Below are 144,179 nucleotides of genomic sequence, written 5' to 3' on the forward strand. Positions count from 1 at the left end.
AACTCAAGTCAGTTGCTAGGTACAAAAAATTCAAGTAAGTCCTTAATCTTTGATTATCATTTGATTCAGGGACAGCTCCAAAAACCCATTCAACAAGCGTTCTTTTTGCTTCTAAAACAGAGAGGTTATGCCTTCAGATAAAGATACATCTCATACATAACCCCAGAATAAAACCTGTGTTGCCATACACTCCTGCTCCAAAATAACAGTTTTAATGATATAGTGATGTAAATGCTTAACCTTGTACAATAATACCTCTCAAACACTTTAAAATTGAGACAAATTATTTCAAAATATCTCACTATAAACATCAGAGCAACTTATCTTTCTGCTTTGTTGATTTACTATGACTGAAATGTTCTTTGACTTTGACAAGGGTTTTTAACCTACTACTTAATTAAAAAAATAAATATATGTCCATGTCAAAGACTTATCATCTGCATGTCAGTCTACTCTGTATCTATTATCAAAGCTGCTAGCTCACTACAAGTAATCAGGCCCTTGACTATCCAAGCGCCAATGTTTTTAAACACTAATTTCAGCAAGCTACTAAAATATGTATTTATTTATTTATTTCTACACAAGCAATGATAACTTCAAACAAGCAGACCCAGACTTGCTACAGACTGACAATGACTTCAGTCCTAGGAAAAGGTGGGGTGGTAGGTGGAGTCCAAAAAATAAACCGTTTGGAAAAGAAACTTTGACAATGTTAATCACTTGGATTACAATACATAACTTCAGATTCCAGACAACTTTAAATTCATCTGGTTAAACTGAAGATGTCCACTGTGAAAGTGTTTCTAATACTGTAATGGACATATGTATGGTCACACCACAAAAAAGAAAGAACATCCCCAAAACAGAACTCACATACTTAGAAACCTAGAGAAACAGAATGTACATTGCACTAATGTTTTAAAAGCTTCTCCTAAACACTGGAATATGTCTCATTAGAATATTGTGTGATGTCAGCTCATGGACAGCTGGCTACCAAAGATGACTATCTTCATTATCAAAGAAAAAAGGAAAGATCTTTTCTGAATAGCAAAGAGTTAGTTTACTTTATTGGAGGAAAACTTCAGATGCCTTCTCAAACTCTCTTTGGAAGAAAGGATGTACTTGAGGTCAGGCAAAGTCTTAAGGTAAACTCCTACAACTGCATAGAAACTGAATTTTGCATTAGCAGATAAAACTAATGCTTCAGTAAATATGCCTCTTACAAATCTAACCATGACTGCAAAGGAAGCTGTATGTACGTTGTCACAGTTTTTTCATCTAGTTTATGTGTGGAATTCCAAGAAGCCTCACAGTATTATAAACACAGCAGGTCTCTTGGCTCTTCAAAGAGCACATCTCATTGACTCTTTTTTGTGGTTGCTTGTAGTAAAATGCAAAAGGAAAAAACCTTTCAATTGGCCCTGTTTCTTTATTGAAAAGAGCTATACTATCACAGACCTACAGAAGACACAGCTACTTGAATAGCGTACCTAATTCTTTGTTTAGGCTATCTGTGGGCAACTTTCAAAACAGAAAAAAAAAACCACAACCAAAAAATGCCTTTGACTGCATTTGTACAGTTCTCTATTAATTGCTCTGCAACGAAGATCTACAGAACTACCTGGAACATAACAAACAAAATACAGTTTTGCTATAATATAGGTCGCACCTACTGCAGGTGCTGCATGCAAATTCACTTGAATTCTTCTTTGTTTTAGTTGCCTTTGTGTTGGAGCACACAGGACTACCTTCAGCTTGCTTTCTTCTCTTCTCTTTCACTTTGTTTTTCTGATGGATGTGTTTGTGATGTCTGCTCTGGTTTTGAACGCCTGATCACATAATGAACACAAGAAGCGTCTAGGAGTTTTGTGGTTTTCCATATGCTCTTTCAACTCTGCTCTGAAGAGCAAAGGAAGAAATAAGTAAATAAACTAATTCAAAAAGAAACCCAAAATACAGTATCAATCACTATTTTACATTACCAATGACTGAAAAGACTAATAATTTGGAATAAGAAACTTCCAGGTGAAAGAGTTTTAGAGTGACTTTCGAAATATTGTAACTCTCATAAATGAATACATTAAGAGAGAAAAAAAAACTTGCAGATCACTGTGTTATACTCATGAAACAAACACACAAGGAAAAAAAAAAAAGCTCCCCCAAACAGCTAGACAAGATGTTTGATTTTTTATTATTTAACTATAGAACAGAATTAGAGCCAAGTTGTTAAGTATAGGTAATGTTGAGGAAATAACTGCTCTATTTTACTTTTGCACATATTGTAAATACAATAAAGAAGTAGATGATTTAACAGCAAGGTTTACTTGCCATTCACAGACACACACTAAAAGTGCAGATTATCATTCCTGGATTGCACACTTTCGTTATAAAATTGCCACAGTTTTACTCAGCAGAAAGAGAAAAGGAAACGAAACAAGCACAAATGACAATGATATAAATAACATTTGGAAAGTCACTACTGTGGATGGCAGACTTCGGACCACAATAAATATCCCTGGGTTTTAAGAATGACAAAGCAGAAAGGAGAACCATGGTTTCCAGGATTCTCATTTGACCCGAATCCACTGGATTTACCAGAATTAAGCATCTTTACCATCATACAAAAGCCTCAGCTAACCACACACAGTTATAATAGTCTTTTTTTCTAACTTGCCTCAATTTAATTTCCAAAGGTCATCATACATATAGATAAAGAACAAGCAACATATTCACATAATATAACTATTAAGCTGTAAAGAATTAGTTTATTCTGTAAGGAATTGATTTATTCTGATCAGTTTATTTTTACTGAGTTCAGAATATCCAAATATTAATTTCCTTTTTTATACTGTTGTCAGAGTAACACAAAATTCTAATTACACTGTAAAGACTAACATCAAGATCAAATGAAATGACAGCCATTTACAATCCAAAATATGAACTTAAAACTGTGCTGCATATACATTTAAATACACAGCATATTTTGTAAGACTTAGAAAAAGAAATATGCCTGTTATATGATTAAGATAACCAGCTTTGGTTTCAGAGGAAGAGGAAGCTGATGTACTCATGTCACTGTAAAGAAAGAAGCACTGTACCTCTGACAAAGAATACTTTCATCCATGGAAAATATAATTTGGCACAGAATCAATCTTGATATAGTTTGTGTTTTATTGCTTTTGGATGAGCCAGCTACTTTAGCAAAGTACCAAAAATTCTCTCTTTTCCCAACAGTATACAAGCAAGATAAAACAGAAAAGGTGATGTTAGTTGTTGTATAAATTGATCAATCCCAAAACAGTTGTACCAACTCCAAAGGTAAGTTGTAAAAATCCATCAACTTTAGCAGTAGGTATCAATGCCCCCCAGGGCTTGGTAACGAAAGACATTTCAGCACACTGCTGTTTACAGGAGGAAAAAATGATTTTTCCTTACCCACTGTCATCCAGCCCTAGTTATATTGCCAATTCCTTTTAATGTGATTGGACAGCAAACAACCACAATACAAATCCTGCTGGATTATGGGGCCTATACAGTGGCAGGGGAAGGAGGGGAGAAGAAGTTGCCGATTCTATGGCTATTCACAGATAAAATAATGTTTTAAGTATCTTATGCTTTTTTTGAGATAGAACACTCAAGACAGCATTATGAACAAACACACACTTACCTGACCCTCCATTCAGTGTACCCAGCTCTGTGGTCCAGTGGGGTTCAGTCATCAATACAACATCACCAACATGGTACACATTGGGATGTCATGATAGAGCTGAAGCCAGTGATCCAAGAGGGTCTAGATGTCCCATGATCTACGGAAGAAATATGTACATTTTTAAATAACAATGTGCTGAATGGTCTAATGACTTGGTAACAAAGAGCATCCAGCACATACTGCTAAAGTTGATGGATTTTTTTGGTAATTTATTTTAGTATGTTAAGGTAGAATCCCCAAATTTTTCCCTTTTTCCATTCTCATACAACAGCAGCAGATGATGTTCAATGAGTTGTAAAGCCTTCTTCCACCAATTTAATAAAATAAACTCTACATTAAAAGCAAACAAAATCCAAGCTCATTAAGTTTGCTAAACCAAGAAACAAAACAAAAGAAATCAGGAATTGCCAAAATTAAAGTTGCGTTGGTAACCTTGAATTCACTGCATTTGTGTATATATTCTGTGCTCACTAAACAACATACCAAGATTAACAATGCACTATCCAGTCTATGCACTGAATTTGGGAGACAATGGTGGGGGGGGAAGTATAGTACTTCAATTGTACTAATTGAAGATTATGCAAGAGTATCCATCCACACAGATGATGGGTGTTTGACTGCAGTTTTTATTGTTTGTTGTTTTGTTTAACATGTGTAACATGTTTGGAGCTTTATTATTTGAAACAAAACACAGAAGTTAAAAAATTAAAAAAAATTCCAAATTTCACATTGGAGAATTATATATGGGCCATTGGCACTGCTGAAACCTTTAAATCTGCTAGAAACCTCTGCTGCTTGACCTAATTGCAGCTTGAGTAATAACAGCAATAATAAATAGACGTGACCACACATCCCATTATATGGTGCTAGTTCACTTATCTGAGACTCAAAGTCCTTCTCCTCCACTTCAGGCCACTCTGTCACATAAGTTAGTTTTATCCTCTGAGACTCCCCTGTTTATTTCATTCTCTGCCCAGGTCCAGCAGCAGTTTCTCTAACATGCCAAATTCTGTTCGAGGTCATCTCCTCATCTCATCATGATCTCTAGCAACTCCTCACAGGTTTTCCAGCCCCACTGGTCCTTAGTATCCCACTGCGTTTCTAAAGCGCTCTGTGAAAGAATTCAAAACCTCTGAGGCCAGGAACCAAAGGAAAACAGTGAGTTTTCTTAGTTCTTGTCCCTGCTTCCTTAAAGCAGTCTGCCACAGTTAGTTTCCTACAGTAAGGTATCTTCACCATTCACTCCGTTTTTTTAGAGGCTGTGAAGAGGCTGAATCTCAGTACACTTTTGCATCAGGAGTGCGCCCTTCTGCACACGAAAGGCACCATCTGAAAAATGCTTAAGTCTTGCTGCAAACCATGCATCATTAGGGCCTTTTTAAAGGAAAGGTATCCCCACTCTCCTTATTGTTTCCACTTAAAAACATCACAATGAGGATATGCATTCTAGAAAATTGGGTGAACCACTTTGGTTGATCTCTTTTTGAAATAAAACTATCAATTGGAAGCAAAGAACCAACATGAAAAATTTCAGCCAATACAACTGAAACAATTAAAAAAAAATGGCAAGACAAGAGCAAGTGAGAACAGGATCTTTTATATAAAAGGCAACCTCAGTAACAAAGCAGAGCATCCACAATAGTGCAAGAAATGCCATGTGGCTTTATATAACATTAAATATGCAGTAAGCACTTAAATAAAAAAATATAAGATGTGTAACAGATACAGGCAGATGTCATGAATGCATTTCTCTTCTGTTTTCAGATGAAGATAATCAGATTCAAGATAATCTCAAGGAAAACGGTCACCCTATTTATTTACCAGCAAGAAGAACAGTTCCTGCAGACATATAGCCTCTGCCACTAAAAAAAAAAAAAAAAAAAAAAAAAAAAAAAAAAAAAAAAAAAAAAAAAAAAGTCGAATTTGATGGTGGCAAGATTCTGCAAAAAATGTGCAGCTTCACTCCTTTGTTCAATCTGCAAGAGACAAAACTGTATAGACTCCTTAGAAAATTGTTTAATGATTTGAGAAATTTTGTACTTAAGTACTTGCTCATCAGATGGAACTAAGATGGAACTAAGATTATAAGACTATAAGACTATATAGGCTGATAGGCTGCTACACATTTCCCTGTTGGATTCACACTGCCATTAATTTCCTTTAACTTGCCAGCTTTGCTAATGTGTAGGCTACAAAGCTAGGGATGAAACTTTATTTTTAAATCTGTATTTACTACCCATGAGAAAAACTAACAAGATTAACTGAAGACAGCAGTCAGAAATCAGAGAAGCATGGACAAGTTTCTCCACATAGCTTTATTCTCACCATCACAAGTCTAGGACTTTGTAGGTTGAGTTCTGAGGAGTTGGAATTACTAACAGTTTGAACCATGACATGCATTTTTGGCATCATTAAATGCCCAAAAGGAATCAGAAAGAGACCAAGCTCTTTGTTAGACTAGATCTAAATTGTAGTTTGAATCTGGCTGGCTAGATATAAAAAGCTAACCTTAATTCAGAATATTACAGTTTTGATGTTATTCAGTCACATCACAGATTTGAAAACAGCAAAGCTTCAGACCTGAAGCATCCTTTAGCATTAAGGTCTTAAACAATACAGTAGTTTTTCCCCCACCTAAGTGAAGGACCCAGTTTGATAATAATTATTATACTAAATAATAATAAAATTCTGAGGTGTTACAAAGCTTTCCTTGCATGAAATAAGGATATCTATACATTGAAGATTGAAAGAAAGCTCTCGCTGCCTAAGAGGAAGCAGACCAATGGCTGAAGATGACCTTGCTGCTACTAACTTGACAAATGAAGATTTTTCTTCAAAACTAACAGATAACTCATTATCTAACCAAGCAATTTATTGCCAAAACCAATAGTTTTGGTAATTGCCAAAACAAGCCAACCCAAAAACTGAAATCAACGCGAAGAATAGCAAAAAGCCAAATGTCTCATGGTGCCCTGCATCTATATTCCCTGCATCTCACTGCACTGGCTTTTTCTCCTCTACCTAATAGACAGATATGGAGATGAATGCAGCTGTTACATCCATTACTACCAATAACATTCGAAGATGGGGATCCTTGTTCAGTGCCTTCAAGATATTTGTAAAAAGTCTCTAATCCTTCCTTTCCTCATCCTCAAAAACCATAATTTCCATCTATATTTTCATCTGGCAGCAGTAAATGATGTTCAATGAATTGTAAAGCCTTCTTCTACTAATTAAGACAAATCTGCTTTTATACATACTTGCTTTAAGTATGTATAAGCCATATTAAGCCATGTTAAGCCATGTTTAGCACTGAGAAGCTCACCTCCACTCTATAAAAGCAGACAGAAGTAAAACATTTCATTAAAGATCTAGTACATTTTTATGTAGTATTTATAAAGCATTTGTTGCACTTTACAAACTAAGCAGTTAAAAAAAAAAGAACGAGACATATTGGAGGGGGAAAAAAAAAAAAAAAAATCAACCTACATTTGTAAGAAACATCTCACATTCAGTACATGGATGCAGCTTGGAATCGTAACCATGGTTGCGCAGGTGCTTGTAGACCTGGGTCCATTGCTTATCTGTATTAAAAGCCACAGTTTGTTAAAATGCTGTGACCAGATTAAATGCATTAACTTAAAATAGAAGAAAAAGATATTTCTCCACATTAAACAATTATTAACTTAAAGGTTTAAATTCAACTCCTGTGTAGTTTTACAGAGTCTTCTAAGCTATATGAGGCTGAATTTGGCTCAGATATGCTGTACTTGAGAGGAAAGAGCAATCGTTAATTAGGAAGATACAGTTTGTTCATGGAGGGTCTCTGGTGGCCAAAGCAAAGCTCAGTTAGCTCTAAGGACAGTCATTTCACCAACACTTCCAAAAAAGGGTTATAGAGCACTGTGAGCTGGTTCCAAATTCCGCTCCACTCTCCAAACATCAAACTAAAAAAAAGGCTAACAAGCAGTTCTCAAAGACTTCAAACCACAGTTTAAAATGAGTTAGCAAAACATATACTTGCAGTGGAGTTATTTTGATTCTAATTATGGAGCCTAAAGATACTTCAGAAACAAGCATAACACCCAAGGGATCAGTCTAAATTTGGGCTGGAGGAAGCATTGGTTGTATGTTGTGGGTTTTGCATAGAGAATTTCTCTTTAATGGGAAACACAATCAAGACCACTAACTCTTTCACTAAAGGTTTTTATATAAAATCACTGAACTTCATAGCCAATTTTGGACTCTTTTCTAAGATTAAGATTCAGAGACCAAAAATGACAGACAGCATGATTAGCCTTTCAGATTTTTGCCTCTTTATCACTAATGTAGATGGTAAACTGTCACTATATGGCCTATATAAATACCAACAATTATTTTAATTTAGACAAACAACAAGCAACATCCAGATAACTGCATACAAGAAGCAGCCTTCAGCTTAGCAAATTGATAGTTTTGACCTAAATAAATATTTAAGAAAAACTAAGGTGTACTCCACTGAAATATCAGTTTGTACATTTTTCCATTAACCAATTAAGCTTTCATGTAGATTAAAAGTTAGAACAAGCAAACTGCACCAAAAAAGGCTAGCAGTTGTAGCTAAAACTTGACACTAAGAGCGAAGAAGTTCTTAGTACTAAACTTGTGCTGAAGCTTCACCACAGTTAAAACTCATTTCATAAGACTACTATTGTAGCAAGCAGGAATACTCACATGCTCGTTGTATCAGCTCCACAAGCATAATAAAATTCTTTGTAATGTTATGGTAAAACTCCCCTGTCTTTAATAGAATTAAGTGATTGAAAAATATCAGCAACCTGAAGACAATTCTCAATTTCTTTAATATTTCTCCACCTCAATATATACAGAAATCAGCACAGTATTAAATATATATTTAAAAGGGCTTTCTTTATTCAGTTATCACAAAAAAAATGCAAATATACAACACGAGCATCTAAAATATTTACAAAGTAATGATCCCATCAATTCAGTAACACTAATAAAATTTAAAACTTGAATAGGTTATATGCTGAGTTTTCAAAAGGAAGGAAAAATTATGTAAAATATGCAGAAAGCTTTCTTAACAGTTAAAGATAACTTATAACCTTCAAAATTCATTGGCTCACGGAATGCAATGGAAATTGCATGAAGGTATCCCAGCAAACCTAACTCAAGTAGGATTTCTCACAGCAGTTGTACGGAGAACAGTTTCACACAAACTGGAGGGAAATTATCCATTGAAGAGAGAAATTGAAATTTGTCAATACAAAACAGTTCTCCTTTCACTTAAGAAAACATTGTTCACATAGGTACTCATAAGTCTTTTCACTATTGTAGTCATTCTTAATTTGAAATACCGTGAGAGGGGCTATAACACTTTCAGTTCTCTTCTATATGCTCTCCTTCCCAACCTCTTCGAGGAAAAGTTAAACCAGACAGCAGGCTCACTGCCTGCTTACAGTTGCATACAATTAAGTGGAAATGATGTACATTGGGGTGAAAAAAATAAGATAAATACTCAAGTTTTGCTTTTAGTTCTGAAAATGACTTTTTTAGTTACTTCTCCTGCAGAAATTCTGCAAGTACCTCCTATGAAAGTTCTACTTCTGAGACTTGACTATTTAAAATGGCCAGAAAAGCCCTACCTACTCCAAAGGCAAACAGGAAGACGTTAGGCTTAGACTGCACCGCCCATGATCCCATCTGTTATTACCAAACCCTTCAAAACCCATACTGCAACACATATGCAGTGTCCAGCCCAGCTATGATCACGGGAATCCCCGTTACTCTGCATTACCCACACCTAACATTGACTATTCCAGTCCATTACCTGACCCCTGCCACAAGCTCCAGAGCACTCCTGTAAGCTGTCACCTTATTTCACAAAGATTATCTGCTTCTGCACCGGGCTCACGGGTCAGAGCCAAACCAGTCTTTCAACTCAGACAGCAAGAGTTTGGTCTGTATTAACAGTAGCAGACATAGGAACCTTGCTAAAAGCTTAAGAGATGTGGATGAAGTTACTTTGCCAGAGTCCTCCATTTATAAATACAGATAGTACTTAGCTATTAGTCACTTCACACAACTTAAAGATAAAAAGCATTAACCCTGATAGAGATAGATTTCCAGTAATATGTTACAGAGTTACTAAAAAACTAGTAAGATTAAAATTAACAGACTATGAAGGTCAACTTCTAGAAATATTCAGAATTTACAATATAAAACAAGCCAGGATTCTGTGAGGTGTAGGAACATCAAAAAGGGAGCATTTGTGACACTTTTCAACTTTTGCAAATCATATTTCTTCTCTTTTTTAACCACTATTAAGGAGGCAGTTTGCTGTGACTTCTCATGATAGCATCTGCACTTCATGCTGAAGCTCTCAAACTAAATATTTGCATTGACTAAATAAAGTTATGTGTATAGACAAGTTTATAGCTGAGGCAATTGTATGAGAATTATATATATATATATATATATATATATATTCAACTTACTGGTAAAAATCACAATGCAAACATTTAAACATATCCTCATAATGGCAAGCTACATGGAGATTTCTTATCTGCTCAGTTTCAAAAGATGATGAACACTGTGCACTGAAAGACATGAGGTCTTCCCTGATAACTGTTGTTGTGCATTTTCCAGGCACTTTGTGACATGAAAACTTTCACAGATCAGGCACTAGTAGGTTCCTTTTACCTGCTTGTGTGTTTTTAAATGATTTTCCATCAAGTCCCACTCAGTCATGTGACAACTACAATAAACACATTTAAAGCCACAATCCACATCATGACACTTTTCATGGATTTTATGAGCATCTTTTGACTTCAGCGCTAAGTTGCATATGTTGGAGAATGCATTCTCTCAGAACCTGTCTTTAAGGTGCAAGTATCTTTCACAGGATGAGATAACCCTTTATTGTCAAGTCTAGTCTTCTTCTGATTTTTATAAGTGTCATGTCTCACTTCAGTATTAGAGGTTTTTACCTCCCCAACTAAAGCTGGAGTTTTAATACTGGAAATGCAACACAGGCCAAGAGACGGAAGATGCTGAGACTGGGCTTCTTCCTCATCTTTGCTCTTTTTGGATTCGCTGAAGTCCATGGAATATGAAAGAGAACTAGACGCTGCAGAACAGTGCTCCTTGATCTGAAAATGACCTGTTTCTTCTCCAAACAAGGTGTTCACTTCACAGGAGCAAGAGGCATGAGAATTATCACTCTGACTCCCCAGGCTCATATCACAACAGTGAAGACTCATATTTTGAAGCACCTGATACATGGGCAACAAGGACATCTTCGCAAGATTTTCTTCATTTTCTTGGTTAGCTTCATCCCCTATGCTCTATGACATTTTCATCTTGGTGTGGCCCCATTTTAAGACAGTCTGAAACCTGACATGCTGTATCTGTCTCATGCATGCTAGCCAGATGTGTCCTGATCTTACCTCTGGTGCTGCTTGTGAACTGATAGAGTTTGCACTGTCTACCTCCACCAGAAACGTTTCCACCAGGCCAGCAACCTGGGCTTCAAAACACTCCAAGACAGCAGCACACCACTGGGATGTCATCATCTCCTCATGGAGGTGTAGCTTAGCTGATTGTACTTGTATTTAAATTCATTCATCTTCAGTAGTTGTTGGTAAGTAGATCTACAAAAAAACTGTAAACAAAAGTTAAAATCCACTTGATGATTTCAAATATCTTTTATCAAAACTATAACCCACAACGAAACCTAGGTTCAGTTTCTGACCTTAGAAACAACTGCAGATCTTAGACTATCTGAAGAGAGAGAGCATTTTGCTATGAGAGAAACGAGAAGTTTCTTCATTCTTCACTGTTGGAGTGAAGAATGAACAATATTAAGGTAATGTTGTGCAAGTTTATAACATTCCCTGTTAAGAAACACAAGTCTGACAGTGAAAAATGCTGGTGAGAAAACCACATCACTAACACACCAAAGCCCCCGGGCCACAATCCTTTACAAATGTACCGTAAACACAGCAAGGAAAGCCATCATTAACGGCACGCCGATCCCTTTTATACAGCTTAGCGCAGTTAGGGAAAAAATAATAATAAAGAGAAGCAAAAACCTTACAAAAAAACCTGCAAAGAGCCTGCATCTAAACGCCCGTGAAGCCGCAAGCGCCCCAGTCGCCGGCTCCTCCCGCGCGCTGCAGCAGCGGCTCCCCCGTCGCCAGGCCCCTTTTAAGCTCCGCCAGCTGGAAGCGGCGCCTCGGCTCGCCGCTCCCGGCGCAGGCAACGGCGCCTCCCGCCTCCCGGCAGGCCCCGCCCCCAGCGCCCCGGCAGGGGGCGGGGCCGCCGCCCCCCTCCCTGCCCCAGCACGCGGGGTTCACTTCCGGCGCCCGCCTGCCCCCGCCTCAACCCTCCCCCCCGCCCCGGGCCGGCGCCTCAGTGCGCGTGCGCCGCGGCCCCGCGTCTCCCCAGCGGCAGCGAAGGAGTTTGGAAGTTCAAAATGGCCGCCGCGGCGGAGCCTGAGCTGCGAGCGCCCGAGTAAGAGACCCGTCTGGGAGGCTCCTCGCGATGGCGCCGCGGGGAGGAGGAGGAGGCGGAGAGGAAGAGCGGGCGAGGGGAGGGGGGTAGGAAGAGAAGCGGCCGGGGTGGGGATGGCGCGGGAGGAGGGAGATGGCGGGGAAGGCGGCCGCTCCGGCGGGGAGAGGGGTGCGAGAGCGGTTGCTAGGAGCCGTTCGCCGGCCGCCCCGCCGCGAGGCGGCCCGGCGCCTCCAGCGAGCTGGGGGGAGGGGGGGACGCGGGAGGCCGCTCGTTGGGCGCGCGCGAGCCGGCCCGCTGGGGGGGGAGGGGAAGCGGCGCCGGGACCTGCGGGCGCGTGTCCTCAGTCCCGCGTGCTCCTTCCTGCCCGCCGCCGCTGGGGGGGCTCCGCCGCTGCCCCTCCCGGCACGTCCTGCCCCTCCCCTGGGGCAGCGCGTTTGCTGCCGGGAGGAAAACTCTCGTCCGCCGCGTGGTTGCGAGGCCGCTGCCGCCGCGGAGCGCGGGCATCCCCGAGGCCGCTCCCCGGCTCCCTCTCCCTGCGGCCGCGACTCCTTGCCCGAGCGAGGCGTCCCCGGAGGCGCGGGGAGAGGAGGGCAGGAAAGGGGAGCCGGGCCAGCGGGTGCCTCAGGCCCTCTTCTGCGTCTGCCGCCGCCTCAGTAGCCCGCGAAGCCGCTGCCCGCCCTGCGGCGAGCCCACCTCCCCCGAGTCCCGGGCTTTCTCGCGTTATAAAAAGTGCCTGTGCTGGTGGAAGCAAAAAGCGATTTGTTGCCGCCAGCTCCTCCTTCCTGCCCTCAAAATGACTGGCAACTCCCGGCTCCCGTTGGGAAGTGAAAACCGAGCTGCCATCTCCCCGCCGAAGCGGGGCTCGAATGCTGTATTTCCCGAGCATCGTGTTTAGTACCGTAAGATTTAGGTTTGTCGAAACTCAGGAGCTCGTGAACGCTTTCTTTGGAAGTTTTGCCTGGAGTTGACAGCCTAATACCTACTTTATTGCTCCTCTTCACTATACGAGTATTTGTAGCCATATAAACGGCTCTCTGTATTTTTTTCTCCCTTATATTAACAAGTAGTCATTTGAGGATTGTTTTTCTTCACTTAGTCGTGGGAGTAAAAAAAGAGAGGAGGCAAATCAGTGTAAATGTAAAACCGTGTAAAAGGTGAGCACAAGAATAAGAGGGCTTAGTGTTGTGCAGAGAAATGTAACTAAGAGTAACGAGGTGAAAACTGGTGATAGAAAGCCTGAATGCAATAGAAAACTGGCTGGAATCTCTTTGCAGGTCTTTGTGAACTTAAAAAATAAGGGAAAGTGGGGCTGTAACAGGAATCTGTCACAATTCCGTTAGCTTCCTCAACGTGCAGATATCTGTCTCATAATCTTCTGAAATCTTTAAAAGTTTCTTACCCATGTAAATAAGGCTGTGAAGCATTTAAATTAAGTAAAAGTTTACCGATATTTTGTGAAATAAACAGATTGAATTTCTAAATTCCGGTGCATGAAGAAACTCTAAAGTATTTAATACTAACAGAATTTAATTGTAATTTTTTATTTGGATAGAGATATAAAGAAAACTAGCAGTCATACTAGTAGTGTCCTAAGATACTGCAGTGGTGATACATCTTATCTGGAGCCTTTGCTACCAGTTTACTTTTAGAGAGTGTAAGGTGAGGTTATTACGTAACATTAAACTAAATTAAATTACAGAATAATTTCCATTTAGCTCTTATTATCACTTTCTGGTATTAAGAGTAGGAAGGCTTGTTCAGAGCAGCTTGAATGGATCGGATTTTGGTTGCCTGTAATATTTTTGTAACGTTGTGAAGTACCATTGATACGTTAATGGGGAATTTGTACAGCTTCCTAAAAAGACACACAGCCTCCTAAAATTCCTGTTTTAACATTTCTCTGCCCTTTAGCCAATTTATGTCACTGGCAATATTTGCTCTGAATTGCAAATCCAAATTGAAAAAATTTTAATACTTTTTCCTTCTTTTTGGTGCCTTTTGTACCAAATGTAAGAGAAAGCAAACTCATATGGCAATTTCTCCTCTTTCTCCTTACTGATATTCTGTTGTCATAGTGATATCCAGCATCAGGAAAGAAGCGCTTGTGGAAAAATGCCTTTCCATATGCTTTGATTGAGTAACCAGTAATAATGGGAAAAATGGTGGTTTTTTTTTTAAAAAAAAAAGGGGAAAGAAAAGAAGAAAGTGTTCTGACTTATGTTTCTGAATGTTGCATATTTTTCACCTAACCAGACTGTCCTCTTGCAAATTTTCTCATTTCAGAGTAATAAAGTGTTAATAGCTTTAACAAATTATTTTAGTATATGTTGCAGAGAAGTCTGTAGATTGTTTTCCAGTACCTTATTTTACATTAACTCAAACAGGAAAGAAGCAGTAACTGTGCTGTTAAAGATTTTATTAATAAGAGAGATAGTAATAGAATTTATGTAGAGTGCCATCCTCTAGACCTGACTTACAAGGCTTCAGATATATTTAAAATGTTGGATTGGTAATTCATCAGAGACTTCTGTCTTTAGAAACTAGCAGAGTTTGGAGGAAATCTCAACAATTCTGTGTACTTCCCCACCACCACTCCTGACTATCATGTTTAGGCAATTTCATTACTATAAGTGAGGCTTAGGGTACAGAAAGAGCTTTATTTAAGTTATTAAAGTGTTGACTAGTAAATTTTAGAGTTGCAGTGTAGGTCAGACAAGTTTGGAAATGTTAACTGTGACACCTATAATGTGAGTTAGCAGACAGATTTCAAAAGACAGACATCTGTCATGGTTGTTCCTTAATTGATATTTTGAGGGTGATGGGGATATATTTGCTGAATAACTTAAAAAAATCTATTGGTAAGTCAGTTTCAGCTTCTAAGAAAGATAAAATAGGAGAATGTCTAACATGTCAGGACTGAATTTTATTATTTCTGAAGCCATTAAATGTACTAACTAAATTGCTTGTTGCTCTGACTAGCTAATTGAAAGAAGTTATTTTTAATAGAAAAGATCTAGATGATTATTTTAATAACCTCCTTTATACTTTCTGCTGTTTTGCATGGTGCCATTTAACAGGTCCAAGATTACTGCTTTTTTTTCTTGGAAAGCTGACAGTCTATTATATATTATCAGAAGGCTGTCTGAAATTAGACTTCCTTAATTTATCTTGTTCTTTAATACTGTTCCCTGTATCACATAAATGCAAAAAAAAAAATTATAACTCGTTTATAACTCATTTCTGCTAGCAGGTGTGTACACTTGCAGAAAAAAAGTTAAAATAATTGATCTACTTTGCATTAGGTGGTCAGAGTCATCCTCTGATATAATTGTTTTGCCCTTCAGAGTACAACGGTGTGTTCTGCCTTTTGAAAATACTTTTAAAAGGCATAGTTTGGGTTAGGCATAGGAGTAGAACAGCAACTAAAAAAAATGATAGACTAACAGGATGCATAAGTATGCAGCACTGTTGTGTGCTATTAATAGATATTATCAGCGTTGAACCTAAAAGCCTAAAATTGATTTCACCTATGTATTTTGTCTTGTTAGTGCATTTGCTGGCTTTTCCTTCTGTAGCACTCTCTTCTTTCTCTCTCTCTCTCTCTCTCTCTCTCCCTCTCTCTCTCTCTCTTTTTTTTTCCTCCCAGGCTCAAGTGTCTGTTCATGGGGGATTTTATCTGATATTATAACTTAGTTATGTGAGCTGTACAGTTTTAGTTCTGCTAAAACTAAGCAATTAAATACTGGTTAGTTTCCAAAATAAAAATGACAAGAACTGTCGTAAAGAGACTGACAACCTAAAAACAGATTTAAGCACTGCGGTGAGTTGATGGTGCTGATGTGTAGTTTTTGTGTTTGCAGAGTTGAAGAGGCTGATATGTCTGAGAAAAGTGTAAATGAAGAAAATGGGGAAATATCAGAGGGAGACCAACCTCAGAACAAGCACAGCCGACACAAAAAAAAGAAACACAAACATCGAAGTAAGCACAAGAAACATAAACATTCTTCAGAAGAAGACAAGGACAAAAAACATAAACACAGACACAAACATAAGAAGCATAAACGGAAAGAGGTAGTTGATACCTCTGACAAAGAAGATGGACCAGCTAAAAGAACTAAAATTGATTTTTTAGCTCCTCTGGAAGACTTGGAGAAACAAAGAGCATTATTGAAAGCTGAACTTGAAAATGAATTAATGGAAGGAAAAGTCCAGTCTGGGATGGGATTAATATTGCAAGGTTATGAGTCAGGCTCTGAAGAAGAGGGGGAGATTAATGAAAAAGTGCGAAATGGAAATAGACCTACAGCTAAATCCAACACTAAGGGGAAATTAGAACCTGTGGACAATAAAACTAGTTCCAAGAAAGGAAGCAAGAGTGAATCAAAAGAAAGGACTAGGCACAGATCTGACAAAAAGAAAAGCAAGGCAGGAGTTGATGGAATCAAAGAGAAAACAACAAGAAGCAAGTCAAAAGAGAGGAGAAAATCCAAAAGTCCTTATAAAAGAAGTAAGTCTCAAGATCAGGCAAGGAAATCAAGATCTCCAATGCTTAAAAGGCGATCTCAGGAGAAAAACAGAAAGTCTAAATCTCCCCCAGAGGATAGGAATAAGGCAGATGATAAAAGTAAATCAAGAGATCGCAGAAAGTCTCCAGTTGTAAATGAAAGCAAAAGTCGAGATCGTGGCAGAAAATCCAAATCTCCAGTAGAACTAAGAAGCAAATCTAAAGATAGACGATCACGGTCCAAAGATAGAAAATCTAGGAGAACAGAGACTGACAAAGACAAAAAGCCAATTAAATCTCCTTCTAAAGATGCTTCTTCAGGGAAAGAAAACAGGTCCCCCAGAAGGCCTGGCCGGAGCCCAAAAGGAAGAAGCTTATCTCCAAAACAACGTGAGAAGTCAAGAAGAAGCAGATCCCCTCTCTTTAATGATCGTAGATCTAAACAGAGTAAATCCCCTTCTCGAACCCAGTCTCCAGGCAGAAGAGCAAGGAGTAGATCTGCAGAAAGGAAAAGAAGAGAATCAGAAAGGAGGCGTCTGTCTTCACCCAGGTAACTTAAAGATGTCAAGAACCATCAAAAAATGCATTATAGGATGAACTGTCTTCTAGTTAAGTGTTTATCTCTTTGCTTTATTCTGAAAGTAGCTATTAAAACAGGCAGTCAAATTGCTTGTAGTTATGAGCTTCCTTTGTATGTATTCAGTTTTCAGAAACACTCCCCCAGCTGTCAGACATGCAGACTTGGCTTGGGTTGTTAAAGTTGGGCTGAGTTATTTTTGATGCTCACATCATGGGAACAAGGTTTGTAGTTCAGGTCTTTTTGTCTCAAGCTGTTTGATTCAGATTTTGATCTCTGCTTTGTTATGGAAAATATTAGGCTCGCCAGCCTCCATAACAGGGTCCGACCATAGGTTCCTGCTGAGGCAGAATTTAGAATTTAGGCAGGAATTTAAGACTCACCCTCTCGGTGCCTCCTGTTGCCAAAGATCCCAGGTGAACTCACCCGATGGCGCCAGATGATCGTTTGGAGACGAGAGGCCCCGACAGTGGTCGCCTAGGGTCCCCTCTGGGGTGCCAAACTGTTATGGAAAATCAGGCTCGCTGGCCTCCATAACAGGGTCCAACCCTAGGTTCCTGCTGAGGCAGAAGTTCGAAGTCAGATTGGAGAGAAATAAAATTTAATGATACACGTGCGGTAATTACAGCTCGAGCTGGATGCCTCCGAAGAGGGACCCCAAACAAAGAAATCCCTGGGCAATTACACCCTTACAATCTAAATTCCCCACCCCTTAAGTGATAGTTTGGACCAATAGTAATGGTTAGGTCTGGGGTCTTCCCCTTCTTCACTGGGCCCCTTCATTGTCTCTAGGCAGGCTGCTGCTTATCTTCAAGGTTGGCTACTCCTGCCGTCCGTGTAACTTCTTTATCCCTCCAGCTTGAACCGGCTCTGGGGCCCCCTTTTACTTATCTAGGTAAAAATTCACAGCCTGAGGCCTAAGGCTTCAGCAAATTTAGCTACTAATGCTAAGCAAGTTATGCTAAGCGATTAATTCTAGACAGCTTCAGTCCAATATTCTCTAACAACTTTATCTCTTAGTTAATAGTTCTGTAGCTTTCAGGAATTTTTGTGAAGCTGGAGTCCCCTGCACTTTTGCATGTCAGTGTTGGCTAACAATGGATAATTAAAACCCAAAAATGTTTTATGATACAATCATCATGTGCAAATGTACTCAAATCTTTAATACCAAGATGCCCTTCTCGGTCACTTTTTCCTTTTAAAAAAAAAAGTCTGTTTCCATTTGCTAGAGGTGTGGTAGTATTGTTTGACTGTTTTTTATAGGTCTGTCTTGGTGGAGGGGTTAACCTTGTATACATACCATTACCATATTTTGCATACACCTGAATGAGAGGGGAGAGACTGAAATCTTTTATTTAATATATTTTTAGTTTATTTTCAATCTTAACACTTTTTTTTTAAGGCAGTTTAGCCTATGAAAGCAGTTACCTAGAGATTGTAGTGTAAATCATCAGAAAATAATTACTAGCATCTCTTTCTCTGAAACTGATAAGATATGGGTAGTAAGTTCCCAATCAGAGAGCAATATGTGTATTACTTTTTTGAAGTTAATTCATTAAATGTAGTAATTTAAACTTAATAATTGTGATAACTTAATAAAAACTTAATTGTAATAACTTTTTATCATGGGGTTTAACTTTGCATATTTCGAGAATTAAGAACAAAAGTACAAATTAAAAATTTTCCATTAGAACCACTAAGATCTAACTTGGTAAATAAGTGCCTAAAAATGTGAAAGTCTTTCTGCCAGCACTGCTGAAGGTTACTCCTGTTCCAAGTACGGGGTAGATTCTATAGGCACAATTAGCAGCTTTATTTGTCTGTATTACATTTTAGCAATAGTGCAGGTATTTTGGAGGATGGTCCCAATGGTGATAACCAGATTAATCAAGTATTGTAAATGCTCGCAGTTTATCTAGCTGCTTCCTGAGGACTCAGGAAGGTAACAGCACACCATTAAAATTTTCTTTTATGACGTATTTGACTTTTTTTCTTAGCATTTTGCATCTTTCAGTTTTCACTTCTCATGACAGCTTGCATTGCAGCCAGTTTGAATTAGTTATCTAAACATCATTTCAAGTGAGTAGTGCATGTATCTAGAATTCTGCTGTCAAATTCATACTGAAGTAACTTTGGCAATGCAATGTTCTATTGTACTGTGGTGAGCAGCATGTGAGTGGGGGACTGCTAAGAAATACTTTCTGCTGGAAGTGTTAGCCAGACAGTAGGAATAATCTTCCCTTGTGGGACAGCTTGAAATGATTTTCTTAGAGTCTTAACCACCTATAACTACTTTAGGCTGCTAGAGAATTTCAAGAGCTTTAGTGAACAGTTTTAACCACAAATAATTATTTTTCCTATTTACATTTCCAGAGTTCTAATCATGTTAAATGCTTCTAAATTCTTTAACTAAAGCTAATTATTATAAAACGTTTCTATGAATGTCAGCCTAATCAGCCTCTGCTTCTGTGACATGCTTGTGATCCCTGAACTGATTTTTTTACAGGTATTTTGGTTGACTTTTGGCGGTACAACCACTTTCTTAACCAAGAAGCATGGAACTGTCAGTTCATCCTGTGATTTTTTTTATTTTTATTTTTTAATATTATTCAAAAGAATGTAATCTAAAGTAAATGAGTTAGAGATCAACCTGCTCCAACATTTGAGTCTACAGTTATATCTACAGAAACTGGCACTACTTCTGTCTGAGCATAAGTTTTTCTTTCTTCCCATTGTTTACTATTATGCATCATTCTGTATGCATGTTCATGATATAGAGCTGAGGTAGTTGAAGCTGATTTAACAGTCATAAAAAGTATCATTACAGAATGGCAGGAATTAATCTTTCAGATTTTGTTCATTGATGAGATACAGCACCTGAAATAACTTGTTCCAATTTAATAAAAAAAAAAAAAAAAGATAAAGTAGCAACTTTCCTCATTTACTTTGAACAGTGTTGTGGAAATATTTTTCAGGAGTTTCTATTGCAGACTTATTAGAATAGTTGCCAAATATTTTTAACTTTTTTGCTTTACAATTTTGGATTGAGGTCTTCTGTCATGGAATACAGTTACACTTTTTAATGCAGCCGGTGGCCTATTAAGGATTTTTTTCATACATAATTGTGAATCTACACCGTGTCAAACTCCAATTTTTTAAAATCTGATAAAGGCTAATTTACATGTTAATTAAGAATTGTAATTTTCAGCTGTTGTATTAGAATGTTTTAAATGTTGAAGCTGTCCAGTTCTAGTCTCCAAATTGAAATAGACATTAGAGTCATTGTTGTGGAATAGTTCAGTCCTAAATTTCAACTCTTTTGTAAAGTTGTGGAGAAAATTCTCAAGAATTATTTTTTCATATTTTATTTACTGTTAATACTGTTTCTGATAAACTTGAAAACTGGCCACTCTATATGTAAGACATAAACACAAACTTTGTTTTAAACCTCTCTTAGCTTTATGATAGTAATTAACAAGCTCTGTTTCCAGAGTTGTCCTGAACTAGACCTATGTATAGGCACATATTTCCCAGGGTGGGGAGACACACACAAGTAGGGCAACCAGCTCTGCAACATACTTATCCATCCCTGCCTCAGAAGCCCATCTGGTGGACCCTCTCTTGCAGTAAGATTTTAAAGCGAGCTTTTAGAGGGAATTGTGATTTTTGTTTTCAGCTTGCTCTTGCTTTACTGCCATTCTCTTTCTTTATTTTAAGAACACGGACAAGAGATGATATTTTGTCTAGGCGTGAAAGATCAAAAGATGTCAGCCCACCTAGTAGATGGTCCCCATCCAGAAGAAGGTCTCGGTCCCCCATTAGAAGGAGGTCTCGTTCACCCCTTCGACGGAGCCGATCTCCAAGAAGGCGGAGTAGGTCTCCTCGAAGGAGGTAAAGACACACACTGCATTTTTTTTTGTTTTATAAAATACAAATAAAATAAACTAAAATTGATAGTTTATATATAAAATGATCATGCATTTCTGTTTTAGTCCAGAGCTGTATATGCTAGCATGGTCAAATTAATTTTGTCATCCATGAATTCATTTGTTTTAGTACTTTGAGTCACTGAGTATATGTATGTTTTATGAACAGATTTTCCTCCTTTTCTTAAAATACTCTTCTGTTCATCAGAGATAGAGGCAGAAGAAGTAGATCTCGTCTTCGAAGGAGATCCAGATCACGGGGTGGCCATAGACGTAGGAGTAGAAGCAAAGTTAAAGAAGACAAATTTAAAGGTAGTCTTTCTGAGGGTATGAAGGCTGAGCAGGAGTCCTCGTCAGATGAAAAGTAAGTATTAACTTCTGACTTCTGTTCATTATCTAAAAATACAGATCCAATGATACGGAGAATTAACTGACATCGATCTTCATATGGTAGATAGCTTTTTGGGTTGTGGTCTAAAACTGTAGCATGTTTCAGTACTGGTGATACTGTCAAACTGCTGTTGGTGTGATCTGTGTATAATCTGAAAAACTTTGGAGTACGCAAGAACAATCAAGACCTCTTGGCTAGTAGGCAGGCTTGAGGGATGGTATGTGGTTTGGTTCCTAGATGTGGCTTGACCCATATCATGTGAAAATTGTTTAGTCTGTGCGTACTTCAGCATATTCTCTTGAAAAACTGTAACACCTGAAAGGGTGAATTGCCACCTGTATGTTGTTTTTATTGTTTTTATATTTGCTGAATAGCTACCTAATCCAATTGCACAGGAATATCCATTCTTAAAAATCACGTTTTCAAGGAAAAACGATGCAGGGATGAAAATTAACAATTTTTTTGCGTTTTTAGAAACATTTATTGTTAATTGTTTACACTCACAAATAAAGTAGTCAAAATCCAAAAGATATTAAAAAATACATTTTTCTCAGTGAGAAGATAAAAATATACACACTGGAATTTAATATGCCTTTGTTTTCTGAGTCAATTGAGCAGTTACTGTTCAGTATTAGATTGTGTGTGTTCTAGACCAAGGAAGTGTATTTGCTATAATTCAGTACATAATCATATGTGTTTATGGTGGTACTTAAAAAGTAATCATCTCTTTGTAGTCTTGAAGACTTTGATTTGGAAGAAGAAGATGAAGAAGCAGAAATAAGACAAAGAAGGTTACAGCGGCAAGCAATTGTTCAGGTATGTGGTTATAGTATCATGTGGGTTTACAGAATCAAGATCTATACTGTTAGGGCAAAAAGTTGTGATCTTTACTTTCATTACTAAGGCAAGGCTCTTAGCCTATTAGTGATTCACACCCACCCTCATTAATTTATTGTAAATGTTAGTTTTGCCTAAAGTTTATGCTTCCATTGCAGCAGCATTGCTTCTGAGACTGAAGGTGTGATGCTGAGATTAATGATAAAATTTCTTTTTTGTAGAAATACAAAGGCCAGACAGAAGACAGTAATATGTCTGTACCATCTGAACCAAGCAGTCCTCAAAGTAGTACACGTAGTCGCTCAAATTCACCAGATGACATCCTAGAAAGAGTAGCTGCTGATGTTAAAGAGTATGAGCGGGAAAATGTTGATACATTTGAGGCATCAGTAAAAGCCAAGCACAACCTAATGACAGTTGAACAGAACAATGGTAAGAATCTGAAATCTCACTATGTATTGTCATTTATGAAAGCTTAACTCATAAGCAGATCATTGTAAAAGAGACATTTTATTTAATTTCCTGATATACTTCCAGGCTTGGAAATACAGTGACTTTTCAGACAGATTTTGAGTGTTTACCTGAATATTATAGTACTTAAAACATACCATTAAAATAAAGCTTTTTTGCTAGGGAGCATGATATAAGTAGAACATGTTTTCCATATTTCTAATAACTCTTAATGCAATTAGTGCTATAAATTTGGAGAAACAAATATCGATGCCTGTCTTTATAGCTAAATTGCAAAGTTAAAAAGGATGATTCTTTTCACTCTTTTTTTTTCTTTTTTTTTTGTCAAAGCCACTGTTTATGAAGAATGTACATGGATCTGTAGTTATTTAGATGGCCAAAATGGACTTAACGCTTTGTCAGAGTAACTGTTGGTGAGGGAAGGGTTTTTGTCTTCCTCCCCACACTTAATTTTTGGGCAACAATGTTGAAATATGTTATCACATAAAACCTGCCTTGTGCCTGATGCAGCAAAAGAGAATCTCCTAGTGCACCTTGTAGTATTGAAAACTCACTTCTTTTCTCTTTTGGATTACTGGAACTAGATTACTACTGTACGTCTTCCCAGCAGTCAAAGGTATGCCTTTAGCCCATGTGCAGACATAGTTGAGGCAGTTTTAACTATTTCAGTTACTCTTTATAGTTTTATCGCAACAGCACACTCTTCAACTAGGGCTGTGAAACCTTCCCACCCCCGTGTAAATAGCTGGACAGTTAGCTTGTATTTAGTGTCATGCTGTAGATGCATCCGTGGAGAATAAATATGGTATGTTGCAGTGGGTGCTTCCCTTTGAAGTAATGCTACTTCTCTTGAGACTGCTTTGTTGCACTGGAATCTGTCCTTGTGCTCTCCTTAGCAGTGTTTACAGATTGTTCTCCTGCAATGTAGGTGAAAAGAGCTCTATTTCTCTATTTGCATACCACGAAGACCACGTATTTTTATATATAACATAATTTTTTTTTTGTCAGAGGTATGCACTGCTTTCAAATTTTGTCCACTGAAGTATATGGAAACATAACTGTTAACTACAAAGACATTTCTTAAGCTATGAAAAAGGCTTTTAAGAAATAGATCAGTTAACACTCCTATCAAATCCTGGAATTTTCCTGTTTTGGTAGAATTCTGGGTCAGAGGTGGCTGTAGCAACAGATGGAAAACAGTGGCAGGATCATCTTTTTTTTTTTATGAGACATTTTGTATATATAGCCCGACCTCACAAAGAGGCAGGGTAATAAGTTGTAGCATAGTGAAAATGTAAGTAGCTTGAACTAAAAAGAAAATCTTAAGAGGATGCCAAAAGTGTCTATATTTTGAAACTGTGGTATCAGCATGATTGATGACAGTTTTTGATGTTTTGAGAAGACTTCAATCCAGTTATCTTTTTGTATAAAAGCAGTTGGCTATGTGCATTGTGAAAACTGGAGAATTCTGGGGTTAACCATTTATTTTCTCCATTGCTTAATAGCATTAAGGGAATGGTTGTAATTTATCACGGTCATGATGGAATGCTACCAAAATACGTTATGAAATAGTTTGAGTTTACTTGCTTTCACTAACATATGTACTTAATTTATATTTCTTTGTTTTTATCTTATCAACCAAATAAAATGTCTTTGGGACTTTAAAGATGATCAAAAGGTGAGAAAGGGATAATCTTGCCTGCATTAAGAATGTTTCTCTTTTAAACATAATAGTTAACTTCATCTCTGACTATAAGCTACACACAAGCTCCTTTTTGGCAGGAAAAATTTTGAAGAAAACGCTGCCTAAAGAAACAACTTCTGAGCTTTACAACTTTATTTTTTAGTAAAATACCTTGTGTTTAGCAGAAAACCCTAAATTTGTATATTGAATACATGAATTCACTATCAGTAAGGATCATGTAAAATATGGGATTTTTTTTTTTCTTTCTATATGAATTGTTGGAAATCTATTATGCTTATTTTTTTCAAGGAGTATGCGTATTTTGAGTGCACTGAAAAAAATAACAAATCTGAGCTTTCTATTTGTAGAATTTTTAATTATATAAAATGGCATTTGCCAAAAGCACTGTTAGAGCCACCTCTCTACCACCATATTGATCTTAGATTATATTGTAAAGGTATCAAGACACAAATTTTACTAGTGTGATAGTTACTATTAGTTTGTCCTCATTTTCATGTTGAATAATCTAAATTTCCTTTTAAGGTTCAGCTCAGAAGAAGCTGCTAGCTCCTGATATGTTCACGGAATCAGATGATATGTTTGCTGCATACTTTGATGTAGGTAATTCTTAGAGATGAAATATATGGATTTCTGCTTGTCTTTTTGTTAAGGAGCTATTGTCACTTGAGTTTTGTGGGAATTTGGATTATAGAAGGATGTGTAATGGTGAGCAGCATAGTCTGAATCTTTAGATCAGCTGAGACAGACAAAGTAGTTCTTAATATTTCACCAAAGTAAAACTTACTGAAATTAGTGGGAGTTTTGCCTGACTGAATGCTTGGAGATTTCACCTGCTGTTTGAATAGTATGTGTGGTGGCATACAGTAACAAAGTTCTTTGTACGTTAAGCTTTTATGTTAATGTTACCATCTGCACTTCTCTAAATACATACCCTCTTCAGAGGACCGTGCATGGTTAATTAAAAGTATGTGTAATGTATTTTAATTTGCTGATGATGCCGTGTAGGACTAATCTGGTGGCCTCTTTTTAGATGATGAGATGCATTTCCTGTTTTTACTTCTGCACTATTCCAGCAGCTTTTCTCTAAATACGCTGCTCTGGTCTGCAAACCTTGGCAGTCCAATTAATTGTTTTGAGACTTTACATGCAATTCTCTGTACACCGTCTTAGTTATTGCTGATACCCAGCCACTGAGAGATTGGTCAAGACAACAATTTTCTTAACTCAGAAGTTCTCCAGTTAATTTTGTTTTATGGCAGACACAAACCATTAGTTATGATGGAAGTATTGGTGACAAAAGGCTGTTGCAGTGTCATTCTACTAACACCATAAAAAGGGAAAAAAAAAAAATCCTTTGACTTGGAAAAAAAATTAATACTTGAAGAATATTGGGGGTTTTTTTACTTATGTTTTTAAAAGTTTGAAAATGACAGTTAGAAACTTAAATGGATTGTAAGTAAGCAGTTCTCCCTTCCAGGAACTAGTGTCCAGCTGAAGATATTCTTAACTACTTAGATTTGAATTTGAATAATATTTTGCCAAATCTGTTAAGAGATGTCAGCAGCAATTGTAATAATTTTATGATCATAAGTATAATAGTATGGATCTTGTGAAGTGGCACAGAATGAACAAAAATTCAAGCCTTAAGCAACTGTATTTACCCTTCAAATTGCTAAATTTTATTTCTACAAATGTACTGTAGGTAAAAATGTTATTCATATGGTCTAGAATGTGCATTCTAACTTAACTTGTTCAAATTCTTTGTGGGTAATAACTGAAACTCTGCCTGTTTCTAATATTTAGTAATAGTTTTATTGATTGTTCCTACTCTGTTTCCCTGCAACAGTCTGCAAATACTGGTGTTTAAATAGCATTTTGCGTTCAGTACTTTATCTCGTAAAAGATAAGTGTGTTTGTACTGTAGAGAGGAACAGTGTTTCAGTGCAAAAAAGTGCCTAATCATGTGGGCTTTTGGGTTTCATAAGTAAACATCAAAGAAGAAAACACATATTTAGAGCACAAAATAAAGCTGTTATTTTTGTCCTTTTCATTTCAGAGTGCTCGTCTAAGGGCTGCTGGGTTTGGAAAAGATTTTAAGGAAAACCCCAATCTCAGGGATAACTGGACTGACGCAGAAGGCTATTATCGTAAGTTCTATATGTCAATTTGCACTTAAATCTGAAAAGAGGATGCTAAATGGAAAACATCCTCATTTAAAAGTATTGAAATGTTATTCTAAAGTAACCACACTACAGGACCCTTGCTTAGTTTGACACATTTGTGCAGTGTGAAACTGCTGCCACATATATCACAGAATTTCAGTTGGGGTAAAACTAAAAACTCTCTGTAGTCATTTACAGCCATGAGATCACCCTCACAAAGGAAGGGGGTGCTGGCCAGAATCTGAAACCAAAACAGCGTCCAGGAGAACATAGATGCCGAGTTGTCATCCAGTACTTAGAATGGAGATACTAAAGTGAGCATGTTTCTCTTCACTACTCAGTCTTAAAATCATTTGCAGTAGTAAAAGTCAGAAGAAATATTCCTGTAATGGATAAAATGGGCATGCAGCTTTTAACCTCAGTTATGAAAAGACTCCAGACTTACAGAATCGCAATTTCAGTTCCACAAAATTTTCACACAACTAGGTATAAAATGTATGCTGTGAAGTTTTTAAGTGACTATCCTTTTTTCCCTGTTTCTGAATTATACAGAAATGTTTATTTTTCATGAAATACTTTATGTACGTCACTCATAATTTTTACTGTAAATTGCTTGATTTTTATCCTTCAGGTGTTAACATAGGCGAAGTTCTAGATAAACGTTACAATGTCTATGGTTATACGGGCCAGGGAGTCTTTAGTAACGTAGTGCGAGCCAGGGATATGGCAAGAGCAAACCAAGAAGTAGCTGTTAAAATCATCAGGAACAACGAACTTATGTAAGTAATGTTTTTGCATAATAATAATAAAGCGAATGTAACAGTTGGAAGCTTTTCATTATTTGATTTGAATCTCCCTTTGTCTCAAGCAAAATAACAGATTACAGCTGTGATTCCTGCTTTTCTGCTAATATGAGCCATATAATTGGAAGCACTTGAGGACTTTGTATCCACACTTCTTTACAGCTATCACAGGAGAAGGGTACTTGCATTTTTGTCAGGCACTTTCTCGTTTGCAAAACTACAAGGAACAGTGGTGGCAAAGAACAAGCTTATAGTCAATTATATGGCCTACCCAAGTCTAAAATTTTTTAGATGGGAGAACAGAAGAGTGCTAGCTGTGGACTGTATAATTTTGTTTTGATGGACCAAATCCATTTGTCAGGCTATGGATTGGATCCTAATCAGTCACCTGCAGCTTTTTTAATATATTCTGTGTGTGTGTGCCTGTGCACGCATGTGCCTGTGCATATAGGAAAGGGATGGGACTGTGCCTATAGAGAAAAAATTACTGAAGGTCTTTCGGATTAAGTGAACATTAATTAGTGCAGTGTTGCATTAGGCTACGTTATACTGTGTGAGGACTCATCTGTAATACATGTTTTCAACATCTGCTGCAGTGTTGCTAGTATCATGTATTATGTCCTCTGCCATTAAAGACAACTTATAAGAAAGTCTTTTCCATGCATTCTACCTTGGAAGTTTTAAAACTGGCATTGTTGTATATTTAACTGGGTTATTTTGGTTTATACGAATAAGTACTTAATGATAAAAATAAATGGGCAATAAATTGTTTGGTATTTTGTGTAGATAGTTCAATTTGGGTGTGTACTTCACTCTATAGTCAGTTTGGATTAAAATTTATTTAATAATATACATGGTTAAATACTTTTTTTTTTTAAAGTAAACTTCTGAAATAAGTGTTCTGTAAAATTCAACTGTACCATATTATAGGAGAAAATCCAATTTCGGCTTTAAATGCAACCAGGAGGGAGGAGGAAAGTACAAGTAGGGTTACAAAGTCACAGATGATGCTCAAGGAATGGAATAAATTTACCCACTGTGTAGACACTGACAGTAAACCACAGATTACTTTTTTTTTTAAACAGTGCTACATTAAGAAACCACAAAACATTTCTTGTTTCCTGATAATTATAACCAGCTAATTGATAGTCTAGATTAAAAGAAGGTACTAGAATGTTAAACAATTTGTTTTCTAATCGTATTTCTTTGTTTTCAGGCAAAAAACTGGCCTAAAAGAACTGGAATTTTTGAAGAAGCTCAATGATGCAGATCCTGATGACAAGTTTCATTGTCTACGATTATTCAGACATTTCTACCACAAACAGCATCTGTGTCTTGTATTTGAGCCACTCAGGTAAGATGACAAATGTATGGGGCTCTCTATAAAAGTAAAGTTCAGTTAAGGGATCTTGAACATTCTGCTCTTGATTATTATTTTCATTTTAGTATCTATATTGTTCCATTGACAAAATTCAAGAATGCAAGGAATTTTATTCAAAAAAAAACCCCAAAAAACTGAAAGCACAAGTCCACAGACTACTGAACTGTTTCAGATTACCTGAAGCATTGTTATGAACTTGCTGCCTGGTCAATATTTGAAACAAAACAATATATTATTAATTAAAGATGGTTCACCTTACTGATGTTCTTTTTAATGATTTTTTTGGTCACCATGTTCTTCTTGGCTTTCATAATTCTTTATTTTTTGGGTTTGGATTCAGAACGCGTTTCCAGAGAGGTTCAACAAATGCTGTAGGTTATCTGAAGACTACATATGTAACAGTGCTCTAAGGAAGAAAATTGTTCAAGTACTTTGCATACTCGGCTTTGCTTTAAAGAGTCAGGTTCCTTTGACAGGTTAATTGCAGATAGTGTGTTTTATGATTGATCTGGATATATTCAGTGCCTTCGTTTCCATTTCTACTTAGATGGAGACATACTGTTGTTCATAGCCTCAGTTTTCTTGTATGTCATATTTTAATTTTTGCCATGAGCTTTTGAGGTGAAGATAATTTTTTTTTTTTTTGCTGAAACAGTGCAAGTTTTATGAAATGGCCATTATATTTTGATTAATAAGCTGTAAGACCAAATACTTTCTTGAGATGCACTTTTTATAACACACTTGTACATTATTTATATCCTGTGATGGAATCATTGCCCTTTTTACCTGTCTGCTTTTCAGGTCATCAAAACATGGCCTCCTCAACCTCTTTTTTTTATCTCTTTCTCTCTCTCTCTTTTTTTTTTTTTAAGAAGTAAAAGAGTACAAAGTACAAAGACAGTAAGTTGTTAAGAAAATGCAGTTCGTGCAAATTAATCTTGATTAAAAACATGTTCTGAACTGATAAGTAGGTCTAGTCAGTAAGTATACAGTATATAGTTGATCTGATTGACCAACAGTTCTGCTTCATTGCTAAACCTTAAGAAGAATGTATTTTAAGTTGAATGCTGCTTTTCCCAAAATGTCTAAAGCTAAATAGTTTCTTCATATTTGTCTTATAGTTTAGAGGGCCAAAATACTTTTCTTTGTTAAGCTGTCTTCTGTTCTCTCTCTTTAATAGTATGAATTTACGAGAAGTGTTGAAAAAATATGGGAAAGATGTTGGTCTCCATATTAAAGCTGTGCGTTCCTACAGCCAGCAGTTGTTCCTGGCATTAAAACTTCTTAAAAGATGCAATATCCTACATGCAGACATTAAACCAGATAATATTTTGGTAAGTAATAAATAATTTAAACTTACTTTGCACAGTCTATAGTGTAAAATAAAATATGTGAAAAATCAAATTTTTGAAATGAATACCATTTCTCTGAATTCTGTGAATTTAGATGAAGTCAAAAATTTGTTTCCTTTCCCTGAAAAATTTTAGAGTTCATGTTTTGAAATAAAATGACATCATGGTATAAATAGTAAATAAGAAATATAATACAATCAAATACTTAAATTGCAACTAAGCTTCCAAATAAAATCTTTTATCTAGTACAGTCTTTCTCAAACTAAGCTGCATCCACTTATACACTTGCATCTTTTTATAAAGCAGATCTATAGTCTCAGCATTTTTTCCACCAGCAGCTGAAAAAAGCTCTTGCTTTCTTCAAAACTTAATTAAGTTGGTTGAGTTTGGAGATTTTGTTTATTTGGATGAGATGATGGGGAAAAGTGCTTAATACTTTTGAAATCAAACATGGGTTGACTTTGATTTTCTTGTGGTCATCCCTGTGATATATTTAGATTTTTATTTTACTCAAAATGTTCACTTCTTGCCATTGCAGCTCTAAAATTTACCATCTAAACATGAGATATGTGAATAATATGCTGTTTTATGAGTGGCATTCTGGATACTGGAGCTCTAAACAGCTATACTTCCGTATCTAGAATGAAGGTCCAGCAAGGATATTCTTCCATATTTTCTAGAGAATTAGAAATCATTTGTGGTCTCCTTTCCTACCACCAAGTCATTGTAGCCTTTTCCAGAAGGCTTTTTTTTATACCCTTTCTTCACTGGTTGAAATAGTCTGTAACAGATTCAAATACAGGAGTAGTCTTTACCAAGTAGATGTTTAAAAATAATGATTAAGCAGGAATATGAAAGGGTAGTTCTAATAACAGAAAGTCTTTCACGTAACCAGTATTACTGAAAACACTTCTACCTACCTGTGTACATGTTGGTCTCTGACAATTTTAGATATAAAAATTGTTGTGTGTTTCCTACTATGAAATGTTTGATTTATTCAGGGTTCTCTCCATGTCTCGCAAATTTTTGCGTTTTGTTCTGAAGTCTTACATATTTCTTTCACTTTACTGCATTTCTGTAATTTATATTAGGAAGTTCTGATGTTGCTTTTTTATGGTATTAAAAAATAAGAATCTGTCGGGGAGAGAGGTTCCCATTTCATACACTTCCTTCTCAAGCTTTGACGTGTCGTGACACCTAACATGCTTGTATTCATGTAGATTATTAAACTGTGTTGCTTCATATTAGAAAAATAACCATTTTATGAAGCTGAATACAGTAATACTATTTTTAGATAACCTAAATAATTGACCTATATATTTCTTATTATTTAAATCCTTAACATGGAATTGCCCAGAAAAACGGATATATAAATATACTTAATTTAAAGAAATGTAATTTAAAAGTCAGGTAATTCACTCTTTAATGACTAGAGGCTTTGTCAGATGTTTTTTTCCGTGTAATTTATTTCCTGTGCATGTTAGATACCTGTTTCTAATGATAAGGTAACATCATCGCATTACTGTTTTTCTTGCAAGATTCATTACTGGAAGATGATTTGAATGACAAAATACAGATCAGTTAATAATTAATTGTGATCATAACTTTTTTTCCCACTGCTACAGGATGTTGATAAATGAATTGGCATTAGTATTTTAAGCATCAGGTTACTGGAGCTGCAATGATGCATGTTTAGCTTTGAAGGTAGCTTTTGGTTGTTCTTATCATAGGATGTTTGGTCTCAATTACACTGTAAAGGTGACTCACTTGTTTCCCAAGCGATGTTTGATATGCCTTTAATCACGTTCTGAACTGATCTTTAAGTAGGGTATTGTCTGCCTATTGGAAGTTGCTAACTTTAAGAGACGCGGGTAATATTTAGGGGTGAGTAAGGGATTACCTTTTTCAACTATCTCTGTATCAAGCCAGATGAAGTAAAGCAAAGTCAGTGCCCTGATGCCATGGAAGAGTTGTCTGAGCACTGCTCGCTCTCGCTCTCGCTCTCTCTCTCTATCATATACATCTGTTTAAAAAGTACTTTGAAGGGTGTATATGGGACTTTTTTGGCATGTTTATATTCCTTTTGAAAGAGATGGGAACGCTAATATAAATTATGTTCTCTTAGTAACCCTGTGCATGTCTTTGACTGTCATGCCACGAATGTCAAAAGCTATGGAAGTACGTTTCTGAATTTCTCAGCAGGTGTCACTATTACTATGTATATTAGAGAAATGTTAAAATAAAAAATGCAAATATTTTGGCATGTTTTGTGTTTAATTTTTTATATCTTGACAGAAGCAGTTAAATAACATTCAAAGTTAATTTTTTTGCCTGCTTTAAAATACACTTGATCCATGCAAAAATAATGAAATAACACAACTGAAAAAAACAGTAAAGTGGATAAGGGAAAAGTACATGAAAGTCACCTTTTCAGTATTTTATATTATCTGAAGACATTAACTGTCACTTCATTTTAAGAAGGCTTTACCGTTTCTTTAGAATATAGAGAGGAAGGATTGAAACATGGGAAGAATTTGAGATTTAAAGGCTGGATGTTTTTCTTGTCTCTGGCATAAATGCATTGTTAATGACACAGTGCTGTTGGAAATCCTGTCTACAAACAGTGCTAATGCATATTTATTTCTAACTTGCAGGTGAATGAGTCTAAAACTATATTAAAGCTTTGTGATTTTGGATCAGCTTCACACGTTGCAGATAATGATATCACACCATATCTTGTTAGTAGATTTTATCGAGCTCCTGAAATCAGTAAGTAAATTTGGATTGGCCATACTCATCTTAAGCAGTAGCAGGATATACCACTATAAGCAAATGAGAATTTGCCTTGAGTTTATCCTCTGTTCAGTTCTGGAATAATGTCAATTTGGAAATTTACAGCAGTCAAAAGTTCAAACTTTGAAAGAATGTTTGTGCGACTCTTCATGTATGTTGGTTGTGAGCCCAATGAGGACAGGGAGAAGTCACTGATTGGTTATGGTTTTGTTTTAATTTGGAGGTATTGTTCTGACTTTTTGTTTTTTAATAACTTAATTTGTGGTGATTTGTTTGGGTGTTAGGTAAAAACCTCCCTTTCTGAAATAGGTATCCTGTAAAAGTGAGAAGGGTTGCTTCCTTCTTTTATGGTGCCTTGTTATTCCTAAGAGTAGGAGCACCAACATAGTTTCCAAATCAGAATTTTTTCATCTGTTTACTTTTATGATAGTATATCTTTACAGCTGCCTTTATGGGATTAACTTGATTTGCTCTGTTTCAGTTATAGGAAAAATCTATGACTATGGTATAGATATGTGGTCTGTAGGCTGCACACTATATGAACTTTATACAGGAAAAATACTCTTTCCTGGCAAAACCAATAACCATATGCTGAAACTAGCCATGGATCTCAAAGGAAAGATGCCAAACAAGGTAAGAAAAATAAGTATATAATTTTCACTGACATCTGAAACTGCTGAATTGAACGTGCTTTCTTTTTTTCTCCTTTAATTCTGTTTCTTATCATATACATCTTCTCTTAACAGCCAGTAAATATCAGACATCCCTCTGACTGTATAATTTATGTTGATTTAAAATCTTATGAAGTGAAAGTGTACAGCTTCTTTTTCGTAGACTAAGTATAAAATGAAAGCAGAAACCTTCTAAGCACTGACCTGAAAAAAATACGTAAGTCAATGGAAGATACTGTGTCCTTTTTCAACTGGTTTGAACTGTATTTTTTTATTCAATCTCTAATCATTTCTCACTGTCCTATTGATATATTTTTTTAGAAGTATTAAATTATTCATGTTGCAGTCAGTTAGTAGATGTTGATGTTAATTGTGAAATTTGTAAGACTTAGAGAACTTACCTAAAACTCTTGCCTCTCTCATTTTCCAGATGATTCGAAAAGGTGTGTTCAAAGATCAGCACTTTGATCAAAATCTCAACTTTATGTATATAGAAGTAGATAAAGTGACAGAAAGGGTAAGTCCTTAATGTTACTTTTTAAATAATAACTAAGTAATAACTAAGCTATTACTTTTTTCCAAGTTTTTCTACTACAATGGTGTTTCCAACACATCTTAATTAAAAATAAGATTTTGGAAGGTATTAGAATGTCCTGTGGAGGCAGTGTGTATAGAGTATATGGTTATAATCTGCCAATAAAGATTTTTCCTATAATTGAATAACTTGGTGTTTAAGAGAAATCAGTTTCATCTTTTTAGGTACGGAAGGTGTATTCATATAAACTATCCTGAAATTACTAATAAAAAATATTCTGCCCTCCTGTTAGAGCAGAATGTCCAACTTAAGTATGACCTGCTTGTTGTAGGAGGTCACTGTTATTTTCTGTGCAGTTTTAACATTGAAAATCTGTCAATTATCCCAGAATTAATGATCAGATGTGGGATGCTTTCTGTGCAGGCTTTTGATCATGTTCTTGGTTAACTGAGGCTTTAGATTCGTCTACACCTACTGTTGATGAAAAATAGTCTGGCCTTCCCCTGACTGCTTATTTTCACACTTTTCCTTTGCCTGTGTGAGGATTTATGAGGCCATATGATGAAGCGCACTGGGGAACTGATTAGATATAACCCTGCAAAAAAGTTGCTTCTTAAGCCCTGTTAAACAGAGGGGGGTTTGTGCACTACTTCTGTTCTACAACAAGGTTACCATTTTTGTATTCATAGGAGAAAGTTACTGTTATGAGCACCATTAATCCAACCAAGGACCTATTAGCAGACTTGATTGGGTGTCAACGACTCCCTGAAGACCAGCGTAAAAAAGTACACCAGCTAAAGGACTTGTTGGACCAGATTCTAATGTTAGACCCGGCTAAACGGATTAGCATCAACCAGGCTCTTCAGCATGCCTTCATCCAGGAAAAAATTTAAACCAGATGAAGAAGTTCAAAGGGTTTGAGTAATTAAGATACAAAGACTGAAGAAATTTCACAGCAGTTATTAATGTATATAAACATAAATATTTCCCCTGCAAAGTTGAGGAAGAAATGATACATTTGAATTAACATCAAGGCTGATATTTCTTTTAGAAATGTTAGAGTAATTCTGTTTTGTGTCTCATGTGAAAATTTTCACTGTAGAACTGTTTTAATTGCCCAGACTGCACAGAAGTACAATGCTAATGTATATTGTTGCAGTTCGTATATATTATAAAAAGAAAAAGCATCTGTTATAAAAAGAGCAGTAATACTGGGTGGTTGATTTGTTTTTAGCAGACTTGGCTTCATTTTTGTCTTTAAAAAATGGCCAGCATAAATGCTATTTATATTCACATTTTCCTAGGTGTGTGTGTGCAGGCCACAGCAGCATGCCCTTGGTGTAGTCAGTGCCGAAGGGGGTCTGTTCCTTCTTGAGCCTGCCCGCAGGGATGGTCTCCTCTTTTAAAGCAGGTTGTGTACAACTTTCAGTACACTGAAGGTAAGCTAACCCATCAACATCACCGGTGTTTAAGCTGTTATTTTACTGGAACAACTGACAAATGAGAGACAATAGCATTGTGGCAGAATTCCCTGCATGTTTGATAAATGATCTTGTTTTATTTTCTGGCATTACAACTGTGGCATAGTTGCAACTTCTGTTCTGTTCATCACATTTAAAATTTTGAGAGCGCGCACTTGATGGATAGAGCGCCTTCAGTGTACTGTTTCTTATTACTTTAATTTTTTTAATCAACTTGCTATAGACTTTGTATACATTTTGTTAAATACAGTTCACTATGACATAGAACCAATACTTACAGAAGAGTTTTCATTTAGTAATTACATATGTTGGGATCTCATTCGAAAGACCTTATATCTAAAGGATAGATAGACAACATAATGAAATTTTTAACTATTTGTATGTCATTTTGAAAGTGTACTGCTTTATGCTAAAAGTGTTTCATTTGTTCATTGTTTTCATTATTTGTGATCATGTTGTCTTTCAATACAGGCATAAACCTTCCACTCTTGAACAAAGCAGCTGCTTTTTAAAAGCGGTAATTGCTTCTTTACCTTTTATTTCTTTTGTAAATGAAGCTTTTCTTTAAGAAATGTGACTTTAAAGTGTTGTCTCTTGCATAAAACAGTTGACACTTACTTATTGTAAAGTGAAAATTGTTCTGCTGCATGTAAAGTGGACCATGCAGACTTCTGTATGTTTTCAGTATGCATCATTAGATAATAAAGTCTTTTGTGAACAAGGCATTTGTAGCCATTTTTAAAAGAATCTGTCTTCAGTGATGGTAAATCAGGTAATTTGTAAGAACCACCCCTGCATTTTCTATTAATCATTTAATTGAAGGGTTTATTAAAAATTATGATCTTTGGGAGTGCTATAGGCTATGTTAATTAGATATATAATTATCACTGCTTAAAGAAAACAAAAGCCCTACAGATACTGTCTGCCTGCTTTCATTGTAATGAAATTATTCCTGTAGGACATGGGATTAAATTCAGGATTTAACTAATGTTTGTGCTGTTTTTCTCACTTTTCCTTTTGATGGTGCTGAAAGAGAAAAAGGAAAGCGAGTCACAGGCCACTCAACGCCTACTCCATGGGTCTGATTTGCTGAGACACCAACTTCACCTTCCTAACAAGGTTATTTCTGACAGCATGTGTAGATAAACATTTAGCAACAAGTTAAAAACAGCTTGAAACATTTGTGAGTTGGTTATGCAACATGAGGAAACCAAAATCAAACTTCAGGTCCATACTGCTGTTTAATAATTCTCTTTTACAATATTAAGAAGTTCATCTTTTCACTTTTGTTAATATATTCTGAAAAGGTGTGCCAAACCCACTGGTTTCATGTATTTTATAATACTTCTTTAAACTATGGAGGGTTTTTGTATCCATCTAGGTACATAATGGCAACAATCATGCACTCTTAGTGCACTCAAGAATGGAAAAAAGAGGCAAAGCAGTCATTCTGCTGGTGGGAGATACCCCACCAAGGAGATGTAATGAACTAACTACAAAAACAGGCAGGAGATGGGTGGTTTTATATGCTATTTGGAACCTTCAACCTGTCCCTTCTCAATTTATATTCTAACATTTTTATTAAAAAGTAATCTGTTCTTATTTCCACATACTAAGGTACTTGTTCATACAGGAAATAGAAAATGCAGCTTTCACATTTAATGAAATGTTAGTTGCTTGCTAGTTAAATATAGAAAGTAACTTGCCCTTGCATAACATAGGCAGCACTTCTGATGGCAATTTTACACAGATGTAGTAAGAGCCTATTCTTTCTGTTGCTTTGTATTTTATTCTTAACATAGGAATATAAAACAATGAAATGAGTTGGTGATACAGAAACAATGCAATAGAAACAATGCACCTTAATGCCTACAGAACTGTCTTAAGCTAATCTGAAGAAGCATAAAGTTGCTCGTTTACTTGTTCTTTGTGTTGTAGGTGCAGCTCAAAAGAAGATGATGACTACCAGAAGACATGAACAAAGGTTTCTGTCCTATAAAAGATATGAAAAATTTTTCATGTAGTTCTGTCTAATCTTTTGGTTTCTAGCATTCCAATTTAGAATTGATTAACACTGCTGCTGTATTCTTACTTCTTAGAATATACTTACTGTATTAGTATTTGTTACATAGATGTGCTTGTTTGTTTCCTGGTTGAAGGTTTTTTTTTAATTGTGATCAAATGTAGGTAAATAAACATTACCATTTAATGCCATTTTCTTAAAATGATAAAATGGCCAGCACAAAACCTGTCATTTAAGAAAGAGTCTACCACTATGGTTAAAATACATTTTTTTAAGCTATTAAATATATAAGCAGATGATGCACTTTTTTTCTTGAACTTGAGCAGGTTCCTTATTTATTTTAATTCTGTCAGACTTTATTGTTGATAAACCAGAGACCAGTCTCTGGCTGTTCTGAACAGGGGATTGTTCAAAAACAAGTGGATTCAGTCCTCTGCCCTGTTCCAGCTTCAGCTTTTTTCTGTTGGCAACAACAGAGAATCTTTAATTCTGGCTTCAAAAGCCTCTAGAATAGAAGACTTCTTGACACTGTCAAGGAACCTCTCCAGTGTTAGGCAACACCTGTCCCTTGTAGCCTTTGGTTTCTGAGGATAGCAGAGAAGTTACTAATGTCACTGCAGTTAGCTGAATTCCAGTGTGGTGCAAGTTGAACAGCTGTGCAACAGCTGTGCAGGTTTTTCTTGTTGAACTATTCTTCAGCTAATCTAGGAAGGAGGATAATTTATCTGTTCCTCCTATACCTAAAAATATAATTTGTATCTTCACTTGGTCCTGTATACAGAAAGTTTGGTTACATCTACTGTGCTAACTTCTATTCCCTTCTCTCTAATGGTGACAGGAAGCTTCACATGTTAAACATGTTTGGTTTGCCAAGCATCCAGAAAAACCATGCTGCGTGCCCTTTGTGCTTTTTAACCCAAATCCCTAAGGACAGAAATGAAATACCCTGCCTTTTTTAGTGCTGAGTCAGATACATAGGCAGTTCGAATCTCTTTTAATATATATAACCACAGTGTATGCTACTTTAATTTAAAAATCAAAAACTGTTTAAGAGCATTTGACAATAGAATATAATGATTCTTTTAAAACCTTTTTAGTAATACTTTATCTCCATACATAGGGTAAGTGGCATTATACCTCTGAAGAACCTTTATGTTATATTGATCCATACACAGAAGGCAAACCAGTTTGTGAGACTACTGGAGAAAGAGCAATCTTCTACAGTATGTGTCAGATTGTAACTCAGAGTAGAAAATGTTGGGAAGTGGCAATTGCTTGAAGTTAATAAAAGCAGCTTAAAACTTACTTGTATCTTGTCTTCTGTTCTGTTTACAAATGTGATATTACAAAGCTTCTAAATATTTGAAAATTTTTGAAATACACTAAAAATGAAGCATAGTTCTTCGAATGGAGTTGTCTGCTTAGGTATCAGAGGTATTAAAGACCTTGGAGATGCACTGATACAGCTGTTAATTTATGGAAGAACAGAATGTACTGTTTGGTAGAGATTGTCATCATCAAAAGAGTTCATTAGTATAGCTGGCCTCTATAAAGAAGGCTGTCACATGGTCTTTAGTTTGTCTATTATGGAAGATGGGGAAACTTCTTCCATAGCCTCTCTGTGCAAGTCTGAAGAATGTCAGATGAAGAAGGATACAAGAATACCTTTTCAGGCAACTCCAGAACACCTACTTCTTGGACTGTTCCAGTGATCTTTTTCTTGAAAAGATCTCATTTTTATGAAAGTGTCTTCCTGTATAGCTATATATATAGGAACTACATAGATACATAAGTATGTATATATAGAGAGATACACATATAGAATATATTCCATATAAATGGAGCTGTTTTCATTTCTTAAGTTGTTTACCTCTAGATTTTTTTAAGTCCTGTCAGCAACAAAAAACTTTTGTGGATTTCACTTTGATTTCCCCTTGCTTGCTTGCTTGCTTGCTTTCCCACTGCCTCCCTCCCCTTCCCCCCCCCCCAACTGCCCTCTTACCCCTTTTTCTGGGAGATACTAGCCTGTAAGAAGTCCTTAGAGCCAGTGTGAGGAATGCTAAGGTACACCCTATCAAAAGAATAGTGCTGACCGTTAATGCCATTAAGAATGGGCAAGGAAAGCTAGTATGGCTTTAAAATAAAATGTGGAGAGGATAAGGGAGGGCACTGGGCACAAGGAAGCAAGGAGGCAATAGCCTGTCTTTTTGGACAGGTAAGTTCATCATAGAATCTGATACCTCAACATGCACAGGGATAAATTCTTAAGACTGAGGATGAAAGAGAATTTCTATACTGATGGAAAGAATGATTACCACTTTAAGTCACCAAATGTCTCAGTAGAAGAAACCTCATAGTCTGGTTTTGACATTCTGCATATCCACTCTCCTAACAGTTCCATTCCCTCTTGTAACAGGCATCTGCTACTTGCAAAACTCCCTGGCTATGTTTTTCTTAGTTAGCAGAAGCAGGAAATACAGGCACTTTAGTCCCCACATCCTGACTGGAGCAGAAGGGTCTAAAAATGGCTTGATGCATTTTCTTCAGACAACAAGGGGAAGAAAATGCTATTGCACAGGAAAGTAGTCTGTTTCCCAGGCTGTTGAAAATTATGTGATGTAATGGGACCAGCAATTTGTACTGGAACAGGTTGCTCAGAGAGGCTGTGAAAATTCAGTCCTTAGAGATGGACAAAACTGACCAAGATTCAATTCCAAGCAACCTAATTTACCTTTGCAGTTGGCTCTGCTTTGAATATGGGGCAAGACCTGAGGACCAATAGCAGTCCTTTCCAATCTATATTACCTATGATTTTGGGGTTTGCTGTCATTGGTAAAGGTTTGTTTACTAGCAGCATGGTTTTTCCATTAAATTCCTTGCAACAAATAAGGTTTTCATTTTAAAATAATAAAAACATTTGAGCATCATCCTTTTATAAGCCCTGTATCTCACTGTTATCTTAATTCTCGCTTAATACATAGAACTTCAATTAGGCTAAATAGGAGAATATTCTTCTTTCCATTTGCTGATTTCAACTGAACTCTTGCAACTAGTAAAGGCAGTCATTAACATATTATGAGCAACAACAGCAGAACTAATATTTATGATTTTTGACAAAGTTTTCTCTCCAATAACTCAAACTTACAAGTGCCAATCTGTGAATTCATCTGTAGTTTTTCTGCTCCTAAATCTTGCTCTCAAATGAGGAAGCTAAACTTCACATGCTACAATTAGAAGGAGTTTGCTTTATATCTAAATAGGCTTAAGAGTTCAGACATTCATCTCCTACATTAAAAATAAAGCTTGTCCCAAAACACATTATCCAGATGAAGTAAATTCCAAATAGAAGAGCCCTATATTTGGATTATAGTCTTTCCCCTAGAGGGAACAAAGTTTCACTCAACTAAAGCCAAGCTGACCTTTACATCATGTCTCGCATATCTACTAGACATCTATGTAAGTAGCACACAGAATTCCATGCACATTTTTTCAAAATTTAGGCTGGACTTAATATCCAGACGTGCTTAATCTGGTAAGCCACCATCCCATTCAGTCTCTTAATGACAACTTCTTATCATGGCTGAATGAGAGGACTGCCTGCAATCACGTTTCCTTTGAATGGCCTAGTACACTAAGGAAATGGCAGTTTAGTCACTCTTCCTGGGAGTTTTTAAGTTAAATCTGAAACACTCATAAGGCCTACCCATTTTCTTCTAGGAGGCCTCAAATCAAATAAATCTTTGTTTCCAAAGAACTGGCAGAGTAAATTTAGGTGTAGAGTTCCCTGCCTTTCTTATACAATATTCAGGAACTCTGACAGGCTAAGAAGCAGGTCATTTCATGACCTGAAATGGTTGGCTAGCTCATTAACATTAACATAGCAAGTCCATTTTTATTTGTAAGTAAATAATCTATTTCTGTTCAAAAAGGTTGAATAAAAAAAAATAATTCCTTATCTACATTAGAATCCCAAATAAGGGGATCAACCTGCTTTTTCCTTAAGGTTTTTCTTCTTTAAAAAAAAAATCTACAAATTCCTTTACCAGGTGGTAAATATACAATAATTACATACATGCAATTAAGAAAAATTTAAGACATCGCACTGAAGACCTGCATACCTGAACCAACAGCTAAATTTTAATGCGACAAAACTAGCAAGACTCGTGTTTGAGAAGCTCTTGTACACAAACATAGAGAAATGAATACAGGCGTAAGCAATACTTAATGGAACCAACCCTCTCATAGATAAAACAATGAAATCAAGTATGTAATATACTTATAAAAATTTAAGGAGCTTTTCTTGGAATAGCCATCACAGTCCTCCAAAATCCAAAAGTCGACAGGCGGATGTTCTAGATTCTGAGCAGGGTAAATGTCTTTACTTAGTCATGTATACATTTGATTTACTAGGACATCATTATTTGGTCTTGGCCAAGAGTCAGAGCTATCAGTAAGTTATACTACAGATGATTCTATTTATACCCATGTAAACCAGTAACTCCAGTGGAGTCTGAAAAGCATTCAGTCCACACCAAGTTTTAGGAAGTTGGAATGTGGTTCAGAGACTGTATCTATTCAGTCCGCTAGTTTTACACAGTGCTTGATATAAAAGTGTGCTAAAAGTAATACAATTAACAAGCAGTCTATATGCTACATTTTAATATTGCTTTACAAACATTTGAAAAAAATGTAATTGTAGCAAGGATAAGCACGTTGAAGACAGTTACGTGCTAGCCCATTTTATAAAGAGGTCTTACAAAATGTCTCAAAGATGCTGGCACATAAAATGAATGAAACTTGGTGGTTTTTTGTTTTTCTTTTTTTAATAACACAGTCATCAGCTATTTCCCACTACTTCCAAACACTAAAAAACACTTAGTAACCTAACTATAAACCAAGTTAAAATAGCAGTTCTGAACAAGACTCACTCATAAAAAAATAGGAATTCAAGAAAATAATGTTCTTCAGTATTTGGCACTGCAAGAGAGAGATTTTAGCTTTTTGACAACACAAAGGCTTACTCATCACTGAGCTCTTTCTGAAGAGGCTTGTTTTGGTCCTAGACTGTTCATGTACAATGCTTCCTTTTTCAGAGAAAGGGTAGGTGGCAGCTGTACTTCGTAGCAGTAACTTTGTTTTAACAGCTGAATGAGATCTTCATCAACAGAGCAAGAGGAAAATCTCCCCAAGAGCATATGGTATGAGTTTAAAATTGTGGGTGTCTTAGAGCTCTTTGGAGAATTGCTCTAACCTCCCACACAGATGAACTCCCTGCAGTGGGTGTTCCAGTGTGCCACCTGCCTTCCCACAGCATCGCCTAACACTTTTTGAACAGCTCAGCTCCCATGTACAGCAGTAAGAATGGCTACACTTACTTCTTGACTAAAAGCTGCCTGAGGACAGGGAGAGTCAGATAGACCTGACTGTTTTGACTGATATATAGATTCTGAAGGAATAGGTTGATGGCTGACTACCATCAGGGGAGACATTGTCTGGTCTGGGTCTTCTCACTGAATGAAGTCAGATGCTGCACTCTTTCCATTTCCAATAGATGAGGGAAGAGTTTTACATCAGAGCCTTCTGGGGACAGATCAAAGCCTAACTTGTGTTTATCCTATTTTGAAACAGCTACCTTTTGTAAAGACTACTGAAGGGGGGCGGGGGGAAGAGGACAGAAAATCAGAATATGGAAATATTTTCACATCTGAAGATTGATTTCTCAGTTCTTTTCTATAGCTTCTGGTTTTAAGTTCAAATCTATGTTTTTTTGAAATATTTTTGTTATTAAGTATTAATTAATGTTAATTAATAACATTGATTATTAATAACTTTTAGGATGGTAAACCATCACTTATCTTTTCATTCTCAGTTGCATTACTTTCTTCATTTAAAAGACTGCCCTCTGTGTTAACATTTTGTAACCCAAAATTGTATTGGAATCTGAGAAGGTATCTTCACTACTACATTCAGTAGTAGAATCAAAATTAGAAAAAATGACTTCAGCTCTAGTATTGAAAAAATCCCTGTCCAGTAGATTACTAATGGTGTCTGCTGAAGATCTGTGTAAGGTGCTGTTTAATATTTTTTCACATGACCTCCCACAGCATGATTAACAGCAAAGAAGTTTAAAAATTATTGTGTGTGTTGGAGTTTCCATTGGAGGCGTACTAGTGTGTCTGAGGAAAGAAAAAAGAGAGAAGTAAACTAGAGATTCCATTTAGAGGAATAAAATGTATTAAAGGTGAGATAGTGGCCATGCTGAATTAAATAAGGATCTTGACCTTGATTGTATTATGTAAGCTGAGGGTGCAGCTGTTGTTAGTATTTCATGTCATAAGAAGGAAAGCAATATTCCATCTATTTGGAATTTGCTGCTATTTTGATTTAATCAAATAGCAGCTGTGAACTACCTGCTCAGACTGGTTTTCAATGCCTACATGCAACTAAAAGCCAACTCCTTCTCTCACATAAAAAAGCAAGATTGCTATTTTTTATTTAAATATCAAAAGCTAAATGTCCTGTTGCATTACCTTTCATGTTTTTCTCTTCAGTGTTTTACATATTCAACTTGCGACTCATCCATTCTACTGTAAAAAAATGTAATGTAAATTTTATTTTTAAAAAGTCTTATCCTGTGTTCTTTATCTTCTACATGAAAATGGGTGTTCCCAAAAGGAATGTCTGTTCTCTTAGTCTACATGAGTCATGTTCAGCTCCAAAAGACTGAGGCGACCCTTTGTGACAGACTTCTGAGTTATTTCAAGACTCCCACAGAAGACAACACATCCACTTTAGCTTCTTGCGCTCCTATGGCCACAAAAAAGTGGTGGGGATGGGGGAAGGGAGAAGGAAGGGACCTTTGTTGTACTGCTCCTAGTGGAATCACAACATATACAATCACAGTACATATTTTTGCTTTTCTAATAGACCATAAAACAAAGCAAACACTAGCATACACTGGGAGATCAAAACACAGCTAACAAACTACTGCAACTGTGTATGGCCTTCTGGGCTTCCCTGTTTCTTTGCAGTTGACACTGCATGAAAGAAATTTTACTGTAGCAAAGCACAGTCTTGTTCAAAGTATGTATTGCAAAGTTTTGAACTAAAAACTATCAAGTGCCATAATACAGCAAGATACTGGGCAAAAATAGCAAAACCCACGGCAGTCTGATTTTATTTACAGAAAGTGCTCTAGCCCAATCATCTCCTTTGTCCCAATAGCCAGGAGAAGCTCATCACCCTGTAATGAATACCTGTGGCAGAAACTTCTCAGAAGAAGTGAAAGTGATTGCAAGGTGTTTAGCTACAACAGGATAGGGAAAAGTAAACAAATTCTGAAAGGCACAAAGAAAACCATGGTTTGTTTTAAGCTGTTTTTGCACCAAATGCAGGTGAAAGGAGTTAGCAAAAGTTTAAGTTTTTTGGTCTACCATCCATCATGGAAATAACGTATTATCTGCCTTTACTGATTGCTGCTTAAGCCACCTGACTTCCATAATGTTCCACTGGGTAGGGAAACAGAGGTGGACAAGAAGCATTGTGGTTCTCCTAGTTTCCAGTCTCCTTCCACTACAGAGTCATGCATATTTTAATTGTTTTCCTAATTTTCTATAGAAGCAGATGGAGCAGCTGCTACAGGAATGTCCTGTAATAGGAGGTGCAGTCTCAAGGAGATTCTTCCTCAATCTTTTGAAATGTATAGCTCACAAAAAACTTGTAAAAGCTTTTGAAAAGCCCTTCTAAAACCTATTATTTGTGTGTTGACTGCTAGCTGCAGCACAGAGTAGCACAACACAGGACAATTTCTCACTCTCCCCTATTAGACTCACCCGGCTCTAAGCTTTCCAACAAGCACAAAAGATGAACAGATCTTCAGACATTATCAAATATGAAGAAAGTGAAGGGCTTGGGAAAAGGAATTGCTTCACAGAGGGGGTTTTTTGCACATATTTGGAGTTCTTACCTATATGGCAGAATTTGTTCTCCCTTGATGGACAGATTAGTGGGAACTAAATTTCAAATTAACATACCTAAGGTTTTGCTAAAATAAGGTAATTGTGATTAAAACATTTCCGAGATAACCATTTTAGAGCAATTATGTGAGTTCTTGAGGTATCTAATTTCAGCATCACAGGAGAATAATCTAATCATTGGTAGAAGCAACAGAAGAAAATTCAGTAGTAGTAGTATGAGTGCAAAGGTGGCTTCTCTTTATTGAAATTCATCCTGTTCATTTTGAATAATCCAACTCAGTGAGATGATTTTGAGACTTGGTGCTAGCCACGTATTTTATAAGAGGACATTCTCTTCTGATATCCAACTCATTCATGAAAATACTGACCAACGCAACAGCAGCATAAACTCCTGTCAGATCCCAAACCATGCCCTCTCGCTTCCTTGTAACTACTGCTTAGTAGAGCTTTTCAGCCAAATATACAACTTTACAATTGTGATTTAATCTAGCTCACATTTCCTGGATTTGTCTATGGCAGCTGCATAGCAGGGCAGCACAAAAACCTTACTAAATTTTAAATTGCATTTACCACTGTTCATTTATACACCAAGCCAGCCACACTAATGAAAGAAATAAGATCAGTTTGATATTGTTTATCCTTGACAAATACAGACTGTGTTCTGTTCTGTTCTGTTCTGTTTTGTTTTATTATTACAGAATAGAGAGGAAATTTCCAAGAAGCTCTCTCCACTAACTTGATGTACCTAATGTACTTTCTGCTACATCTCCTTGTACAATAGTAGGCTCTGATACAAAACCTTGAATGTGTAAGATTCTCTCCTTGTATCACATCAGAAAGGTAAAACTGCACATATTTAGAGGATCAGGGCTAATGGAACAGTATGATCACACCTTAGTTTCTGCCCTTTTGTTGCTCAAATATTCATTTTTTTAAAAAGTTTAAAAGTGCTCCTCAGATAGAACAATATTTAGCAGTCCTGTGGGACAGCAAAAACATCCCTTTCATCAATGCAAACTGTAACAATTTACAGACGGTTTCATTATCTTTTTTTAGATATGTTGTTACAAACAGCATGTAATTTCTGTAAGTAGTTTAATTTCTAATTCTTGAAGTATGCAAATCCTTTTCAGCTTTTTTAATTAGCCTTCAAATCAATAGGTAAAGAACTGTGAATTTTACATCTGTAACATTAATTATATTACTTTTATCTAATATACCAGATTAAAAATACATTCAGAATAGATAATGGCTGAAAAATATAAAATTCTACATGTCATAAAAGCTTAATTTAGGGTGAACATATAATATCATGAGGGATATGAACTGAAGATACCATCAGTTTACTTACATGTACATTTAGGGAAAACACTGTATGTGCATTAACCAAAGTTCAAGTTTTCAGTCTGCATAGACATTTCCTGTACATTAGAACACACAGTGCACAAATAAAGGAATATTAGTTGTAATCTAAGATACAGAAGAGGTTGCAAACAGGCACAAAGGAATTTCTGACGCTCTAAGATCGTAACTACATTGGAAGAGAAAGACCAGTATTTAAAAAAAGTAAAGAGTCAAAAACCTCCTTTTCCTCTGTATATATCTGCATTGCTCCTTTAATAATGAAAACCAAGGGCAGACAGAGAACACAGAGAATCTATGGAAGAAATTATGCTAATAATGGAGTTAATTAACTGTATACTTAGATATCTAACAGTTTTTTTTAAATATCAGTGACATATACTTCAGAATGAGCACAAGGAATATGAAACAAAACAGAGTACCTAATTTATTTGGCCGACAAAACCCATCCATGCTGTATCACTGTTATTTTTGGATGACTCAAATCTGACATCCACTGGAAGTATGCAAGAATCCTGCAAAAGACCAAATCAGTTTCAGGATTAAGTACATGTGAAAACACTTCTCAGGGATCATCACTTACTTTTCTTGGATTTTTTTATTCCGGAAGTTCTTTTACTTGTTACAATCTCTGTTAGTTTCAGTGAGCTGAACTTGACTTTTAATAGTGTGCTTTAAAAGATATGTCTACATTTGAACAAGATGAGGATTTTTAGCTAGTGAGAAATTTCTTCTATTAAATAATTACCGTAGTCAGAAAAAACAGGGGTACTTTGGAGAACATGAGAAGAAAGGCCTACTTGCCAGAAAGGTTTTCTACTGTTTCCACTATACTAACCACTACAACCAAGGATATTACTTCTTTCTACAAACTTTGTTTTGTTTATATTCTTAGCACATTATGTCTCCAGCATAACATAGGTGAATGTAAACTTAGCACTCATGAAAAGTGCTAGTTTGTGAGGTTTGTAAGGCCCACAAAAGAAATATCCCATATGGGCAACTCTATTCAGGAAAAAAAACTATTTGCATGTGGGTGGCAAGGCTAGTATTGCTTCATAGATCGCAGAATAGTTGGGGTTTGAAGGCACCTCTGGAAATCATCTTGTCCAAGCCCCCTGCTGCAGCATGGTCAGCTAGAGCAGGTTGCCCAGGACCGTGTCCTGTTGGGCTTTGAGCATCTCCAAGGCTGGAGACTCCCCAGCCTCTCTGGGGAACCTGCTCCAGTGTTCAACCACCCTCACAGTAAAGAAGTGTTTTCATATGTTCAAGTTCAAGAATGTCTTGTGTTTCAGTGTGTGCTCATTGCCTTTTGTCCTGTCTCTGGGCACTACTGAGAAGAATCTGACCCGGACTGGCCTTGGCCACAGGCCAATTCTTGTTGCCATACCTGCTGCATTTGTTAACACACCTCAGTCAGGTCAGCGGTGCCCTGAGCACCCCTGAGACAGCAGGGGGACTCCTGTAAAGATGCGCACCAGCTGACAGAGCTGCAACCCCTCAGCAGCAGTGCTGTTGTTAGTCTCAGGCTACAAATGCAGCTTGGCACTCCCTCAAACGACACTTCTCACCACTACTGACTTGAGGCACAGTACTAGATGTAATGTGCTCACTCAGCGTGCTACCAGCTCCCAGCCCGACCTCCGGTTGGCAATGAGAGGTGGAAAGTCTGGTTGTTTTCTGTCAGAGAGAAGGCACTTTGATCCTGAGAATAGCTATTGCCAGATAGGGTACTACCGAATTTTCAGTCATGCTGATTTATATTCTTATTCTAAAGCTACAGACAGTGTGACCATAGCAATCTTTTAGACTTTTTTTTCAGCCCTCTGAAAACTCCAAACTAATTGCCTTGCAAAGTTTTGCATGCTTTGTTGTCAGTTGTATTAGTGTTCTTTTTGTGCAGCGGAAACTCTCCAGTGAGAAGTTGCTGAATGCTATCCATCACATGCATGTTTCATTGCAACAAATTAATGAAGAAATATTGTGTCCAGTTCTGGGCTTCCCAGTACAAGAGGGATGTGGCACTACTGGAGCAAGTCTGGTGAAGGGCTACAAAGATGATTAGGGGACTGGAGCATCTCTCTTATGAGGAAAGACTGAGAGAGATAGGACTCTTCAGCCTGGAGAAGAGAAGACTGAGGGGATCTTATTAATGTCTACAAGTATCTGAAGGGAGGGTGTCGAGAGGATGGGACCAGACTCTTTTCAGTGGTGCCCAGCGACAGGACGCGAGGCAACAGGCACAAACTGAAACACAGACAGTTCCATCTGAACATGAGGAAAAACTTCTTCACTGTGAGGGTGACAGAGCACTGGAACAGGTTGCCCGGAGAGGTTGTGGAGTCTCCTTCTCTGGAGATATTCAAAAGCCATCTGGACACAATCCTGGACAACATGCTGTAGGTGACCCTGCTTGAGTAGGGGGTTTGGACTAGATGATCTCCAGAGGTCCCTTCCAACCTCAACCATTCTGTGATTCTGTGATTGTGTTATATACGAACTACTTCCAACTGTGCACATTCTGATTATTTTGAATGGAGAAGTGATTAATATGTCACAAAAAAAGCAATTTTTTTTTCATGTTTTGGGTTTTGCAAACTAGACTTATTCCATCTAGTTAGGGCTAAAATGCATTGATACTGCATTTCACCTGTTAAAATACTGAGTGCATTTTAAAGTTTGCCCAGTTGTAAATCAAGGAGGCAAGCGAAAATTTTGTGAATGGAAAAATTCTGCTCAGTTACTACAAAAAGATTATATAGAGTGCACAGTTGTCTGTCCATAAGTATCTAGGAAAGTTTATAAATGCAGGAAACCTTTCAAAAACAGCCATGGGTTAGAGGTTTTCATCATAAATTCTAACTTGTTTGAAAAACTTAGAAGTCCATGTTTAGATCTGAGATCTATTACTTTACCTTCATGTAAGTGTGTACACTCAGTTGGAACAAGGGAGAGGTACTTTAATACAGTGGAGTCGTTATGGGATAGCTACAACTGAACTGCACATTTGATGTTAAAAACATAAAAGCTGGCATCATGATAGAGCCTGAATGCTTTAAGATATGCAGCCACCTTAAAATGATGTAGTGTATCATTAATAATTCACAATGGCCTTTTATGTGGAGTATTGCTTTTTTGACAGACTTTGGATTTCTAATTGCTGGTGTCAAAGTTACTTTTAATCAAACATCTCATATTGACGTTAAGTATAATTAATACAGTCAATGAATGCTGCAAGTTTTATATCTAGTGTAAACTTATAAAGCTTTGTTTTCCAAAACTATGTCTGTATAATCTTGCCATTGCAATTTCTCTATGATGTATTTGATTATTTAACTCATAATTCTATATAAACAAGGACACAGACCATTAAGCACATGTGTAACTGTGCCAAGCGTGACCTGAATTCTACTGTATTTTGCATCCCGTGTTAGCAACACATACATACCCAATGGTAATACTCCAAAGGGAATGCACTTTGAAAGTAACATTCGATGTCATCTTCGCAATTCGATTATAATGAACACTATTAAAAAATACTATATTTCAGAAGAAATTCTCTGAAACTGTTTCCTTGTTAATTTGTTATATGGTGTATACAGAAATAGCTTAAAGAGATTCAGCAGACATGTTTTGTAGTTTTTAATCCCAGACACCTGTAAGAAGTGTAAAAATGCCAATGCTGCTAGTCAGAAACAATTTTTTTGCGAATGAAAAAGTTAAGAAGTGAGCCATAATCTGGGACAATCTATAGGAATGATTAGTTCTGATTTGATTTCCCCAAAAGTTAACTAAAACACCAAAGAAGGACTCTAGAAGCAATGTTGATTTATTCTCATTATTCATTGCTTGTCACAAAAGAAAACACCAGACCCAATTCATTAGAAAATGAGAGTTCATCTTCCATTACTGTAAATGATATACTAGCATTCACTGATCAAGAAAACCTGTTTCTGTTATTTCATCCATTAACCAGTTATTAACAGTTGCATCTTTCCCCTGGGCAAACAAATGTATCATATACACACAAAGTCTATTTGGTGACATAGCTCATGCACTACTAAACCTAATAAATGTTGCCGCTGATAAAGAACTTTCAAAGACTGAAAAATTACTGTTTATCGCTGGCTATGTCAATAATGTCAAAATTGCATATACCACCACTATAGTACCAGGTACCCATAAAAAAACAACAGAAAGTGTTTCTCTGACCCAGAGAGCATAGGCGCAGCATACTGGCAGAGCTGCCCTTCAAACAAACTGCTGTTAGCACTTGGTCTCCAAAGTATAGCACAAATCCAGAATCTTGCAAATGGTGTCATGCTTGACTCCCAAATTCTCTTTGAATATCTTATCAATATCTTGTCTTGATATCTGGAATATCTTATCAAATGGAGTTGCAAAAAGGCCATACAAAAAAAAAAAAATCACAAAGTGACAAAAGCTTTGGCTAGACTGTCCTGCCATTCTGCTTGTGAGCACAACATGAAGTTGGCAAGAAGGCAGGGTAAAATTTTATTTGCAAAAATCCAAAGGTCATACACTCATCATGGTATCAGAAAGTTATGATTTTAGCCTGTGTGACCTTATCACTACTGAAACAGGGTATAAGGGATGGGTGTTTTTACATCGGAGAAGATAAAGAAAAAAAAAAAGGTATGTACCAAGAAAAGAAGCCATAATGAAGGAGAGGGCAGTTCTCAGCAATAAGCACTGAAGTCTGTGATGTCTGTAAGGCATGTTGTAATTACTTGGTATTACTCAGAGCAATTAATGTAGCAGATAGATATATGAAATGCAAAGCATTGACAGTCACAGTAAAACTTCAAGTTTTTGCCTAAGCAAAACAAGAACCAAAAAACAGCCCAGACACTAGGTATGCCATCACACTCGTGCCATACCATACACTTTCAAGTCTTCCTCAGCACACGCAAGTTTACCACAAAGCCACGTTTTATCCCGCAGCCTCAAAGCCACTGACGCAGCCTGCACCACCGCCAAACGCAGGGGGCTGCTGTGAGACAGAGACACATCCCTCGGGCCTCTCGCCGCCGGCCCACCCACTCACACCGCCCACGGACACGGCGCCATTTTGTGCGCCAGTCCCAACGCCTCGCGCCTCCGGCCGCCCCTCCCCCCGCGCGCTCCCCACAGCGCGGCCCAACGGCCGCCCGCGCCGCGCCTCCGCGGGGGCGGGGAGGAGGGCGGTTCCGCGCCTTCCCACCTTCCCGCCCCGCGTCCGCCCCTCGGTTCTTTCCCTTCTTCTCTCAGCCTGCCCGCGGCTTCTCGCTGCTTTGCCCTCCTGCCCCGCGGCCGCCGCCGCGGCCTGCCGCCATGCCGGGGGCCCCAGCCCGGAGCCCTGCTGGGCGGGGGGAGCGGGCAGCCCCGCACTGGGAAAACTCGGTTGTGGCTTTTGCGGTTTCGCATCCACATTAAACGTGACCTCCTCAGGCTGGTTCCAAATTGTTTCATAATAGCAGGAAATTATTTTGGTTTCCTTCTGTCTTTCCTGGTCAGCAAGGCCCACGGTCCTGCGTTCTCTCAGGCAGTGTCACCCTCCCCTGTGCATCTCCACCTCGTTATTCTGCTTTTGTTTCCGTTGGTCCCGCTTTCTGCCTTCATGTGTGTGACAGCAGACATGTTTTTGCTGGTAATCTCTTGTGGCCTGCACTGACTCATGGAGGGTTAAGGCAGGCGCTAAATCGATGTGATACTTCTTAACGTCCAGTTTAACTGTTTTACCATAGCTGAGCAATACGTGCATATACTTTTCATTTTCTGTTTCCTCTCCTCCATCTTTCACTTTTTTTTTTCTTAGTTAAATTGCAAATACTTCTAGTGTACCATGACAGAGATGAGGTGTCTGGATTTTAAAACCTGTTGATCTTGCAAGGCAGCTATGCCTGCATGTAACACCTAGGCTAACCGTCTTGTCTGCCTGGGAGCAGGCGTGTGTGCTGGCCGCGCAGCATGCACATCTTGGCAGCACCCAAAACCATTCATTTTTGGTCGCTGGCTGTTCTGCTCCAGCAGATCTGACCCCAGGGCTGTTGCCTCTGATGCTTTGGTACCAGCATTGAGAAAAGACACCTGCATCTACATCTCAACCTCGGCTTTGGGAAGGGTGTTCTCTCTCTACAGTCTCTAGGTACTCATTGCACCAGGACTTTTATGTATGGATATATCTAACCACACTGGGCCAGAAACAGAAAGCCATCTTCTGACTTTATCACTTTTTATCCATTTTATCTGGATTTTATGATTAAAGATAGCTCTCTTGAGACCAGAATCTAGAGCAGTAAAACTGAAGTTTTCACAACTATCAATCAGCTCCTTGACACTGAGAGAGAGTCTTCTTGGTGTGTAAAAGCTGCATCTCCGCAATTTCCTTTCAGTAACATGAGCTAAATTCCTACCTGGCGTCAGCAGCCTGACCCTCTCCTGTTCCTGGTAAACTCTCTACTCCTGTTTTCTGTGGGTGATAAAAGACATCTGTGAACAGCAGAGAAATTTTCTCTTGAAAAAAATTGGTTTGGTTATTTAACTCTCAAATGGCTGAAGTAAAAACTCATACTATCCTTGATTGGATTTTTCACATAAAAAAGGGAAACACCAAGATATTAATTGAAAAATACATTTAAGATTAGAACCATGAAGTTCACAACACAAATGTTTGCATGTGTTCTGGGGAAAAAAAAGTTACTTCCAACTAGGAAGGTCTCAGTTAAGTTTTCCTAAGTCAGGACACATCTTTGATGCCACAGTAGCAATTATTCTTGTGTAATAAATAACTAAGATATAAAAGACAGGCCTAGTTCAAGTTAGTCAAAATAAGACTTAACATCCTTAAGATACAGAGCTAGAACTTCACATTTTCTTCATCATCCCAGTCAAATCAGAGTTTGGATACAGATGACTGAAATTATGTTTGTTCCATTGGATCTAGAGCTGTTGTGTTCAAGGAGGTAAACTAGCTTCTCTTTTCATGTGAGACTTTATTTTTTCTAGATGCAGAACCTCCTCCTTATAGGCACAGTCATTTCTGTTAGCTTGTCCAAACTGCTTCCTGATACACTTTCTAATATTGTGTATTTAAGTGGATGGAAACTCAGTATCTAGTATTGTGAATGAGACCCAATACAGAAAAAACATTCTGGTCTGCCTCAATTTATGCTTTAATTTACTGATTCAGGTACCCTGTTTGCTTTCTTCACTCCAGTCTCCCTTTCTCTGTTTGTGGAATAAGAACATACTTCATTTTTCTCAACTTTTGAACAATTCACTTCCAGCAGTTCCACCAGCTAATCCTGGAAGATGTTCTTTCTCTGAAACTATTTGCTTCCATTTACTTCGTTCAATATTCTTCACTATTTGTTGCTAAGCCTTGCTGATCCACTTAGCTTTGCATATTCACTTTTTATCTGAAACCCTATGAAAACTCATGTAAATGTACCACCTTCTCTTCAGATACTTGGTACTGTCAAGTTCTTTCTTTAATTGTTTATCAATTCCTGGCTTTATTTTAAAGTCCATGGTTTTAGCACACTTGAAACATTTCTTCTTTGTACTACACACTAGCAATGATCAATTCAGTGAAATTTAGCCAGTTCTATAGCTCTAAATTGAAATGTTACCAGCTGGCAGTGCTCAGAGGACATTTTATAAAGCCATCTTCTCTGTGTACTGATGAATTCTGTCTGCTGAAAGCCTAACTACTGTTACAGAGTGATACCATAAGTGAAAAGCCTTTGTTTGGAGCCAATAAATAAATGAAAATGGTTACTAGTAAAATTTAAGTCTAATAATTTGCTTCCTGATGAAAAAGCAAATTATAAATTATACTCCCAAATAAGGTAACAGTGCTCCACTAAGTGCATCTAAGCTGTTACTCCTTATTGGTACTCTGCTTTCAGAATTTAACATATGCCATCCGTCATGAAGACATTATGATCCAATCAAAAGGTCTGAAGAGGATTTGGAATGTGTAGGATTTGAGTCAATGTGCATTGCAGACAACTTATATTTTACTGGTGTTGCTCATTGTTTAGACTGAAATGACAGTAAATAAGTAAATACGCAACTCCAGTATCTGTTGCAGACTGCATTGTTTGTAAAATTTGTATTTAAATTTCACAGATGGCATGCACTTCTGAAGATATTATTCCTTGCCTGCATTAGAATATTATACACACACACACACATTCATATCCATGTGTGCTTTCAAAGAGCTGTTCTATTCCAGGGCCTGCTGCATGCACATATATGTATAAGGTCATCATGAAAGAAGTGTTCAGTGAAGACTATCCATTGTTCAGCAATGTTCTGCAATGTGTAATCATTCAGTTTCTCTCCCACTCTTAATCATAGTTCATATTGTTACATGGTTAAATAAATAAACGCCATATTTAAAATTACAGTATTTATTTCCCACTCAACTGTGCCCATTCTGGAGAGTCTAGTGGTTTTGGTCTTTGTTGAGTAATATGTCACATAAAAGCAGAATTGATCCAAATGCAAAATAAAACACAAAAAATACAGTTTCTTTGCTGCAAGATGTATCAGCTACTAACAGCAGAAATATGGCTTTATATGAGCACAAACTCTCATCAAAAATCATTCAGTTATGGGTTTCACAATTTCCACTCAAGCTTTTGTTTATATACCTATGAGTGTTTCTCACAGGTATATAAATTTTTTTGTATTTTTTCCTGAAGATTATTTGTTTCCTGCAAAGTCAAAGAGAAAAATCACTTATTTATAAAAGCATGAAAGAGATTGTTTTATGTTACTAAGAAATTTCTCTTACATTACTTAAGACAGTGCAAATTAGTCCCCAATAGTGCAGTGGTTCCTGAGAAATGCTGCAGATACCATGTGAATTCTAGGCTGCACTAAATCATGTTAAGAAGGAATGACAGGAAATAAAAGGAGCAGGGTTTTCCTAGTGTGAGAACCATTAGGAAACAATTTGGAGAAGAGAAAAATAGAGCTTGGGAGTAGCACAAAAGCTGGCCTCTAAAAAGTGTGAGAGAAGGAAGTTAAGAGTGCAGAGAACCTTAGCAGTAGGTGAGCTGGTCAGTGAAACAGAAAATTGTAAGCCCAGCAAAAGGCTGAAAGAAGAATAAGTAGGCTGAAGGCAGAAGTAGTTAGGCCACCAGTGAAAGCAACACAAATTGTAACCTTGATGAGTGAAAGGATAAATTCTGAGACTTAATGTGTGTACCTGTTCCCATTTAGAAGAGAATTTTTAGCCTTTGCTTCCTTGCCTCCAGGAGTGCATGGAAACTGAAAAGACAATTGTGATCAAAGAAGGCAGAGAGCTCTCCTATACAAGCACTCTAGCTTTATATTACTCCTGAAGAGCACAGATTTTATTAGGTGTATTAGCACATCAGTCAAACCATTTTGAGCATTTCAAGAGTTCCTAATAGTTTGACAAATGTGCTTATATACATCAAGTCTCTCAACTAGTAGACTGATGGGACCTACAGCAAGGTACTGGATAGGTAAGAGACAATAACACATTAGTAACAGCATGTGTGCCAGGATGTTTTGAAGGAGAGGAAGTTGTTTGCAAAGTAAGAAGAATGGATGAAAATTTATCATAGGTTGTGAACATACAGAGGAAAACAGATTATTTGCAAGTGCTGAACTTAAAACACAAATGCAATATATGTGCATTTGATCCCTAGTCAGCCAGGAGAGCAACTGAGGACTCAAAATCATTAAGTCAGACACATGACTTGGAGAAGGCTTACTTATTTTTTCCCTTTAGCTATCAATTCACATCTTTTTCTTCCTAATACTCCAAATCTAGTGCTTTGCAGAAATATTTCATTAGCAACTGAGATTGCAGATGGTGTCCTATTTGTTCATGGAGTCTGACTTATAGTAAGTCCTCCAGTAACTGGCCTTTCTTTTATATATACACTTTTGTGTGTGCGTACACATATGCATAAGATTAATTCTGACAGGCTTATATCTGAAAGAATTTACCCTAGCATATTTATTTACTCTTCTGGTGAAAGAGTAGTTCATACTTACTATTTTGTTCAGTGGTGTGACAGTGTGCTCCTTTCCCCCCCCCACCGGTGCGCTCTCTCCCCCTTAACCTGACTTCCCTGCAAACAACACATATGTGGGGGCTAGATGAGCATGCACCTACTAAGGCCTGTCTAGTATGCAAATATGACTATGAGTCAATCATCTCCCCCCCCCCCCATAAATAGGGGGCAGCCCAGAGCCCATGGAGCTCTCCTGCATGGTAGCGGGCTGCACTGCAGAACCTCCCCTTGAGCAGGGACACCTCTCAAGGTTACTCCTCGAGGTTGAGAGATTCTTTACCCACGACAGATCCTCAGTAAATGATTAACAGCATGCTGAACTTTTGCGAACTTCACGAAACTTTGCTGAGATATATCTCTGACTAATTGCGCACATAATCCCTTAGACAAACTGTTGACCAAGTCTGAGACTAGGATCGGATCCAGCCACACCTAGGCTCCTCTCCGAAGGAGTTAGAAAGCAAGGGGGTCCAGTCTGAACCTCGTGACTCAACGGGAGGGTCTCTGTTGCACACGCATCTGACCCTGTCCTTCATGCAGTAAATAACTGAGTGAACCTTGCCAATCGAACCTCATTAAATCGTTCTTATTTACGATTGAACTTTGTTAAGTCTCTGTCTTACTGCAATAAACATAGTGCTGCTTCCCTCTTACGAGTGAAGTGCATCACTCCTTTCGTGACAAGTGGCTACCACAGTGAGATCCTAATTTGGTTGTGGGGATGCTGAGAAGCTGATAGCACTTTTAATATTAAAATTTGCTAGTTTAACTGCTTTGACCCATTTCCTTCAAAGTACTATCAAAGAAGAAGAAATATTGCCCTTGTCTAAGGCAAGGAATTATTTTTAGTATTATAAACAAAGAACTTAAGATGCCCCAAATCCCTGCCAGGTAAATGGCCTCTGAAGTGAATACTTTTTATAAGAGCAACATTAATACAACTCCAGGAATGATTTTTAAAAGATTCCTCCTCCCTCACTGAGGAAGCTTTACAGAAGTAGTAAGAACCAGCAAGACATTAATTAGATAGTTATATTTATTTTACATTAATATAATATTTCCTGCCCCACAGATTGATAGAAAGAACCACCCATAAGTCAGTTATTGAAGAGCTATCAAAATATGGTGCTATTGAATCTGTTGCTTCTTTTGGAAAACAATCAGCTTTAGTAATTATTCAGAATTGTCACTTCTGCCTATAAAGTAGTGAAATTTTTTTCTCCCAGCATCACAAATGGAAGGATCCAGTGTACTTGGCATCAAAAATGTATGGAGAGGTATCTCCTAAATATCCATAATGGATGCAAGGCACACAACGTTGTTTTAAATTTATGAAACTGTTTTGACACAGTACTTAGAAATATACCTCATCAAAAGGGGTAAGAATTATTATTTGAAAAGGAAGTTTATTAAGGATAAGGATATGTAAGGCTATTGCCAGAAGGTAGATTATTCTACTGGTAAATATTAGAGCTTTGATTTCTTCTGAAAGAAGCTGACAATAGCATTTAGACATTCATCAGATAACCACCTCTCCTTGAGGACTTCACACTCTTGATTGTTAACTGCATGGAGCTTCTCCTTTTCCATAGCTCGTAACAGTTGCTTTGACACTGCCAAGGACTGGAAGAGAAAGAGAGGAAAGAATACTTGCATTCAATGAGGAACATGAATGAGGAAGTTATGTTTCTCTATATCTTAATTTAACATTACGGAAATAGCACAATAAACACACAGCTGTACTCAAACTAAGTTGAATTAACATTGTATTTTAAGTCAGTCTTTTACCTACAAGCAAACTATTGCATTTAATTACTACAAGTACTAATAAGATGGGAACTAATGGGGGAGCAAAACATCAGTCCACTCAGTGCTCATAATCAAAGTAGATGGGTGTAAAGAGTGAGACCTCTTCAACTGTCTGCAGTGCCAAATGTAACTTGCATTATCGACAGTTGGTACGACTGTCTTTTCTTGTCCAATGCATCATAGTATCATTGCGACTCAAGTAGTTTTGCGAAACCTAAACTACTAGAAGATAAGTGAGCATGATGAATGAATTCAGGAAAAAGTAAAGCCACCCACCCAGCCTCATCTTGAGCACCCAAAAACCACATAGTTAGTATAATTAATATTGTAGAATCAGCAGTAAGGCTCTTAAACCTAAATTACTGACAAAATAAATACCTAAGACAAGGAATCCAAGACAAGAACATCTAGACTGTAAGTGGATTAAGTAACTAATCTTTAAGGCATTTCTGCCAATGGGTCACAGAGACAAGTGCACATTCATTCAGGGTAGAAGAGAGGTATCTGTCTCTCAGCAGCAGAGGAACTGCGACAGACCTGTGTCTGAAAATGTATTGAACTTTGTTATTTCAGTTAAGAATGAAGTGAAACCAAAGAACAGGGTAAGTCTGGCAGAAGGACTGGGAATATTACAGACTTACAAGTCGGAGAAAGTTTAAAAGTACTGACATTTTTAGGAAGGCTTGCGTAAGCTTTTAGTCTTGCCCAAACTTCCTTCTGAAAAGTCCTGTCGGGGAAGACTTCAGTCACAAGTCCCTGGGCACAGGCTTCTGCTGCAGTCAGCTTTTTGTTGAAAAGCAACATCTCATTTGCCTAAATAAAGAAAAGCAGAGAGTGTGATTAGATGAGACGCAAGACTTGAGGAATCTGACAAGAAAGGTGCAAGCTTCCAATTCACGTCGTTTTAGCCTCTTGATTGTTAATGTCTGCTTTCTGACAAGAACACAGCTCCTACTGTTCACCAAGAGTCTACATGCCTGTTCGAGCAGAGCTCCAAGGGTGTCACCTGAAGTTACCTCATCATAAATTTTTTTGTCTACTTCCTACAGTGACTCCAAGATTTCTAGAACTGGGATTGGTAGGCTGTACCTTACTGAATAGACTATCCTTGATAATTTGATGGTTATGAAGTACTTGCTCTACTGCTTATAGATTTAAATCTTTCTCCTCTCTGATGGAGGACACCATGAGACAGAAAACTTTCATCAACATCCCAGTATAGATTTAGAAGTGTTCAGTACTCTGTTACAGTGCCTAAGCTGATACTGTCATTACATTTCTTGATCTTTGGTTAAAGAGATGCCAACAGGAGCTTTCTTTGAGGACTCTTGTTATGACCCCACTTAGAGGATACCAACAAAGAAAGGTCAAAAGATCCCACATGTAGTACAGATGTTCTTACCTTAGCTAAGCCCATGATTTTTGGAAACAGGTAAGAAGAACATCCTTCTGGACTCTGTCCAAGTTGACTAAATGGGGCGTGAAACGTAGCCTAGTAAAAATAAGAACAAAACAAAGCAAACCTCAGAACCAGTTCACAGGATGGAAGTACTAGGATTTAGTTTTCATTTTAAAGCTTCCGCTGTAAAAGAGTTCACCAGAGATATATTTGAACCTTTACCATAATAGGCTTTAAATATTATCTGGTAACACAGCTTCATCCTCTCAATGCACGCAGAAACTGACTTTGTTTATACAATGCGATTTCCTTATCTTAATAATCCCATTGATGAAGTTACCTTATTTGAATGGAGTACTTAGAAAAAAATAACTTGCATGTGCAAAGTCTTTACAGAAAGGATGTTCATACACATCTTCCCTAAAAGTTATTAAGTACATAGCCAAATAATTTATAGCTAAGAAGTACCTTGCTGCCTGAAGGCACATTCTGAGTTTGTTCCACTGCCGTAAAATTTAAGTCATTGTGAATCTTCTTTCCTCAAATTTTATACAAATTTAAAAAGAATCTGTGGCAGAAATGCATCTTGGGATCATACAGAACAGTACCCTAATTGCAAACTAAAACTGAACTGCAGAACTTTATTTTTGACAGCTTACATCAACATCCGTCAAGGAAGACAAAATGCTCCATTTTATTTCCATTTAAAATATGAACTGATAGACAATGAGTGCACAAGTTGCCAATGCAGCTTTCACTGTAATAGCAGGTAAGCATGTGTTACCATAGCCTTACAGTGAGACAGATCAATAGCCTTCCTAAGCAAGAGTGTGATACACATATAATTGGAAGTATGTAAGAAAATATTAGACATTTGCCAGGATACGAGTTGGTATAACTGGTCCTGCTATAGGAAGGGGAGATGAACTATACCAGTGATGCACACTGGTGTCCCAGGAACAGCAGTCAGATCCAAGCAGAAATCAGCTTTACCTGATTCCCAAGAACACTGATCTGTTGTCAGACTGGTCTGTGCAGTAGCTCATAAATACAGCTGGCAATAATCTGCTGTGTGAATACCTACCTGGGAATACAAACAGATCCTGAACGTGCTGAAGCTGGCTACTTCTGGAATACGTAGCCAGTGCCTAAGGCACTCCAAACAAACTGGTGAAGAATGTGAGAGTAAAAGATAATTTGGATGAGAATGATGTTACTGCCTGAGAGTTTACAATCCTGGGAAGGGAAGAAGAGAGAACAATCACCTTTAAGAAGACTTCAGTAAACTCAAAGATAATAGGAAAGCCCTCATGAAAGACTAGGTGAAGGGCTCAGTTAGACCCTAGAGAATTGCTCAAAGAACTGTTCAAAGAGCACAAGCAAAAGCTGTCCTAGTGCATGTAGGCAGATCCTAACAGATTGTCTCAACTAAATCATAAGCTTTTCACTGACTTTAAACACAATTACACAGGAAGTGAAAACTAGGTCAGGTGACTAAGGATGAGAGTAGTATGAACATGCAGAGATTTAAAAAAAATTAAAAATACAAGGCACAAAGTAAGATTCAACTACCAGTGATTATGTAAATGAATAGTAAAAGGAAGTCCAAATACGAGTCTGCTACTCAAGCAAGAAGGATGCTACTGGCAGGATGCCAAAATAACAAAACATTTAATGTTTTTTTGAATTAATCTTCAGCTAAGCCTATGCTAAGTTATGGCTGCAGGGGATATCCTGCTGAGGGGGAAGTGATTAGAATTCAAAATAGTCTCAATAAATTGGATAAGTATGAATAAAAAGATACCATTTAATATGGACAAGTGTAAAGTTTGGCAGGAATAACTGTTAATACAATATAGGATAGGAACAACTGTTTAACTGGCAATTCTACAGTAAGGGATCCAGGGGTTATAGCAGTTCACAAGTTGTACGCAAATCAAATGACATTCTGGGATGTTAAAACAGGAACACAGCCTGCAAAACATGGAGAAATTCTTCTGCTCTATTTTGTATCAGTAAGACACGAGCTGAAGTGATGTGTCCAGTTTGTATCATTACGCTTAAAGAGAGACTTGGAACGACCGGAAGGAGTCCAGAGGAACATGGTCACAGGTCTAAGAAAGCACATGAAGAACGACTGAATGAATTGGCCTTGTTTAGCTCCAGAAAGAATTGATGGAAAGAGTGGAGGTAAACTTGAGATGTATCTAATAGTTTTTAAATACATTGGAGGCTCTTGCAAGGGAGAATGAAAAGTCTGTTCTTTAAATCCACAAAGAAGAAACAATAGGTTCAGCCTGCAGCCAGAAAAATCAGATAGTGGGGGGCAGGGAAGAGAGAGAAGGAAAACCCAACAAACTTCTAACAAAAAAGAGACTCAGGGACTGGAATAGACTGAATAAATTAATACATTATACAATCATATGTCAGGAGTGACATGGTCCTAGTTGATCCTGTCTTGGGGCAAGCAGAAGAACCCTTGCAGCTCAATTTTCCTAAGTCTTATAGTGACAAACCACCAACCCAGCAGGGACTTTGGGGAAAAATCCAACACAACTGCTGAAGAAGGAATCTAAAAGTACCACCCATTATAGACACTTCCAGCTCAGGAAGCAATAGCTTACCTAAAATGATTTAACACCTGGGGTTAAGTTCTATGTTTGTTTGCTAACTTATACAAAAGAATAACAGAGGACACAAAAATAAGTGATATAATAGGATTCTGTGCTATGCTTTAATATAGCTTTTTTGTATATTTGGCAAATTTTCTTCAGAGGAATCTTGAGCTGGATAAACCAAAGCTTTTCAAGTTGTCTTTAAACACAGATTTGATAAAATGCTAGTTACTGCACTCCTATTCCATAATAATCTTTTGTTCTCCCCTCCACCTTGCTCCAAGTGGCTTTGCAGTTACCATCTCACATCAGCTACTGTACCTTTTGGTACAGTAAAGGGTACAGTAAAGAGTTTCTAAACTGGAGCTGAGTACCTTGATAATGTAACTACAGCAGAGAAATTCCATGCATGTTAAGCATTGGCTGATGCATGACCCTATGTTGCTCATTAATATAGGTGTTCCTCAATGTGACATAAGAAGTTCTTACACTGGTGTATGCTTTTCTGCCAGACTACTCTGGACCAAATAATACTCCTACAGAAAGACCTTTAAATACTGTCTTTGGATCAGCTATGTAATGTACTTACCGCATCAGAAGCGTAGACAATGTCACACAGTCCAAGGAGCGTTACAGAGATTCCAATGGCTGGGCCGTTCACCACTGCAATCAGTGGTTTAGGGAAATCAATAAAATGCGCCACAAACTCTCTGGAGAGAAGGAAAAACAGAATGTGAGAGTAAGACGCATCCTAGTCTTTTTTTTTTTTTTAAATCAAATATAAACTACTTTCAAACAGACGTGATTAGGTACTGCAAAACAAAAAACATGGGCTAAATCCTAGGTAGCATATGTTTTGACCCTTTCCCAAATGAATACTGACAAAGAAAATAAGCACTACCTGAAATACTTTTATTTCCTGACCAAGAACCAAATATGTGCATGTCAGCCCAGCCTTCTTAGATGCTGCAATCAAGTTATGAAAGTGCTCTCTTCTTCAGCTAGAATTATTGACTACAGCTAACCAACAAGAACAATCTTTTGCCCTGTCTATCTACCTACCTGCATACCTATCTATCCAGCCCAATTCCATTCTTGGGATATTCTTTCTCTTCACAGATTCTGTTCTGCAGTGAAGCCCCAGCAGCACCAGAACTGTGATGCTACCACAACACAGATTTCCCTAGTGCTCTTCTGTACAGGTTTGAAAAAGAGTGTTTTGTTATATTTGATAGCTACTTCACCATCCAAAGAGTGCAAAATATATTCTCCAAACATACTTTTTTCAAAAGTGAACAATTGTAAAGACTCCACTTCTCTGGCCTCTCTGTGCATCAGCTGTAATGAAGCACTGCACTTGTGCAATATTAACAGGATAACACATACAGTCTTCTGACAAGAGCAAGGTGAAAGATCATAAAGTACATATGTGAGACTGCGCACTGTGATGAATGTCCTACAAAGCATGGCTGGCTGGAACACTTGTCAGATACTGCTGAGTAACATTTTTGTAACAGTTTAGGACTGTGTCATTGTCACTTTGCAGGGGCAACTGTGATCCGCAGATAGCTTGCCTAAGTAAAACCCACAAAACTAAGTACTTGTAATTCATCTCTAAAACAGAAATCAAAAACACCATTTGCTTTTCTGCATATTTCAGATTTTCCATCAATTGCAAGTGCTTGAGGTAAGAAATCCAAACTTGCAAGCATCTCTCAAATGAAATCATCATGTATAGATGTAACAGAAAGACAAAATCTGCTTAAAACTGAGTAGGAAAGAAAGACTGTTGTTTGTCCCAAGAACCATTTCAGCCACTGTGTCACATGATGCCCCTAGTCTTCCTTGACCTTAGAAGATAAACTAGTTTAACAGATAGATTGAGACTCAAGGATGGAACTAAGGTACCAGACTTCCTGGGCCATTTTGGGCAAGCCTGTTACACCTAGTCTCTATTCAAACCAACATGCCAGTGAAGGTATCTTAGCAGAAGGTATCTTAGTCCTGTTAGTGGAGACATTGTTTGATAGCAAAACCAAAAAAACAAAAGAAACATTTTTTTCATTGTAGTTTACAAATGATAAAGACAAATCACGTTTTTAGCATTATATCTGCACATACGTTGGGGCTTAAAAATAAAATCAAGTCTCTAGCATCACTGTACTTAAAAAACAATTTCTAATATGCATCTCATTTCCTCCTTTATTCTTCTCCCACATAGTCCTTGTGTATATGTGCACTGTGAGCTCTTTGACACAGTCATCTAACTGGATGTGTTGTACTTAACTCAGTCCCTACTGTCATGCTTTCTAACAATGCCTGCAAATCATATTTTACCCATTACAGTAATTTATGCATATATGAAACCAAGATGATCTACTTGAGTAGTACTGCTCCATCTTTTGCCATCTTCTCGGTTTCACCAGCTTGGATATTAGTAAAATTATTCAGATCATTTCCACTACAATAGTACTCTCCATTTCCTGCAGAGAACACATAAATAAATGCACCAATGTTTTCTGAGTAGACAAGATAAAAGAGCTTCCATGCATTGCATTTACAAAAGAATTTCATTCTAACAATATTAAGTAATTAGAGGAATTGTCTCAAAGTATAAACAGTATCTTAAAGGACATCTACAGTTTAGAATAATATTGTCAGATGAAAAGTGTGTCTTTTATTTCTTTCCCTGAGTACTTGCTCAGTTTTCTTCTGCCAGTTCACAATCATTCACACAGCAAGAAGTAAGAAATATTTTAAAAAACAGAAATATATAATATATATTATATATAATGTATATATATTATATATATATATTTAAAATAAACATATGTATAAGTTTATGCATGTCCCTTCGCTCCCTTTCAAACTGACACAGGAATCAGAAGTAGATAGAATAACCTATTTAAAATGTAGTGCAAGTTTCACTTTTATTATGTCCTATTGGGAAAATGGCATAGCAGTCTAAGGAGAATGACAGCACTGCATTGAAATTATTGTACTGAATGATGTATTTTTCAGTAGGAAGTAGATAACCTGTTGGCAAAGGTATAAGAGAGTTTGAGGCGCAGTGGAAAAAAGCAAGGAGTATTTAAAAGCTAGAGAGGGCAATGACTGCATGATTTAATCCTCTAAATCATCCTCTGTTCCATGAGGACATTTACAGGATCAGGCTTTTCTTTGTTTAGCATATGTATTACTTTATGCTGCAGTGCTCTTACTAACTATTTAAAATGGAATAGAAAGGTTTGCGCAGGAGAGTTTGCAGTTTACTCGTAGCTATACACTTGCTACACATTCCAGCTGTGTGAAGAGCCTTTCTCATGCTGTAAGGATTGTTGTGTTTAGTCATTGCTAATGAAAGGAAATTCAGTGTCCTGGGAATATGAGGGTGCTGGTAAAGCAGAGATGAACACATACACAACTACCTCACAAATGACAAAAGGTAAACTGGCTCAAGCCCAAAATCACCTTGTGTCCACACTACTTAGCTGCAAGCCTCAAGCTTTGACTAATTTTCTAAATGCATGCCGAAGAGCACACCTACCTGCGATGAGGGTGAGCCAGACAGGCAGAGCCTGCCACAGCCACTCTGTTCCTCTCACCTGCCCTTGCCACAATGTTGTTCGGTCAGTATCAGATAGAAACAGACCAAAGAGTCCTCTCTAGAATTCAAGCATGATGTCACCAGAGCAGCGCAGCTCCACAGGTAGCATGACTTTGGGCTGCCCTTTCGCACTATAGCTGCAGTCATCCAGTTGTACACATCATGTATCTGGTGACCAGGATGTATACAGGTGGGCCAGATTGCAGCTTGTCTGGACAACTCTTTTTCATGACAGCCACAGAAAAAAATCAAAATCAAGTATCATTTTTTCGTATGATCGTAAGTAAAGATGCACTGTAAACTTCTGTTGGGCATTTCAGTGCAGCATTTGAGGGGTTTGTTTGTTTCTAATACGTTCTGATGTATGACAGAGGTAGACAAAATTGACTAAAGCCATCCAAATAAACTCCAAAAGCTATAGTGAAGCAGCTGTGGAGCAGATAGATCAGCTACTTAAAAGTAATATAGCCTTTAGAGTATCCCATGTTCATCTTGCATCTCAGAAAGATGTTTTGATAGCAGCAAGTCTGCTGAAGAATTTGAAACACCATCTTGACAGAATTCTGTCAAAACACTTTGGAAAACCTTTGGTCTATACTAAAGGAAGCAATTTCCTCACTTGTACACAATTCTATCTTAGCCTAAATACAGGTAGATAGCTCATGTCAGGACTGTACTTCGGCATAAAAATAAAATTAATGTAAGAGAGACATAAAAAATGCGGTACCGGTAATAACTGCTATGGTAGAATCATCTTTGGCAGCTTCTTCAAGTGCTTTGATAATTTCTCTGTACATCTGCATAAGAGGAAAATCAACAAAGAAAATTGTGATGCTGTAAGAGACCATAAAAAGGAGTTCCACACTGACAACAAGGAACTTGAGAGATAGTTTAAGTATGGTTCTTTTAAATATGTAGAAAATGTACATCCTCAGGAAGTATTGCACAAGGTATTTCTGACCACAAAGACACAAGCTTGCAATACTCAGACTTCCAATGCAAATCTGAAGGTCAAAATAAGGTCCTTTGGGAAATAAACATTAACTGGAAACAGCTTATTTTAAAATCTGAAAAGTAGTATGACAAGTGGGCAAAATAATATATTAAAGAATTAGCAGTGAGGGCAGAGTCCCAGCTCTGGCATTTTTGCAGTTGTGAAACAGGATAATTATGTGGCTTCTCCAACAAGATAGATTTCCTCATGCAGATAGCTATAGGAACAGGACAACTATCTAGACACAAATACAGTACTGCTGAGCCAAAGCAGGCTGTCCACATTCTTTGTTATAAGCAAGACTACAGTCAAATCTTATCTCCAAAAAGCAAACTGGTCTTCCTACATGTCAGTGTTTTAGTTTAGTGCTGACCATAATTCTATACTAAGTTAAAAGAAAAAGAGGCACAGCAAACCCCAATCTTTTAAATGCCTGTAAAATGCTAGCAGAGTGGTTTGATTTTGCATGGCATCTCTATACCTTAGACTGTCATTGGAGTCAAGACACTAAACCTTCATAAGATTCAGACCACTGTGCTTCAGTTAGTTCTGCTAGACCTGTAGCAACAATCCTTTAAAAGCTTAAGTAACTTACCCATGAAAGAAGAAACAGTTAAACCTCACAAATCAGTTTCTTTACCTTATGGCTGATGGCATTTTTCCTCTCAGGTCGGTTAAACATTATCTTTGTGATGTTGTTTTTGGTAGTAACTATTATTGTTTCATAGCCATCATGTCTGCTCTCTTCTGGAGCAGCATCTTTCACCTGGCTAGAAGATTCTGCAGAGACCAGACTTGAGACAAGCTCAGTGTATTTCTGTTTGGCATTATCCTGCAAAGAGAAAAATCCCACAAGATTATCAAATGCTGAAATCCAAACCAGTTTGTTCTGCTATTCTTAAAATGGGAAGCCATAAAAAGGAGGGGAGCATGACCTCAGGATAAATGAAAAAAATCTTTCAATTAGAAAGTATGCTAATTAAGGTAAAAATAGGAAGATACTGTATTTAAACACTGCAGATTGTGATTAAATCCAGCTGGAAAATAGCAATAAGGGATCCGCAAGATAAAGTACATAAATGCTGGGATGATAATGACATTGATTTTTTTTGAGAAATGCCCCCATCCATGTCTGAAAATATGTGAAAGCCCTCTGGCATAACCACAGCATTTACACACTTCAGTTCATGAATCCTTTATTGCTGCTTTCCAGTTGGGCATTTCTCCAACAACAACAAAAAAATTATTTTAGAACATTATGTTTTGCTGGAAATAAGAACACTGAAATGGGCCCACGGCATTTAAAAATTGCTTACAGACACTAGTTAGCATTTAGCACAAACATGACATGCAAAGGCCTAAAAAACCCTGCCCCCCCCATGTCTACAGTAAGTAGTGATTAAAAAGAATTGTAAATGCTTGGCTGTTACAATCTATTTCCTTGAAATGATGTTATACTTCAAGAATTTGTAATCTCAAGCACATGAAAATATTTATTCCTTCTCTACTATAACTTCAAGAGTAGATTCTTCTCCTTGAGTATATCTTAGCTACTCCTAAAAGATGCACAGTGCCATCTGGAAAAACAAAAAACAAAAACAAGAAAACCCCCCCAAAACCCCAGCACCAACCACCACAAAACCCTCCCTAGTTCCTATCCTTTCCCCAGCTCCCCCACAGTGATATCCTGACCTCACCGAGTTTCTTTCAGCACATGCATCTCAGGCAAATGAAATATCCCAAAGCACATTAAAAAAAAAGCTTTGTTAAGTAGCATCTATGACTAACTTCCAAAACTATTCCCAAAGAGCAGGCCTAATGCATTAGCAAAACAGCTTGTTTGTAAAGCTTACGTTTCCTTCATTTACTACCAATGGAAGAAACTGCTATGTGTAATAGCTATGTGTAATATCAGACTTAAGACAATCTGCATGAAAATAGAATACTTGTATTTCTTTGACTCTATATTCTGCCTGCTCATTTCACTTGAGGTAAAGACTTCTCAAAAGGTTGTAAAAGGTAATAAAGATCTCAAGATCAACTGAACAAGAATGAAAAGAGGCTCTGAATACACCGTTTTTTAGCCACTTTTTTCTAGTCTTTTAGTTAGAGACCAACTTTTTAAGGTGACAAAGTTATCAATATCATGCTGGATTCATGGATTTATTCTTTTTCTAAATAGGGAGAGAGAGAAAGAGACAGACAAGGTTTAATAGTATGTGAAATCACAGGAGAGGCCTAATTCTGCTCTCAAGGTAGAATTTTCATTTTGGCTAAAGCAAAACTATGTATGAATCTTCACCATTTAACCTCCCTCCAAGGGCATCTAATTCCTGTACTTCTGTATTTGACAGAAAGAATGGATAAGACTAATTTTCCTTTCCTTAATGACTGGCAGGACTTGCTACAGATGGAAGGTTTTCTCCTCCTCCCGACCCAGAGGTTTAATCTATCTCCATATAATAGTAAGATCTGTGAGAACAACAGAGAGAAGGATCACAAGTCAAGGAACACACCTGTAAGAAGAGTGAGGCTCAATCCATCTCTCACAGGAAACAGCAGAATATGACATAATGTTTAAAACTACATTTTTATGGTAAGTCACCACACACATAAGATCTCTTACAGTGCTACAGGCGGTTAGTAGTAATTTAAAACTAGGCTTACACAGGAAAAAAAATCTCCAAACATTAAGTATTGAAATAATTATGAGAATACAGTGCAAAACATTTCAGAGTCTGAAGCAGAGGCCCTCAACTAGCAGATAGTATGTTTAGATACCATTCATTTACAAACCAGGCACTTGAAGTAATTTACAAAGTAGCTAAGTGGAACTATAGATGTCATCACCTGAGACAAATTGCCAAGAGAATTCCATGCATCCCATTTGGCCTTCTTGACAAAGTCCAGCATACCTGGTTTTGGAGAATTGCAGGGACCCTCAGTAGCCTGAGAAGAAAGTGAAACAAACTCATTTAAATCTTTGATTAAAGTTCAGATGTCTTGGTAGAAAAAAAACAAAAAAACAAAAAAACAAAAAAAACACCTTTAGGAAGATTTATGTGATCAGAATACAAAGTTCAGCTCTGAGGGAAGGAAAATCTAATTGTTGAGCTATATTCAGACAGTCTGCATACCATGAAACTTCTGTCTGCCATTTCCTAATAGATGGTGCTGGGCTTTCAGATGCCCCTAACCAATAAGAGATACTAATTTCAAAATATACATGCATATATGTTCTCAGCAACCTATCTCAAATTTGTGAAAGCTATGTATTTAAAAAGAAAGTTTTAAAAGTGTAAGTTGTTTGAACAAATATATCATTGTGTAAGATCTAGTAGTTGGAACTAACTTCAAAGCTGGCCCTGCTTTGCGCAAGGTGGTTGGACAAGATGACCTGCAAAGGTCTCAGCTATCCTAAAGTACTCTATAATCAATTTTCCTGAAGAAAGGTAAACTATCAGAGATAAATATTTAGAGTTGGCGGATAAAAAAAGAAAAGATATATTTTTGAGCTCATTATTATTAGTTACTGAAGTACCTGAAACATTCTATTGTCTTTAAGAAGTTTTTATTTAAAAGAATGATTGATTGCCTTCTTCAATATAACAAGCCATGGCTTGTACTGACCCTGTGGCCAATCTTGATCCACAAATACTTCCCTAAATACCAGTACAAATCCCCCTAAGGACTTTCAACAGTATCTATACAGTGTCCTTCCATGCTGTAGTAAATAACTTTCACTCAGAGTAAATGGGGAAGAATTCCTTGAATTAAAAAAAAAAAAAAAAAAAAAAACTAAAAATACCCACAAAGTCAAACTTCAACTGTCAATACTGCTAGATTATAGGACCAGCTGACTGTCTGCAGATACAACAAAGTTAAGAGAAAGCATGTGGCATTCTCTTTTCTTCCTGAGCACCAGCAATTTTCCTGTGCTGCATCAATACAGGGCATATTATATGGAAGGCGTCACACAGTGGACATAATTTGGCTCTAGTCCTTTGAATAAAGGTTTCTATTCAAAGGACAGTTTACAAGACGAAGCAGTCTGCCTTCCCTCTGAATTCAGGCAGAGTTTGAGGGGCTGGCATTTCAAAAACAGAATTTGACCACTTGAAATGAAAAGCTTGTTAAGACACAATACATTGGAACACCCCATATTTTAAATATATACTTTAAATATATATTTTATGGGTCCATCCCCTCAGATTATAACTGCCCCTTAAAAAACAAAATGAGTCAAGCCCACCTGTTTAAACAAAGCGTAGAGCTTCAACTTAACTTCATTCCCAGGATCCTTTTTCAAAAGCTTCAGCTGCTCTTGAGCCTTTTCAAAGTCTTGCTGGCTGACTTGCATGGTGGCTGCAGTCGTGTGCAGGTGAATTGCTGGAATGCAAAGAGCTTGCACTCGCCTATTAACAAGTGAGAAAAAAAATCTCATTAATTGCCTTTTTTTTTTTTTGTAAGACTAGAGAAGAAACAAATATGCTGATTTTAAGATACTTTAAGTAAATGCAAAACATTAAATCTTTGTACCTGCACTGATTAAAACAACAACAACAAAGCAAAATATAAGAAATTACAAGAAAGTTGCTTTAGAAGTTGGGTTCAGCTGTAACATAATTAATCTTTGGAGAACAAGACATTAGCTCTCTCTAGTATGCAAAATGCTGGATTTAATGCAAGAGCCAAGCATTAACTAGAATGGTGCCAAATGCCAGAGGAGAAACTACACAGTGATATACCAGCTGATCATCTACAGACCACTAAATGGCAGTAGTGGTAAACTAATGTTTTGCTGTTTCTAGAATAAATCATAGTCCTACAGGTTCCATCCATGACAAACAAACACAGAAAAATTTTATTTAAGTTTTCATCTCTGTATACAACATTAACAGCTTTATATGCCTATGAATTAAACAGACCAGTAGCCTGTCTGGTTTTCAAAATCTTTGCAAGATTTGTGTGCTTCTAACTCAAAGCATCTTAATCTAAAGGCCTGGTTCTGCTATCAGGGCAGCATAAATCAAGACTAATTTCAAGATCTACTTTGGGGTAAGAAAAGGATTGGCTGTAAAACAACCTGTAGATACTTGAAATAAGAGTTGGACAGAATATTCTGGGAAAAGAACTTTCCACCAGAAAAAAAAGTAATCCCATCAAAACAAACAAACCAACCAACCGAACAAACCCTGGTAACACTTTGTAAAACCAGGTCTGTTTCAATGATTTTGGAATCCAAAAGAAGCCTAATCATTTTGACTTGTTTCAATAGGGCAATAGCATGTCGTTTCAACTTTCTTCATTTAAATTCCAATATATTTAAGAATATTTACTTATTTATTTAAAATGTTAACATTTTATGTTTCAATTAGTTCCTTCTGGACTTTTTGGGGGAAAAAAAAAAGAGAAGACTTTTTCCCATTGCAGTTTGCATAGAGACACAGGTGCCACGTTAGAATGTTATGCAAGATATAGTTTATAACTAGTCACATTTAAAAAAGTAATGATTATCTGAAATGCAGACCAGCAGACTGCTTAATCACCAACTTACTGTGTTAACATTAGAGTTACAGAACTGTAATTTTTAACTCATATCTATCATGAAAATTCTGCCTTTTTACACACCTAATCAGAATTTTAGAGAAATAAGAAAATGCCCATTTCAAAAACATCTTCATCACTCTTATTTCTTAAATAAAATTTATTTTCTATTTTAAGCCTAAAAATTAAAAGGCAAGAAGTGTGAAGAATGACAACAGTGTACAATGAATTTTATTACTTTTTAAAACCATCCAGATACAAGGTTTAGGTTGCCTTGCAAAAATGTTTGTAAAAATCTGTTGGTATTATGTTCTATTATGGCTCTTCTGCATTAACGAAATCTAAGTTCCTGGTATTTACTTTTTTGGGGCTACTGAGGCTACTGAGTTTGAATGATGGAGAAGAAAAGAATATTTTCTGTTGTATACAGAAAACAACAATACAAAACTATGCCATTAGTGCTTAAAAAGAAAGAATCTCAGAATCTGCTTCAAAATCTTTTGTTATTAGACAAAAATCTACCTGAACAATACAAAATGGAATAAGCTATCAAAAAGCAGAAAGTTCTTATCTTAAAGTAAGGCAGTGGGAACAGAAAGTCTTCTTACATAATTGATCAGCTGTAAGCCTTTATTAACATAGCAGTGAACTCAAAAATGTGGGTTAATCATCTGCCAGTTTAACAAACATCAGGCAAAAGATGCCTTCAGAAGACTGTGTCAGAGTTTAACAAGTCACTTATCACTTAACTAACTGTTGAGGCTCATGGACTTCATGCCCAGCATCAGCAACAGCATTTTAACAGGAAAAAGTTGGCCTAAACAGGTACAGACACAAGTTTTTGAATAATACTGAGTTTCTTAGTTCAGTTTGCCCTGGACTCTCAGAACATGATGTTTACTTTCAGAGCCTATCCCCAAGCATGTGTTTAAGATGCCATTTACAGGAAAATGAGAATGAAGGAACAAGGCTTGATTTTTTTCATTTTCCTAACCATGTTTAGAGGAACTTGAATGCCACTGGTCCCAAGATGATCAGTGTATCTTGTATGATTTTTTTTTGACAGACTTAGGCAGTGACTATACTAAAGTAGATTCAAAGTTTAAAAAAGGAGATTTGAGTTTTACACCATGTTTGAGAATCCTGACTTGACTACAGCTTGACTATGGTCACACAATGTTTTAAATATCATAAATAGGCTTTAAGATTACAGGTCTGTCTTTTATACAGTTTGATAGCTGTGACCATAAATGAACAAAACTTGAAGATGGGGGCGAGGGGAAAGCACAAGAGCCAGTCTAAAAGCATGTGCACTTACATGTTCAGGGTTGGGGGAATTTCAGATTAGCAGGTCAGGAGTTCTCTTCCTTACTAAGAACACAAGCGGACAAGTTGGAAGAGGAGGAGGAACCAATTAGGTCAATAAAAATATCTGGCTGAGGAGAAGTGGAATGATCTTTCAGTAAGTCCAGACTTGCAGATAAGAAATAGGCCATCTATCTAGCTCAACTAGCCCATCTTACATTTTCCTTTTTCCTTCTTCTTTTCCTCCGTACTGACTGGTTTGCTATAGGAGTTTGCAAAACTTAGTGGTTTATTGATGAGAAAATGTCATCATCAACATCAAGGCATGTTGCCAGAACACAGCAGAAATGGCTTATTCTTTAGAAGTCAATACATTTGGTTTACTTGGAAATGAAAAATACAGGGTATTATTAACCACAGGATTATTAGGGAGGGTATGGAGGTGTTGATGACTATCCCTCCCTACTCTACAAGTATAATCACAATACTGTAGCTAGTGTAGAATAACTCAAATGTATTACTATCAGGAAGTAGAAATATTTCTAGTGTTCTGGTATTTCCAATATATCTAGCTGGCAGAAAAGATCGGTGCACATACTGTATAACCAATGCATTTACTGCTGTTTTAATAAACAGAAAGAAATGAAAGTCAAATTATTTCCTCCTTTACATTAGATGATTTTTAATAGTTGTTCTAAACACAAGTTTGGTGTACAAATCCTTATCAGCTTTTAATATTTTACACTCCTACACTGTTTTGACATGTAAAGAACAGAAGATAATGATGTGTCTATTGGCAAATCGAAGTGCTGAATCACTGTTGTTTAGTATAAGTGGCTCAGCTGTGCTTGATAGTTTTTTTTCCAATCTTAAAGAATAGCTAAGAATCAAAGATCTAAGATTACTATTCATTGAGATCTGAAATGGGCTGTTCTTTATGGTCTATACATGCACAGTTAACATTCTTTCATCACAGCTGTTGGGAGGGAAATTGGAATCATCTCCTGAGGTCTCCACAAGAGCTCTCCAGCAGAATTCGAACTTAACTGGAACGTGATGAATGATTAAAACATGAGACAATTTCTTGTGCATCCTCAGTGCATATAAGACATCTCTGCAAGCAGAAAGATTTGCAGACAGATATTCTCTGAAACACATTTGAAAGTTATAAACATGAATGCCAGTAAAACATATAATGATGTGACACTCATACACGGGATACTTGGTGAGAATCACTCATCAAAGCTCTATTGTGTATCTGGAGAGTCACAAACTTAAATAGGTTCTTTACACAACCTCATCCAAGGTGACTTTCTAACAAAACACTCTTGAACAGCTACTCAAAATAATTTTGTTGCTAATGGAGAGAGGAAAAAGCCATTTTTATTTGGCATCCAGGGACAATTCTTGCTGACTGTAGAGAGCAAGAAAGTGTACCCACTGGTGTTACTGGCTTTTGGCCAAGGTAGTTAAGTTTCTCACAAGGACAACAGCCAGCTGCTGAAGCCCCATCTGCATTAGGAAACCCACTGACACTACTGCTAGTTCAGCTGAAAGAAAACGGAGATGAACGCTTTGTCTGACGCCTACATCTCCACAACACCTAGATACAATAGGGATGCACAAAGACTGGACAAACTATATAAATGATCAGTATTTGTCAATGGCTTATCCTAGCCGAATCCAGAATGCTTTCAGATCATTAGAATTAAACAAATTAGATGTAAACACATAGTAGCGCATTGCTCTTGGTTCCAGCACTGCTTTTAGCACTCAGTATATTCATTCTTCAAAACCAGACAAAATGGTAAGTGTCCTGCAAAGACCCAAACCAATTTACACAATAAAAATCCAATGGTACCTTGGAATCAGAACTAAGATTCTCTCAAATATGTAATTTTACAAAACCTTTGCAGTGTGGAGACTTGCACATATATTTTTGTTAAGAAGGAATTTACAGCTGCTCTATGAATAACAATGTTATTGAAAAGTCTTATCAGTTTCTGACTGATACTTTTCTCTTTAGATATCTTCTGTAACATTGACTTTACTCTTTCTTAGTTTTATCAGAGGACCTGGTGAGCTTGTAGATATTGCACACTGCTAATTCTTGTGCACAAAATAAAACACTGAGAATGTTAGTCACTTTTAGAGATGAAAATTATATACATCCCAAATAAGTTGAATTCATGTCCCACTAAAACATTTTAAAAAGCTCAAAGCATAGCATTAGAAAAGCCGAGCCAATGGTAGCAGCTCCCAAGACAGAGGTCAGAACTCCACGCTGGATCTTGGCAGTAACTAGTGGAGATGTAAGACAGACAGAATCACACTGGCTTATGCTATCATTATGGAGATTAGGAAAAACTACTGGTATGGCGAAGTGGCTAACAACCAAAAGAGTGAGAGCGGTCTTGCACCACTTTTAGTGTTTCACCTGGCTTCTTACTATCAGTTAAAAAACAAACAAAAACCCAGCAAGATTCTTTGGTTCCAGGGACAGGGTTGCTATACTGATGGACTGGAAGCAGTAAGCATTTTACAAGCACGTTTGTCAGAGTATAAAATGTTAATATACTTGAAATAAAAATTTTATTCCTTTTTAATGGCTAGCTTCTAAGGCTCAAATTTTTTAAGCATGACTCTGCATTTCACAAGTTATAAATCTCTTACACCATATTTCAGAATAATTATCACAACACTGTAGAACAAAAACAGCAGCCACTTTTTTGGAGTACCAAAGAGTCAGTGAAGAATCCAGGACCCACAGTCAATCCAATCCTAAGAAATCCTTTCTACTCCCAGTCAAGAACTGGAAAACAAACACAGTTAACCTGCTAGCTATATTGAAGCAGTACATAGCCTGACCCATTAATTTTAAAAGTTCATCTCTAGAATATATTTTGAAGTTAGCTTTTCTAGCCTTCATGTGAAAGCCTTCAGACTCCGTTTCAGGGGAGGAATCAGAATGTCCTAGTCTAAGATACTCAGAAATTAGGAAGCCTACACTGTCACTGTTAAATTCTCAACCAGCAGGCTCACTGTGCAAGTCAATATATGTACAGGGACTAAAAAAGTAGTGGAACGAATGTATGTATCCAATCTTTGCTGCTAAGAAGTTCCATTCATATGGATCAATTTGCAAGATCCTGATGGAAAAAAAAAAAATCCAGAATAACTGACTGCCTAATTAGTAAAGATCTTTTACAGAGCAAAATACCCTATGAAATCCATGAAATCATAACCCTCGCTAAAAGCAAAGTCCTCTCGTCTGCCATTTTCAGATAATCAGAGGAGAGGGTAGGACTGGGGGAGGGCAGGCATGCTCTCTGCCAAAAGGAAAGAGGTTTATCCGCAAGCTATCCTAGCTACAGACAAACTATGTGAAATATCAAGAATTAGATCAGGACCTACAAGGGACAACTCACTGTTTCTGTATGTCTTCCTTCCCCAACCTACACTTATTTTCTACAGAGTAACAAGATTAAAATAAAAAAAAAAAGGGGGGGGGGAATGCTTTCCCTCTGGGGAGGCAGATGCCAGGAGAGGGTGACACTCTTGCAAGCAGATTAAAAGGACACTGCCATATTCAGAAAGCAAGCAGATTTTTTAAAACAGGGCATTGCTAACAAGGTCAGAAAGCTGCTATGCACTACATAAGTCAGGAGGTGCTTAGGACAAACTTGTTTTTACTTGTTTGTACACCAACTCAGTGATAATTTCCACTTTGTCTTTGATTAAAATAGACTTTGATTACTGACTGGATCACAGAAATTTCCAGTTACAGTACTGCACTGCATCAATTAGAAGGTAACTTTCATATACACAGGAAAACAACAACACAACAAAATTATACACAAGTTCTCTTTGGATTTCAGCACAAATGCAATCTCAGTCTATCTACTGAATTTACTAGCTATTTAGTATTATTCTTTTCATACGTATTTAGGACAACACAAAAAGTCAGCATCTTAAGAACAAAATAATGAAGTTATCAGCTCTCCGATAATACTTATGCTCTCCTTCCCTGGCTAGTCTTCCCATAGCTGGCTAACCTGAATCTCTTAACACTAGTCTTATTAAAACTACTAGCTGATAAGATATTATCCTGACAATCGTAAGAGTGAATTTTTCTTTATCCTAATATCATTGCTTTCAGCAACAAAAGATTACATCCAGGATAATTTAATAACCAGGATGTGGGCAAATTATCGAATGATTTCATTTCACTTTTACATGTTTATAACTGCCAGATCTCTGTAAGGCTAAACAAGTATTACCACTTGTTCAATGACTCAAAACCTGAATTTTGATAGAAAAAATAACTCTTCCAGGACCCATTCCAAGAGAACTTCTGCCTCCTCTTTTCTGGTGGAGCATTTATTACTGAATTACATGGCAATGATTTCTGTTTCTCTGTGAAATAAAGGATGGTTCAACAACACCTTTAAAATCTTAGCCCACAGTTTTTGCTGGAGTTTACTGATTACAGTCTAAATCTTATTATAATGAACTTACAGGGAACCTGAAAAATGAGCACTGTAATCAGTGTACTCATCAAAATAGAAGGGCTCAATCATTTACTACATCAGAATAATGAAGAAACATCTGAACTGAATATCAACAGTACTTTTAGGGAAATTACTTCATATGATCAATATTTAAATGCTTCTTTTAAAATAGAACAGTCAGGAAATAGGAAAAAAAAACAAAAATTCATATGTGGAATACAACAATAAAGTAGAAGGGGAAAAAAAAAAAAAGAGACTGACATAACCAGGTCAATCTTCTGTACACGTTCACTACAACAAGGATAGCTACTAGTGAAACACCTGGTTTTAACTTTGGCATTGTTATAAATGGAGGTTAGTTATAAACAAGGTTTGTTACAATGCATTGAGTCTACATATTCAGCCCAGCTAGAATGCCATATTCTGCACTGTGACGTTCTGAATTGTTGATATTCAAGTATTTTTCATTTCTTAATATGTGCAATGTTCCAACAATTTTGCTAGAAATAAACAGACCAATTACCCTGCTGATGAGGACTGCTATGCAAGCATGAAGTACTGCTTGCTGGCTCTCTTTGGTAGATCGCAGTTGAAGACAGAACACAATTTGCATGGGAGGGAGAAGAACAAGCAAAGAGAGAAGTAGCTTCTCAAAATGGTACTATTCAGTGACAGCATTTTCTATCCTACTGAAAGCTCAAAATGAATGCCTAACACCCTATAAAAAAATAATTCACTTGAAATTTAATTCACATTCCCCTCAAGAGTCTCACAGCTATCCTGTGATGGAGATAGAAATCTTAAAAAGCAAGGGAAGAAAGAAACTGCAGTTCCTCCTGTCAGGTGGGAGTTACTTGAGGCCACTTTAGAGAGAATGATCATACAAGCCTAGAAAAATACAACAACAAAAAACATGTAGTTAACTACCACCTCATTTGCATTCACATTATCAGCTTCCTTTGAACTCAGCAAAGCTGCTACAGAACCACCTAGTGATCATTGCCTAAATAGACAACACTGACAAGGTCATACTGACTTCAATGAACAGCTGCTTCAAAGCAAATCAACTACAACAGAAAGTTGTGTTCCAATCCAATCCATCTTCTAGAAGAGACACCTTGCCTTACATTAACTGTGAACTACTAAATCTGTCTCAATTACATACAGAGTTAGTGAGCTTGCTGTTCTGGATTTTGTTCTGATTTTAACTGCTAAGCATATTTCTGTACAAAGCAGTTTAAAAAGGTACTTAGGAAAGGGCTTAAGTTTGTTAAGAAGCTTTTTTGGACAGCTGCTCATTCATTTCACCACTATCTTCTGTCTTTTAAGCCATATTTGTAAACCAGTAGTGCAAATAGAACGTAGTAATTCATAAAATTAACCTTAGTATTTGCACATAAAGTTTCCCATTAAGAGATGGACTTGTGCACTGACTTGTTAGGCTCAGGCTCAGTATTCAAAGACAGTGAATGAGTCTTCTCTAAGGGTCGTGTTTCAGAATCCAGGTCCTTCAATTTTTCTTAAAGTTCAAGATTTATCAGTAGAATGAAGACCCTTTCTGAAACACTCTGAAGGTTACCTTACAGTGAGCTGTATAGACAGAGCCCCCCATGATGCTAGCAGCTGCTGACTGTAACAGTATTTTGCAAAAAGTTACCGCAGCAGTAAAATCAAGCAAGTTTACAAGAAAGGAAAGTAGATTAGGTTTTTTTAAATGTAGACGAAAAGAAAATCATTGGTACTCGAAAGGTAAGGGAAATAAGACAAAAAAAAAAAAAGCCTCTAAAAAGAGGCTTATAGACCTGCACCAAGACAGAAAAGGCTAAGCTTGTAAAAAGACTTAAAATCAAGGCAGTTTGATCTGCTGGCTCTTCAGACAATCAGGCAAGGATCAGTGGTCAACAGTCAGCCAAAGAATGGGCAAGACAATCTGGCTCACTAGCATCAGTTAGAAGAACTAGAAGCCTGACCTCCCTAAAGAAAATTTGAAAAGATAAACACAGTTATCTAGAGCAGAGTGTTTGAGACCTTCAGGACCCAGCATAAGCCAAGGAGAGCTAAAAAACAGAAATTTGTCTCAGAAAAGTTGTTGGCTGCCTGACAGGGAATAGAAGACAGCTGAGCAAGCTAGTACAGCACTGAAAGCCATGACTTAAGAGAGAAACCAAAATACAGAGCCCATAAGACAGCCATTGGAGACAACCCACAAAAAGCCAACTCCACAGGGGGTCTCTAGGATCAAGATATGCATTTCATTCTGTGGAAAAAATATAGCCAACCCTGTACATGGGCACATTTCCCATGACAACCTGTCACGATGCATTCCCATCCAACTGCTAGTAGGCGTGAAAGTTAGTGACAGACATCCAGGAGACTGCAGGACACCTGCTGTCCATGCTACATTCAGAAGATTTAGAGGGAAACCACATCAAACACAGACAAGGCCTGACATCTGGTCAAAAGTTTCAGGCATAAAAGTAACTTTTACTGCCAGCAGCAGAGATTTTGGCATAAACTCAAAGAAGGGCCAGGAGTGTTAGCAAACCAGATTTTTGAGAATATGTTCTTTCTGATGTATTACTTGAGAGCAACACTGCAAAAATCTAGTCCTCCTCCTCGTAAAAGTGAAGAGGATTGGATCACCAGTGCCAGTGCACAATAAGAAAGAGAATGAAAGCAGCAGCTGCAATACAGAAATAGGGCCTGGCAGTGGGAAAGTGGGTGAGAAGTAAAAGGCAATAGTATCCTTTTTGCTCCATCTATGTGAGAATATGAGAAGAAAGCTGTTAAGTTTTGTATGCCTGTATCCAGCCACAGCTATCTGATTGGGATTGGCAGAACAAGCCAGAAATTGCCCATTTCCACGGGGGAGGACACTACAGTGATACAAGGCAGACTCCCTCTGAGGCCCATTAGCTCTCTGTGAGCAAAACTGGAGGAAGGAAACAGAGAACAGAACAAGGGATACCAAACTTATGGGTACTGTCCAAGACGACAAAAGCTTCAGAGAAGTTTTCCCCAAGGCAAGGCTCGCCTGCACTCTGGGTGTGCTGATGTCTGCAATTAGCCCAAAAATGTAGGAAACTTAATTGTATAGCCTGTAGTAGTGGAGGACTGTTTCCATCCTCCTCAGATATCAATAAGAAAAAAAAGCATCAGACAAGTGTAAGGCAATCAATAGACCATTAACAGTAACAGAGAAGTGTTTTCAGAGAATGACATGGTATACCAGGCATCTTTTCAATGACAGAGGCTCCAGAGCACTCCCATTTGATGAAGAAGCCAAGAGTAGAATCTCTCTTAGCAGGAAGAGCAAGGTTAGTTCTTCCTCCATCCTCAGGGGAAGAGTTTCCTTATAATGTGGACAGTTTCGGGGTAGAGCCAAAACCCTAGAGAAGTTAGGCTAGAGACAGGAAAGGCCTTAGCCCTCCCCTTCCCAGGCTTTGTAGCTCCAGGGCTAACTTCTGGGCTGAATCCAGCTTTGCAGCACACTCCAGCTAACCCGAATTTAGGAGTCACTGGTAATAGCATGCAAGTGGGAACACACACCAAGCTGCAATGAGGGTAGCAGAAGCCTTGCAGAATGGAGTTTCAGCGCCGCCCTCACCCTCTCACAGACAGATGTGGGAATCTGCCAAGATCAGGTTTCAAGCTCACACCACAGGTTTTAGATTACAAGACACTGCAAGCATAAACATAGACTATATGGTGCAAAGGAAATCATCTTTATGGTTTATGACAGCTGGGAACAAACACACTGAGTGAGGTTTGGGATACCAAGTGATATGCTCTTTTGAGGGGAAAAGGAAGTCAATGGTTGAGCTTCAAAGGGGAAGGGGCTGGTGTTACAGCATTGCCCTCTGCAAGTTTGCCTTTGAGGGGACACTTCTCTTGACATTAGGGTTAAAGGGTTCTTAAAAGAGCCCAAACAGGAGTTTATGAAGGGGAAAAACATTAAATGACTTTTCCTCTACTTCTCTTTGTCTAAGCTTAACTAGTTCATTTTATCTATGGTAAAACAGATTTACCATCACCAATCTAGTGAGGAGTAATCTGCACCTGTGTATTCTAGGACCTTGCATCTGACTGGCTTAGTTAACAGAATGGGAGAGAGGACAGGAAGGAGCTATAAGGTCTGCAGTCAGAGACAGGAAAAGAAAGAGATGCCACTTATGCCACAGGTGAAGGGACAGCTTTCCAGGGTTGTAACGATCTGCTTTGCCACGAATGTATCAAACGGCAATGGGCATCACGATCAAAACCTGTAAGTGAGCTATCAAATCAAGGCTGAGCAACTTAGTGAGCAGGTTCAGTTATTCCCCCCCACCATCAGAAGTGGAAAAGGACTGCAGAGACTGAATGAGGACAGATGCGTATTGTGCTATGATGTGATAGCACCTGAGCTCCTGCTGTGCAGGTGGGCTGTAAACATGAAGATGCCTAGTCAGAAGATGATGCTGGGAAGGGAATTAGAAATTTGTGACACTGTTCAAGAGCCAGGATCAAGGTAATTCTGAACCTTGAGAATGCTGTCTCCAAGCTGAAGAACAGAAACTGTAGTAAAGACCACTTTACTGTAAGCAGGAAGTATTCCAGGCCTGGACAAAGATCAACAAGGCTCCTTAAGCAGGGACAAACCCATAGCTTAAGAGAAAGTTAACTATTTTTCCATCCACTTTATTCAAATACCATTACTTTTTGCAAAGGCACGTTCGAAAAAAGCTCTTCAGCATTGCTGAGAAACATAAGAATAGCTCCTAAAAAGATCAGTCTTCTATAGGATCTGACCTTCTTTGAAGTTGCTAAAGGAACCGTACCAAGAAACAAACTAGAAAGTTAGGCTGTGTCTACGCTACTGCCTTAGTTCAGATGAGGAGAGTGCTTTTGAAGTAAATCTCCAAGTTGTTCCTGATTCCATTCTCCTGCTTTGTGTTGCAGAACTGTTTCAGCACTTGTGAGTTAGATTCCTTCTGGATGAAACTAAATTAGAAGATGCGCTCCAGCTGCTAACAGGTATTCTGTCTTGGGATCAGGTTACAACCAGTCTGAAGTAAAACCCCAAAGCAAGGATAGTGTGGAGCAGAGTTCACACCAACAAATGTTCTGCCTCTACTGGTTTGGTCTGCTTTGCTAAGGCAGATACAGCTTGCATCACAGCATCAGAGCTGTGCAGCCTCCCCCCTTGAACAGAATCTGAAGATGGTGGAACGAGCACACCCTCAGTAAGACAGCTCTAGATGTGCATCTGGGTTAGCATCCCCTCTCCTCAGACAAATTCAGACTTGGAACAATTATGTATAACGATGGGGGAGCACAAGCAGGCACCTGGGAGAAGAGCCAGTGGAACTCAAAACTCCAAATTTGGAAGGATTAGGAATGTCCTGGTTATTAAAAAAAAGTAAGATCAATGCTTGCATTCTGCCCTTAAGATTGTAAGAAACTTGCTCTCCCAGTGTTCCAAGGATATGCCTTTTTTTCCTACTTTAGATGGAAAAAAAACCCCAAAAACAAAAGAAAAAAAAACAAAAAAACCTTAAGTTCATTGTGCAGCAAGGCTGCCAGTGTTTTTGATATAATTCTGCCAGTATACTGCTGATACAGAAAATAAAGCCTACCTGTCTGGTATTTCAGACCAGATATAACACAAATAAATGGTGCAATATATCTGATTATATACTAAAACATTAGTCCATTATTAATGTTTAATGATATGACATTATTTCAGAGATGTATGTTTGAAACTGCAGATTCTGCATAACTCCACTAGCCTAATGATACCCAGCAGTACAGTCTTTTACGTGCTTTCCAATTTAGAGTCACCTTCCCTCCCTCTCATCTTAACAACTTAGCAACAATAAGTTAATATTGTTTATCTGTAGAAAGCTTGCCTAGAGAGTTCTCTTTTAAATCGAAAGCAAAAGTCATGCTGATCTCACAATTTGCATTCTCTTTGGTTTTCCCCATTTCTTAAAAATGTTCATGTACCTACTTCAAATAATTTCTCACAAAGCTGTGGGAGAAAAATACTATGATTTAATGGCCAAATTGCAAAAATCAAAGTTTCCCAGTCAAGATGCACTGATTCCTAATTGAAATACTTAGATACTTGTAAGAAACTAAATCAGAAAAGGACTTCAGCACCCACACATTAAGCAGCTGCACACTCTTGATTTTATGGCGTCAGGTCAAAGTTGATTCCATACCCAGAATTAGGCACCTATATTCCGTGCATGGTCTGTGATTTGTGAATTGCCATTTTAAGATAACTGCAGTGTCGGACAGGATCTTTATCTAATAAGACACAGAATTATGCTCCTTTTCATGGGGCTGACGGGGGCGGGGGGGGGAAGTGGCAAAGGCAGAGTACCTCGTTTCCATTCCTGGGCTTGGCAGGAGAGATGGATCAGACCACTCAGAACTGGGGCAATCCCAGGCGTTTTAAGAGACAGCTTGCTAAGCTTTCAAACAATGATGGGAGGCACTTTGAGTTTGGGCTCCTCCATGCGTATGCAGCAGTTTAATAGAGGCATCTAGACCACAGTTTTGGACTTATGCGCCCCACATCTGTTTAAGACCTCTTTTGGAGTGCCTAAGCATTTTATTAACTGCAGTTCACAATATTTGAAGAATCTGAAGTGAAAATCCAAAAGCAGTTTTATTTGACCTCTTCTTGCTCCTACAACTTGGCTACATAAAGCACATACATTTGCACCAAACCCCTCATTAAAATCACATTGACTGCCTCTCATAAAAATGCTCTGCTGTTGGTGAAGATGCAGTTCAGCCTCTCAGCCCAAAAACTGGCACAAAATCATACGTTAATGTAGGTGGGAAGGGACCTCAGAAGGTCACCTACTCCATCCCCCTGCTCAAAGCAGGGACAGCTTTGACATTAGATGAGCTTGCTCAGTGTCTTGTCCAGTTAAGCTCTAAACAATCCTGAGCCTGGAGGTTCCATAACCTCTCTGGCACTGTGATATTATATTTGTTAGGAAATAGTCCAAAATATTTTATACATTTATAGTTGTATAAAATTTTGTTATATGATTATATAATCCTGTTCTGGTTTGAAGGTATTTGCACCTTAAACATTAATAACTAAAAGAATAATAGAATTCTTCTTGAGTTGTGGTAACAGTCATGACTATTTTTCTCAGCCCCACTAAAGCAAATACTGCATGTGGCTTACACATGGATTGCTCAGTGACACTGCCTGCACCAGAGACTCAGCAATTTCTTGGAGCCTTGACTCCCTTCTGTTCTGAAAGCAGAAGTCTGGCAAAACACAGCTGCTCAATACTTGGCACTTAAAAAATTTTTTTTAAACTAACATACCTAAAAGACAGCACCAAACTTGGCAAGAAGCAACTTCCAAAAGGACAAAGCAGAAACAAAAAAGACCACTGCTCTAACAGAACACCAGACATATAGTCAAACATGAGGTATGCTTTTAATGAAGTATTTCCTAAGCTGATTCAAATTTTTTTTTTTCAGTGGAATAAGTACATGTGTTGTTGCTTTTGTGTTTGAGTCTAGCATTTGTACATTAGAAATCTGGATCAAAAATACCCAGGTATTTGTCTGGGGGTAGGAACAACACCCAGCAAAAGTTAACTTTTATATTTTGATACGCACACAGATACTTACGAAAGGAAAGCAGTTTACTAAAAAAGAATATAAGAAACGAGCAAAAGAAAAACAACCACTGAAACAGTGAACTTCTTCCTTCAGAAATTCCAGCTCCAATATCTCCTGTCCCAAGAAATCCAAAGGATAAGTTGCCTTATAAATCTAGTTTGTCAAGCTTTGTATAAGCTACCAGTTAAAAATAAGATATTATCATTAATATCGTTGGGAAGGACATAGGAGTGCTCTGATGATTCTGTGTCAAAGAGAACACATTATCACAACCGAATGTAAGTGATGCGTAGGTACATGCAGTTCTAGTTTAATCAATTCTCAAATCTTTCTGCAAGATCCAGAGAAGGTGAGTTTGGACTTCTTACGACTTCTGCAGCTGTGGTGCTCTATAAACATGTTAATCCTTGTTTCACTACCAGCAAAGATGTGTTGCAACTCTGATAGATTATGTCAAAGGTGACAGACAAACTTTGCGTCCTCTGACAAACTGCCAGATAACAAGCTCCCACAACTGCAATAGTACTATAACTTGGTGTTAAACAGTGTTTTATTTTGAAAAGTGGGCATCTACAGCTACCATAGTTGGATTTTTACATGAAAGTTTAAGAGAGCCTTTCACATTATAAGCATGTCTAAGGATAAAGCATCCCAGTAACTACTGGATCAGCTGCCAGGCACATAAAAACTGATCAAAGTGGCACAAACTTCAAACCCGCTTTCAAACTTTCCAGTCAGACTTGATATCCAAAATAAGACAAAGAGAAATTTCTACAAGATTTCTACAGGTATGTGGGTCAAGACTCGTTCAAGGCAGCCTCTGTCTCTACCTATTTCTTAATGTACTATTCATTACAGAAGTCACACTTGTAAATAGGTTTAGAAATTCTGGCACTAATAATGAGGTAGGATTGTTCTATAGGCCTACATAAAATGTATTTTAGAGGAAACCAGCTTTCTTAATTGCTTCTTGTCATGGTGTTAATATTGCCTTTTCAGAAACACAAGCATTTATCCCAGAGAGTTACTCAGCTTAGAAAATTCTGAAATAAACTACAGCTCTCATGAAGGTCTTACAATTTGTAAAACCATGCTGACTTTCTAATTCTTACTCAGTACCATCTGATATTTTTACTAGGATTTTAAAAAACACTTTTTGATTATAACATATGCAGTTTGTTTTTAAAAAAACATATTCTCTTTACCAACATGAGCACGTTCGATTTTTAGTATTGACTAGCAGAATTTTCATCTTGGATGAAGACAAGACTTGCTAGTTTGAGCTCAGGGCTGTCACGAGCTCCTTTCACTGAGGTAGGCTCTGCAATAGCAAACTCTTTACAAGGAAGTTTAGCTCCTATCTGAACAAGAGATTTATATATCTGCAAGTCCTAGGAATATTAACGCATCTCCAAATCATAAGGAGAAAGTTATCACTTCAGATGGATTATTCCTGCTTTCAAGCTAAAGCACACAAGTCGAGACAAACGTTAATGCGTTCATTTCCGATTTAAGAAGTTTGTAGATGTCTTATTTTTCTGCTTTATCATTGGTAAGTAACCTCATCACTGCACAGAAAACATGCACAGCTGTGTCCTGAGGGGTCGTTTCTTTTAACTTTGGGAATACAAAGAAAGGAAACAGAAAATGCCAAGTGTTTCGTAAGGCAACATCTTTCAAGTCTCTGGATGCCTTCGAGTTAAGCAGAAACGTTTACACTTTCAAACCGACTTCTCACAAAATAAAATCAACTCAGCCCGCAGGGCAGGGTTATACAGAACGAGCAGAAGGAAGACTAAAACAACAACAGCAACAGCAGGTATTTTTGGAAGCGCAAAGGGCTGGCTGGCGCTGCAGGCGAGAAGCACAGTTGCAGGCCCGCCAGAGCGTTACATACGGGACGGCCGCCGCCGACACCGGCACGGCCGCACCAGGCTGCTCTCAGGTACCAGCAGCGCCGCAGACCCCCCCCCCGGCACCCCCCTCCCGGCCTCGTCCCTCCCCGCGGCCCTGCTGACCCGGCGGGAGGCTGCGGAGGGCCCGTTACCGGCCGCGCACCGCGGGTCGCTCTCGACGCGGGTCCCTCTTGGAGCGGGGCGGGCAGCGCCGGCGCCAGGCCTCGAGGCTCGGGGCTCACCTGAGGCCGCAGAGCCGCCGAGAGCACAGGCTCCGCGCGAAGGTCAGGCCCGATACCGCCATGACAACGCCGCTGCCGCGGCGGGGCGGGCAAGCCCCGCCCCGCCGGGGCCCGCTGCCTCCCTCCCTCCCTGCGCGGGCGCTGCCCTTGGGGCCGGCCGAGCCGCCCTCGAATCGCCCTCGCAGTGCCGCCAGCGGTGCCTCCGCACGGCGCGGATGTCCGGGGCGGAAAGGAAAGAAGCGCCTCGGCCTGGAAGGAAACAACCCCCCCCCCGCCACTGTAGTACGAAGCATCGCGGGGGACGAGCGTGGGCCCCGCCCCGAGAGCCGTTAAACGGCAGCACAGCCCGCGGAGGCAAGGCAGGGCCTCAGCCGGGCCGTGGGTGCTGTGGGCTCAAACAGCAAAGTCACTCTCCCATCAAAGGGAGGGAAAAAAAAAGGCACACAGCTCACCCAACAGGCGTAGAGAAAGACTGGTGCTCCACAGGGCTCAAAAGCCAAGTCTTACTTCTCTGAGGTGTCTGCGTACCTTGGGCCAATGTAAAATGCACTTGCTGCTGCTTCTGCCTGAGCAGGATACCGCTGAAATCGGTAATATCATTAGATGGCTTTTGTAAGTTATTTGTATTCTAATAAGCTTTCCTCTCTTGTAATAATTCCTTTAAAATGAATAGGAGCAGCAATATTAAAATCACTTTCCACCTTTAAGATGTGCTCACAGTGAAGTAACTTTAAGAGAAGGAAAACGTTTCCTGGCTTCTGCTGCTTCATGTGAGAATAGAGGCAGAGTGAGAGCTGTTCTTCCCTGCATCTTGGTGGCTGAGTGTGGCTAAAGGTGCCCCCTGCAATTGGGGAATATCCTTTCCCATCCTGTCAGCCCCCTGAGCTAGCCCAGCGCCATAGTTCTTACTTACATGTTGCCAGCTCTGCAGAGCTGTTTTGTAAGACTCTGCAACTATACCAATGGTGGCTGTAGAAAATCTACTTTTAAGAAAAATTGAAACAGGCCCCCATGCAAAATTCATGTGATAAAAGACTGAAGTGTAGCAGTGTGCTAACTGGCATGCATCCTGTCAGCTGTCTTATTTCTAACACTGGAGGAGTTGCAAAAGTCTTAGGAATGATCTACTAAAAAAATCATGATGGTAAAAACCAAAATTCCTTGATGGACAAAAATCGTGGACTCAGATCTGTCAAAAATAGTGCCTTACAACATAAATCGCATTTTTAAATAAGGCCGTTACTTGTATTCATTTTTGCTTTGCATACTCACCTAGGTATATCTTAAAAATGTTTATGTTGTGGTTTTTCTAGAAGAATCATCGAGCAGACTGCTTAACAACCTTGTATCTGTCTAATTCCTTGTATTACAGTGATGCTCACAAGCTTAATCCACCATCAATACCTCAGTATGATTGGTGTTGCATAAAGGTGGAATAAATTATAGTTGCAGCCCCAAATAACTTAAAAACAAAAGACATTAATATTTAATGCTAAGCTTTTGTTCTATCAGCTTCAGCTTCTGATGGTGTAATTAACTTTCCAGTACCAGTATATCTGCTCTGGGGAAGATGTCTCTGTGTTTTGTCAGGTCCTACAAAATCTTCACAATGTGGAGATGCAGCTCTCAATCTACTTTCAAAACACATCCAATAAAATCATCTTTCAGTCTTACTTTTTTTTTTCCCCAAAAAGTAAATGAAAAGACTTTGAGTTCTCCCTCAAGGAGAAATGTTTCAAAGCCATTAATGAATCATGGGGTTTTCTTTTCTTAAATGTTTGATTACAGTTTCTCAAAACTGTACATAACCGTCAGATCATTCATCTAGGATGTTAACAAACAGGACTAGAAATCAGGAGGTAACTTCTTTTTTTCCTCCTACTGCCATGGGCATGCAGCATGCCACTGGTCAAATCACACACAGCTTTTTCTAAAGTAGCCATAGATTTCAGATATGTGTGTTTTTTCTCAACTTGGTACACCTTGAACTTTACTTACAATTACAGATCCAAAAGCCTATCATTTCTCAATTCAGACACAATATCTACTGCTTTGCAGCTCAAGCTGACCCACCTAAAATAAAGAGTTATTTGGGTTTTAACCTCTCAGTAGCAGTTTCCCTGTCTGCTACACAGGACTGTGAGGTGAAATTAATTCACATTTATAAAATACTTCAAGAGTACCTGCTGGAAGGTGGTGTAGTAAATGCTAACATTGGTCTATATCCTTACCTAGCCTTTATTCACACAAAACTTATGGCTTTAAGTATTTACCTTGCTAGACTGAGACAGGATTTTGAATGCATAAAACCAAACTATGGGCTAAATTTTGTTCTGAAATGTAGGACTAAAGCTTTCAGTGAATGAGAAAGAGGAGAATTTGGCTCTAAAATACCAGCATTTGTCTTGTCAAATAGTAATGCTTTTTTTTTTTTTTGACTGAACGCTTATATACATAACGGGTTTGGTCTTGCACAGCTTGAAAAGGCCAGAAAAATCATTACAGAAATGTAACATAGTGAATGCCAATTCAAAGTTTACCGTAACAGTATTGTTAGCTTTACCTTAACATTACGTTACTAATGTAATGAATCTAGAGAGGACTCCCTAGAGAACTCATGTGATAAGTTGCTTCAGATTTATTGTTTGACAAACAAGTCCTTAATGACAAGGCCCTCTCTAGCATTTTGTTGTTAATGGTAAGACTAAAGGGTTTTCCTAGCTCCATTTTTATGCCCATATAGGATTCTTATATTCTTTCATTTAATTTGAAATGGTACATCTTCACATTTTGTTCTACTATCTAGAACCTACATAAGGAAAAAAGCAAATTTGCATTTTTCCTGAATTCTCTTTGCTTCTAAATGCTTCTACCCTTTTAAAAATATAAGAGCCCTTTGTGTATTTGCTTAGTCAGAGATAACTAACAGTAATGAAAGAGACCTTATTAGATCAGCTCACCCATTTCAATTCCAAGGCAAAATTGTCTCTTGCGATATGTTTTCTAGTGACTTTATGCAACTTTATACAAAGCACAGCAGCTGTGCATTATTTGGAAGGTTCTTTCTCACCCAGTACCACTCACTTAAAGAAAGCTTTTGCTGTTAAATATCTGAGAGTTTAAATGTCTTATATTTTATTTTTCTTAATTGCATTCTTATTGAATGTATATAAGTCTAAATAGGCTTGCTTTTCAAATACAGTCACACTGGAATTTCGAGGAATGAAAGAACATTTCCCAGTTTAACCTCAAGATAGCAAAGGGCATCTCTGGGTTCAAAGATGGATGGTGTGCTGTAGGAATGAAATAAAGGCATCAGCACTATTCAGTGCTCATCAGAGAGGGGCACGGAGAAAGAGTTAGCTCCAGTGACTTCTCCTTCTCAGCAGTTCTATAAGATACATACCACAGTCCATATGTTTTGTCTGCAAAAGTATGACTTGCTCTTTGTTTCTGGCTCTAGAGACCTACATCTCTAGTTATCCTCATTTCTTTTTTCTTCTCTTTGTTTTCTTCTCATCTTCCTTTCTACTACTACTTAGCTGCTTAATTTCATCTGTCTGCTCAGGTGAGGTAAAATTAAAAAAAAAAAACGTTTTGCAAATAGTGTGTTACATAAATATCTTTGTATTCTCTTAGTGTTGCTACCTTTTCCTTACACACATGATATTACTTATTTTCTTAGCATGCTTTTAACTGTTTCCTGTTTGCAAGGTATTCTTATTCCTGTGGAAGTGGGATTTTGGGAGAGAGAAGTCACATGCCTCACAGAATGAATTTAAGTGTGGCTTAATATCATATACTTTCTGGCCCTTTTTATAAGTTCATGAGTGAAATTTGCCACATATGTCATATCACAATATACCAGTTATATGTATGCTAGAGAAACTACCCTGCCCTTGTTATGACTGACTTTCTTGGATACAAGGCAAAATCACTCAGTAAACTTTCAGACCCCTGGATCCTGATGTTATGGTTGCAGAATGAGTGGTGAGGCTGCTCTAATCTATACATATGTACTGTATGTTTCAGAATAATTGCAGATTCTTTGGCATGCTGATACAAGCCTGAACAAAAAATATTTCATGTAACTTCATGGTTGATGGGAAGAATGTTGCTGACATCATGGGAGCTGATTCTGATACATCAAGGTGATCACTGTATCATCGGCTGCATCACTGGTTTCTTCAAGATTACGGAATAGACCCTTTGCAATCTGACCAGCACAAGCATCTTGTTTGCTGTAATGGTAAGTCCTGAATCTTTGCAGTCAGTTCTGCAGTCTTTGTATTGGGTGCTTGCCACTTTTTTCCCAAAGATTTTCTGAAATACACTTTCTGTAATGTCACTGAACTGAACTCAGGATTAAGGAGTTGAATGCTTATCATCCTTTACCATGACAAGGCAGCTGTTCTCTCTTGGACAGAAATTGTTTATCCAGGAAGCAGATGTGTTGGGCACTTTGTTATTCAAAAATTGATTTCCATGGCAAATCGATTTGCATTATCACTACAGGGAACTTTAATACATATTTAACAGAATGTTATCCTGTTGATTTGTTCACCTCCCCCTTGAAAACCAATCCAGTAAATCCTGCATGACTTACTTATGTGGTGATATTATCGTGCTTTTCACATTGAAGATGATGAGCTAATTTAGAAATGTGGCAGAGGGATTTTCACGGTTTTGCTGCTATAGTGTAGGAAACTGCAGTGTGTTAGCAAAGGACATAAATCACTGCCATCATTTTAAGCCTAGTTTTGCAAGATGTGAGCCTCGTTCCTACCTCAAAATGAAAAGAATGCTCAGTTCCCAGCTCCCAAGGAGAAACTAGACTTCAACCCACTTATTTAAGCAGAGATTTTTATTGACAGAGAATTATAAACATGAGATCTGAATCAGCAGATAACTAAATCATACAGTGCTGTAGTCTACTTTTCTTGGCTGGATTTCTGGTTTATTCTCAGCTGATCAGTGTTTGTGGAGGAATCTTCTCTTTGCAGCATTCTCCTCAGTGAATGGAGGATACCAAAATACCAAGTTCTTAGTTCACAGTTCTCATTAATCTCCTCTCTCTCATTAATCTCTCTCATTAATCACCTCCACTGACCAACTGGTACCTGCCTTGAGCTGTCTTTGTCTTCTCACACTCTGCAGTAGTGTTCCACCAAACAACATCCATGCTACTCTAGCTCATTGCAGTTCTTTTACCATTAATACAAATTGATTTACCCCATCTAAACCATATAGTTGTTTGTATTTTTGTGATAGAGGTTACTTAGCCTCACCTGGTAAAAACATCATCTGTTCTATCTTGGATTATGAATCTTTCAAAAAATCTCAGCGTTCAATAAAGTTGGACAACATACTATCATTTTTATTAAGATCATGTAAACTAGGCTACAAGTTTAGACCTACCTCGCTAAAATATTCTCACAAATGAGGATCTGAGGGGCTAAACCTTATCTTTGGAAAATACTGTAATTATTTAGGCACTTCACTACTATTGAAGGATTTGCCTCAAGTGTGCTCTGACACACTGTATTTTTATTACTTATTCCTCGTCTCTGTGTGCTGTAGTGTCTCTTGATATTTTTCATGTACAGTTTAATAGTTCAGCTGGAAGGTTCCTTACATCCACTGATACCCCAAATATCTTTCTAATCCCTCTAGAATACAGCTACAGGAGGTTTCTGTGTTGTGTAAGATTAGCAAAATTTCCCTTAACTGGAACATGGGCAGGTTCCTGTTTACTTCTGTCATTCACCATTGGCTTCCAGCATTCAAACACAGGAGAAGGCTATGCTTTCTAGTCATAATAACTTTTCTGCTTCTTATTACCAGCACTTAGCTGCTCTTAAAAGTCACTGCTGCATCTTTAAATAAACTATCTGGTAATCCTCTTTTGAGGCTTCTCTGTGTGACTAGTGTGTTGGTTTTCAAAAATTGCTACACCTTCCTCAGCAGGCAGTTCAATGTATTAAATGAACTATTAAACTGTATAGGAATATTATTCTTGAGATATTTAATCAGAATAGAAACAAAAGTGCAATTACAAATGATAATTTTTTTTGAGAAAATACCATACAAAACAATCACAAAGAGATTTTGTAGAGGTTCATCTGGTAACCAGTAAATCTATATATTTAGTTTTTAAAAGACCTATATGTTTTTAAATATTTTATGGAACTGCAGCTCCTATTAACAATCTGTGGAATTTGCATGTACTCAGCCTGCTTTTCTGAAGTACTACAGTTATTTGTGAAAGGTTACCTGCCATATCCTCTTTTCCAGGACAGTTAAGGTACCCACTTAAAAAAAAAAAAATCTGTGAAATGCAACAAAAGTATTTTTGAATGCATCTAAAGTGTTATGTTGTGTTGCATCAGTGTTTCACAGTAAGAACACCTGGGAAAGAAACATTGTTGGCAGAAGTTCAATCAGGAGATGTGGTTATGGGAGTCTTATTTTACATATGAATCAGCTGACAACAGAATTGTTGTTCGTTAAAGGAATTTAAATCTTCCTAAGCTGGGGTTCTTTATAGTTTCCTGAATCATTAAACAGTGCAGGTGTTGGCTGTGGGCTTGTCAAATTCTTTTGTCAAAGAACTGGCACTCCTACTTTTTGTGCTTCTTCCACTTTTTCAGAAAAAGTATTTTTAGCCATCATTTCACAGTTTAAAGTTTAAGCCAGTGTAAGCAAACACTGCCACTGAAAGAAGCAGTCTGTCTGTTTTGCTCAATCCCTGCTTGTTCCTTCCCATGCCTTCTCTTCTGCTGATGTGTTCATGGCTGAGCATTGAACTCATTCAGGGAACTGATCTGAGTTAAAATTAACCAGGCAAAACCAAGTAAGTAAATAAATAAATCACAGAATCACAGAATGGTTGAGGTTGGAAGGGACCTCTGGAGATCATCTAGTGCAACCCCCCTACTCAAGCAGGGTCACCTACAGCATGTTGTCCAGGATTGTGTCCAGGCATGTTTTGAATATCTCCAGAGAAGGAGACTCCACAACCTCTCCGGGCAACCTGTTCCAGTGCTCTGTCACCCTCACAGTGAAGAAGTTTTTCCTCATGTTCAGATGGAACTGTCTGTGTTTCAGTTTGTGCCCGTTGCCTCGCGTCCTGTCGCTGGGCACCACTGAAAAGAGTCTGGTCCCATCCTCTTGACACCCTCCCTTCAGATACTTATACACATTGATAAGATCTCTCCTCAGTCTTCTCTTCTCCAGGCTGAAGAGTCCTATCTCTCTCAGTCTTTCCTCATGAGAGATGCTCCAGTCCCTTCATCATCTTAGTAGCCCTTCGCTTGACTCACTCCAGTAGCTCCACGTCTCTCTTATAAAGGTTAGTTGTAACCCAGATCAAATCCTTGATTTGTTTCATCCCACAACAGAATGCACACTTGTATCTGTGCAAGGGAGGGAGACACACAGGAGTCTGAAAGAAGTAGGATTGCTTCTTTCAGCAGCAGTGCTGAGTTATCAGCGTATGACACTGAAGTATTAAAGCATAGTCTCTAAGGGATTTGGTTTGCTTTCTGTCTTGGACTGTTTATATTGATAAAATGTTTTACTCTTGTATCACAGAAAGTACCTCAAAGTAGACATAGGCATAAATGTTAGCTTTCTCCTTTAGAAAGTAAGTTTTAAACCCATAGTTACATGTGCATCTATTAAGCAGTTACAACCAAAGTTGACAGAGGGGTAGAGGATGGAAAGATATCAAGTCCCTACAGGTTTTTTTGCCTGACAGAAAGAAGTGAAATTATTAATGCTCTGTGTAAAAAAGAAAGACTGTAGCATGAGCTTCAACCTCATCAAGCAATTGTCCCAGTGAACATTTCTGTCATAGGTGGGATTCTCTTGGCCCTGATGTATCTCAGTGAGAGCAATCTCTACTTCTGCTTGTTTGTGTCCATCATTGCATAGCCATTTGTGCTGTGCTGACACTAGTATTTGTGTGGGCATGGAGTGAACCAGATCAGAGAACTGTTCCAGTTAAAAAATAACCTACCTAAGAAAATCCATCAGCTAGACCAATTTCCCAAATTGATTTTCTGTGACTGCAAAAATAGTGGAGCTTGCATAGCTTGGAAGACAGTGACTGTTTAAGATGGCACTGGTGCGAGAACATTTCTCTTTGAGCTATATCCCTATGTCTAGTAAGACTTAGTTCATTCACTAGGTTAGTATATCTCACTTTCCATACGTGTGGATCACAATCTACCTGGAGTAGATCTCTACCTGATATTATTAACATGAATATTTGTGACAAAATTAGCTGTTACATAATGACTCCTAGTAAGCTGCTGAATTCAGGACAGCATAAACTCAGAGAAAGAGTTAAACCATTTAAAACTTGGATTTGCCAGTGTTGGAGTGTACCTCCTGCAGCTCCAACACTTCAGCAATTCCGGTTTGTTTGGCCAACTGAGCACCCAGACTATAGGATGTACTGCCTCTTGGCAGCCTCAGTGCATAATTTGCTTTGCAGGCTGCCTGTTGTGCAGGACTGGTTTACTCATCAAGAGCAGAAGATTTTTAGGATGGCCTCAATTATATTGCTGGTAATTCAATATGGTTTTTGTCTGCATGTTCCCAAAATATTTCAGCATGTACTTAATATATCCTCTTGCTAAGGGAGGATTTATGATTTGTTAGGTATCTTCTTCATCTGGGGCAATTCTCTTCCAGTAAAGGCAAAATTCACCTCAGAATTTCCCACTTGGATCTCTTTAAGATAACAACCCCCTCCTCCTGCCCTTCATTTGAGGGAGGGCAGACCCCTTTCAATCTTTCTCTGTATTAGCTTTTGTCTTTTAGTAGGTCATACATAATTACATTGTCTCCTAAAAAAGTTTAACTGTTGGTGTTCTTTCAAGCTATATGTTTGCAGTCTAGCAAAATCTGTGTTGCTTTGACCTTTAATCTATGTCACTATCCCCTATTCTCCCCCAGAACTTGAGGGACAGTTGCTCATCTAGACCTGTTATGATACTTTCCCACAGTTTCTCACTTTTCCTGCCATAAGGCTAGAATAATACATTCAGACAGGGAGTCTATAGTGGAAAAAAAAAAAATTAAAATAAACTCTAAAATAATGTCACTTCAGTAATCAGGTTACCAACTGTATTCCTATGATTTATTTGTTGATTGCTATATTGCATCTCCATAGCTCTTAAAGGTCTCTGCTTTTGTCTTTTGTCTAGACCACGATATCACCTATCATTCATCTTCCTTCATGGCATCTCTCCTGCTTTTTTGTAGAAATGTTTTTGGCTAAACTAGGCAACCAAAGTAACCACAGACAATGTCTGTGAAAAACTTGTGAACTGTTATGAATTTTTTTCAGAAAGAATTTTTGTCAGAATCTCTTGTGTTCACCCGCAGCAGTGCCACTTATTGGAATCCAGGCAATTTGGTATTTATTACTTAGCAATGGTCTTGAATGGTAGTGAATTTCTGGCTAAGGAAGTCATATTTTTTTAATGAGGGCTGGCATTCCAGCTGGCATTTTCAGATGATTGTGCTCATAATTTTTTCATTCCTTTGGATTTAGATGATTTTAAATTACTCCTTGATTTATTGTTATTACATTATGACTTCATTCGCTGGCTCCATAACTTCTCCATTCTTCATGTTAGTTCCTGCAAAATCCTGTGTCCCGCCGTAATCAAATTGTCTTGGACCAAGTAATAATTGGAAGGGAGACATACAACTTTAATACAATTAGTTACATCAAACATTACTGAATTATTTAGTGCCATGTATCAGTTTAATTTATATTATAAAATTGTCGTGACTGTTAGATAAGTTTTACTTGATTCAGAAGACAAACTTCCATACTAGCAGTCACAAACTTAAATTACATCATGGTATTTGTATATCTATGCCACAGCTGATGTGGCTCTTTTCAGATTTAGTATAGGATTCTTGGTTTGTTGGTATTGCCTTTCTGACAGTGCACTGGGTTTCATTCCCATGTTTTTCTTCTGTTATTTGCAGTGGAATTGATATGGAGCACTGTTCAATGCAACAGTTATTCAAGGCCACACTTAAATCGCCCTGTACAGTTAATATGGTTTAGTCTGCATTTTACACAGAACAGCTCTGAATTTCTCAAGGGGACCATGTGGAGCATTTACCTGTTCTGCAGAGGCTGTCAAGTCTAAGTTTTGTTTCTTCATTGTTTAACACTCTCATGGTAGTACTAGCCATAGGCCTGATTGATAGGTTTTGAACAGACACAAAGCAAGAAGACAGTCCACATCACAAAGAGCAAGGTTTACAGTGTATTTTAAGACTGTAAATCAAGAGAAAACAGACAGATATGCATGAGTGAGACAGAACATAGCAGTGACCACACTGGTCAGAATAGTAGGTAGTGGTCTCAGCATATCGGCTACTTCATATTTGTCAGGTTTTGTAAGTGTCACCACAAAAAAGAGTATTAAAATGCTTATATTTTCTCTAGTTTTGTGTCTTCAATTTATATAACATTGAGAACTGGATTGATTCTGAGATATACCAGTGGAGTTACTAGGAAAGGTTGGTAAAACAATGGTTCTGAGGAGGTAGTGGTAGATATGCATGAACTATCACAGATTTTTAACCAGATGAAAAAAACCAAACAAAATAAATTCCAGGCCCTGATCCTCTAAAGCATTCTCAGTGGAGAAGCATCTATAACTAGTCACATTGGCATAGGAGTCTATGCACCTGCTGATAGGATCAGCATTCCAAAAGTGGATATAACTTACTTTAATTTTATGTCAGAGATCTAGACCTAAAAAAGGATTGCGGTCCCTCCAATTTTGCCCAACTTCTGATTTTCCATGCACTTGTACAAGAGAAAAGGAAGGAAGTATACAGAAAGTGGAAAGGGGGACAGGCCACTTGGGAGGAATATAGGAACGTTGTCAGAGTATGCAGGGATGTGATGAGGAAGGCTAAGGCCTGTTTGGAATTAAATCTGGCTAGAGATGTCAAGGACAACAAGAAGATTTGAACAAGAAGATGTTCAAATACATCAGTAGCAAGAGGAAGACTAGGGAAAATGTGGGCCCTTTGCTGAATGGGGTGGGTGCCCTGGTGACGAAGGATGCAGAGAAGGCAGAGTTACTGAATGCCTTCTTTGCTTCAGTCTTTACTGCTCAGGCCAGCCCTCAGGAACCCCAGATCCTGGAGGCAAGAGAGAAAGTCTGGAGAAAGGAAGACTTTCCCTTGGTTGAGGAGGATCGGGTTAGAGATCATTTAAGCAAACTTGACACCCACAAATCCATGGGCCCCAATAGGATGCACCCACGAGTGCTGAGGGAGCTGGCGGATGTCATTGCTAAGCCACTCTCCATCATCTTTGAAAGGTCATGGAGAACAGGAGAGGTGCCCGAGGACTGGAAGAAAGCCAATGTCACCCCAGTCTTCAAAAAGGGCAAGAAGGAGGACCCAGGCAACTACAGGCCAGTCAGCCTCACCTGCATCCCTGGAAAGGTGATGGAGCAGCTCATCCTGGAGGCCATCTCCAAGCATGTGGAGGACAAGAAAGTGATCAGGAGTAGTCAGCATGGCTTCACCAAGGGGAAATCATGCCTAACCAACCTGATAGCCTTCTCTGATGGAATGACTGGCTGGGTAGATGAGGGGAGAGCAGTGGATGTTGTCTACCTTGACTTCAGCAAGGCTTTTGACACTGTCTCCCATAACATCCTCGTAGACAAGCTCAGGAAGTGTGGGCTAGATGAATGGACAGTGAGAGAACTGGCTGAATGGCAGAGCTCAGAGGGTTGTGATCAGCGGTGCAGAGTCTAGTTGGAGGCCTGTAGCTAGTGGTGTCCCCCAGGAGTCAGTAGTGGGTCCAGTCTTGTTCAACTTCTTCATCAATGACCTGGATGAAGGGACAGAGTGCACCCTCAGCAAGTTTGCTGACGATACCAAACTGGGAGGAGTGGCGGATACACCAGAGGGCTGTGCTGCCTTTCAGAGGGACCTCAACAGGCTGGAGAGGTGGGCGGAGAGGAACCTCATGAAGTTCAGCGAAAGCAAGTGCACCTGGGGAGGAATAACCCCATGCAGCAGTACAGGTTGGGGGTTGACCTGCTGGAAAGCAGCTCTGCCGAGAAGGACCTGGGAGTGCTGGTGGACACCAAGTTAAGCATGAGGCAGCAGTGTGCCCTTGTGGCCAAGAAGGCCAATGGTATAGCTTGGAGAAGAGAAGGCTGAGAGGAGATCTTATCAATGTGTACAAGTATCTGAAAGGAGGGTGTCAAGAGGATGGGACCAGACTCTTTTCAGTGGTGCCCAGCGACAGGACGCGAGGCAACGGGCACAAACTGAAACACAGGAAGTTCCATCTGAACATGAGGAAATACTTTTTCACTGTGAGGGTGACAGAGCACTGGAACAGGTTGCCCGGAGAGGTTGTGGAGTCTCTTTCTCTGGAGATATTCAAAACACGCCTGGACACGATCCTGTGCAATATGCTCTAGGTGACCCTGCTTGAGCAGGGGGTTTGGACTAGATGATCTCCAGAGGTCCCTTCCAACCTCAGCGATTCTGTGATTCTGTGAAAAGGGCTTCAGAAAGATGACATAAAAATCCATCCACTGTTTGGGGAGCCTCCTAAAGCTCACCCATATGAAATGCTAAGTTTAGGGGAATGCTTTCAGTTCCATTCCTCTTTAGAGCTTACACAGGGCTCCGGACAGGACCACCCTCCAATTTGGAATGATATCCATAAGGTTCTTCCAAGGATATGTACCTAACTTTGTTTCTCCAGAGAACTTTAAAGAGCTCATTCTTATTTTAAAGTAAGAATGGAGAAAATGAGAGGGAAAGAGATGGAGAAGGAAAAGCAGGTGCTTCCCATCTTTTACATATTGCCTAAAGGTGAAAGCATGCAGCCAGGCCTTGAGAGACTTAGCTTCAAGCCTATAGCTCCTACAAATTGCCTTGAATTCAAGTATTGTTTTAATGTAGTTCTGCTCTTTCCTCAGCACTTCAGTCATGCGTAGGCTGTCCTCTTGTTTTGATTTTAACGGCAACAAAGTTAGCACAGGCCAGGTGGAAAAGAGAACTGGGCAACTTCATATCTTTAGGGAGCTGCAAATGTGTTTTGAGCAGTCTTCCCAGCCTTGACTTTCTAAAGCTCCCTGCCTGCAGTAAGTGGCTGGTTTCTGCAGGATGCCCGTGGCGATTGCCGTGGCTCCTGCTGGCTGGTTACTGCTGCACCTGTGACAAATTAAATCAGCCACAGCTGGGCTGGCTGGAGGCCATGGCAACAAGTTGTCAGGCAGTAATAGCTGGTTCAGTCTTGGACTGTGATGCATGCTCAAAAGAGGATAACTGTTATTTGCCTTTCTTCTAGGTAAGGACTTCTGTGTTCATTAAAAAAAAAAAAATTCCAGGAGATCTTAGTTAAGCCTTTTTTATTGGGAGACACCAATTTTTCCTTTTGATTATAATTGTGCTGTATAGCTCAAAATCTCCAACTGGTTAATTTTCGTAAGCCATCAATTCTGTAAGGTATGGAACTATAATATGCTTTCTGTTTTTGCTGATCTCAGTGGGACAGTTCAGCTGAACAAAATAAAATACATGTGTGCTGGCAGCCTAGCAGCCTTGGTATAGGTTTATCCAAGTGCTGTTTTGCAGTCATGTTCTCTCATTGTCATTGTTTATATTAAGATCTACTTTTTTTATATATTTATCCAACAGTATCAGAATCACCTTCTAGTATAGGGGTAGTTGGTCTTCCTATGACTACAGCCATGTATCAAAATCTTCTCATAGCTAAGAGCTAGAAGACGGGTGTTTCAGCAACCTAGGGAAGGGAGGAATTTCAGCGGTAATTCACAGGTGGAATATGACAGTGCACAGTAGGTTGGAAGTGAGTGGGCAGAACATTCAGCTAGGACCCAGTGTGATTTGGAGACTGGCCCCTGCTAGTTTGCTTCCTCCCATAGCAGTGGGTTTAGATGACCTTGCAGGCTCCAGGCCAGCATGAGCCTGCTGCCAACTGTATGATATAGTTCCATATCAGGAGCTATGCTTAAACTGCTTGCAAGGTTCAGGTGCCAGAGGTTGGTCGTCCCTCTTCTAATGTGAGCTAGTGATTGGTGTTGATGATGTTGTTGGAAACTATTCTAATACATAACATTTCTTCTTTGTACATTTTCTTTGCATTGTCTTTTTGCTGTATGGCAAGTTTACTTTTCAAATTCAATTTTAGTCAGCATATGTTAAAAGATTTCTTTTATGGTGAGAATACAAACTCAGTGAGTTTGGTAGAAATTATAACAAAGAATAGAATTAGTGGGCACATAGATAAATATGCTATATTGTCTGGACTTGTTTTTTCTAAAGAATCGTAGAATCTTTCAGGTTGGAAGGGACCTCTGGAGATTGTCTAGTCCACCTTGCCTACTCACAGCAAGATAAATTAGAGCAGGTTGCTCAGGACCATGTCCAGTTGGGTTTTGAATATCTCCAAGGATGGAGACTCTGCAGCCTCTCTGGGCAACCCATTGCAGTGTTTGACCACCCTCACAGTAAAGAAGTTCTTTCTTATGTTTAAAGGGAATTTCCTGTATTTCAATTTGTGCCCATTGCCTCTTGTCCTTTCATGGGATACCGCTGAGAAGAGTTTGGCTCCATCTTATTTATTCCTTGCCCGGCCTCCTCCCCCCCCCCCCTTTCAGGTATTTATACGCGCTAAGATCTCCCTGAGCCTTCCCTTCTCGAGGCTAAACAATCCCAGTTCTCAGCACCTCCTCGTGTGTTCAATGTCCCAATCCCCTAACCATCTTTGTGGTCCTTCACTGGACTTGTTTTAGTATGTCTGTGTCTCTCTTGTACTGGGAAACCCAGAACTGGACACAGCACTCCAGATGTGGTCCTACCAGGGCTGAGTAGAGGAGAAGGATCACTTCCCTCTCACCTAGCAAGGAATGCTCTGCCTAATGCAGCCCAAGATGCCATTGGCCTTCTTTGCCAGAAGGGTGCATTGCTGGCTCATGGTCAACTTGGTATTCGCCAGGACCCCTAGGTCCTTTTCTGCCAAACTGTTTTCCAGATGGTTGGACCCCAGTGTGTACTGGTGCATGGAGTTATTCCTCCCCAGATGCAGGACTTTGCACTTCCTTTTGTTGAACTTCATGAGGTTCTTCCCTGCCCATTTCTCCAGCCTGTCGATGTCCCTTTGAATAGCAGCACAACCATCTGGTGAATCAACCACTCCTCTCGGTTTTGTATCATTTGCAGACTTGCTAAGGGTGCTCTCTGCCCCATCCTCCACATCATGAAGGAAGATGTTAAACAGTCTGGGCCCCAGTATCGATCCTTGGGGCACACCGCTGGTGACTGGCCTCCAGCTGGACTTCATGCTGCTGATCACAACCCTTTGAGCCCAGCAGTTCAGCTAGTTTTCAGTCCACCTTACTGACCTATGTAGACCATACTTCAGTTTGCCTATAGGGATGTTATAGGAGACAGTTCAAGCCTTGCTAAAGTCAAGATAAATAATGTGCACTGCTTTTTCCTTGTCCACTGCTGATCATTTTGTTGTAGAAGATTATCAGATTTGTCATGTGTGATTTGCCCTTTGGAAATCTAGGCTGACTATTTCCAGTCATCTTCTTGTTCTTAATATGTTTGGAAATGGTTTCCAGGATTATTTGCTCCATCACCTTCCCAAAGATCAAGGTGAGACTGACCAACCTGTAGTTCTCCTGATACTCCTTCTTGCCCTTCTGGAAGATAGCAGTGACACTGGTTTTCTTCCAGTTGTCAGAAACCTCTCCCAATCACCATGACCTTTCAAAGATAATTAAGAGTGGCCTCACAGTGACATCAGCCAGCTCCCACTCTCGTGGGTGCATCCCATCAGGTCCCATGGACTTTTGTGTGTGCTCCCTAACCTGATCCTCCTCCAAGAAGGGTAAGTCTTCATCGCTTCAGTCTTTTCCACTGGTCTGAGGAACCTGGGACTCCTGAAGGCCAGTCTTACCTATAAAGACTGAGGCAAAAAAGGCACTGAGTACCTCAGCCTTTTCCATGTCCTCTTCTACCAGGTCCTCTGCCCCATTCAGCAGTGACCCACATTTTCTCTAGCCTTCCTTTTGCTGCTGATAGACCTGTAGAAGCCCTTTTCTTGCCCTTTGCAACCCTCACCAGATGCAACTCCAGGTGGGCTTTGGCTTTCCTAAACTCATCCCTGCATGCTCTGACAGTGTATCTCTACTCCTCCTGGGTCACTTGTCCCTGCTTCCACCTTGTACTTATGAGAGTCAGCAGGCACAGGGAAAAGGCTGATTCTGCTTGGATTTCCAAAGGTATTTGACAAGTTTTTCACTAAATGCTCTTAAAGAAATTAAGCTGCTATGGAATAAGAAGGAAGGTTCTCACATGGATAAATGATTGGTTAAATAATAGAAAACAAAAGGTAGGAATTAACAAGTGGTTTGCTGGGTAGGAGGTCATCAGAGGAGTTTGACAGGAAGCAGAAGGTTGAGCTGGATGACCTCCTGAGGTCCCTCCTAACCTGAATGGAACCTGGTGCACAGCATATCCATGCCTGCTAAGATTATGGAGAAAATCTTTAAATTGTGAAGCAGTTGTAGTGGAAACAGAGGCTTTTACCTCTATTTGTCCATCTGGCAATAATTTAACCCTCCATGTTGCTACCTTCTTTTCCACTGCTTGGATGCGCCACTAATGACATCAAGAAGGATTGCACAACTATGAAGTGAGAACTTGGGCTCTCGGGTGGTTATAGAATGGACTGGGGCAATCCTGGGGCACCGTACTTCTCACTGAAAGAACCTGGGCATCTCTTGTAAATGGCTTGAGTCATAGGTGAAATCAAAGGCAAGACTGTTTCTGCTCAAACAGGCAGCCCAAGCTGCATGAAATGGATATAGCATAGCTGGGAGTGGAATAAGTCAGTGACTCTGTCGGTGTTCTATGGGCTACGTTGTGGCTTATTGGGTAACAGAAGATGGTTGGCAAATGACTGGGAGAGCAGCTTTAAAAATGGCAAAACATTGGATTAAATTACATCTTGAGATCCAGTCAAGTCCTAATATCACTAGTTTTGTTCCAATAAGTATGTCTTTCTCATACACTGAGTTAAGTTTGCTGGAAAACACAATGCCTTCTTCATGCACATATGCACTCGATCTGTGCATCCCACCAGTGCTGGAAACACTGTGAACCATAAGCGTTGCCTCATTCTTAGAGGGGCAAGCTAAGCCTGAAAAAGAATTTAGTGCTGCTGTATTAAGTTAATAGAATTGTGCTCTCTTTGTCACTGTGACGGTGCTTTGTTGAGGAAACTATAATGGCATGCTCTCTCCAATGTACGGTGGATATCCTTTCATTGTCCAGCTTTAAAAGGTGCTCTTGATCATGTGTGGAGAATATTTTTCAGCTATTTGTTTTAGCACTGTACCATTATTTATTTTTAAGGGGCAGAGGCGTAATATGCCTCTTAGAAGATTTTAGTTGATTTATCTTTGGAGACCCTAAATTATCTGTTGTGGAGTTTGGATTTGTTTTGGCAATACACAAAGACAATGGGGTGTTAGTTTATTGAAAGAGTACATGGTATATGCAGTTATATTCATGACAGCAGCATTTTTATGTAGAGCTCCAATTCATGTGAGGGCCTAGAGACCCTAAGCGTAAGTGATGAATGCTATTAGTAAAACATCTCAGTGCTCCAAATTATCCCATTTATTATATCACTGAAAGCAAAATTGTAAAGTTCATGCAATTAAAAGCAAGCTTCATTATTGACTGAATGGCCTAGGATAATGCATTTGAACAACATGTCAAGTTTGGAAATATGGATTTATTTTAGAAAGTAAAATGCAGTCCTAGAGAGGCATATGGTGAAATTAGATGAAGCTTGCTTCTAATTCCTAGCAAATAGGTCATTTTTCACATATATTCATCCTTTTGGTTCTGTACTGTGATCATCAACAGGCATGACAACTAGTGCTAGTGACTGTTATGATTTGGACACCTAATTTCTACTACCCATACACTCAGGGAAAGAGAAGATTGAGACAGAGGAAATTTCAACAAATGAATGAAATACATGATTCAGGATAGAGAAGGCTAGATGCTGAAAGACAGAAAATAGGATGAAAAAGAGAAAGATGTAGTGATATTAATTCATTTATATACTTATTTCCTGTTCCTTGTTGAAATATTTGTGGTAAGTTTCTCATCCTTTCCTGATTCATCAAGAAATGTGTCATTCATCTGAGTTAGGAAAAAAGTTAGAAGATTTCAAAGTATGGTTGGCTTGTAAAATATTTGTTATGACTGTTCCTTTGAATAACATGTTCACAGTATGCTGTTGGTACTTTACATCTCTGTAACTAAATAGTAAAGCTGCTGTAAGAGAGAACAGAAAATAACGTAAAATTCCACAGCCTTCAGACAGAATTCTTGGCTAATTTCTCCTCTAGGATTTAAAAGTAATGCCTACACTAAGCTTTTAGAAGACATTAGAATGTAATACATGCTAATCCATTTTCCATACCTCTCTAGAGACAACTCAGCCAGTTTAGTAGAGGGTTCAGCTTGTGCTAAACTTGCATGCTTAAGGAAAAGCTCTCATGCAGAAGGGACGTCTGCATAGACACACAGAGGTAATAATGCATGAATCCCAGTGCTAATAGCTGGTTCTCCTCCTCTTACATAAAGGAAGGAAGTGAAAACCAGGAAAAATAGGTTATCTCTCTTCACTGGTAACTTTGAAAGTGTTTTTTAGAATAATAGAAATTGCATTGGATAACTTTAGGAGACAGGAGTCTAGTGTATCCTTTGATTTTCAGCCGTGCTAAATACCTGATTATAAATGTTGATGTAAGCAGCTGGCTAAAATACTTGTGTCCAGTAGTGACTGAGCCTGGAACAAGTGTTTGCTAGGTGTTTATTCAAAGAGAAATTACCTGGGAGATTTCTATCTCGTTACAAGGCACCCGATAGCTCCTCCTGGTGGTAAGCCATTGCAAAATGAGGACAGGGATGATGACTATCCCTTTTACTGGAGCAGTACAGGTAACAAAATACAATATAGAAAAGTTAATCAAATGATTCATAATAGGTCAAATTCTTAAAGTAACTGAGTGTAGAGAAGTACAAATGTTGTGCATGCCGCCTTTTCATCTAGTAGGATAGCTTCCAGATATCAAGCTGCAAAGAATAGAAAGATGGTTGTATAGAAAACATAGGGCTGGGTGCTGCCTCAATGAGTAAATGAGGTAAGATCAGAAACATTAGCAATTGGTAACATCTGAAGCATAAATGCTAATGATGCTTTCTGAAAGTGTCTGCCTGTGTTCAGGGTTTGGTAACCTTTGGTAAACTATGACATAGCATCATTGATTCTTAATAACATTACCCTCCAACCTACTGGTAAACACAAATTGTAATGCTCAAGCCTTGCTTATTTAGTGATTAAAAAGAGATTCTTAATGCAGTCTAAGAAATACAACATATACTCATTGTTTCAGAAATAAACACAGTATCTTTCTCCTTGAAGAAAAGCTGCTAGATGTACTGCAAGTTAATTACAAGGAACTAAATGTAAACTTGAGACAGCCTACTTATTCTCCTCCCACCAATGCTCATCAAAATGATCTTTAGCACCCTTTACTTCACTGTTCTTTTGAACAATATAAGTTCGTAGGTTACCCAGCTCTATGCTCTAGGTCGTACGGAGCAAGCCAGTCGGTTGTTTGAAACTGATAACAGTAGGTCAACACTGCAGAAATCTTCTCCAAAATCCTGCTTCATTTTTGCGTAGAGTGTAAGCTGGAATAGGTAGCTTTTTCACAGCAGGAGCTGTCTGAAATAAAACAGTAGCTTTTTGGATCAGAAGAATTGCTAATGGCTTTCACTAGTGTGGGTTGCTGCACTTTTAGGGACAGATAGATGGCATGTGAATTCCTGCAAATTCTGAAACAGAGCTGGGAAAACTCCAGACTTACTCAAGTCCTGAGGAGGTATGTTGTTAAATTCACACCTCTGGAAAAACCGTGGTGTTTACATTTTTCCCTTACACTTTTGATGCGTGCTGTAAGTGGCATCCTGCAAAGGCCAATCACTGCTTTGCATACATCAATCACAAGGGAGCATACTAACACTTTGATTTGGTGTCCTCCTCACCCCTTCCCTTTGGTACATTGTGCAAGAATTCATTGCTGAACGCTGGGTGGAGTACAGGGGTATTTGTGACTTCAGAAATTACTGATTTATTTGTACCTATTGAGAGAAAATAACAGGAGTACCTCTCTCCTCCAGAGATAATTTGAGGAGTTAGATTTCCTCACAGTGATCTTTGGCTAGCTTGAAGCAGAGGAATTGACACCTATTGTAGATAACTTTGTCATGCTTATAATTTGTAATATCTTTTCTCCCATTCTTTGGTCAAACATTTGATAAAATACAATTTACTGATGAGGCTATGCAATAAAGTATTCCTCTATCATATTGTGATCTGCAGCTGTGTTCTTGAAACATTTTTGTTAGTCTCTATTGTACCTGTCAGCATATTTTATTGCTGTGCTCCAGTATGTATGGATCACAGCATCAATTCCAGTGTTTTGCACCTTTTTGCATTGCCGATAACCAGACACTTTCCACAAACTCTGCAAATTACTGTTAGCACTGTTCATTCTTTGGCTCAGACTTATGCTAATGAAAATACTGCCCTGGCTGGGGTTCGTTTTAGCAGGATTTGCATTCTGTGCTACTCCTTTTCCTTAAGTTGCTTTGCTTTGTTTTCTTTTTTTTTTTCCCCCTTTTATCAGGATCTATAGAAATTGAACCTACCACGGCAGGGGGCTCTTCTCAGAGTAAAGAACTGGACATTAGAGGAACAGTTAACATGGATCCAGATAAACCTCTGTCTTATTTGAGATGCCCTTTCCTGAGAACTCTACATCCTTTTCTTTCAGAGGAGATCCAAAGACATGTAAAGTTCTGGTTAGGTATATGACCGTGACATTTTTTTTTTCAAGGCAGTTTTACTGGATGTTGTCTTCTCTTTGCTCCTAAGCAACATATGGCAAGATTAGTTTCACAGACTGACATCTGCCTGATCACTGCTTGCTGGATCTGTCCAGTTGTTCTTGAGCATTTTGAGCAAGAACTTAACATCTGCTTGATCTCTTTGAATCCCAGGCCCCAGTCATCTGCATGAGTTCAGATGAAGAATTCAACTGCATCATGTTTATCAAATGTCTGTATACAAGTACGTTGGTGCTCAGCAGTTCTGTGATACCTAGCCCTTGAATAAAGCTTGCTTCTTTTATCCTCCCCTCCTCTCTCCCTCCCTCCCCTCCACAAGTCTGAGAAGTCTTATTTGCTGCCTGGTTTATGGAAATACTGTCAAAAGGGTTTTGAAATACAACCTAAACAAAAATCCTCTATTTCAATATGCATGTAGGCAACTGGATGGCTAGCTGACAAAGGTGTTGTACATGCATAGTAGACAAACAAGTATCATGGACAGTTCAGCTTGTCTGGCCCTCCGTGCCATGATTCCCTGATGAAGGGGTCAGGAATTAAAGTTGTAGCATTGAGTTCCCTTTGTTAGATGCCCCTACTCATATGCATATGGTGGGCATTATACTGAGGGAAAACATCCAAAATGCTATGCAGCTTTCATTACTGCCGTCTCGTGGGTAAGCAAAAGATGCTTCAATAAATAAATGATTTGTGAAAATGACTAACTCTGAAGGATGATATTAAATTTTTCTTGGTAAATGTCATCACAAGGATTGCTGATAGGTTGAAGTGCCAGCTTCAAATGGGCAATATAAGCAGTGTCATTAACCTTCATGAGTCCTTTGTCCCTTCAAGCATTTGTTTCTTTTCTGACAGAGTATACATTCTGCCTCTGTTGTTTCACTTGGAATTTGTTTATCACTTCCTAGGAGTTTCTTCCTAGTTGGAATTACTGCTGCTTTGCTCTCTTGACACAATAGTAACCGAACACTTTTTCACTGAGAACAGGTTGCAGCATTTCCAGTGATACTCACTCTGTTGTATTTCAATCTAGTTCAGGTATTCTGACAACATGTGGATTTACAATATGATTGATATTTTGGGGAGCTCTCAGGGCAGAGAATTCCATGAATTAATGCTTTGAAGTAACACTAGGTGGACACTTGGATCTTCTGAAGTTGTGTGAGTTTTATGTTATATATTCTCATTTAGAAGGGCATGCACTAGATCCTCCTTACTTACTTACTTCCATACCTTTGGGACTTATTCTTCAAAAATGTATTCAGAATTATTGGGAATAACATAAATTACTTACCAATATCATGAAAATCAATGCTGTCATCCTGCAGTAGGTGCAGGAACAACACTGAGATTGCAACACTCGGTGTTGATTTCAGTGACCATCTTGGAAAAGCTGCTTGTGTGGAAAGGCTACCCCATATACTATGAGGCTCTGTTAACGCATGTAAACCCAAGTTTTTCAGATACAGTAAGTAAAAGGAGCTCATGTCTAAAAGTAAAGTAGTTACTTATAAGTATCTTAGAAAAACTAGCAGACTAGGGATCAAATTATTAAATGGTAAGAGGAACTCTGAGAGGCAGACTTCAAATGTGTTGCACAGGCAGGCTGGAAGAGCTTTACGGTTACTCATCAAAACTAATGCTGGTTCCTTAGTTCTTCAGTCTTTGATAGTATTGCATGATATAAAATGAATGTTGTGAATTTGCTTCAGGAGTTTATTACAAAATATATTTGGGGTTTAATACACTTTACAGCCTAAATAGCTGAAATTTTAACAGATCCATGTGGCATAAACCCAGGTTTCAGAGCATGAAAGATTCTCTCAAGAAGAACAATACACACAAAATAAAGGATAGTATATATAAGAGAGCCTGCAAGAAAGCTTGATTTTTGCTTTGCAGTTGATTAAAATTGCTAGGAAATTTATTCATATGGCTGAAAGGAGAGACTAATTTATTTGAATGTTGCTCAGAATAGATAGTCACTGCTATAATAAAAACATGTTCCACCCAAAGTGCCACTACATGCATCCCTCATAAAGAACAATATCATATTCTTCCCAAATTGACTTTCTAATATTTTTGGACAAAAACACTTCAATGAAAATAGTTTTGCTCCCTCTCACAATAACAGTCCATAACTTGGTCACCTTCTTGTTCCTCTCTCTCTTCAGAAAGCTGATTCTATCTGTAGATTACATATTGGACAATGTTTATATTATACATATTTTGAAGGTGGGAGGGAAAGTGGAGAGGCAAGTCTGGCTTCCTGTTGCGATAACACATAAACAAAAGTATTTTGAAGCAATATTCTGCTCACTCTAGCCGCACCCATTATCTTTGGGAAGATATATATGGAACAGTTTCTGGAGTTTGGCTGTGTTGGGTAAAAGGAATCTAAAATGTCATCTATTCTGGTATAAAAATAAAAAATGGATGAACATATGTTGCTTAGTATTATGGTAAAGCTTAGAAACTTAATTCCCCATTGTGCTGTGTACTGTCCAAAAGAAACAATGAATAAAAGACTTTTCTGCCACAAAGAATTTATAATTTAAGAAACAAGAGGGTGGAGAAAGACAGTGAAGCATAAAGAAATAAACAGCTGCCTGAATTCATAGGAGACTGGTACAGTTCTCATTGCTGAGCATTTAAAAGAAAGTAGATAGCACTGTTTCAAAATCCCCCATAGCCCTACTCTATAAAGAATAAATGTATTTATTTGACATATCAGGATTGATAAGTGTATCTTGTAAAACCTGATATAAATTCTCCTAAATAATGAAATACATACTTGCATGCAGTGCAGCCTTTGCTATTTCTTAGGTTTTTTAAGACGGAAAATAAAACAAACCTATTTTCTCCTATGCAATGAGCCTTCCACTATAAGTGTTTGAGCCCTGGGACTTCAAGTTTACAGCAGTGATCTCTGCTTAGTGAATTGTAGGACTGAGTAAATCAGCCCTTAGAAAACTGTCTTCTGAGGTAGTGTAGTCTGTTCATGACACCAGTGGCAGCCTTGTCTGTAGTGACTGTGAAAAAGTGGAGCTAAAGATCCTGAGGGGAGTGAGGCAGGCAAGGAACAGGGAACAGACCCTGGACTTCAGAGCAGACTTTGGATTATTCAGGGAACTGGTGGAAGGGAACCTGTGGGAGGCAGCTCTGAAGGGCAAGGAGCTCAAGAGAGCTGACACACGCAAAAGAGACTGCTTCCTTAAGGAAGAGAGAGTGGTCCATGCCAGTACTCAGGAAAATGAGTACACGTATCAGGAGACTGGCGTGGCTTAACAGGGAACTCATGACTGAGCCCTAGCGGTAAAAGGACATATATAAGAGGCAGAAGCAGGAACAGGCTATAAAGAAAGAATGTAAAAGTTGCCCAGGCATGCAGGGATGATGTCAGGAAAGTAAAAGCTCAACTAGAGTTGAAACTGGCAATAAACATCAAGGGCAGCAAGAGGAGCATTTACCGTTACATTAGCAGTAAAAGAACAAATGAGGAAATGTAGGCCCATGGCTGAATGGGCTGTGTGAATTACTGACAATGGATACAAATAAGGCTGAGGCACTCAATGCTTCTTGCCTATGTCTTTACCAAGAAGGTCTCACAGGCCTTTATGCCTAAAGACAGGTTCAAATAGGAGAGGAACTACCTGTAGTGGAAGAGTATCGAATCAAGGATCTCGTGAGAAATATCAACCCATATGAGTTCAAGGGTCAACCTCAGTTCTGTCCCTAGGAAACTCATGGAGCAAGTCCTCTTGGAAGCCATTTCTCAGCACATGAAGGAGAAGAAAGTCACTGAGAACAGCCAGCATGGATTTGGCAAGGATAATATGCTTGACCAACCTGATCTATGATTAAGTGGCTAGATCTGTGGATAAGAGGGGAGCAGTGGATGCTGCCTACCTAGACTTAGCAAGGCGACAAGGTCTCCCACAGCATTCTTCTGTGAGTTGTTACAGTCTAGATGGGTGACAAACTGTCTGGAACATTGGGCTCAAAGGGTTGTGGTTAATAGTTCGTACTCTGTATGGAGACTGTTACAACTGGAGTTCCTCGATGTCTGTCCTCAGACCTATTCTGTTTAACATCTTTATCAGTGACCTGGAGGAGGAGGTTGAGTGCATCCTCATCAAGACTGCAGATGATATCAAACTTGGGCATCCTGTTGATGCACTCAAGGGCATGACTACCATTCAGAGAGATCTGAGAGGCCAGAGGAATGGACCAGCAGGAACATCAGAAAGTTCAACAAGGACAAATGCAAAGTCCTGCACCTGAGAGAGACAAACCCCTGCAATGGTACAGGCTGGGGACTGACTGAAAACAACCTGGTGATCCTGTTGGAGAGTAGGCTAAACATGAGCAAGCAGTATGCCATGGCATTGATGAAGGCTAACAGCATCCTGGGCTCTATCAGCAGGAGTATAGCAGGTAGACAGAGGGAAATTTTTATCTTCCTTACTCAATACTTGTTAGATCACATCTGGAAAACTGTGTGAAGTTTTGGCCTCCCCAGAACAAAAAGGATGTTGATGAACTGGAGAAAGTCCAGCAAGTCCTCCAAGATAGTTGGGTGCTGTAGCCCTTGCCCTGTGAGGAAACTGGGCTTGTTCAGCCTGGAGAAGAGATGGCCTTGGGGAGACCTAATAGCAACCTAACAGTATCTACGCGGAGGTTATCAAGAAGACAGAGCCAGGCTTTTTATTGAAGTGTATAGGGAGAGAATGAGAGACAGTGGTCTCTAACTGAAACAGGGGAAGTTCAGACTAGATAAAAGGAAAAAAAAATCACAATGACAGTTGAGCAGTGGAACAGGTTGCCCAGAGAGGTTGTGGAATCCTCCTTCTTGGGAGTTTGCAAGAGCCGACTGGACAAAGCTCTGAGCAACCCAGTCTGAAGTCAGTGTTTGATCCTGGTTTGAGCAGGGCGTTGAACTAGAGACCTCCGAAGATCCCTCCAGTGTGCATAATTCTAACTGGTAGAAGGGTGCCTCCCTAGCACTCACTTTCCTCAAAGCAAGATATTCAGATGCTTCTTGCCATGCGGCAAAGCTCAGGAAATTATCCTGGGTGTAATACCTCTCTTCCCCCTCTGTCTCCAGGATATTTGCTGAAGAAGCCAGTGTACATAAATAAGCGTAATGCAGAGTGTGAACAGTGCACCTTCCTGATCAAATCAAACTAACAGATGTTTAATGCTAGGACTGGGTGTGGACTAGCAGATACCAGCAACATCAGTAAGAGCTCCCACTATGTTGCATGTGAGATGTCTTTCCTTCACAGAGAGGGTAACAGTAGGTAGTGCCCCGATGTCCCATCTAAAATAAGCTAGTTTCTTATGTTAGATCCATCCTCAGCAGAGAATGTGGGTGGCAAGCAGCAAGTAAGTGGCATACTAATCTACCTTTTACAGAATGCAATAATATTTCCAACAGTATCAGTTTATTTCTTTAGTTGACTTTTGAGTGTTTCCAGTAGTGCACCATCTACTAATGACCTTTACAGAGTCCTATATTCTAGTTGTTCCTACCATTACAATTAACATCCGGAAACATTTTTTCTATAAATGTTCCTTTTTAGATATCATGATATGAAATAACTTACTGCACCCTGGCTAGCAACATATAAATCTTCCTCCCACCCGCGCTTAAGGTAGCTACCCTCTCTCTAAGTTTTTTGCAGTTTTTTTCCCCATTGCCTTTTCTGTGAGTTATGTGTCATTATTATATTCTTTGGTTCTTCTCAGTGTTAATTTGTACAGCACTTTTATCACATTGGTATTATGTCCTTCTCTGAATTGCCCTCTAGTTTCAGCATCACTTTTATTGTTGACTTACCAATTGCTGTGTTGATTTATCAATCCTGGACTTAACCACATTGATCCTGATGTATGCAAGTTGCATGTCATCTGTATAGATTTTCATTCTGCATTTAAAAAAATTAGAAACCTCTATAAAAAAAAATCTGAGGGAGGTTTAATTAATGAAAAAAGATCAAAGATAGAAGAAATACAGCCAGTGGTAAAGTGCTGTTAAATCTTTGTTTCATGTGCTGTATTGTAGAGTCTCCAGCTTTCACTGAGTAATAAACTAGTCTGAATTTGTTTTCCCTGTTGCTACAAGTATCTTTCCTGTTCTGGATACCTAATCAGACATCTATTTTTACAGTAATCTGCTGCTATTTCATGGGTCTGAGGCTGAGAAAACCTTTCTAGGTCAGATGTGACCTCTCTTTTCTCAGCCAGTGGTAAATTTATTTTCTGTGCTTTTGATTGTGTTTCTTGTTTTCAGCAGCTCTTAAAAGTCAGAGGTTCTTCCATCCTGAGAGTAGTTAGTGTTGGATTTCTACCTCTTGCTGTTGAAAATAACATCGGTATGGCCAAATGCAATGCTGTCTTAAAATACTTTTACACAGCAAGTACAAAAAAGTGTTTAGTTTTTCCTTTCTTCTCTGAGATAAGAAGAACACCTAGTTTCTGAAAGTCCTCTCTTCAAAGAAGTATCAACAGAATATTCTGGATTAGATAACATTCATATCTTAAACAGATAATTCCATGGCCCAGTCAGCTTGGAGGGGAACTTTATGAGCATGGGTCTGAAATGGGCTGGCCACTGGGGTTCTCGCTGATTTTTAAAAGCATACTGCAAATACATAGGAGTGCTTGAAGTTAGGTTCGTTATCAGTATGGAGATTCACTGCATATTCAAGAATTTGTGCAATGGCAAATTTTTTGCCTTTTATCCACTTCAATAAATGTATCTGAAACTTAATTTCACTTTAAAATTTCCTTTGACCTTAATTCATATAGTATAAAGAAACAAAATACTCAAAAATATCTTAATAAGGTGGGTTATAAATTAAGATTGACTTACTTATATTTTTAGTATACCATAGACACTTATAATCATTTATACATTGTAGAACAGAAGACATCATAGAACAGAATTGGTTTCTGAAGAAAACAGTTCTCTTGTGATTGTCCTTCACTGTAAAGAAAACATGGCATTCATATGTCACAGATGCCTCTGTAAATAGCTTCACCTTTACGGGCTTTTCACGTTTCAGTTTCTGAAACTGAATCTGAACTGTATCAACATCCCCATTCACAAATGTCAGCAAGAATTTGTCTCCTAAATTAATTTAATTATCTAAATATCAAAAGTAATTTCACACCTTCAGCTCTTACCTAATTTGCAAAAGGCAACATAACTATCCTGGCCACAGTCTTCCAAACAAGCAGTGGCTCTTGGGTCCAGCTAAAAATATTACATTTTCCAGAGTTTTGCTTAGCCTTCCTTTTCTTGTCTTAGCAGGCTCAGAGGATATACAAGAATGTAACCTTAATACCTGAAAAATGTGTTTAAAAAATACCCATATCACAGCATATAAAGAAATACTTTACCATCTTATAGTATCTGAGTACCCCGTTTGAAAAAAACTACTGGTTGGCAGCCAGAATAAAAATTGTACTAATTTTTTGCTGCATCCTGAAAGACCAAGTGCAGAGATATATCACATCACTGTCATAATGTATCATTTTAATTGTGTTGCTCAACAGTGATGTCGTACTGTTATGACTGCACTATAAAAGGCTTTTCTGGTACCTTCCTATTTTTAACTTTAATGACATTTGAAGAAAAACTTAGATTTTTTTTAAAACAACCCTTTTAATAAAGTAGAAGTGAAAAAAAGGTCTTGACTATTTTGGATTTGTCTTTAGATTATTGGGAGAGGGGGCAGGGGAAGAAGAGAAATACAAGAATTGGATTTAATTAGATAAAAGGGTTATTTAAACAAGAATGAAACAAACATCCTGTATTATTTGCCTTTATTATCAGCTAGCAAGCAGTGCATTTTATGTGACAGAAAGAGTTGTAGCTTTTCCCAGTCTTGTCCCAAGGACAAATGTGTATAAATTTGTTGTGAATAGAATAATCTTGAAGTTGGAAGGTATGCCATACCAGGGTGCTTGAATACATTAACATATGATTTTCCTTCTAAATTCGTGTTTCTCTGCCAAAGGGGATGAGATTACTGTCCTCTTCCTGCCTTGAACAATGTTCCCCATTCCTCATTTCCCTCCCTCCCTTGTACATGCACCAGAGCTTCCCTTCTGCTTTAGCTGATGTGGTAATAGTTTGTCCTTTCTGTCTCAGTCTGTTCCAGCTGCAGTGCTAAGGACTAAGTAACAACAGAAACTGGCTGCCTCTTAACTCATTGTGAGTGACTCAACCTTTTATTTAAATAAACTTTACAGAACTTGTAGTACTTTAAAAACTCATTTTATGTAGCAGGACCCTGAGAAGAGCTTATTTTCCCTGAAAAAGTTTTTAAAATTATGAGAGTTGAAAAGAGCTCAAAAGCCTGTACAGGAGCCTGAGATGTAGCCTGGATACATGAATGATTAAGAACTGTACCAGGAAGAGATGCTAAAAAAGCTGTGGGACTTGTGAAGTATGGAGATCAATGTAGGGACATTACTATTTTACTCTGAATTCTCATAAATTTTCCTTGAAACAGTTACTCTTGCCAGTTTACCACAACTGTGATGATACAAATGCTTTCTTGGAAATCCACCTGTATCTGTTTCAAGACGATGCCCGTAGCTTGCCCTTACCACAGATAACAATGCAGCAATCTCCAAGCTATTTTCCTGAGCCACTGTGTCTATGGGCTGTAGCTCAATGCGTTGCACAGATACTAGCTGAGGTCTAGAAACAATATAGCTGTATTGGTAGAGGCTTGTACCAGGGTTTTCTGCTGTCTTCAGGTGACTTTGGCTCAGGCTCTTCGGGAGCAAGGCTTAAAAATGTCTTTTCTTATTTTATCTTCTCACCCTCATTCTTTACCATCCACTCCAATTTTTCTGCAAAATTGTTGAGGTCATTCTCACAGGAGTAGCAATTGCCACTTCCTAAAACAACAAAGTCTCACGAAAACGCCAATGTGAACTGGTACTATACATAATAAGTGAGACTCAGCCACTTTTACTGCAGCTTTGATGATGCAGCTACACTGAGCTGATAACTAGCTGCTGCCCAGAGGAGTAATTGCTCGTCTCTTTCCTCACACTGTTGCTCATCTGACATCTTGATGAGCCAGGCTGGGGAGCTAAACTGTCAGAAAACTATTCACTGTTCTGTAGGACTGATTTGCTACTAGTTCCCTAGAAGTACTTGCCAAGGGGTCACATAAACCCTATGACTGGCACAAAGGAAGTGATGGGATAAGGGATCTAGACCATCCCCCATAGTAGTGACGAGCTGTAAAACTGGGATTAGCAGTTTTGTCATTTCATCAGAGTGCACTTCAATGCTACGTGTATTTTTCTGAAGAGAGAACTTTGAGCTGTCCTTTTTATGACAGTTTATGAACAATTTTCATCTGAAGACTACCAAAAGATGAGTTTCAAAGACTGCATTTCAGATAATTTCTTTCTCTTAACTGAGGTGTCCTAATCTCAAATGAAATCCTTTTTAATATATCTATTCCCTAAAATAGACTTCCTACAAAGTCACTAAGTCAGGTTCTGTAAATCTTCCCTGAGCCTGCTACGGAGTTGCTCAGATTTTACACCAGTAGGAGATTTTATTCCAAAACAGTTAGTCCTTCAAGGCAGTGTGCTGGGGTCTGTGTGTGTGATTCCACCACATCCTCAGCTACTGGCTGTTAAGTAACATAGCATTAAGGAGGCTGAAGGTGCTATAAATTATGCCAGAAGTCAGAGACATTTCTCTGTTTTCCTTTTGTTACTGACTATGGTTCTCTGCTGTCCCTGCTCAAATCCCCAGCAGCCTGGCCTTTAATAGACTTGTCCTTTCATAGGCCTATCAGTTTCTAGAATCCCCTTGTTTCAGTCCACAGGACATACATGAGTAGGTGGGAGGCAGAGCTGGGGGGTCAGTCTGACATCTAGTAACCCAGTCAGTACAAGTTTGGCGGTAAATGTCCACAGATTCGGGAGATGCAAGAGATGTAAGTAGTCAGCTTCCTACTTAGTTTTCTAAACTTTGAGGCTCTTCTGAAGAGCTTTCCATAAGTCGCAAGGCTAGAATGTTTCCAAGGAAGTAGAACTTCTTGCATTCACACCAGCATCCTTCTGCTGTAGCTTAGACCTGGTGGATTCTTCTCTCTTCCACTCACACATGCCAAAAATCATCTGATCTTTCCTGCATTACATCAAAGCTGGCTAAGAAACATGTGAAATGTGATGCCTGCTACAACAGTTATAGTTGAACTGTCCTTGGCAGCTTCTTTAAATGCTACGTAATTTCTGTGTACCTCTGAGGAAAAAGAGTAAAACAGAGAAAGGAGAAAGAAAAAAGAGAGATTGTTATTCTGCCAAGATTTCTAGGAAGAAAACTGTAATAAAAATTAAGGGAAAAAGCTTTTTTAAAATCAAAATTGCAAAGAGGTTGATACTGGACTCAGAAGGCATGATTGTGGTCTCGCCTACTCATTTTACACTGCCTGAAGTTCGATTACACATCACTAGTGCTGGTAAAAATAGAATCAGGGCCAAGATCTAGATAGCCAACAGGCTTTATTATAAATGATTCCATAGTTTCAGTCTGGTGACTTTGTTGTTCAGGCTTCCAGCAGTATTAATATTTTGGATAAATTTAAGACCCCACTCTTTGACTTACCCAGATAATTGCAGAAGGATTACATAAACAAAACTGAATAGAACTTGGCTTATACTCAATTCAGTATTGAAATCTGTAATAACTGTATTTTATATGAATAGTTTTATGAACAAATAATAGACCTTTTTTTGTCCTATCATCCTTTTTGAGCAAGTAAGAAGCAGAATATTGAAAATGTTAAGCTATTTGTGCCTTCCCTTAAGTAAATTTCAGTTATACTTGATTACTTTTTCAATTGCATGTTATTTCATCTCCCCAACCATGACTGCAATGAATGCCTTCAGCAAAAACATCGTGAACTTCAGCTACTAAAAGTCAAGTGTACTAATGTTTTGTAAAGTACAGGACTAGTTTGAGAGGACATTGTTCTAAAAACATACTTCACAAGTGGGAACAAATCTTCTACCTATAATTACCAAACCCGATGCTCAATAATGAGGCGGCATCTTTGGTCCCTTGAGTATTTTTAAAAATAGATTCATAGACTTGTATAAGATCCAAAATTCTATGCTCCTCAGTTTTATTGGAAATTTTACTTTGCTAAAGTTTAGATGTTCTTTTGATGGAAACCCACTTTAATTAATAAGGTTGATGATAAGATATTGTTTGCATGGATAAAAATATATAGTAACATTTTAAGTGGAAAGTCTTGGAAACTACTGTGTTACTGTCACATGTGCTGTTTGACCATATATGTATCTACTTAATATTTACTTGTAAAAGAGCAAAAGAGTAACAAATTACACTTTTTTTTTTTTGGATTAGAAGGAAAGGCCAGCGATTGTTTCCAGTCTTGACCTAGTCGTGCTGCTGGTAAACAAAGTAGACTCTTTTTTTAAGATGTGCTAAATTTTGTCCTCATTATACTTTTCTTGAAATCAGTGGTCTTTAGTAAGATCAGCAATTGCTTTTGACAGTCCTTGATTAGATTTTAAAATTCATCACACAGATTTGTTATTCTGTAAATTACAATATATATTAGTGCACCACAAAACTGATAACATTGCTTTTTCTGGACAGTTTAGTATCATTTTGTTTTTACTGTCAGTGGTAAGTTGCAGGAGTCTCTTATTTGCATTTGCTATAATCAGAGGCAATGTTTTCCTGAATGAGTGAGTTCTATGATTCAAATTAAAAAACAGATTAGGAGAATAAGGAGGAATGTTATTTTAGAGTTAAAGGAAACTAGAATCTGGTAGATTCTGTATGCACAAACAGATGTTTTCAGTCAGGCAGTGTTTTGTGTCCAAGGATTTTTGTATCAATAAAAGCACAGGTGCATATCTGAGAGAAAAAGCAGGCAAGTGGACCTAAAATGTTTTTCATCCACACTGCCCTCCATGGTAGTCTTCCATCAGCTTCACATCATAAGTATTATTATAGGTGACAGTATTTGGCTTAACAGAAAGCTTAATGAAGAGTTATGGCTTGCTGGATGCATATGGTATGGAGGAGGTGCTAACCTGATGCACAAAGCCTGGTTTTCCATGAAGGGTTAGGGCAGATGGAAAATGAATGGCCAAAACTTGCACTGCTCCATCACCATCAAACAGGCCTACACAAACTAATAGACTACAAGCCCCTGTATGTCCAGGTCTCCTACAGTGGACAAAAGCTGAAGAACTTGCATTGTGGCAAGAGGTATGCCCAACATTCTCTTTCGTGCAGGAATCACTTCTATTCAGCCATGTCAGAGACTAGCAGGAGGTATGAAGTATTTTGGTGGGACTTTCTTTTGGAGATACTTTATATTTCTGTAGGGAAAAAAAGAAAAAAGAGTATTTCCAGACAAATTATTTTCTACTTTAAAAAAAAAAAACTTTATCAAAGAGATCTCCTCGAAAACACTTATATTAAGATTTGATAGGATCTCTCAGAACACTATTTACCTGTTTAAGAAAATGGAAAAACAGCAGTAAATTCTTCATATTTGTATGTACAATATATATTGTTAGACAAATCTGCTTTGGTCACTTGAGCTGGGAAAAGAGTGGTTAAAAAAACATGGTATCTTGATTTGCACAGCACACTGCCAGCTCATATTTAGAAAAAGTGTCAGTTTCAGGACATCTGTAGTTACCCAAAGACTGGAGCATAGAATATTCTGACAATGAAGTAACAAAAGCAAAGGAAAAGTGACAAATTTCATCTAGGTAATTCAAAAATTACTTCCGGAACAGAAAGTCTTCCAAACACTGCATGAAATCAATGTGAATGAGGTACTTAAACTACGTATTAAAAATCTGAGAGGTCTTAGACATTCTTGAAAATTCCACCTACCTGTGATAGCCAGGTTTTTAAGTGAAGAACCCCATCCTAGAATTCTAAAGTTATCTCCAGTAAGGCTCTTTTCTGGAAATCAGGAAGTTCTACTTTGTGGCTCCAAGTACTTTAATATGCTCCATCTGGTGGTTACCTGAGATCCCAGTCACAACCGACTCTTGATCCTGGTTCTAGGAAAACTGAAACAGAGATTTGCTGCCTGCACTGAAGTGTCTAGGCAGATGAGCAGCAAATAAAGTGAGATCAATGTCAACTACGTACACTTTGCACATATTGTCTGTTTATTTCTATGTTTGAATTTGCATTTGCAGTGTGTGTTTTCTAATGGCATCAGTCAATAGTATCATACTAGGAATATGTCTCCAGCCTTAAGGCTAGATGGCCAACATCACATCCTGTTGTTAGTAGTGTGTTGGTATCAGGCAGTGATTGGTTGTGTCCAGTTTGTTAATGAAGATGTTAAACAATATCAGTAACAATATCAATGCTTTAGGAACAGCACTAGAAACCGGCTGCCCTTTGAACTTTGAACTGATGGCCACTACTCTTCGAGCCTGGTAGTCCAGTTAGTGTTCCATTCATGCAAGCCATAGCTTCCCAGGTAGGCTAACAAGATACTCTGGGAGACTGTGATGGAAGTCTTACTAAAGGTAAGTGACACCCACTGCTGTCTCCTGCCAAACCAGACATCTCATCATAGAGGGCAATCAGGTTGGTCAGGCATGATTTACCATGTTGACTGTTCCCTATCACCTTCTTTTCCTTCATGTCCCCAGAAATGATATTCAGGAAGATTTGCTCCATATCCTTCTCAGGGACTGAGATGAAGCTGACCAGTCTGTACCAGGTCCTCCTTATAATGGGAGTAATGTTTTCCTTTTTCCAGTTATCAGTCTCCCTCAATTGCTGTAACCTTTCTAAGATGATAGAGAGCAGCCTTGCGATGACATCAGCCAGCTCCCTCAGCACCTTTGGACACCTCCCATCTGATCCCACGGACTTGCACTTGCGTGTGTCCTTAATCTTGAACTTCTACTGCCAGTTCACTCCCTGAAACTCTGCCCTTCGACTAAGGGACCTGAGAGGCCTGGAGGCAAACCTTATCAAGTAAAAGCGAGGCAAAGGCAGCACTGAATACCTCAGCCTTTTCTGTCTTTTTGTCCGTAGCTCCCCTAGCCCATTTAGCAGTGAACTCACAGTTTCCTCGGTCTTCCTTTTGCTGCCAATGTACTTACAGAAGCCTGGTTTTAGTGCCAGTCGAGCTTTGGCTTTCCGAATTATCTCTTTCCAGGTCCAGGCAATGTCTCCGTATTCCTCCCAAGTCACGCATCCCTGCTTCCATCCTCTGACACTTCCTGTTTGAGTCTGAGCTCAGCCAGGTGTGCCCCATTCAGCCAAAACAGCCTCCTGCTTGCTCAGCTTATCACACATCAGAATGGACTTGTCAGGCAGCTGATTTTTTGCAAAGAAAAACACTTTCTCCAGAAGACATTTTTTAACAAAAGAAAATTATACTTGAAGTTTGTGGCTGACTTGGTCTTGCAATAGTGTTCATTCTCCTACTGAAACACTATGTAGATCTCTAATTTCCTAGTTACCAGCTTAGTTTTGCTTGCGTACTCAGAAGCACTGGGCCCAGCCCCTGGACCTAGGCACAGGAGGGGTCTCACAGCCTTTGCTGTAGGGGAGTGAGCTGGGAGCGCTCCTGCTGGGACGCTGCCGTGCCGAGGACTCAGCCCAACTTGGGGCCTGGAAGACTGCTGCTGCTGTAATGAGCCATGGGGCAGCCTGGATGGTGTGTCTGAGGGCAATGGCTGTTCTCTTCTGGACTTCTTGTGGAGCAGATCCTTGGTATGATGTCAAGCTGTGAATAAAAGACATTCTCCCACCTGAAGGAAACATCTCTTTGTTTCACCTTCTCATTCTTTGTTTTTTGTGTTTTTTTTTTCTTCTCCTCCCCTTTTCCTAAGAAGAAAATATCTATTTATACAACTGGTAGAAATCAATATTTCTTTTTTTTTCCTACAAATATTTATAAACAGTTTTCCTAAGTTGGAATTGACCTTCACGGTCATTTCTGTGCTAGTATTTCCAGTTCTATAGAGCAGCTGCAAGAGATTCTATTCCAGTTTTAAAAGTGTATTTTAATGTCTTTGAAAAAGATATTTCCTCCATGTTTCTGGTTTGCAAGTGAAGGGAATTGCAAGAAGCTTTCCACAGACTGTCTCAAGCATGTGCAAACCAGCTTTGGAGCTTGATGTTTGCTTATGGTCTAGATTCAGTGCTGAGGGCTAGCCCCATAACCAAATGTAGCAGTAAAGCATACAGGCTGATCTGGAAGCCTGTGTGATTGGCAGACTACATAAAATTCCCTAATACCTTTAAGTGGTACAAACTTTGTATCCTTCCTAAATGTATTTACAGGAAAGAGTGTGGTAATGATCCATGCTGAAGGCACCTCCAGCAGCAGGTGGAGCTGTGTGTTATGCTTTATCTTCATGGCCCAATGTGGGTCTATGTTGACATCACCAAGTTAATGCAAGCAAATGTTAAAGTGTTTTGGAGCTTGTTTTTGGATCCACACGCGTGTATGTAAATACAGATAACGCCTTTGCAAAACAGGAATGTATTTGTGAGACCCTGCTGAAGAAATTGTCTCTAGAAGAATGTTTAAAGGAAACAGTGCTAGAAATACAGTCAAAAGAAGAAACAGAATTGAGAGAAATACTTGCCAAACATTTTATGTATATATATCATATACACATCTAACCAAAATATAAATATATATGTACATACAAATATATGTGTACATATACATACATATATATGTATATTTATTAAATGTTTATGTTTATATGTGTGTGTGTGTGTGTATATCTCAATACAGTTGTCACTGTAGTAGCCCAATAAACCAGGAGCTGCAAAGAGCTTCTTTTCCTATAATGGTCATGTTAGGGGTATACATACTTATATTTCTGTGGGGAAAGAGTATCCTACCTCTCCCTCTGCACTTTTTTGTTTGTATTTTTCTCTTTTCAGGGATTTCTGCATTTTCCTTTCTATGAAGTAGTGCCATTTAGATTGCAGACAGTTCTCTGCCATCCAAAATCACTAGCAGATCAGCTAGTTGTCTGTTATTTCTTTGTTACTCCACAGAGTAGCTGCTGTCAAGCACATGTAAGCCATCCCAACTATCTGTCTGCTGTTCAGAAATAGCTTCCAGAGGTACTTCCCAATCCTCCTCCTTTCTTTTCCTGGTTCATCTGGAAACTTCATTATCAGTAGCTAAAATGCTTTTCAATGCACAATTTTTATTTTCTTTTTAATTTCTGTTTTCATTCTCCCTCTAAAATTATTTTTTGCCCTTATCTTCTCTCCCGCAAAGAACAATTCATTGTAGCACAACTGTACTACAGATCCTATCATGGTTATCTTCACGGCTGTGTATAAAGAAAAGAGGCAAAAGAGCACTTAAAGAACAAAGTTTTAACGTTAGTAAGGCAGATCCCTGCGAGGTGTGAATCAGTGCAGTTCTACAGAATTTAGTGGAGATTCGCTGACCATGTAATTCTGAATGAATTCCTTCTAGCAGTGGGCATTAAAGGCTGATCTATTTTATTGCCTTCTCTGTGTTATCAAGTTGTCTCCTTGGTAAATTAATAATGTGGTTTTAAAGAGCTAATTGATATTATTGTACAAGAACCACAATTTAATTAGGAATACTGTAATTGCTTCAAGAAAGGCTCCAGTTCATGTATTTAAAACATGAACCTAGGAACTATTGTACTTATAGGATATAAATTTCAAGGTTTGTATTTAGTATCCAATTTGAACTGGTTTTCTTATACATTTCTTTTTTTTCCTACTGAATCCATAGTTTTGAGTTTCTTTTTCTTGTTCCTCATCCCTTTTCCTTGAAATATTGGTGGTTTTATACTAAGGCCTCCTCAGCTAGAGAATGAGATGAAGGCTTATATTATTGGCCTTCTATTCCTCAGTGTCTTTAAAAGATTGAATGTTTTGAAAATAAAAGTAAGTCAGAAGCTCTATTTCTGATTTTAAAGGCCTGATTGTAAAAATGTTTTCACTAAGATATTGTAGAGCTTTAGAATAGATGAAGTACTCATGCTTAACGTGTATTTAAGCACCAAAAGTGAGCTGTCAGGATACATCTTTCAACCGCGTTTAGAGAGTCCTCCAGATTAAGACCTCAGTCTCTAATTCCTAATTGAGACTTCCCTTGTTAACATATAGGTATTCCATGACCTAACGTCATTCATTCTCAGATAGCTCTTAAAATAGCTTATACTGTTACACAGAGCGAGTAATTTACCACATTCACTTATTGTAGTGTGTAAATGCCAAGGGAAAGGGAAAACATCTTTTGTTTAGTTTTGCAGTGTTACCTACAGTGGCTGCAGTATGAAAATGCAGCCCATTGCAGACCCCCAGGCCATCCCAAACTGCAGCCCTGTTGGGGATAACAATGCTTGGTAATGGAGCTTCCCAGCAGGCTCCACAGTCTGTTTAAAATGTTACTGCTTCTCTCTGTGCTATAACATAAATTGGGGAATTCCCCCTTGGTCAGAGTGCCAGGAGCCTTTGCAAATTGTGTTTGACAACTGGCCCGCAGGAACCGTTCAGGCAGAATAATCAGAAATGCCAACTTCTGTGCAACTTTGGAGTGCTTCCTAACTGAACTTTTTTGGTTGGACAAAATATAGAATCAGAAACTGTGTTGTGTGAGTGCTCCGGTATAGTTTATTTGGAAGAAAGAGGTGCAGAGCCTTTTTTTGCAAATCAGGAGGGGCAGGAGGGGCTTTGGTTTTCACTTATAACGAGCAATACTAACTAGACACACAGCTGGAATTTCAATGCACTGAAACAATACAACATACACCCTGATCTATTCATGGCTTCAGCAGTTGTGATGAGACCTGGGGACTGAAACCGACTGCCTTAATATCTCCACATGTAAAATGAACTTGCTTGAAATTGTGCTTCGATAACATAGAAGAATTAAAGTAATTAAATATTCATTTCCTTATTGTTGGAATGCTTCATGAATTAGTGCATTTGGGAGTTTAGGGAAAAGGTCTTCTTCAAAGTAAAATGTAAGACAAAAGAGAAGAATAAAAGAGGGTTCAATGTTAGCTGGTCTATGACTAATTCCTAGTGTACTGTTGTCCAACTAGTAGAAGTCTCCATCACTTATGTCATCCTTACTGATAGTTTCAGAAGAGAGGCAAAGGAAGGAGCTGGCATGGAGAATGAACTGTATTCTTGTCCCCATAAAAAGGGAAGAAGAGACTATTTTTCAGGGAAGGGAAAGAAGGGGTAAGATGCTGAATGAGACTTAAAAGGTCCTGCTGATATGTGGATACATAAGGTGCTGAGGAAGAGAAAAAAGAGGATGAAGAAAAAAATGTGAGAAAAAAGGCATCAGTTAAATCATACGTTGGAACAAAACAAAATGCTGAATTCTGAAACCAAACAGATTTTAGGACTCACAGTAGGATAATCTGGACTTCTCATGTTTGTTGGCTGTAAACCCTTTAGAAATTATTGTCACAAAAACCAGCCATTTATTCCTGATCATGAATTGCGCATTGTTATACGTAGAGCCTGTAACAAAAGTTCAAGATTTATCTGTTGCATTACATAACATAAGGGATCTCATGATTAACATGTATTAAAACAAAACTGATCTATACTGTCAAGGTCAAAAGAAGCTCTGGATTGGTATGGGCAAAAGTTAATCTTCCTGGTCCTTCCTCAAAGTATCAGTACAGTATTCCTGTAACAAGTCGGCACTACAGGGAAGAGTTGTAACCCACTGCAAAATGTAAACATAGTGCTGCCATTCTGTCTTTGCTCTTGAGTGCAAGTGTATTGCAATCAGAGGTGTGATTGCCATTAACTGGCTATCATAACTTTACCCACTAATATTCATCTAGCTCAGTAGGGCACCATGGACTCATGACACAGTTTGGACACTCAAAATGAGTGTTCGTGGTCCTGAACAGCATGGCCTAAGATGACAGAACTTCTCTGCTATTGATATGTAAAGTAGACTAAGATTAGAATTGGTGGGCCCCTCCAAAGCAATCGTGCCAACTGACTGTCACTAAGATGTATTTTGAGATTATACTGGGGTACTTAATCTCTGAGGTTTTCAGTTCAGCACTGCTCTCAGACATTGCTAACTTTTTTTTTTTAACATGGCAATCAATAGTCCCTGGAGATCTCTTCTCAGTAAGCAAACATACTGCACTTGAATTTTCTGTATATGCTGACACAGTCTAAAATGACACTGCCCAGAATCTTCCCCATGTAGATAAACAAATGATTGATGCTTGCTCCCCCCAAAGTAATAATCCTTGAAGTTACTGCTCTCTTATCTCCACTCAGTGTCTTGGCATGACCTGTTTGTTTTATTTTCTTTCCATTTGCAAAATTTTGGAAGACAAACAGTTTTCTTTTTTGTTACTGTTTTCAGGCAGGTAGAATTGGCTATGCCAAAGTAGCAACAGATGCTATATAAAAATATATTGTTATTTAAGGAATTATCTCTAAAGAGACACTTTGTCTCTGAGTGCTGGATACTCTAATTATTTTTCAACTAACAGCTTATTACATTGTTTGGAAGGTTTTTTGGTGTTGCTGTGAGCTCAAAAGGGTTAATAGAAAGTCAGCATTGATGCTGTAATCCTCCAGGACTACCAGCACGCTGCACTGTTGTTGTGTAAGACCGGGAGCGGGGGGATTGAAGGAAGCCGTGTTAGCTCCAGCAGCTGCCTCAGTCACGTCTGTCATTTTGAGTTTCTGTTTGTAACAACATGGCTGGTGTAGCAGGCAAAACAAATCACTAGCATACTGTGTACGAAACTGTGTTCTTTCATCCCCTGTTGCACCCAGGAAATGCACTGCCTCTGAGAAAGAGCTGTCACCTCTTCAGAGGACTAACGCAGTGTGTCAGGAACGTGCGTCCTTGTTGGGAAGGAAAGCATAAATGTGTATTTGACAAACAACTGTTGTACTGACTGTACGATAAAAACAACGCAGGTAAACCCAACTGCCCTCTGTCCTACTTCTCATGTGCTGTAGGCAATTAATTCTCTAGCAAAATAACCAGAGGGAGCAGTTTTTCCACACATTGCTATTTTCTAAAATCTACATTAGCTTTGTCCTTAGATTGACATTGTAACCATCTGGTATAGACAATTTGATATGAAGTGGGGCAAATCCACCCTGTAGCTTCTGAAGAAGTATTCTCAGTGAACCATGCTAGATTTTCCTTTCATTTTTAAAAAGACTACGCACTTTAAATTGGGGAGAACAAAACAGATTTGGAAATATCAGAGCTGGACTTATCTTCAAGTCTTCTTGCAGTCATGTAGTCTAAGTTCAGGTACTTATACAGTTCCTGTCTAACTTGTTATTGAAATGTCTAATGAATTTAACCACATAAAAACCTTGCAAGATACAAAAACCCTACTGTTGCCATGTTCTAGGTGGAGAATCGAAGCACAGAAAGAGTGAATCCAAAGTCACAAAAAAAGTCTATGGCTAGCTATTGCCTGCACCAGTGGATTACTTTTCATTGCCTGTCTCTCCCAAGGTACCAACAGCCGTGATAGGAAAAGCTGTATTCTCTTGGTAAGATATATGGGTTTTTTCCTCTGTAAATCTCTGCTGCACAGAATGTACTAGGCTTCAGGATAATCAGTGAGCAAGGCATGTAGCAGGCCAAGGGCAAAGCTGAGACAGCGACCTATATATTCTGGGATTCATCATATGCATGTAATGAGTCACAGCATTTGCTGGCATCTAAGAACAACGGGTCTGGTGCAAAGTGTCCCATTTGCATTCCTTCTTCTGGAAGGCTCAGTAAAGGAGATGGAAGACTTCTGTCACATCTTCCAGTTTTACTGGGAGAAAGAAACACAAAACACAAAGATGTCTGTACTGGATGAGACCAGAGGGCCAACTTCCTGCCTCTTACAGTGGCCAGTAATGAATGTTTAGGGAAACATAATAAACAGGGCAAGTATATTCTTCCCATGATACAGCTTTCTGTCTTCAAACAATAGGCAGTGAGGGACTTTTAGAGTTGTGGCTCACATCTAGACCAATACATTTAACAGCACGCAGTAGACCTTTTTTCTATGAATTTGTCTAGTCTTCTTTTTTATCCATTTATACTTTTGACCTCTACAATATCCTGTATCAACGCGTTCCACTGTTTCATTCTGCAGCATGTGGAAAAGCACTTCTGTTTGCCTTTTTTTAAATCTGAGGGTTGATAATTTCTGTTGGGGGCTCCTGGTTCCTTGTTTTCTGAGAAACAGTGAATAACTGTTCTACTTGCCATTCTCTGTGTTTTAGACATCTTTGATAATCTCCCTGAATTGTATTTTCTCCAGACTGAAGGGCCTTATTCTCTTTCAGCTGGAAATCTTCCATTATCTTGATCATCCTTTCTGCTCTTTTCTCTTCCTTTTCCAGTTCTGCTATAATATTTATGAGTTAGAATGACCAGAAGTACATTCAGTATTCAGGTTATGGGTGCACCACAGTTTCATATAGTAGCATAAGACTACTTTCTGTTATATTCTTTACTCCCTTCCCAGTAATTCTCAACTTCCTCTTTATCCCTCTGACTAATGGTAGGGATTGAGGTGACAGTTTCTGAGAAATATTGACAGAGGAAGGAAAAAGAAGACTTCCCATGATCTGTACCACCTAAAGCCAAAAGAAACTTATTCTAACATGGGAAGAAAACATAAGCATGCTTTTTGTGGCTTTAGCCCTTTCCTTGATGGCTGAAGCAACCCCCCCTGCCGCCCTTTCCCCCACAGGGAAGGGGGCATCATGGAATGAGGGATATTGCAGATTAAGAAAGGCACTCATGGGAAGAGCAGATGAAATTAATGTTGTTGGAGCCCAGGAATTTCACTTGAAGGTAGGAAAAAATATGGAAAAAATGCAAACTGGTTGTGGAGTAGGGAGACAGGAGTGGAAGAGCTGCAGGTTCTTTGTCTCACCTGGGAATAAAACTGGCCTGGGTCACTGCATTTTACATGGTGAGACTGGGCAGGGACTGAATAGAATACAGGACTATGGTATTTGGAAAGCAAGGGTAGGTGTATTGATGTTTTATCTGACACTGTGAACAAGAGTTGGGAAATTCTCCAGTGGCAAACAAAACAAAGCTTGGAAACTTTACAGCTGAGAAATTAAGAAATTAGCCATACTATTAAAATATGATTTAAATACCAGAGAGGATTTTAGTGATTTGGATTTATCAATACTGATGGGATTTCTAAGCTAAACTGGTGTCCTCTTCCAACTGTAATGTAAAACTGGGGCTTTCTCCCAACTGTTTCCCAGGCTAAAAGCAATATGAGACACATTCATTGTGGTTCATTGCTGCAGAAATGAATGACTTTGCCGGCATAAAGCGATCACGAAGTAGTACTTCCTTACTGGGGTGTAAGTCACATCACTGCCTCTCTTCTGGCCTTCTTAAAAGTCCCCGAGTACAAGAGAACCACATGGGGAGGTTGGTTCATGGAAGCAGACAATAAATAGTGCTGCAGCGAGCCTAGAACACCACGTGCTGACTCAGAGGCAGCAGGCATAGGAGAGGCCATGCATTATCTTTGCCTCAGGATAAAGCAATTCATCAGCCAGCCCAGGGTGGTGGAAGTGTAAAGGCAGTATAAAACCATCTTTGTTTTCCTGTTCTGCCCTAGTGAAATCTGTTTTGGGGGAGGGTTGCTCTGTGCCAGAGAAGGACCAAAGCTTCCTTCCTGCAAATTTGTAAATGCCCTTTTATTTTCATTTGGAAGGACCATAGAAATGAGCATTTCCTGCACTCAGCAACTTCCCCTGTCTGCCTTACGAATGAGTCATGTAATGCTGCTGCCTGAGTTTTCTTGCAAGGTGTGGCAGCATGGCCATCGGGCTGTCCAGACTCTCTCTGTAGTTCTCCTGTAATTTGTGTGTCAAACTTGCAGTAAATCTCCAGTTCTTTTCAGCATTAATAGATGTCTTGGGGAAACAAGGAATTAAATGAGAAGTCATTATTGCTCATCCGTATATGCGTGGAGCTGTTCAAGTGGGATGCATGCTCAGACAATGAACGTTTGAAATGCAGTAGGCAAGCACTCCTGGCCAGACGGCATTTTTAACATGAGGTCTAAATTCCACTCTTAGTTGTAATGGTGTCATGCTATTTCCCTCTTGTGAATTGGAATGAGAGGGTAGAATCTAGTGCTTAAAATAGCATACAATAGCCCTGTTTCTATAAAGATGATTAGTGCAGTAGATATAGCAGCAACTATTACCAAGAAAATGTTGCATGGAGTTTGTGAACTGACACAGCTCCTGCTAGCTTGAAATGCCATCGACAAGAGGGCTCCATTGGCAATGCCTGGAGCAGAAGGGACCTAAAAGAGAATGACTGGTAGGGGAGCTTTTGTCACATTTGTAAAGATATTTATACAATGGTACAAAAAGTACTATTGGTCCAGCAGCAGAAAACTCACACTCCACTCTTTACAGCAACTAGGTCATCTAGGCCCTTGCTCCTTTGAGCCAGACCTGCAGTTGTAGCTGCAGTAAAGCTAAAGAATAGAGGTAAGTTAGCACTGATCTCTAGTTTAGAGAAGAGCATTAATGTCCCCAGGCACTCTGGGCCAAATCCATCCATGGTGTGACAGTGTTGGAGTTATATCAGGCTTAATTTTGGCCCAAATATCTGCACTGACTTTCACAGCAACAAATCTTTCCCCTTCCTTCTGAAGTAAGGGTGGTGAAATAAATTAGGTCAGAGGAGACTAAACACTGGATAAAAACCTTGATCCCAGTTAGGAGTTTTGTCTGCTCAAGGACAGGGTTTGTCTGGCTATGGTAATCATGGGGTGGTTAACTGTGTACTCCAGGCATTGCATAACTGCGGGTTTAATTTACTGTGAATGTTATCCAAAGTTGAGGATTTAATTTTTTTGAACATTAGAGCTTACAGCTGGGTTAACCTCCTCTCCTTAAGTCACTGTATATTATTTTCACAGAAGTAAGGGATATAATCTTAATTTTTTTGTCGTTTTAAATAACAGGTCCGGTAGTTCCTTTTTTCTTTGTAATTATTATTATACTTTCCTTTTTGCTATGCTTGTGATGTACATGTACATTCCAGACCACCGTAATATCTCCATGTCCACCATCAACTCTTCTGAAATCTCAGGGCATCGGATTGAATTTCTGGATTTGTTTTTAGATACAGTACCAGCTTTTGGTCCCATGTCAAAATTCAAGTCCTGCTCCCATTAGAGCAGGAATTACTTTTTAAAATTCTGACTCTCTTAAAATTTTTTACACTGACTGTGTTTTGCTGCACTCCAGATTGGCTTTTTTTTAACTCAGTCTGTCCCCATTCTTCTACATTTTATTTTCCCATATGCTCTGCAGAATCCCATTCTTCTCTTTTGCAGTTCACTCAACTGAATTCTGGCCACTGGACCAAGAAATATAAAAGATGCATAGCTGCAGTACAGATCATTTATTTTTCCACTGAGTTTGTTTACTTTACCACTGCCTCTTTGCACCTGACTCACAGAGGTACAGATTCTACCTAAAAGAGTAGCAACAGCAGGTAAACTGTCTTTAGTTTAGAAGTAGACAGATGGCTTTTAATGCTGTCCCTACTGGGATCTGAAGGTTAAAAACAACTGCTTCTTACTTCTGCTGACCTGTTCTCTGTCTTGAATTGTGTAAAAAGTTATGCTGATGATTCAAAAGAAGGGATTTGGTTCAACTGAGCTCTGTTATCTGTTTTAGATATGGAGGCTTAACTGTTAGAAACAGGAGAAACTTTCTTGTCGTTAAAGTCAGTAAATGGATTCTGAATACATGGAAGTGGCCAGTCTATTAAAAAAGAAGGCATTTACGTAGGATTTACTCAGAAAGATAATCTGCCATCATTTTCAAAGCAAAAAAACAAGAAGTCAAGTTCAGAAAAAGAAATATCACCTACTTCAGTGTTAGTGAAATGGTTGGTTATTAAAAGATTACTGTAAGTGAAATCTTGGTTTTATAATAGTAGATAACATGGCCATAATTTTCTCAGTTCAAGTGCCCTGTTGATTTGCTAAGATACCCTTTTTATTTCACAGGTATTTATGTACCTTAAACACTTTGTAAAGAGAGAAGAACGGCTTGTTCTTGCAAGAAATAGTAATTGAAATATTATTCTATTTACATTTGTTTCCCTTTGCCAGAGCAATTAAAAGATTGTTAACTACATCACTTTAAAGCCTCTTCACTAGAACTGAGTGAATTACTGTAGCTAAGACTCCCTTCAGAGAAGACAGTAGGAGTAACATCAGCATTGCACAAATTTGCCAAACTGTAAATTGGAAGTAAGGCAATGTTTTATTTCAACACCATTGAAAAACAATGTTGTAATTTTTTCTCTTGAAATTCGAATATATTTTTGAAAACATCCTGCAAATTAAAAAAAATGCCCAGTGCTGAAACAGAATATTGTTTGCCCCAAAGGAATCTTGTGCTTTTTGACTGAATGAAATAATGTTTTAAAAATCCTTTCAGGCTAACTCATAATTAATTTCTCAGATTTTTTGTTTGTTTGCTTTTGCTTTTCAAAAGTACCAAAGAAATGAAAAAAAAAAGCTGTTGGCAAAGTTCTACTGTTTGAATTGCCAATGTCATGTAAAATGGCCACCTTATAAATTGAGTGTCATGTATAGATCAGTGATTTTTTTTTCCTCCAGATATCAGCAGTGTTCAGTGTCTGGCACTTTCCTGCCTGTCTTTCATCTTCACTCTAATGCACTGCCTGAACATACAAGCGGAACTGATTTATATCCTCTGCACAACCATAGCTGTGCCATGTGAGACTGCTAATGGGAAGGAGGAGGGAATGGGCCCACAGCCCTGTTACTTCTCCCAATAAACCCAAACCTGAAATTGGTGCAACTTTTATATAAAGGCCTAAAATTTGTTAATGAAGGTACTGACTCATCTGTTCTTGAATCAAGCCTTCAAATCAGTTTTAGTGCCCTGTAGTGCCAAGAAAAGAACTTTGACTAGTCCAAAGCAATGCCCAAGCTCTGTTTCTTCCAGAGCTCAAACAAACTGAAAAGCATTTCTGTGAAATAGCAGAAAGAGCATTCTGGGTAATGATGGATGAATAAATATGCTCAACATCCTGCTTTCCTTCAGAATTCCTATGTACAGTACACTGTAGTGAATATTTACATTTCAATACCCAGAATGCTTCCCCTGCTCTTTCAAAACTGTGTTGTTTGAGCGCTGGAGCTGCCCAAAGAGGATTTGGGCTTTACTGGGGATGCAAGTATGATTTAAAAGAGGGAGGTTTGTTTCATTCCCCTGTCCCAAAACTGTAAGGAATATAACAGTATAACTCTTTTGTTAAGTAAATAGTCAAAAATGTGTCTTTCTTGACAAATCTTTTCCTAAAAGCCATGGCACAATAACACTAACTGAAGGTTATTTAATTTATTAAAAAGATATATGACTTCATGTGATAGATATGGGTTGAGGCTTTAATAATATATGCTACCAGATGCAAAACAGTGAAACATCTTTACTGTTACCTTGTTCATTCTATTGGAAAAATATATCTTTGAGGTAGAGTGAGCTCTTATTTGTTTATCAAAGCATTAGTCAATTAACTGAACAGAAGGAGGGGGATATTTAAGACTAGGTAATATCTTGCATAGGATTTGTATGCAGAGGTTTACAAGCTTTTATGAAGAATGTTATAGTTACTTAAGAACATATATAAATGATGATGAATACATTTATTACAAAAACCTCTCAAATACCATGGCTGCTAAATAGTCAGTTACACACAGTGTGTGGATATTCATTTGTCACTGTGTTAGAAATAGGTTAGACTGATTTCAGTTTGTTATTGCATTACAGAAGCACAAATACTGCATACTGGGCTAGAGGGTGTATCTATATACAGAAGTGTGTTCCCCTGGAGAAAAAACATAACCGTCCTGAAGAATTTAGGATCTGAGGAACAAAATGTAATATTGTGAACAAATGGCATGAATATGGTATTAGACCAAGACAACAGTGAGAAAAACACATAACCCAGTCACCCCTATGCCACTGTGATTTAATGGAGTTAAAATAATGCAATGTTTTAAACATGTTTTAATTAAAAAAAATAAAGCAAAACCTTCAGCTCTGCATCCACAAAGGATCACAACCCCTTGTTCCCTGCAACGGCACAAACATTTTGGAGTCTGCACAGAACTCCAAGGGAGGAGCACAGGTTGTCCAAGGGAATAACTTGGAAGGGGCACCATGAAGTTAGTTTTATGCACATGGATGAAATGTGCATAAAATAAATGCAGCTGTGATGGCTCTATAAATAGTTCTTTTAATAAAGACCTGGTTTAGTTTGATAAGCTTGAAACCCTTTGATGTTATTACTTAGTATAGGCTACATTAAAGAGGATGAACCTCTCCTACATCCAGTAGTCATATTGCCTATGTGAAAGACAGATAATTGTGAAAACTAATCTGAGAATGAAGACTTCTGTATCACCATGTTTTAATTTAAAAATAAAAATGGAAATCAGCCTAAGCTTTATATAAAATACAAAATATCCCAGATATTTTTTAGCTCTGCGTTAGCAGGCATGCAAGATACTGTGGTTGAAACCAGAGCATTTTCAAGTAAATGGAAAGATTCTCATTGTCTTTACTGGTCACTGGATTAGGATTTTAAGAGACTTCTAGGCTTGGAAGAAAGATAAGCTTTTCATTATATTCATTAAATTTCTATTATCAGTTACTGAAATCACTTCATCTCTGTGCCTCAGCCAAACTTTTTTAAATGGCTGTAAGAATATGAGATTTTCTTTTTCCTTCTCTATGTCTCTTTGGGGTCCCCAGCAGGGGAGTGAGAAGTAGGTAAATGCTATATTCCTCAAATTAGAAGTAATTAAACTTTTCATGTTGGGGTGAACCACTTATTTCACTGACTTAGCCTATGATCCAAGATCCTGTTATTTCTGAATATGAATTTTCAAATTTTAATGGCAAGGTTTACTGTTACTTACTTATATAATTCTGCCAGAAGTCCAATGTTGTGCAGTAATGAAAGAAAGCCCAAATCTCTGTGCCAAATTATTTTTTAAAATATTTTTAAGATCTTTGTTTATCTGTTGTTAACACTTGCAGAGAAATTCCATTTGATAAATTAGAAATTCCACCTTTTATTTGAAAAATTAAGGAAACAAATTTCTAAAAAAGTGAGCTAGAATGTTTGTGGTGTGTAGAATTTAGTTAGGAATACAAATGGATGACTGTCAAATGTTCGTCGGTGTTCACTGTTTTCCGCGGAATCTCCTTCTGTAAGAAGAAAAACTATTGGTGTCCTGAACAGAGTAGCACCATTTCACTTATCAACAAGATTGCATCACGTTTCTGCTTTGTAGTACAAGTGGAGAAAGTACAGTATGTTGCATGAAGAGTGGGGTTTTTTTTAAGCTGTTACTAAATCTGCCTCCTATACTGAGACCCAATGAACTCTTGTGTTCTTCTGAATTTAATGATCAGTTAGGTGGAACTTCCTCTTCTGCTGCTATTCTTTTTAATGGAGAGTGAAATTTCATTAGCCTTGTTTCATGTATGAGCTTCTTGGTAACGACGTGAAAGGACTTGGTGCCTGTAAAAGCCAAGTTGGCCCCTTTATTATGAGAACTATTTATAGAAATGTTATAGCAGAAGTTTCAAACTTCTCACACTCCAGCTGAAGTGTTCCCTGCTGCAATCTCTTCTCTTCATTTTGAATTTTGTAAAAGTTGCTACAGTCCTGTTTCCAGAACTGTATATTTACATTTGAATTGAAAATTAAATAGTGTATTTACCTATAAATGTGGAACTGTTTTTCTGCAAAAAAATGTAAGTTATTTTGTTAACTTCAGCAAAGCTAATCCAGCGTCATACCAATGTACAAAAGAGCATGATTCAGCTCTGGTTAGAAACACCCTGTCCTTGCTGGCTGGGTCTGTTCTGCTGAAGAAAGAAATTTTTTTAATATCTTTTTACCTTACATAAAAACTTAAAAGACAGCAAATATAAAGGAATAGATCAATATTTTAGAACAACAGGGCCTACTTTCCAGAGATGGTAACTATGTTTGTTTCTGATTGAAACCAGTTAGCTCTTCTCGAAATTGGTGACTGTCTTTAGCTATCTAAACACTTGGGACTGATTTACAGACTTATGACGTAAAGTATCTGGAGTTTCTATTGATTTCATGTCTGAAAATCAGACCTTTTGTATTAGCTACTAATTGAACTTCAGCCACTAACTTTAAGGTCCGTAGTTTGAAAATTTGGCTTTAACTCTTGAATAACAATGCTTTTTGTAAATCTGGAGTAAAAAATGGAGAAACTGAGATATCCTGGATTATTTCACTGTATGTTTCAAGTGTTTCTAGTAGATCACTGTCAGTCACTGTCCTGCAATGCGTTAATAGGTACATCTGCATTGGCTTGTACAAAATATCACAAAAATATGAAGCACAAAACGCTGTGCAGAAGTTTGAAAGTATCACCATATTTCAAATTTCAATATATGTTAAAAAGAGAAGGGGTTTATACAATGCAGCCACTGTCTTGGAGGCTTTTTAATGCAATATTAATGTCCTGAGATGATCTTCTTCACTGTATTTTACATGCAGACTTTTCTTAATATCTGTACCATCTTCTTACACATTGAGGAGTCAAGGCAAACATTCCCAGCAACAGAAATATTGAACAAAGTACATTGTCTTGAATATCTGCTTCTAGAAATAATGCAATGATTTACATTAAAAGGCTGGTGTCCATGTGTTTCAGAAGGTTCATTTGCCAGGTGGTGAACATGTATTTTAAGACCTCTTTAATTTGAATGGTGTGTTTTAGATACATAATTATATTAAATTGGAAGACCTATGTTAATACAACATTTAGGCTGAAATAATTCAGTCAGTACGTGCAAAAATTAGTTTCCCATAACATCAGCATATACAAAATTCATCATACAGCAGCCATATGTCTTATGGAACAGATTTAACAACAGTGATAAGCAAGACATTTAACCCAAAGGAAAGAGAGAAAATAGGCAGTGACATGACCTAATTCTGCAGTCAGATACTTTTGCTTGACTGCCTAAGCTGCTGTTCCTGCTTGCTTAAAGGGAGCTGTAGAGTGATATACAGAGAGCCCTTTCTCTGTTGAGATATGGCACTGACATTTGTCTGTCTACTCTACATAATTACATGTTTCTTATTTCTATCTTTCACATGCATTAATCTTTAAATCAATCCTATGAAGTAGGAAAATGCTATTATCCTTGTAGTCAGGGATAATCTTACAGCTGAAAAACTAAGAAGCAGAGAGACTTTAGGAGGGTAAGAAGGAGAATTCATCTTGCCAACATCTTGCCATCTGAAAACTGACCATCTCTGTTGGCTGGTCATCTAGGCTTGTAGCATGCTTCAATAGCTTAGGCACACATACCATCCTGTGACAGGCAGGGCGAACTTTCTGGAGGTGCAGGTCTCTCTTCACTGACTTTAAAGGAGTACCTAGATGACTTATGTAGACTAGATACTGAAATTTTAAGTGTGTTTAAATTAGATGAGAAGAATCCTTCTGAAGTGACTGATCCAAGGTTGTAGAAAAAATCTGTGATGCAGAATCTTGTCTCCTAGAAAATTACGTTCTCCCATTCAGATGCTATGATCTGTCTTCATGATGGTCACCTTAAGTGATGTTCCTGTCACTGACATTTAGCATTTCCTGAGACTGTCTGTAGTTACAACTATGCAAATTTAATTGAGAATTTAATAATAGACTAACCACATGGAGTGGGGGAGGTGGGGCATGCAAATTTTGTTTTCCTTCTTAATGTTAGATGTTCTTAAAAAGAGAAGGACTTTATCTAGAAGTTAAGCTTGAAGAACTGGCTGTCCTGTTACTTTCACTTTTCCAGAGAATATAAATCAATTTTGCTGATAACTGAAATGGTGCTACTCTGTTCAGGACACCAATAGTTTTGCTTCTTATAGAAAGAGATGCCATGGAAACCAACAAACAGTGATGAACATTTGACATTTTTTCCAGCGAATTCCAGAGAATTTAAAATAGTACCTGTTCAGCTAGTAAGTTTTATATTTCTGGCCCAGATACAGACTAAGAAAAAGATTTTTTTCCAAAGCAGTAGGTATTAGCCTTGCTCTATGCCTACTGAAGAAGAGCACTCAGTAACTTCTATGAGAGAAATGTTAATTCATTGTCAATGAGGACTTTCAGATGTTCCATGCTTCTGCCTGATTTGTGCATGTAATTTTTGTACCAATATGACTATCAATTTAGAATGGTGCAGGGTTTGGGAAAGACATTTTTTTTTGTTTGCTTTTTCTGATGTAAATAGACTGATTCAACCTCTAATATGAAAAAATTTATCCCATTGTATTCTCTTCCTTGGTAGAAATAAACCCTACTGATGTAAATAACAGTATTGTGTACTAACATTAATACAGCTTCTGTGTGTAGACAAGTCTTTAGCAAACCACATATCCAGGTATAGCAAACAGTAAGTAAACTTTTTGTGGGTCCAACACAGTTTTCTATGTTACCTTTGCAACAGGAGATTTTTAGGCTATCATGTCTCTAGGTCAAAACCAAGTATTATTTTTAAATCAAACAAAGATAACTCTCTTTGTTAAATACAGTACACCTGATCTAAAGCCCATTGTAGTTATTGGGGGCATTTCAATTAATTTCCCTGGGCTTTGGATTGGGTTACAGGTTCTGTGAGTTTCAAGACACACTCTGTTTAGAAATGGATGAGTAAGCTAAGTCAAAAAATACTGCTGTGTTTTACTGTATCTTCTTTTTTCCACACATTTAAACACTCCCTCATAGATCTTCTCTACCAAAATAGATCACCATCAGGCCAAAATTAAGAATGAGAAGTTTCACTTCAAGAAGTGAGTGTTTTTAGAAAGTTGTGAACATATTAAGGTAGTGTCATAATGTGGAAACTACCTTGCAGTCTGAACCACTGTGGTCACTGATGTTACCCGCTATAATTAACTTAGCAAAGTGAGTTGAAATGTTTCTTCACTTGGACACTTCACAAAAACTGACTTAAGCATCAAACTAAATAGGCAAAATAACTTTCCATTCTGTTTTCATGAAGATCGCAGTATTACAAAACTGATGCATTGCAGCATGTTTTAAATTCCACATTTTGCATCTGCAAAGTCATATCCTTTATTAAAGACTAATCACTTGCCAGATTGGATTTGAAGAACATACAAGAACAAATGAGCATCTGGAAAGAAGGAAATATATAAATGTTGACTTTGAACTAGATTAACCAAATAACCCCCCCCCCCCATCATTTGGCTATAAAAAAGTATGCACATTCTGAGACCATGCATGTCATAATTGATTGTGGGAAGAAATTATCCTAAAAACATCAAGCAGCATTTATAGCTATAATGTACTTTCTCAGCTTAATTCCAATGTCTATCACTTCTGTAACAGGGATAGCAAGACCTCACCAACTGGAGCATTTGGGGACCATGTCAATGTTCAGATTTTGTGAAAATCCATGACACTAATGTGGTCATTGCTTGTTTAAGTAGATTTCCTTCAGATGTACTCCCAAGGGGGTTAGCTGAAAGAATAATATTTTTCCATAAGGTAAATGTAAAGAAAAGATTGCTTATAATGGTATGAAATAAACCCCCAAAATATTGTGGTGGCAAAGCGAAAAGAAGTAGCAGAGGCAGCAGCAGTTAACATTCAGCTAACCGAGTTGCTCAGCTTAGTGAAGTCTGAATGCCAGAGTTACCCTGTAATAACACCCGTGTGTGATGTACATTAGTATTGTTGAGTAGTTTAGCTAACGTGCTATTTAAAAGAAAGCTAGCAAAGATCTCTCTTAGCAACCAAGGGTGCAGTTTCACCTTACACCTAATACAGTGTGACTGAAGGCTGCTAAGAACAGGAGCAGTTCCCATCTATTACCTACAGCTGTAACTTCCCACACGCTTCCTTCCTCTGGATCTAGCAACTGTGTGGCCGCAGGGTGAAATGGTTCAACTTTCTGGTCTGAGAGAAAACTAATCTTTATCTTTCTTTTTCTTTTTTTCTTCTTCTTTTTTTATTTTTTGGTTGATGGATATTTGTCAGATCCACAAGCTGATCCCAACTCCCCTTGCAGCTGTGTGACTGCAGAATCCAGTGGTGGGAACCCACAGCCGGTCCAGGAGGATTGTTTGAAGTGGTCCCAGATAACATACCAGATCTGCCAGTTAGGGAGGAATCAAGCTCAAACCCAGCTTGCAGCTATACCACAATCAGTAGCTATCATTAGGTTTAAGGTCAATATTATATACTTTTTAGCACATTTGCAGACCAGACTATTACATGCTGCTTTGATTCCAGAGAACATTCTCACATGAAAAGTCTTGTTATCATATTCTTTATTCCAAAAAGGCTACTGAAACACAGACTTAAGTGTTTTCTTGAATCAGGGTTTAGAATCAAGTCCTGCTGTAGCGGGATTACTTACCGTTCCAGAAAGGTGGTTTCCTTGGCTTCTCTGATTCATCTGTGACCAGTGAGTCAGAACGGCTAAGCGGAGTGGATATTTCTTAAATGATCCAGGTTTCCTAGTTTTTAAAAAGTAAAATAACTGAGACAGCTGAAAAGATCTATATCCTTCTAAATATGGGTGGCTTAGTAGATCTGCTGGATTTACGATCTTGTATGATAATTCTGTTCCAATATGAAGTTTGAAATATGGCCCAAGCATGACAGATTACTTCTTAGTACTATCTAAAATTCCTTAAAGTCACACCATACTTCTAAGAAAGGATAAAAGGTTTGTCCAAATTCAGGACCCTGTGTAAAAGACACCATAACGCACAGACAGAACTGTGTAGGCAAAGAGATGAGTGAAGAGATGACCTGGAAGGATAAAAGAAATATCACTTCCATTTTTAAAAATGGAAGAATGCAGGAAAATAGGAATTTACGTAAGAAATCTCCAGGAGAAGCAGGAATTGAACCCAGGCATTCTGAATGCCAGCTCAGTGGTTCATCTTTGCTTCTTATTAGAGAAAAAAAATAAATGAAAAAAAATCCTCAGTTTCATTTAAGCTTCTGAGATTTCAAAATATTTCCCATTCCATACAGGCACAAGAGCTTTTGATATTTTTCATGAAAAAGCCAGTAGGAGCATAAATACTCTCTTCTGGTCTATTGGATATTCAGTTACTTTTAAACAAAGTGAAATTGTTTTACCAGGAAAGCCAGACCTCT

The 144,179-nt window shown here is 38.3% G+C and overlaps 2 protein-coding genes across 10 annotated transcripts; one reads left to right on the forward strand and one right to left on the reverse strand.

Annotated features, from left to right (window-relative positions):
• The first annotated feature begins 12,163 nt into the window (after positions 1–12,163).
• Positions 12,164–39,140, forward strand: PRP4K (pre-mRNA processing factor kinase PRP4K). Of its 6 annotated transcripts, none has more exons than XM_067290801.1 (18): positions 13,036–13,133; positions 16,084–17,277; positions 21,022–21,195; positions 21,439–21,594; positions 22,356–22,437; positions 22,680–22,890; positions 25,157–25,230; positions 26,691–26,781; positions 27,428–27,575; positions 28,816–28,953; positions 30,161–30,314; positions 32,987–33,101; positions 33,607–33,758; positions 34,227–34,313; positions 35,021–36,329; positions 36,846–36,931; positions 37,751–37,796; positions 38,956–39,140. In XM_067290801.1, exons 1-15 carry the CDS (start codon positions 13,090–13,092, stop codon positions 35,222–35,224), a joined length of 3,024 nt encoding a protein of 1,007 aa, XP_067146902.1. In that variant the 5' UTR covers positions 13,036–13,089; the 3' UTR covers positions 35,225–36,329; positions 36,846–36,931; positions 37,751–37,796; positions 38,956–39,140. The 6 variants fall into 6 exon arrangements, with proteins under 6 accessions (XP_067146906.1, XP_067146902.1, XP_067146905.1 ...); XM_067290804.1 differs by having other exon boundaries at positions 35,021–35,770; positions 36,284–36,329; positions 37,751–39,140; XM_067290803.1 differs by having other exon boundaries at positions 35,021–35,298; positions 35,636–36,329; positions 37,751–39,140.
• Positions 39,141–55,577: 16,437 nt separating this feature from the next.
• On the reverse strand, positions 55,578–88,903 carry ECI2 (enoyl-CoA delta isomerase 2). 4 transcript variants are annotated; one of them, XM_067290807.1, is made up of 10 exons: positions 88,681–88,903; positions 71,914–72,076; positions 70,512–70,610; positions 68,302–68,493; positions 67,395–67,464; positions 65,441–65,543; positions 63,650–63,770; positions 60,449–60,538; positions 59,716–59,859; positions 55,578–58,860 (listed from the first exon to the last, which is right to left on the reverse strand). In XM_067290807.1, exons 2-10 carry the CDS (start codon positions 72,019–72,021, stop codon positions 58,705–58,707), a joined length of 1,083 nt encoding a protein of 360 aa, XP_067146908.1. In that variant the 5' UTR covers positions 72,022–72,076; positions 88,681–88,903; the 3' UTR covers positions 55,578–58,704. The 4 variants fall into 4 exon arrangements, with proteins under 4 accessions (XP_067146908.1, XP_067146907.1, XP_067146909.1 ...); XM_067290806.1 differs by having other exon boundaries at positions 88,800–88,891; XM_067290808.1 differs by having other exon boundaries at positions 88,721–88,841.
• Positions 88,904–144,179: the final 55,276 nt, after the last annotated feature.

Source organism: Apteryx mantelli, chromosome 2, assembly GCF_036417845.1.
Source record: "Apteryx mantelli isolate bAptMan1 chromosome 2, bAptMan1.hap1, whole genome shotgun sequence".
In the NCBI taxonomy this organism is placed as follows: Eukaryota; Metazoa; Chordata; class Aves; order Apterygiformes; family Apterygidae; genus Apteryx; species Apteryx mantelli.

Coding starts and splice junctions, on each gene's coding strand:
- ECI2 (XM_067290806.1), bottom strand. CDS start 88,861: ATGGCGGTATCGGGCCTGACCTTCGCGCGGAGCCTGTGCTCTCGGCGG. Junction 63,771..65,440: donor GATGGAGCAGTACTACTCAA/GTAGATCATCTT, acceptor CCTTCTCTCCAG/AGAGTTTGTGGCGCATTTTA. Junction 59,860..60,448: donor AAATCATGGGCTTAGCTAAG/GTAAGAACATCT, acceptor TTCTTTATTTAG/GCAAATGAGATGTTGCTTTT.
- PRP4K (XM_067290800.1), top strand. CDS start 13,090: ATGCTGTATTTCCCGAGCATCGTGTTTAGTACCGTAAGATTTAG. Junction 22,438..22,679: donor AGCGGCAAGCAATTGTTCAG/GTATGTGGTTAT, acceptor TCTTTTTTGTAG/AAATACAAAGGCCAGACAGA. Junction 25,231..26,690: donor TGTTTGCTGCATACTTTGAT/GTAGGTAATTCT, acceptor TTTTCATTTCAG/AGTGCTCGTCTAAGGGCTGC.